This window comes from Haliotis rufescens, unplaced genomic scaffold, assembly GCF_023055435.1.
Source record: "Haliotis rufescens isolate VD_foot unplaced genomic scaffold, xgHalRufe1.0.p SCAF_16, whole genome shotgun sequence".
Classification (NCBI taxonomy): Eukaryota; Metazoa; Mollusca; class Gastropoda; order Lepetellida; family Haliotidae; genus Haliotis; species Haliotis rufescens.
The window spans coordinates 17,340,240-17,462,685 of NW_025963846.1; the positions used below are offsets into that span (position 1 = coordinate 17,340,240).

A 122,446-nucleotide genomic window follows, 5' to 3' on the forward strand; every position below is an offset into this window, starting at 1 on the left:
AGGGTTGCACACGTTGTACAAATGAACACATGCGCAAAGGCGAGCAGTATTTAGCATCGCCCAAACCAGGTGTCTATTCGAACATCATTTAAATATAGAGACCATACCACATGTATTCATATGACAACACATTGAACGCACCAATAAGTGTTGTACTGTTCCGGCCTTTGGTCGTGCCAGGATCTGCTGCAGCTGGTCATGTGTTCGAATCCCTAATTAGCAAGAATTATTATCCGTGGTCTGTAAGCACCATAAAAGTGCTCATAGGATTCGTCAAACGTCCAAAGTTGTAAACACAACTCATTTCTCCTTTTGCAGTATATATACTTTATTTGCTAAAATGATAAACCTGTCAAATTATTGATCAGCCAATATCAAACAACCAAATGTATGGTAACGTAGAACACATCTGGAATTAAATTAAATTTTGTTTTGGAAATCGATTTAGTTACCTAGTATCTTAAAATATCACAGAAATAGTCCAGGGAATACCTTTACTTTAAGAAACTGAAGAGATCTAGATTTGTCAAACTTTTGTAGACTTGCTTAAGAGTTATCGGGGATTGTCGTCCGTCATGTATGAGGGACTATCCACCACCTTCTCCGTGCCCACCTTATCCACCACCTTCTGCAAATTCGCCAACTGAATGACATTTTGTATGTTTAGCGTCTTCAGATTTTCATGCATTTCGAATCTCGTATGTCTCAATCGACAATCGATTCCTTTGTCAGAACATTCCCATTGGTGGCAACTCGATACTGATATAGATCATCCGTTCCTTTGTCACGCCATTCCTATTAGTGGCAGTACATGTGTAATTACCCTGGTCCGCCCGAGTGAAGTTGTCAAGTCTGTACGATGTCCAGTGTACCATACCTTGGCTTACTTCCTCGACTGGAGCCACGACACGTCCATTTCCGGTGTTGCGCATGACAACTGACTCAATTTCCCGCCCAACAGCATTACATTCGAAGGAACAGCTAGCGTTCTCACGGCACCTTGTGTGATATTCTGATCCAGAGATTTCATCAATGGTAAAGAAACCAATGAAATCCGATGGGAATATGTCTGGGTGACCCTCTTGGTGGATGTAGAATCCATCAGTGATGAAGATATTGAAGTAATCGGGTCTGGTATCTGTAAAATATTAGGGTTTTGTTTGATAAATTCTGATGGTAAACAGAAGTCGTTCATGTAATGTAATCAGTGGTTCGGAAAACGTTGTTACGTAACGCACGTGCAATGCGTGCTCGGGCTTGGCTACCGATTGTCACTTGTCGTATGAGAAATAAACGAAGTGGGAAGTTGGCAGGTTGTCTCTTGGTTATTGAAAGAACACTACAATTTTGGCGACGAGGATGGGATTCTACATGTGTGGTACCAAGAAGACCAATCTGTAAGTTGGTGACGAACATTCGCTCTGTGTTAATGGGACTGATAGCGCTTGTTGTAGTGTGCGCTGTGCTGTTAAAAATGGCGTCCTCGACATATGGTCGAATGGGGGAATTTTCAGTGTCTGAAAATGCAGACTGGGTTGAGTATATTGAAAGACTTAATCAGTATTTCGTCGCTAACGATGTTGAAGATGCCGGGAAGAGGAAAGCGATATTGCTTACCGTAGTAGGTAAGGAAACCTACTCCCTCATGAGGACTTTAGTCTCACCGGCAAAACCCGCTGACAAGTCATATACAGAATTGGTTGATGTCGTAAAAAGCCATGTGAATCCCAAACCATTAGTTATCGCTGAAAGATTCAAGTTTTATCAGCGAAAACAACGCTCTGGTGAATCAGTGAGTGCATTTATGGCTGAACTACGCAAACTGAGTGAACATTGCGATTTTGGTGGATTTCTTGATGATGCAATGAGAGACATGTTTGTGTGTGGACTCGCTTCAGCAGCTATGCAGCGTAGATTGCTTGCTGAGAAGGATTTGAACTTAAAGAAATCAATGGAAATATCTTTGAGTATGGAAGCTGCGAATAAGGAGACCAATGAGTTTAGTCATAAAGTAAATGTACTAGTGAAGTCTGATAAGAACCGGAAGTATTCAGATAAGCAAGTTGGATCGATGTCTCGGGATAACCGTGAATGTTGGCGCTGTGGAAAGAAAAACCACAACAGTGAAAATTGCTATTACAAGAAAAGCATATGTCATATCTGTCAGAAGCAAGGACACATTAGCAGGAGGTGCCATGAGAAACCACAGGAGAAGAAGGCCCATAAACCAGAAAAACTTAAGAAAAAATCATCCAAAGTCAGGTATATGGATTCAACAGTGGAACATGAGCTACCTGATGGCAGTGATGAGGATGCAGACTCTTATGAGGACACATTGAGTAATACTTTATTCACTGTAAAATCTATTGCAGGTGATAAGCCCATCTACATTCCTATGTGTGTTGAAGGGTCAAACATTTCATTGGAGTTGGATACTGGAGCTGGAGTAACTTTGATTTCGGAGGAGCAGTACAAGAGAGATTTTAGGCATATTCCGCTGAAAACCACCAACCTGCCTTACTTGGAGACTTATACTGCAGAAAAGTTACCTGTTTTGGGAAAAATACAGGTGGATGTTGACTATAATGAACAGTCTATCACTTTACCTGTATATGTGGTGACAGGAAGTGGACCGGCGCTCCTAGGCAGAAACTGGCTATCTCAGATGCAGCTTGACTGGTATTCCATTGGCAGAGTCAATACCGTGCGAGTTGACAATTCCCAGAAGGACTTGGAACAGTTGTTGTCAAAGTATTCAGCATTATTTGATGGCAGTTTGGGAACTGTGAAGGGTGTTACGCTTCATCTGTCTGTAAAACCCGGAGCAAAACCAAAGTTCTATAAACCAAGAACTGTGCAATATGCACTGCAGGATAAGGTAGCTGAGGAATTGGATAGACTAGAGAAGATTGGGGTCATTGAGAAAGTGGAATATTCTGAATGGGCTGCTCCCATTGTACCGATACTCAAACCTTCAGGCGCTGTGAGGATATGTGGGGATTATAAGCTGACAGTGAACAGAGACTTGGAGGTGTCTCAGTATCCTTTGCCTGTGCCAGAAGATTTGCTCAACCAACTGAATGGTGGGACGAAATTCACCAAATTAGATCTATCACAAGCCTATCAACAAGTGTTACTTGATGAGAAATCTAAGAAATATGTGACTGTGAACACCCATAAGGGCCTTTATCGTTATACACGATTACCCTTTGGGGTCGCTTCAGCCCCTGCTTTATTCCAAAATGTCATGGACCAGGTATTACAGGGTCTTCCAGCAACTGGCGATTTCATAGATGACCTGTATGTCACTGGTAAAGATGACAGTAAACACCTGAAGCACATTGATAATGTGTTTGAACGTTTGGATTCTTATGGCATCAAACTAAACAAGTCGAAGTGTACTTTCCTGCAACCATCTATGGAGTACCTTGGTTTCAGAGTGGACAGTCAAGGTATTCATCCGACGGAATCCAAGATTGTAGCAATCCGGAATGCACCGCGACCAACAAATCTGACAGAACTACAATCCTTTTTGGGGTGTGTGAACTATTACCAGAAGTTTATACCAGGTATGTCCACAGTGTGTGCACCATTAAATAAACTTCTGCAGAAAGGAACAAAGTTTCATTGGGACAGCTCGTGTGAGAAAGCCTTTCAGAAACTGTGTAAGCATTTGACTACATCTGATGTACTAGTGCATTATGACCCAAAACAGCCTCTGATCTTGGCGGCTGATGCATCTCAGCATGGTTTAGGTGCAGTCATTTCTCATGATACAAATTCTGGGGAACGACCTATAGCGTTTGCTTCACGAACTCTGACAGCCGCTGAGAAAAACTACTCTCAGATTGAGAAAGAGGCTTTGGCTATCATTTTTGGAATCCAGAAATTCCATAAGTACTTGTATGGGAGACATTTCACCCTGTTTACGGACCACAAGCCACTAACAAGTATTATTGGACCTAAAACAGGAATTCCTGTACTTGCTGCATCAAGACTGCAGAGGTGGGCCATCCAGCTATCAGCTTACACTTACGAGATCAAGTATAAATCCACGAAACAAAATGCTAATGCAGATTGCCTTTCCAGATTACCATTAGCAGATACCGATGGTCAGAAATCCACTTCACACACATTTTGGACACGAGAAGCTACTTCAGTGCATATTGCTCAGCTAGATAATCTGCCTGTTACATCCAGAGACATATCAGCTGCAAATGTACGAGACAAAGTGCTATCTCGAGTGAAACATTTCACTGTTTGTGGTTGGCCTTCAGTAGGAGATATTTCTCCTGAATTCCTTCCGTATTATAGAAGGAAGGACGAGTTGACATGTGAAGAGGGCTGCTTACTTTGGGGAGTGAGAGTAGTAGTACCCACTCAGTACCGAGTTGAGATTTTGGATAATCTTCATGACTCTCATCCGGGGATTGTTCGCATGAAATCTCGAGCAAGGGTTCATGTGTGGTGGCCAAATTTGGATACGGACATAGAGCAGCTAGTTAGAAACTGTGCATCTTGTCAAAGTGTACAACCGGTCCCACCTACAACCAGACAGAATCCCTGGATCTGGCCTTCCCGTCCTTATCAACGGATTCACGTTGACTTTGCTGGCCCCTTTATGGGTGAGAACTTTCTTATTGTGGTGGATGCTATGTCCAAATGGCCTGAAGTAGTTCAGATGAAATCAACAACAACAATAAGTACCATAAATGTTTTGAGAAAGCTCTTTTCTTCTTATGTCCTTCCCGATCAGCTAATCTCTGACAATGGACCTCAGTTTACCTCTCACGAGTTCAAGACATTTCTGAAGAAAAATGGAGTAAAACATATTCTGTCCTCGACGTACCACCCAAGCTCTAATGGTGAGGCAGAACGATTCGTCAGAACGTTTAAGACTACTATGAAATCCATGAGGGCATCTACGTCTACTCTTCAACAGCGACTGTGCAGTCCTACCGAACCACACCTCACAGTACAACGAAAACGACCCCTGCAGAACTCGACTCGACTTGCTGAGACCAGATCTTGCTTCTTCAGTTCAAAGAAAAGTGTCTCCGAAAGTGGATGCTGGGAGGCATTTCGAAGTTGGCGACCCAGTCCTGGTGAGGGACTACAGGGGACGTACCGAACAATGGCTCCAGGGGGTTGTACTTAAAGCATTAGGTCCTGTGACTTACAAGGTTCAGGTAGAGAACTTTGAGTGGAAGCGCCATGTTGATCAGCTGATAACTATGCCAGGTACGCCTGATCTATCAGTAACATCCACTACTGAGGACATAACAATCCCTGATAGGTCTGAAAGTGCGCAAATGTCTGGGGTAGAGAAGATTCCAGTTGAAAGTACCAAGGGGTCATTTCCTGGGGAAATCGGGGTGGAGAGTGTTCCACCTGGGACAAGGCCCCCAGAGGCTGAAATTGTACCTGTCACAGAAACAGCGAACCGAAGATATCCTGTTAGGGAGAGGAAGAAACCAGATAGACTGTCTTATTGAACTGTTAGTGTCACATTAACACTGCTGGCATCTTAAATACCTGAGTCACAGACCTTGTAACAATCCTGTCATAGTGACCTCGTATAGTGTATTCGTGTGTTGACACTGGATTGAGGTATTGACCTACTGACCGCATTTTAGGTCAGTGTGACATTTGTGTTTCAACGATAAACATTGATTTGGATACTTTGCTTATGAAACGGCAGTAAGATCGTACTATTATTTCAGGTTATGTTATGTTTGTATATTTTTCAGGGGGAAAAGTGTAAAATATTAGGGTTTTGTTTGATAAATTCTGATGGTAAACAGAAGTCGTTCATGTAATGTAATCAGTGGTTCGGAAAACGTTGTTACGTAACGCACGTGCAATGCGTGCTCGGGCTTGGCTACCGATTGTCACTTGTCGTATGAGAAATAAACGAAGTGGGAAGTTGGCAGGTTGTCTCTTGGTTATTGAAAGAACACTACAGTATCAAAATAAACAACTTCATGAATAAAGACTATACCTTCCTGCGACGTCAGATTCACTGTAGCGGAGACTTCGGTGAAGCCCTTTCCTTGAGTTGTATTGACAAATGGAACAAAATGACGACCAATAGGGTTGTAATTGGATGCCATTTCTAGCACTGGCGTCATACGGTTGTTATCAATACCTAAGAAGACCCAGTTTATATCCCGTTCTACATTAATGTTATAATCGTCCCCATAGGCGAACTGTGCTACGATGTCCAGAGGCTCGCCGGGAGTGTAAGAAAAATCTTGACCCAAGGGAAATCGAATCTCATTTCCTTGTACTGTTTGGTTTCCTGTCACCCCCTCGAATAGAACCATGAAGCTCGTCATTGCATCGTTGGTGTACAGATCCGCGCTCGCTCTTGGAATCTCAATATTGGACGTTAGCACCGACCATCCCACTCCACCACTGAACTGTTCTGTTATATCGTAGACATCAGCGTCTACAACAAACACAATATAGCATGCCGAATGTATCGTTCACCAGTAGGGGCTTCCGGGGCATAACACGTCACACATGTATGTTGCAAATCCTTGTGTAATGACCCGACAAATGAGGATCGTGTGGCTTCTAGGTGTTACCAGTTAAGTGTTACAAGATAGTGTGTCATCGAACGCAATGGAATGTGTCGTTGCTCAAGGAGATAAGCATTCAATGTAGGGCCAGGTTACCTGTATTTTTAACTATCTTTTTTGAAGTGATCGAGTATGGTTTAACACCACTTATAGCTATAATCCAGTAATATCACGGGGAATGCCAGAAATGGACTTCATACATTGTGCCGATGTGGGGAATCGAACCCAGGTCTTCCCCATGACGAGCGAACGCTTTAACCACCCACAAGGCTACTCCACCACCCGCCTATTTTGGAACCGAACGCGCAGTAATTCTGCATTCATATTTGTATGTGTCATTACTCCCAACATTTGGACAAAGTGTATGGCCAGTTGTTGGTGTCTTCTGCCGTGATGTGGCTGGAATATTGCCGATAACCACGTAAACTCTTTGTCACTCACTCACTCACTCACTCACTCACTCACTCACTCACTCACTCACTCACTCACTCACTCACTCACTCACTCACTCACTCACTCACTCACTCACTCACTCACTCAATAACAGCATTGTCAATCTATGAGGGGGTCCCAGGAATGTTTCTAGCTTTAAATATCTAGGTTGGTGTCATGGTGAGTGAGTATGGTTTTACGCCGCTTTAAGCAATATTCCAGCAATATCACTGTTGTTGTTATGCTAACGCGTAACCTATATTAGTATGGTCCTGGGACTGTTGAATCTTCTTTCACAAATTGGCGTGCTTTAGTCCAGTGACTTGCTGACAAATGGCTTGGACTGAGGGAGCCTACGAAGTAGCATTGAAACAGATCCAGTGTTTACCCTAAAGTTCATTCACCACAGAATAATGACGAACGGTTGCAAACCATCGAGGATGCCCCATCATAAGACGGTGGATGCCCCATCATAGGACCGAGGATGCCCCATCATAAGACGGTGGATGCCCCATCATAGGACCGAGGATGCCTCATCATAAGACGGTGGATGCCCCATCATAAGACCGAGGATGACCCATCATAAGACGGTGGATGCCCCATCATAAGACCGAGGATGACCCATCAGAAGACGGTGGATGCCCCATCATAGGACCGAGGATGCCCCATCATATGCCATAATATGTTGGCTGAAGGAATTCCGGTTTGGCAGAGGTAGTTTGGAAGAATATCCCAGCTCTTGTCGGAACCAGACATGATGGCAACCCATGCCAGAAGAGTTCTAGGTTAGGCTGGAGACAGGCGATGATACCTGGACCCATCACTATCATCCGAAATCAAACAAGAATCAACAACTCGGGTCTCCCAAAACCAGATTCAGTTGGGGGACAGTAAATGCACAACAGACACGATAAATTACCACGGGAAACAACTATGAATGGTGAATACTATGCCAACTATTCAAACAAAATGCAAATTTGAAAATGACACTTCCTTGGTTAGAAATTTAAGGAGGACCAAGAATCGGGTGCTCCTGGGGGCTGGTTGACAGACCAGGGCCCCGTTCCACAAAACGATCTTAGTGCTACGTTGATCGTAAGCCTATGATTAAGTATGGGAGTTTGGGGAACGGGGCACAGGATTTGAGATCTACAAACAGGGACAGGAACCAGTGTATTAAGCAGCAAGGGGGCTAATGTTAAGGCTCACGACAATATTTCAGCTCTGTGTATGCTAGGCTTAAAACCTGTTGATATCCCCTCGAATACTAACGCTACAGCTGCAGATCTGAGTACAATGATATCAACCAACCGCACAATACAACTGAATATAACATGTTTCCTGTAAGTACCATCATTATCAAGCAGCAAACCATACCTATTTCCGTTAGTCTTTACATTGCAGGTAGTGTGAAGTGCATGAGTGATCATGATATACTTCACGGCGGCCTATACATAATCAAGGCAAACGGGAGCCTATTCTGTCCTGGAATAACGACACTGAAATCTTAAACCCTCAAATCATTTAACCGAACGCTTTTTTTACATAACATTAACATTTCTCAGAATGTCATTTTTGGAATTTTGGAAGAAATAGGCATTCATGCTTGTAATAAATTCTGCGTGTGAATAGTTAATTTTACTTCGTACGTAACTCAGGCGCCATCGTACCCTTTGATGTGGAATTGTACATTAGGGTACACCTGTTGTATTGGGAACAGAACTGATATAATTATGAATACTCGTTAATGTAAAGCCCCATTCCCCCCGACTCCCCGACTCCCCACTCCCTCTCGACAGAAGTACTTCTGAGTGTAATCTTACCTAATACACTTCCAATCAAGCCTGCATTATGCGCGACCTCCCAGAGAACGTTTGCTTGGATGGAGTTCCTGTATTGGACGGAGTACTTGAATGATCCCTCCTCCTGTTCAGTTGAGATACTGAGCACCCTCAGCCGGCCCGGGTCGGTGGGATATCCCTGAAAACACAGGTACCATAGTATGTGTTCCAGGGGATGAGAGAGTTTGTGTTAACGCCACGCTCAGCTCTTCTCCAAAAATTTAAAGCGAAAAACATATAGCAACGTATAACAGACAGCTAAAACAAAGAACTGTAATAACGGGAAGTTGAAACACAAAGAACCGTTATAACAGACAGTTGAAACATATGGAACTGTTATAACAGACAGTTGAAACATATAGAACTGTTATAACAGATAGTTGAAACATAGAAAACTGTTAAAACAGATAGTTGAAACATATAGAACTGTTATAACAGATAGTTGAAACAAATAGAACTGTTATAACAGATAGTTGAAACATATAGAACTGTTATAACAGATAGTTGAAACTTATAGAACCATTTAAACAGATAGTTGAAACATATAGAACTGTTATAACACATAGTTGAAACATATAGAACCATTAAAACAGATAGTTGAAACATATAGAACTGTTATAACAGATAGTTGAAACTTATAGAACCATTAAAACAGATAGTTGAAACATATAGAACTGTTATAACAGATAGTTGAAACATATAGAACTGTTATAACATAGTTGAAACATATAGAACTGTTATAACAGATAGTTGAAACATATAGAACCATTAAAACCGATAGCTGAAACATATAGCAACGCTGTAACAGATAGTTGAAACATACAGCATTTATTAACACGTGAAGATCCGGACTCGAATTGGTCTTCAGCAAACCATGCTTGTCGTAAGAGGTGACAATCCGAATAGGGTGGTCAGACTCGTTGACGTGGTTGCTGCATGTCATCTTATCCCTATTGCAAAGAGCGATGTTCAAGAAGTCAGTAGAAGGAATGTGTGGTTCATACTAGATTACTTACAGACCACCGTCATATAGCTGGAATATTGTTGAGTGTGGCTTTAAACAAACAAGCAATCAAACCTGTTGAGGGTGTTTTGTCATGTGACATCGCTATTTCAGAACAGATAATATCTGTAGATGGTAATAACTGGATATTTTATTAAGGCTTCACTCAGTTGATATACGTCCCTCGGTATTTTGTCAAGGGAGTCCCTGTATGCCTCTCACGGATGTTCCATTGGCGAAAGGTTAAAATGTTTTCCCATAGACTTCTATGGAAACCTTACACTTTTTTTCCAAAAATAACTGGGCATTATTAAATTACTTGTGCAAGTGCGCAGCCTGGCCTTAAAGCAGCAATAAAAAAATATTTGTCCAATTTAGCCAGTTCTTTTGGGGACTAAACACACCACCACCAACTTCTGCACCAAATGTCTCCTACTTGGTCACATTCAGCAGAAGTCATTAAGTTGAACATTCAATCTACAAAAACTGCTGGTCGAACGACTGATTCTGAAGAATGTTGCTTTATATTTCATTCATTCAACTTCAGTTGTCAGAAAAGAATATCAAATAGACTAAAGATCATTTTCTTTCAAATTTCATATATTCAACTTCAGTTGTCAAAACAGCCGATATTACAAAGGATAAAAAACATTGATGCTAATGTTCAACTGCAGTTTTCAGAAAAACAGACTTTTGCGAATTGACTTTCCGCTGATTTGATTAAAACATGTTTATTCATAAAAAGTGAACGGAATTTGGCAATTGTATGTGTGCGTGTGTGCGTGCGTGCGTGCGTGCGTGGCTGCTTATACTAGTCTGGACTAATTTTACAGTGCTCTCCGGGCAGACGCTCTACCACTATACCACGGAGGCGGTCTTCACAATTTCGATATATATATAACACTGTTGAAGAGACATAAATAAGAAGAATATCTGTCATATAGCACGGAACCATGTTATGACAATTTCTGAAGAAAAGACAAAGTTTACGTTTCTTTCTACGCTCAACTAAGGGTTCCCAGCCGATTTAGTAACATAATGAAGGGGGGGGGTGGGGGGGGGGGGGGGGGGGGGGGGGATATTAAGGTAGACCAGTTACAATGCGTTCAGCTTCAAATTGTAATTGTTCTAATTTTTCAATTTGTCCTTCCGCATCCAGTCCACACCTCACATGCGTATTCAAAGTGTGGGCGTGTTAACAGTTATATGTTAGTATAGCTGTGCAGATGATACTTCAGTGAAATCCCGATAAGGAGAATGGGTAGGAACCTGAGAAAAATCTCTACTTATCATATTTTCTACTTAACCAAAAATGACTCACATGCATTTATTTAATCATCTACCACACGTTTTGTCTGCATAGTTACACAGACGTACATTGATTTGAGACACAAATAATAACTAAAATAAGTCATATGATTTATAATCTGTATTACGGATATAAATATAATCCTTAATATACATTAAATAATAATAAACCTACAAGAAAATATTTTTTCTTGTATGTTTATGACCTGGTTACGCTAACAAAAGCTCATTAGCGAGATGAACGAAATTATCCTGAACAGGGCAGTTTGTGTCGGGTTGGTACAGTACGAGCAGTGGTCTGGTAATTACTCAGGTGAGTAGGGACGGCGTTGTCATTAGTGCGTTTACAACCACACTGACTGCTATTCTGCTTGTCAAGTTAAATTTACAATGTAACATGTCTCTGGGAAACAAGGAAATGTATCTAGATAACAGGTTTTTTTCTACTAAAATAGAGGATATTTCATGTGTCGAATGAAATATCATGGTTCTCTCATTTGGTGACGGGGAAAGGATATATTTTCACGTGTGATGCAGCCACGAGTGAAAATATTTAGTTTCCGCCGTCACGAGATTTATTATATATAAGTTTCCCCCGTCACGTGATTTCTTACATATTTTTTGTGTAGTTGTGTAGTTGACCTCCAATGAGTGAAGATCTTCAGAAACCCATTCTTTCGGTAACCAAGAGGCGACCTACGGGTACGGGTGGTCAGACTCGCTGACTTGATTGATGCATGTCATCGTATTCCGATTGCGTGGATCGATGCATGGTGTCAATCACTGGATTGATTCAGACCGCCGTCATATAGCTGGAATATTGATAAGTACGGCGTAAAACAACAAACAAACAAAAACAAAATCTTTGCGAGAAATTAGATAGAACAGATTAAGCCTTCGGGATTTTAAGTTGTCAGCCAAAACGTTCGCCCATTTGACACTGTGTAAGAAGGCTTTTGTAAGAAAATCAGTTGAATGCATGAAAAGTCGCAATAGAGCTGGTACTGACATTAAGTGGCTGACAGAGATGAAACACTATACCTACTTTACAGAGGGCTGTGGTGAGTACGGCGCACACTAGGTGGACGATCATTGTGACTACCATGTCGCGTCTCCAGTGGTGTCCGCAATGCCCTTTTGACAGTAGGTTATATACCGCTGATCGGAGCTTGTGTGATTGCTTCCGGCCATTATGATTATATCCTTCATTACAAATAATAGTAATAATGAGATATGTTTAACAAATGCCTTGTAACTCTTTGTAAAGTACAGATTCTCGTACATTTTTGGGTTGAGTCACGTCCGGGGGAGGCACCTAATCGCCAGCACATAAAGTCAGCGATCTAACCCACTCAGCCACCGAGTCTTCCACAAAAATGAAAGTCTGAAAACTGGTAGTCTAGATCACGCACTTTGTGTACCACTCTGACAAGTGTAAACTGGCACGGTTCCCATGGCCGAAAGCTATAAACACACAATGCCATTTAGAAAGTGGTCAAATGTAACAAATGTCATATTTGGGATGACACTTTCTTTGTAAGTACAGATTCTCGGACTTTTTTGGGTTGAGTCCTGACCCGCTCTCATATGTTTAGATCCTAAAAACAAACATAAACACGCCATTGTCCCATACATTTGGCATGTTTAGGTCTTAACATGTTAAGGGTTGTGTTTAACAGCTACACCGTTTAGAGTCTAAACGTGTACACACACACACACACCCACCCCCACCCCCACCCCCACCCCCACCCCCACCCCCCATTATTATCAATGTGCCCTTAAACACTTGGTACTTTTACATATTAAAGTACCATTTTCAAGCTGTTAAGAAAGTCAGATGTCAGTAGTTAAATTATTTATATTCACTTACATGCCTTTTCTGCATTAAGTCGTTACTACACGCCAGGAAACAAGTTTCCATATAAACCAGCCAATTCTGGAAACCCTAGCCAGTATTCATTTTCTGGCGAAACATTTGTTTTTATTTACAAAGCGACACACTCTTGAAATACAGAAACTGAAATCGATGTAATGAAAAAAAGCGATTTGATTCCTCAGTTTCTTCGCATCATATATGACTCAGTATTTACAACCATCTGCAGTCCCCTTCCGCCAGCGGTTCAACGATGACCTGTGGTAATTTAGACATTTATTATTAAAATGCAATCAATGTCATAGGTACATAGATGTGGCATGCACGACTTTAAAGTTTGAAATTCGTAATCTATTTTTACTTTCGTGGATGGATCCGCTGAATGTCAGTGGATGAAATGGCCGGATATAACGTCGAGTTGTAAGTCCTTAATCACATAGAAGGTTACCCTGGGAACCGTAATGATGGCGCCGCTCTCTGCTGTCACTGTGCTGCTGGTATCAACGCTATGTTCAGTAAGTAAACCTTCGCTTCAGGAATATATTAGCTTAAAAGAAACAAATAACTACATTTAAATTGTAAAGAAGCCTCAGTGAGATGGCGTATTCAAACATGATTCTAGACTTGCTTCGTTTGGAGATAATGGCATTACAGGGGTGGGCTGGAAAAAATTTAATATGGTTCGGGGACTGTGCGTCAGACTATCACGATGTACTAGTATACACATTGGAATGATTATCACTCTAGCCTAATAAATGTGTAAGAATCTACATCGAAACGTTGCTATATGCAATAAATCATAAGTTGTTATCCATAAAGTTGAACGTTTTATTATGACTTATTAAAATAAGATATTTCACTCCGTCAACGTATCTCATTGGAGTAAATGATCTGATTTTAATGAGTAAAAATATTCATCAGGTTCTTGGGGTGTTAAACAATAGAGTGTGGGTACTCCAAATTATTGTCCGATAATTTAGACAACGTGTTCTCAATGCATGCCATGATGTGTCTCTTCAATGAAGGTTTTTGGATCAAAACGAATGCAAAGGTAAATAAGTAACATATTGAACTTTACACTGTAAAATGTAAACACACACAAGACATGTTTAGATTTAAACATGTTTAGGAATGTGTTTAAATCCTACATTTAGTGTGTTGTATCTAAACACGTTTAGGGTCTAAACCCATAAAATAGGCTATCGTCTTACAGCCTAAACACCACCTGAACAGACCCACCCAATAATCTAAACATGTTTAGAAGTGAAACGTTTTTAAACGTTAAGAAATTAGACTGTAAAATGTAAACACACACAAAACATGTTTAGGAATGTGTTTAAATCCTAAACGGAATACACATTTAGTGTGTTGTATCTAAACACGTTTAGGATCTGAACCCATAAAATAGGCTATCGTCTTACAGCCTAAACACCACCTGAACAGACCCACCCAATAATCTAAACATGTTTAGAAGTGAAACGTTTTTAAACGTTAACATGTTAAGAAATTAAACTGTAAAATGTAAACACACACAAAACATGTTTAGGAATGTGTTTAAATCCTAAACGGAATACACATTTAGTGTGTTGTATCTAAACACGTTTAGGATCTAAACCCATAAAATAGGCTATCGTCTTACAGCCTAAACATCACCTGAACAGACCCACCCAATAATCTAAACATGTTTAGAAGTGAAACGTTTTTAAACGTTAGCATGTTAAGAATTTTAAAATGTTTACGACAAAACGAATATCATTATGTGGTAACCTAATAATTAAAACATGTTAAGAATTTAAACACACTTAATATAGTGCATTTCATTTGTCATTAAGTCAAAGATGGATAAGGCGTATAGTGCATATGGACATAAGATGTGCAAATCAGATTCGCATGCATACGTCATACATATACCATGAGCACCAGGACTAATAACGAAGTTGATACAATGAAAAACATAAAACATAAGTTAATAGTGAACAGGAAAATTTATATTTGTGACGACAGCAGTAGGACAGGGCATGAGTACCTTTTTTCTTGAACACCTGGTGTCATCACTGACTCTAAGCGATTCATTCAAATTATACATTTCAGAGCTATTTAGCTTTTTGCGTCCAATGAAATCTGTTTCGGCGGATAATCGAGACTGATTATTATCTGGTGTTGATGTTTTTATACATTTTACATTTCCCGAATGGATGAGGTGGACAAATTTATCTATTAAATACATTTATGTCATGCCTCTATTATTTGCTTCTTTATAACGGGGTTAATTATATCTCTGGTAAAATTTCTCTTGGGCCTCAGCTTATAAGCACAAATCGGGGCGGTCGGGTAGCCTAGTGGTTAAAGTGTTCGCTCGTCACGCCGAAGACCCGGGTTCGATTCCCGACATGGGTACAATGTGTGAAACCCATTTCTGGTGTCCCCAGCCGTGATATTGCTGGAATATTGCTAAAAGCGGCGTAAAACCATACTCACTCACTCACTATCGATTAGCGTGTGAGGGTTCCATGTGAACAATTGATAGCTTATTTGTTTATCGATATGTTGCAACATTAACAAAACGTTTGAACCCATGTATCCACGATGTACGAACACGCCACGAACTGTCAACAAAGCTTCCTCAACACTTAACCGGTATATAGCAGTTTGAGAACACGTTTTTGGCGAAGTTCCTCTACATCAGCGTTTCTATATACACAAACTTTACAGTCTAACTTTGTACTTATAGTTGAGACTCGTGATGATCCGCGTGACAATACGTCTTCAACAAGCCATGCTTGTGGTAAGAGCTGACTAATGGGATCGGGTGGTCAGGCTCGTTGACTTGGTTGATGCGTGTCATCGTATCCCAATTGCCTAGATCGCCATGCATGATGTCAATCACTGGATTGTCTGGCCCAGACTCGATTATTTACAGAATATTCCTGAGTGCGGCGGTTAATCAACAAATAAATAAACTCAAAGAAAATTGATTGCGATGGGTGGATCCATGTCTTAGAATTTCAGCTAATATCTATTTAACATCGTCGGAAATTGAACTATTAATAAGTTTGATTATGTCGGTGAGTGTGTCAGGTGTCAGTGAATTGTGTTCACCATTTAAATGTTATGGTGCTGTTAACATGGGAAATATGGACACAGTTATACCAATATTTCATCATGATAGATGCACCTGGGGCTTTAATCAGTTTAGATGATGGATACATGTCTTAACGTCATAAGTTGGCATAAAGGGGCTCTCACACTTTGCCGAGTTGCGTATGGACCCGAGCTGACTCCGGGGTCACTGACTCGTATGGAGCTCGTAGCGAGGTCGTATTATCTCGGGGTAACTCGGATACCTCGTACTGATCTTCGAGAGTTTTGGAACTGCTCAAAACAGTCGGACCGCCAGCCAACACCTTACAAACTCGTAACAAACTCGGAATACACTCGTCCTACTCGTAGTACCCTCGTGGCGACCTCGTGATGCTCGTACAGAACTCGTATGAGGATCGTCTGCAAAATTTATTGCCGAGTTGACCGAGTCTAAGACGAGCTATACTAGTTGCCACCTCGTACCAAACTCGTACCAAAGTCGTAAGGTCGTAATGAGATCGTTGTGCTCGTATGTAACTCTTAATAGACTCCTATTAGACAACTATTGGACTCCTATGGGGCTCGTAACACACTCGTAGCGTACTTGTGTGATACTCGTATATATGTAGTCTCTTCCCGAGTCCTAACCGAGTTAGGCCCGGAAGAGTTCGGCAACCACCTTGGCAAAGTGTGAGAGCTGCTTGACCCTCCCTGACCAGCACAATAAGAGATAATGGCCCTGAACTATGTCCGAATCGCGTTATACATTTGATCCATAGCTTGTTTAAGATTTTGGAACGTTTTCGGTCTGTAATATGCCTTTATTTCACAAGTTATATCATTTCTAACCACATACATATGGTATACAATAGTAATACAATATTTATAAAAAATTCCTGTAATTTTCCCACATTAACAGTCCTAACTGTTTCTAGAGAGTTTCTTGTCTACCCAAGGATATTGTGGAAGTTAATTTTAGAGAAGGTTCGTAACTCAACAGACAACTATATGATCCTGAAATAGAGTCATACAGCTTATTTTACGTGTATACGTTTTCAAAATATACATACAGATTTGCATAAATTAAAAGCATAAAAATTATAAAGTTAGAAGTTAAATCATTAAGGTAAAACCTTATCGTCTAGCGAAGTTTGCGCTCTTACGTCACACAATAAAAGCACTAATTGTACTGGTTTAAGAAAGAGACTCGACCGGACACACGATCCAGGATCCCCGGTCACACTCTTGGTCGACGCCTACCAGTCACCGTAGAATAAAAGGCCCTATCCACATTGAGACTTGATACTTATGTATGGCGATCTACCCTTGGGTCAGTTATGTGGTGACTGTAACTACACCTTTAAGTAACAGTCTGTGTCATCCACCCGGAAGTAACAATTATACGCCGGTGATTCACACATTGGTAACAATAGCTACCAACATCATCTGGATTTCCCCCAAAGCGACGTTCTATGAAGATTCTTACACCGTTATCAAGCTGGAGTGATACATCGAGTTCGTGTCCTTATTTACTCACTAACTTCTTGAATGCCAATCAAACAGTTAAGACATGGCTATTCCAGTGAAACATACACTACACTTTCATTCTTAAATTTTATTGTATGGGCTTGGAGGTTATTGTCGAATTAATAATAGGCGTATGAATTATACATTTTAGACATCGAAGGGTGATCTAAATTGATTGGTTAAATTTTCTAAATTTTGTTAATGAGCGACAATCACTTCCAACCGCATCATTGCCCTGAAAGCGTGCGCAAGAAGAGTCCGTTTTAAAAACGCATTTTAGTCAGGGTAGAATGGAAATTGACCTATTCAGTTTTTAAATTTTGAGGTGGTTCATCTTTGAGTAACTACCGCTAAATGTTACATACTGGTTTTGAACCTTTCGAACACCTCGAAATTTAAAACAGAATAGGTATACAGTAAACAACGTTTATAACGAACACGCTTATAACGAACTGACGGATATAACGAACCTACTTTTTCGTCCAGACCATTTGCTGTCGTTATGCTGTTTATAACGAACTACGGTTATAACGAACTAAAATTAGTGGTCCCTTTGAGTTCGTTATAACCGTAGTTTACTGTATGTGCTAAATAACATGATACCTGTATATTCCTTCAATAAGGCCTCCAATATCTGTTGACCTTATCTTCCCGAAAACCGTCCTTGAAGCCGTAATCACTTTAATGTTAAACAAATCATATCTTTTCGCAGGGTGTTCCAACCGCTCCTACCAGACTGAAAGCGTTAAGTATCTCAGCTGTGGAAGAGGGCGGATTTGTCAAATACTCAATCCTCTACGAGAGTCCCACTCAGGCGGAAGCTGCATGGAAATATGGAGATTTGATATGTAAGTGAGGTGCGGTCACATCCATGATATAAACATTAGATATTTCCGCAGTATCAATATGCATGTATTATAACACTACAGGTGTGCTAAACCGTGAAGACCCGGGTTAGAACTCCCCCACGTTTGTCGTAAGAGGCGACTAACGGGATCGGATGGTCAATTACGTAAGTCTATGCCCATGATGTCAATCACTGGATTGTCTGGTCCAGATTCCATTATTTACAGACCGCCGTCATATAGCTGGAATATTGCTGAGTGCGGCGTTAAACAACAAATAATCAAACAAGTATGCTGTATGTATATACATGTACTTTTCGAAAACATTTCTTCACTTCCATATTTCGACTCAATACAAGTTGGAATTTACTTAAGTAATTCATATTGAATAAAGTACAACATGTTATATTCCAGTATGTTGTACCAATGCATATAATGTATTTCCAATCCAAAACCGAACATCCTCGAACTGGTTTTAGTATTTAGCCCTCTCATTCATTCACAAAGTCAATAAAGTCATTAAGTTATTTTCCTGACACAGCCAATTTGTGATTCACGTACGTGACCCCAAAACGCTCCAAAGTGATATCTAACGGCCTGACACGTTCATCCGGTTAGCAGCGAACAGTGCTGATAATATGTTAACATGATGCTTCCATGGGGGCGCAAAAAGTACTTACATAGAACTTCAGAAAATTCAAACTATTTTGGGGCCCCGTTAGACCCAGTCGTCTAAGGCGCCGCAATTCGCTGAGCAGAGTTGCGCACTTTCGGTACGTCAGAAACCGATGAATGCGGGTTCGAAGCCCGGTTATGTTTATGGGTTTGTTAGCATCATATCCGTGCTCGTTGGTTTCACCAAAATGAATAACCTCTGAGACCTGCATCACTTCGGGCTTTCCTTCCACATTAAGCTGACACGCCGCGACTGGAACACTGTTCAAAGTGGTGTCACACTCAAGTCACTCACTTACTCACTCCCTTCATAACCTATCCACGCATGCGCAGTAACTGATATAGTATATGTCTCCACATTGATTTAATATCACCCAATAAACTCGATCAAGGCGGCGTTCAATCCAACTAACACGCTCATTCTAAATAACTTTGGGTCAGGTTATACAGGAAAAACAATTATAATGATTGTCCTGAAAAAATGTTTTTTTTTATGAAGAGAGAGACAGAATTATAACTGTAGCAGTTGCAAGGAAAATATTGTTTTTAACCAACCAGCCCAGAACATTGATGGGTCAGTCCCTTACTCTGCAAGATTTAACGTCTTGATTTCCAGATGACTCAGCCACGGATACGTTCAGTAAGGGTCAAGGACAGTCGGAGCTGGTTGTCAGGAACCCAGTGTATTTTCCGATCGTGTCTCTGAAACTGAGAGGTTCCATGACGGAATATTTCTTCGTGTTTAATGAAATAAATGGGGACCTGGCCGTGTCAAAACCTTCCATTCGATTTTCACCCGATCCCATTTCCTACACCCCGGGTGAGCCATTCGACATGTCCGTTGAGATCGAGATAGAGGACGCGGACCTGTACAGAAGGCCAGACATTGGGTGGTTTTTCGTTGGAATCAATGGCACTTCTACCAACCCCCCTGTCCAAGTAATAACCCCATATGACTCACTTGGTGGAAGGTTAGGGAGGACGTTCCGTCATTCCAGAGATGCCACCAAAACCGTTGCGTCATCTCGTCTCACCCTGTCGTCAGAAGAAGGGCTGGTGTTTGTGTATGGTATGTTTCAAAGCGGGGGTTATCTGCCCACCGTTGGCTTGACAGATGTCGCCTACGTCAAGCAGAGAGGTCACGTGGGACCGTTCCCCGCTGATTTTGTCGGAGTCTACTCGCTCTCAGATGTATTTGGGGCAGCGAAAGATTGTCATCAATATTCCTGCAGTATCGACTGTAACGGCGTGGGGACAGACATCGTGAATGTTGAACTGCGCAAGGGAAGACACGGACCTTCTCTGGAACCTGTTCTGTCCACAAGTAGCGAGTACGTACAGTGGAGAGAGTTCCAGATAGCTCCGGTAACTCGGGCAGATCAGGGAACTTACTTTTGTACCGCTACAGGCCGGAACGGGAAGACGGCGGAGAGGCAGATCAATGTGAACGTTTCCAGGAAATAATCACAACCATCTATCTCATTAATACTGCTTAACATGTTGGTCTTGTCAAAATTAGAACGTTCGTTGAACACTTGAAACTTTTGAAATAAACTTCTTTCAAGTCCTTCCGGAAGATGGTTTGTTCTGACACACATGTTATAGTTTAGATTATAGTTTAGTTTATATAGATGAACGCACGGTTGACCCCGTCGTATAAGTCGCCGCAATTTTCAATGCAGAGGTGCGTCCTTCAGTTGTGCCCGAAGCCGCTGATTGTGGGTTCGAATCTCATATTCGCCCTGATTGTGATTTTTGGTTTATCAGCACCATGTCCACACCATACTGGTGCGTGGGTTTAGTAAACGTCTTAGACCTGCATCGCTTTCTTCTCATATTTAGCTGGCGCGCAGAGACAATGAATTGTGGTTTCGAATCTTAAATTGCCCTGATTATCATTCTTGGTTTGTCCACACCATACTGGTGCGTGGGTTTAGTAAACGTCTTAGACCTGCATCGCTTTCCTCTCATATTTAGCTGGCGCGCGGAGACAATTAATTGTGGTTTCGAATCTTAAATTGCCCTGATTATCATTCTTGGTTTGACCACACCATGCTCGTGTGTGGGTTTGCTAAACGTCTATGACCTATATCCTTTCCTTTCATGTTTAGCTGACACACAGCAACAGAAAAGAAATACTCTTCAATCGAGCATAAACACACTAACAACAAAGACTCTATGGGACAAACTATTCTGAAGCAACCTGCATATGTTGTGGATCCTCCTTTTCAGTTAAAAAAAATGGACGTCTTGAAGCGTCGATTGAAAAAAACCACTCCGCCTCCAAAAATCATCACAGCCACTCCTCAACCCCCAACCACTTTCGGTACGTCAGAAACCGATGATTGCGGGTTCGAAGCCCGGTTATGTTTGTGGGTTTTTTAGCATCATATCCGTGCTCGTTGATTTCACCAAAATGAATAACCTCTGAGACCTGCATCACTTCGGGCTTTCCTTCCACATTAAGCTGACACGCCACGACTGTTGAACACTGTTCAAATTGGTGTCACACTCAAGTCACTCACTTACTCACTCCCTTCATAACCTATCCACGCATGCGCAGTAACTGATATAGTATATGTCTCCACATTGATTTAATATCACCCAATAAACTCGATCAAGGCGGCGTTCAATCCAACTAACACCCTCATTCTAAATAACTTTGGGTCAGGTTATACAGGAAAAACAATTATTCAATGATTGTCCTGACAAAATGTTTTTTTTATGAAGAGAGAGACAGAATTATAACTGTAGCAGTTGCAAGGAAAATATTGTTTTTAACCAGAGCATTGATTGGTCATTCCCTTACTCTGCAAGATTTAACTCTTGATTTCCAGATGACTCAGCCACGGATACGTTCAGTAAGGGTCAAGGACAGTCGGAGCTGGTTGTCAGGAACCCAGTGTATGGTCTGTTCGTGTCTCTGAAACTGAGAGGTTCCATGACGGAATATTACTACGTGTTTAATGAAATAGATGGGGACCTGGCCGTGTCAGAACCTTCCATTCGATTTTCACCCGATCCCATTTCCTACACCCCGGGTGAGCCATTCGACATGTCCGTGGAGATCGAGATAGAGGACGCGGACCTGTACAGAAGGCCAGACATTGGGTGGTTTTTCGTTGGAATCAATGGCACTTCTACCAACCCACCTGTCCAAGTAATTACCCCATATGACTCACTTGGTGGAAGGTTAGGGAGGACGTTCCGTCATTCCAGAGATGCCACCAAAACCGTTGCGTCATCTCGTCTCACCCTGTCGTCAGAAGAAGGGCTGGTGTTTGTGTATGGTATGTTTCAAAGCGGGGGTTATCTGCCCACCGTTGGCTTGACAGATGTCGCCTACGTCAAGCAGAGAGGTCACGTGGGACCGTTCCCCGCTGATTTTGTCGGAGTCTACTCGCTCTCAGATGTATTTGGGGCAGCGAAAGATTGTCATCAATATTCCTGCAGTATCGAATGTAACGGCGTGGGGACAGACATCGTGAATGTTGAACTGCGCAAGGGAAGACACGGACCTTCTCTGGAACCTGTTCTGTCCACAAGTAGCGAGTACGTACAGTGGAGAGAGTTCCAGATAGCTCCGGTAACTCGGGCAGATCAGGGAACTTACTTTTGTACCGCTACAGGCCGGAACGGGAAGACGGCGGAGAGGCAGATCAATGTGAACGTTTCCAGGAAATAATCACAACCATCTATCTCATTAATACTGCTTAACATGTTGGTCTTGTCAAAATTAGAACGTTCGTTGAACACTTGAAACTTTTGAAATAAACTTCTTTCAAGTCCTTCCGGAAGATGGTTTGTTCTGACACACATATTAAAGTTTAGATTATAGTTTAGTTTATATAGATGAACGCACGGTTGACCCCGTCGTATAAGTCGCCGCAATTTTCAATGCAGAGGTGCGTCCTTCAGTTGTGCCCGAAGCCGCTGATTGTGGGTTCGAATCTCATATTCGCCCTGATTGTGATTTTTGGTTTATGAGCACCATGTCCACACCATACTGGTGCGTGGGTTTAGTAAACGTCTTAGACCTGTATCGCTTTCCTCTCATATTTAGCTGGCGCGTAGAGACAATGAATTGTGGTTTCGAATCTTAAATTGCCCTGATTATCATTCTTGGTTTGTCCACACCATACTGGTGCGTGGGTTTAGTAAACGTCTTAGACCTGCATCGCTTTCCTCTCATATTAAGCTGGCGCGCGGAGACAATTAATTGTGGTTTCGAATCTTAAATTGCCCTGATTATCATTCTTGGTTTGACCACACCATGCTCGTGTGCGGGTTTGCTAAACGTCTATGACCTATATCCTTTCCTTTCATGTTTAGCTGACACACAGCAACAGAAAAGAAATACTGTTCAATCGAGCATAAACACACTAACAACAAAGACTCTACGGGACAAACTATTCTGAAGCAACCTGCATATGTTGTGGATCCTCCTTTTCAGTTATAAAAATGGACGTCTTGAAGCGTCGATTGAAAAAAAACACTCCGCCTCCAAAAATCATCACAGCCACTCCTCAACCCCTAACCCCGATCCCCAAACACAACACACACCAAACCGCTCCCAACCCAAACACCCCAACCCCAACCCCAACCCCAACCCCAACCTTCAGCCCCAATCCTGAACCCCTCAACAATATTAAATGGTCGGCAGCTCACTTACCAATGTTTACCAGTTGCTCCGATAACATAACTATCATTTCAATTCAACTGCTCGGGAAAAAGAAAGCATACGCTTGAAAATTAGATTTGACCAAAATATTACGAACCTTACTTGGCTGAAAACAGTCGGCGAAACCCTGCAAACTTGAGGTCCAAAACACAGCTATGATACGGATGAAATACAGCACGATCATATAACCATTTCCTGTTTGTTTAGCCACAATATAAAATGTAGCTCATTATTATTATTCAGACCAATCCTTTTACATGTATTAACGTTACACGAGTGAGTAAGTAGGTGAGGTTTCACACCACCTTCAGCAGTATGTCATTAATGTCATCTATTTAGCACACAGGAAGAACAGAACAGAACACAAACCTTGAGCGTAACGAGTGAACGCTCTGTCAACTAGACCACCTCTCTATCCCTTAAGGGGGGGGGGGGGGGGGGGGGGGGGGGGGTCGGGTAGCCTGGTGGTTAAAGCGTTCGCTCGTCACACCGAAGACCCGGGTTCGATTCCTGACATGGGTACAATGTGTGAAGCCCATTTCTGGTGTCCCCCGCCGTGATATTGCTGGAATATTGCTAAAAGCGGCGTAAAACCATACTCACTCACTCTATCCCTTAAACAGATAACAACTGTATGACATATGTATAAGTACATATACTGGTCACTTTCCTGTCAAATCTGTGTCTCAGTTTATCCTGAAAGTGTTTTAGCTTTTCTATGAACCCTGTTATCTTTTATTCTTTGAATGAGTCAGGTTTAAGGCCTCTTTGAACAGAGTCACTTATTGCAGTCGGCTTTGCGTGGGAGGAACAAGTGCAGCAGGCGAAATCCACCAGACTGTATATGGGGGCTGACAAGTGTCACGGAGCTGTGCTCCAATGATCAAGGGTTTCATAAAAGAAGAATAAACTAAAACCACACGTTATGGACCCGGTGCGTCGGGCGAATTTGGGATTCGAACCCATGTCAAGCAGGTGTTGGTATCGCCAAGTGTGCCAACAGTACACAGTAAGGGTAACCGTGTCCCGCGGGGGGGTGGCGGGAAAACGTCCCTTCTTTCATGTGTGTTGCTCGAGTCAACACCTGGTTTTGTTTTTATTGAGAGCGCTCCATCACGCGTAGTTTGTGTTTAAACAGCACTGTATTTTATTAGGTTTTCAACTAAATCAAAGCACATCTGTTGTAGTTATCAGGGTTATTGCACATAATAACGTAGGTAGTTATGTTACGGGCCCAGATGCCATATACTGATATACGGTCTCTGACTGAACGTATTGTGGGGAAAAGGACTCTCTCTCTCACCGCCGCTGTCCGTCGTCTGCTTGGGGTGTGACAACGATCTGAGAGTTGGGGAGCAAGTGAATGAGTGAGTCAATATTACAGCAATATCACAGATGGAGGGCAACAGAAATTAGCATCACACATTACACCCATGAGGGGAACGAACCGGCCTTCGGCTTGAGAAGCGAACGCTTTAACCACAAGGCTACCTCGCCTCCCTTTGTGAAGGCTAAAAAAGCGTCCCTGGGGCCTTACTCGTGCACACAAGGAGATATGCCAGACTTTAACTCAAGTTCGATTCACGCTTTTAGCAAAACTTTTACGCATAATATTTATGCTTATAAACCTATTCATTGGGATCGCTATTACGTAAGAGATTTCTTTCTATAGGCATTAAAACCTATTGTGAGGTTTTACTTTCCAGTCGGGTTAAATCTCATAAACAGGGACGTTGTAATGTCCCTGGGATTTTATATAATATCCCAGGGATTTTATATAATGTCCTGGGTATTTTATTAATATAACTTCCGTTCAGATTGTTACATGTAATGAAATGTAAAATCAATTGACAAATGTTTTCTTCCCGAGGATCGAATTCGCAACCTTCATATCTGTAGCCCAGTGAGTGTACCACGAGGCTACAGAGGTGTTGATAAGCCTCACTGGTTTTTCCCTCTCCCCAGGGCATGCTCTGTCTACCAAAACCTCGTGAGCGTGTTTTCTCCAATACATAATATAACCTGTCCTTGGTAGGTTTCCGGACAACCCACGCAGGAGGTGGTTCCGTGAACAAATTAACCTCCAAAATAGAGATGACCCCTGATGATTAGTGGGGTCAAGGTCGTATTTGCAGAATGTGTGTGCGCCTTCTCCCTAAAGCTGGTACCAATCATGTTGTTAAATGATAAAAATAATATCATAAGTTTATATTTGTTCAAGGTATCTGTCATGTATAACCTTTTAAGTCACTTTTGACATTCAGTGAAAGTGACAACCTTGATTAACCAATTGTCGGCAAATGTCAATGAAAACGTTTTTATAGGGTACCGGTGAAGCCATGGCTAAGGTCTTGGTAATAGCTAGAGTTTATCTACGGATATGATAATTAATTTCATCCAAATCCTGTGGAGTCCATATATACACCTGAGAAATTATAAGCACCGATTTCTATGTGTACTTCCAAATAGAACAGGCTATATTTCTAAATGGTAACAATGGGCTCCAGATAATGATTTGAGCCACTGAATTTCAATCACATTTGGAGTGGGTAGTTTTCTTTCGGGAATTAAAAATATTTTTACTTTCTTGGGTCCTGTATACGGGGTATCTTAATGCTAATGAGTAATAAGATAATAATACTTCAATTTATGATGCGCCTTATATCCAATCACAAAGTGGTTGTTGGTGGCGCTGATTATATACTGACGTCCAAAGAAACGTTACCACTTTGACAACGGAATTCCGTATAGAGAAAAAAGACAAGATGTACCACAAACAACCGGAAACGCAGCCCAAACGCAGTTAAATTTATACTGAAAGTGACACCCGAGTGTGCATGCTATGTGCTTTTTTAATCCGGGAAAAGTGAAAAATCACGTGCCGAAAAGGTTGACGAAAATACACGTGCAACAACGCTAAACAAAGGATACAGTAGTCATGTCATACCTTCACAATGATAAAAAACACACCACAAGAATAACAACCCGAACAATACGAGCGTGCAATCGGTATGGTACAGAACACACACCCACGTAGCCAGAACCGTCCCCCGTCCCCGTGTTCCTGCCACCAACTTGATGCAACGGTACAGCCAGACTGGTCAGAATAGGACAGGCCAAGAACAGGAAGACCCAGGATGGCCACGCCCGAGGAAGACTGGTTTTGGTTGTTGTTGTTTTTAAGGCCGGTACTTGCGTACGTCACTTCTCCGCAATCACTTCCTCACAGTGACGTCAACAGCGGCGAATGCGTCGGGTCATATGGTCAGCCAACAAACAGTGGCAAGGTTGGTTGGTTGGTTGGTTGTTTAACGCCGCACTCAGCAATATTTCAGCTATATGACGGCGGTCTGTAAATAATCGAGTCTGGACCAGATAATCCAGTGATTAATATCATGAGCATCGACCCAAGCAAATGGGATCGATGACATGCATCAACCAAGTCAGCGAACCTGACCACCCGATCCCGTTAGTCGCCTTTTACGACAAGCATAGTCGCCTTTTACGACAAGCATAGTCACCTTTTATGGCAAGCGTGGGTTGCTGAAGACCTATTCTACCCCGGAATCTTCACGGGTCAACAGTGGCAAGGAGGTTGCGGACAATTGGTATCATGGCGCACAGGCTGTACAGAGGACACATGTTGACCGCTGAACATCGGCTGATGGCAGGCAAAGTGTGTAATGTTACCGTCGCAGAAGTGAACGCAGGAGGTCGTACCATTCGATGGAGGGAGTGTCGTGGTGAGGGGAGCGATCTATGGCGAGCAGAGAACGCCACTGATCAACGTTGATGGAAACAAACCGCTCAACGGTACATTGATGAAACCCTTCATCCCGTCGTCCTACAACAGCAGACCCATGGTGTTCTTCTCCGCAACAACACGACAACGTCCATACGGCCCGAATCGTTCAGGACTTCCTTTGCACCAACAACGTCGACGTCTGGTCATGGCCTGCACGCTCACCAGACATGTATCCAATTGAACACCTGCACTTACAGAAATAGTTACTTACTTTGTGAATTTCACTGTCCACTCATACACTAACATGTTAGGAGATTTTTCTGACCAGTTGATAAATAATTTATTTGCTAGTTAGACTAGTATAGGTGGCTTATCGTAGACTAGAACTAATTACTATCCACCTTTCAGAGAATTTTCTCATGAAAACACCGAGCGAAAACGTGTATAACGAACAACGGATAAAACGAACTGATTTCTCTGGTCCCTTGTAGTTCGTTATATCCGTGTTCTACTGTAATATATTTACTAACTAAGCATGTAGTACGTTTTACTACATTTTAATAAAGACTCGTTTCTTGGTCATTTTGCGATCCCTTTTGACAACTGCTGAATACAATTAAAAATGAAAAAAAAGCAAATATAAATGACGTACGGAGAAAGATAACACTTGATTTTTAGTGGCATTTTAATTTTATTTACACAATACTACGCTCATCTAATTGAGAGGTAAATAAACTAAGTCTTAAATAACCTCTTTCCTTTATTGAATTCTAAATTTTGTCAGTCATGAACAAATTATATCAACAACGTTACAAAGCCAATATATGATAACACTCGTGGGACAACCCCTTGTCTCAAAATGGCGAGTGTGACAGTGACCAAGGCGGAAGTGAGGAATGTCACGTGGTCTAGACACCGAAACTGAAATAGGATACCCCTTCTCTCCACAGCTTCCGCGTGTAAACTACCAGACGGGATAGCAAATTCGCTGTTTACTAACCTTCTGGTCGCTGTTACTAATTACGTTAGTAGAATTCACTTGACATTTTTCTCAGTATTTGGGCAACCGACAAGAGCTGGCGCTGGCTCTCCAAGACGAATGGCAACGTATTCCACGTGACGTCATCCGACGACTGACCTCAACTGTGCGACGGATGATATGTGCGAGTATCAAGGCACGGTCTGGTCAAATACGTTATTAAAGTGACTTGTATTTTACCTGGAGTGTCATTTAAAGAGTTTTACATAGTGCCTGCGGTGTGAACAAACATATCGCTGTTCCCCACCTGTCTTACAGCAGCTCTGGCGTTACCCGCGCCATCTGCATCACTATCATTTCCCGAATGGATGAGGTGGACAAATTTATCTATTAAATACATTTATGCCATGCCTCTATTGTTTGCTTCTTTATAACGGGGTTAATTATATCTCTTGTAAAGTTTCTCTTGGGCCTCAGCTTATAAGCACAAATCGGGGCGGTCGGGTAGCCTAGTGGTTAAAGTGTTCGCTCGTCACGCCATAGACCCGGGTTCGATTCCCGACATGGGTACAATGTGTGAAGCCCATTTCTGGTGTCCCCCGCCGTGATATTGCTGGAATATTGCTAAAAGCGGCGTAAAACCGTATTCACTCACTCACTATAAGCACAAATCATCCAAAACATCCTAGAGTATGGCACTTAGTCCTGTGCAGTAGCGGAGATGCAGTTCGCCTTGAACACACGCATGACCAGACTGCAGATCAATTGCATTATAAATATTGTAAACGGCATGGTATTTCCGCGAACAAGAATGTTTAAAGTCTTGACCTAAGCTGTTGGGTGGTATGCTTTGACGGTAAGAGGCAGACTGTTCCAAAAAGAAGCTGATATGAAGGAAAAATATCAGCGGCCAAACGCTTTTAATCTTTTTGCTGGTAGATGAACGCTGAGCTGGTGGCTGATGTGAGGCATCTAGATGGGGCATATAATCTCACCAAACTTGACAGGGATGGTGGAACTGACGCTTTAGTACATCGGTAGGCGATATGCAGGATCTTGTATTCTTGTAACAAGTGGAGGTGAACAATGGGAGTGGACCATTTTTACAAACAATTCGGCTTAACGTGCTGTTTCGGATGACTTCTATTGTGCATCTGTTCATGTGCTGCTCCCACGTGCGTCACGTGTCGCATAACCTCAAACATGTTTCAGTTACAATAAGTGAGTGAGTAAGGTTTTAGGCCGCTTTTAGCAATATTCCAGCAATATCACGGCGGGGGACACCAGACTTGGGCTTCACACATTGTACCCATGTCGGGAATCGAACCCGGGTCCTCGGCGTGACGAGCGAACGCTTTAACCACTAGGCTACCCGACCGCCTCCAGTTACAATAAACAATTTATAGAGCAATGTGTTGCATCATTCTCTGCAGTTGAGACCATTTATTGTACAGCAGGTATCGTCGGTATTTAAGACATTTATCAAACTTAGATCAATGGCATATGTTTTGTCTGCCGCACTCAAAAATATTCTGGCTAAATGACGGCGGTTTGTAATAAAAATCGAGTCTGAACCGGGCAATCCAGTGATTGACATCCAAGACAACCAAGTCAGCGAGCCTGACCATCTGTCCCCGTTAGTCGCCTTTTCGGCAACCATGGGTTGCTGAAGACCTATTCTCTACACTGGCATATGCTGATATTTCCAAAACGTATATGGAATTTCGGTATATATGACAACAAAGAGATCCGTGAAGGTCCGGGGTAGAATAGGTCTTCAGCATCCCATGCTTGCCGAAAAGGCGACTGTGCTTGTCGTAAGAGGCGACTAACGGGATCGGGTGGTCAGGCTCGCTTGCTTGGTTGATGCATGTCATTGATCCCAATTCCCAGGACTGATGCTCATGATGTCAATCACTGGATTGTCTGGTCCAGACTCGATTATTTACAGACCGCTTCATATGGCTGGAATATTGCTGAGTGCGTCGTTAAACAACAAACAAACAAAGACAACAAAGAAGGAATGGTGTTTACTTTTTATAGTTTAGTCGGTCCATACGTCATGCAACAGAGTGCCCGGGACCTACATGTATTCTAACCCACGTTCACACGTGGCCTTTTGTTATAATATTAAATATGATTTAACCTTAGTTATCGTATGAATCATATAATTATGTTTAGTGGATGTAATAGCCGTCATTTAGCCAGGTGTATTCAAATTAAATGATTATTTCATTCCAACTTTTATTAAATAATTTGTCAGCACCATACCCATGCTCGTGGGTTTCACCGAAGTGGTAAACGTCTGAGACCTGCATCACTTCGGGCTTTGCCCCACATTATTTGTTTTGTTTGTTGTTTAACGCCGCACTCGCAATAATCCAGCTATATGATGGCGGTCTGTAATTAACCGAGTCTGGGTCGGACAATCAAGTGATTGGCATCATAAGCATCGACCCACACGAATGGGATACGATGACATGCATCAACCAAGTCCGCGAGCCTGATCAACCCTCCCACGACAAGCATAGTCACCTTTTACGGCAAGCGTGGCTTGCTGAAGATCTATTCTACCCCGAATCTTCACGGCCCATATCCGTAACATTACAAATGATCTCCCTGTATCTCCACGAAGGTTGTCATAAACAGGGTGGAGACAGAAACGTTCGGAGTATTGGTTTTCCGTTATACATTTAAAAATCTGTACTGTATCGATCTGTACTAGTTAGTGCACTAGTTATGGCGGCAGTGCGTTCGAAGCGGTCGTAAAGTACCCTTGCCTGACGATTGAAAGAAGCGGATGTACAAAACTTGATATATAGTTTATTGACGTTTGTGGATGTCAGAGGCACGAACCAGGAAGCTGGTCCAGATTATCACGTGACCGGATGATATGACGTTGCAGGTATTGTTCCAACGACCATTCAACGTATTATACATGTATCTCCGTTTAGTTTCGATGTCTGTCAATGGATGGAGATGGGATACGCTGGATAATCGAAGATAAACATTGATTGATTGTTTGTTGTTACACGCCGCACTCAGCAATATTATAGCTGTATGACGACGGTCTGTAAATAATCGAGTCTGGGCGAGACAATCCAGTGATTGATATCATGAGCATCGATCTACGCGATTGTGATACGATCACATGCATCAACCAAGTCAGCGCGTCGCCACAATCCGAACTAGTCCAAGCAGCCACACACACGTGCATGCACGTGGCTATATTCTTGAACGCGACGTTTAATCCCATTTCACTTTACCTCATCTCACCTCATTTCACCTAACCTCACCTCTATCATTAAACCAGAAACAGCGAGCGAAAACCACGCTACACAAATCAGTGTCTGTAGGATTAGAGAAAAAATATATTCAAATTATCAAGGTTTCGTTTACGGTTTGGGGGAAATATTACAAAATATTCAAAAGTATATCGCTTTTACATGAGAACAATGGCAAATAATGCTTGGGGTACCGCTGATGCTTTAAACAGTAGACCTGTGAAGATTCCGGGATAGAATAGGTCTTCAGCAACCCATGCTTGTCGTAAAGGGCGACTAACGGGATCGGGTGGTCGGGCTCGCTGACCTGGTTGATGCATGTCATCGATCCCAATTGCGTGGATAGATGCTCATGACATTAATCACTGGATTGTCTGGTCTAGACTCGATTATTTACAGACCGCCGTCATGTAGCTGGAATATTGCTGAGTGTGGCGTTAAACAACAAACCAACCAACCAACCAACATTAAACAGTAATCGTCGTGGTTTAGTGTCACGCAGGGAAACAATTTGTGATGGGCAATTTATCGTATCTGTGATAATCTGGATCGGTCGAAAATAGATCTGAATGTTTTGTAACTGGAATTATATATTCCACTTTCCTGGTTTCTAGGATGGGTGGATCCGTGATCCAAGGAATACCTAATAACCTTTCGTTTCTGATACTTCCCAGTTAGCTATTTAATGCGTGTGTGTATGCGTGCGTACGTGCATGTGTGAGTGCGTGACCGAGAGGGTGTCTTTTTGCATGTGTTGGTGTTTCGATGTGTTCTCAACCTTTGTTTTTAATGTACAGAACACCCGTGAAGATCCGGGTTAGAATAGGTCTTCAGCAACCCATGCTTGGCGTAAAAGGCGACTATGATTGTCGTAAGAGGCGACTAACGGGATTGGGCGGTCAGGCTCGGTGACTTGGTTGATGCATGTAGATCTATGCCCATGATGTCAATCACTGGATTGTCTCGACCAGACTCGATTATTTACGGAACGCTTCATAGCTTGAATATTGCTGAGTGCAGCGTTAAACAACAAACAAATAAATAATATGCAGACAGATGAACCGATGCACTGACTGATACATCTTGGTTATGACAGTCAGCTGATTAGGTTGTCAGTTTCAACGGCGTGTGTATATTTCACATGTCACAGTGAGTGATTAGTGAATCAACAGGACCCTAAGCAAAAGGTCACTCACTAACTGTTCAGCAATGTTCATCATTGAACATGACAGATCGAACTTTGATGTGGCTTTAAGGAATGTTGATAAGCTTGTGAAGTGTATGTCGCTACTCAGGTCGAATTAAGACGAAATGTTTGATGTTCTCACGTGTGTAAAACATCGATACCGTAAAGTCCATGATTAACGTCATAGGTTCGTTCCACGCGTGCACCATAGGCGTTTGTTGTTGGTATCGTAAACAAAATGAAATAAAAATTATATTTAAAAGAATTAAATTTACCCTGGTATGAAAACTGAGCTGATCCTGTGGTATTTGACAAGCACGTTTGTGAAGCCATTGTTGGCGTAATACAGACTGTTGATGTAATATACGCACCGTTTTTAACGTAATGGAGGCATCATTGTTGTCGTAGTACAGACACCAATGGTAATATAATGTATATATAATTGTTGACGTTATACAGAGAGTGGGTGAGTGTCTAGTGTTTTAAGCCGCTTCAGTAGGTATTCCAGTTAGAGACGACAGGAGACACCAGTAATGGACTGCACACATTGTACCTGTGCAGGGACCTTTGATGTGACGGAAAAACGCTTTAACCACCAGGCTACCCCAGCGCCCCGATGGGATGAGATGAGATGAAATGTGGTTTAACGTCGCGTCCAAGATTATTGCACTTATATAGCGACGTGCATGTTCGTGTGTGTGTGCCTGCTTGTACTAGTCCGGACTGATGCCGATTTATAGTGCTAGCTCACTGAGATACCATGCCGCGGTTTAACATGAATACCCCACTCAGACGCAGTATACTCCGAGCCGACCAGTCCTTGTTTTAGCCCCTTAATGCCGAGCGCTAGACAGGGTAACAACAAGTACCATCTTTCAACGTCTTTTGGTATGACGCGGCCGGGGATCGTACCCCGGACCGTCCGTTCTCCGGGCGGACGCTCTACCACAAGACCACGGAGGCGGTCTCCCAGCGCCCCGAAGTAATACGTGCAAATTTATAGAGAATAACATAGCAGCAATTATTATTCACCTTTATCTGCCACGAGTGGATTAAAGCTGTGAGTCTCGTGTCTGTTGAGAAGGGCATATTTTCACCTTTATATCACGCGGCACGAGACACAGGGGTGTGTAACCCAGTGGTTAAAGCGTTCACTCGTCACGCCGAAGACCGGTTTCGATTCCACCCATGGTCACAATATGTGAAGCCTTTCATCTAGTGTCCCCGCCGTGATATTGCTGGATTATTACTAAAAGCGGCGTAAAAACCTTTTTACTCACTCACACCAAGCCATGATGAGGTACCGACAATTTCAACATTAAGTTTGTCGTTTGAAGCGGCCTCATTCACAAGGGACACGTCATTCGTGATTCCGAGCTGCGAGTAGGATATTCTTTATATTACCCATAGTTTCTTTCTGATATGATGTGGCTTTCCTTATGGAAAGTGGGAACATAAGGTCAGTTACTTTACTGTTGGAACCACGTCACATTAATCGTTTGTGTCGCCATTTTCTAAATAATAATAAATAATAAAAGCGACAAGTCATGCATGTGTTTTGTCAGTGAGTCAAGGCCCATCCTCGATTACCCAGCTTGTGTATTACGTCTCCTATCTACGATGGTAAATACTCTCGACCGGTTCACGGCCATAGCTTCGACGTCCCCACCCAGTCTCTCGGCCCCATTACTTAACACAGTCTTTATCTCGCTCATATAATTTGAATCGGGCCCAGAACCAAGTTTATATAGCGTGTGGGCCCATGATCATAATAGAATGGAGATATAATATACCAGTCTGGATAATCGAGGCCAAAGGCAGAAGGCGATCTCTAAACACCTAAAGCAACAACCACATATATTCACGTCGGTACCCTGAGAAATGTTGAGTCAGGCGTCATGTATACAGTCCTCGTTCTCACTAGAGAAAAACATGCAGTAAAATCAGGGTGACGAACACAAAACAATCTCGTTCTTATCAGTTGGCTGAGTGAGTGAGTGAGTTGGGTTTACGCCGCTTTTAACAGTATTCCAGTTATATCGCGGCATGGCCCAGTCGTCTCAGGCGCCGCTGCAGAGTTGCATCGCTTGGGTGTCCCAGAAACCTATGATCGTGTGTTGTATTCCCGGTCCGCCACTATCGTGTTTCTAGGTTTGTGAGCACCATTCCCGTGCTCGTGGGTTTCACCGAAGTGGTAAACGTCTGAGACCAGCATCTGCACTTTGTGCTTTCCCCACACCAAGAAGACACGTCGTGATATAACTGGAATACTGTTCAAATTGGCGTTAATCCTCATGCACTCATTTCCATTTTCATACGTAATACTAAACCATATTCCAGTATCTTAGTTATCTTAGACATATAATAAAAGCGACAGGTCATGTTTTTGTCAGCGAGTCAGGACCCATCCTCGATTACCCAGCTAGTGTATTGCGTCTCCTTTCTATTTAGACCCGTGCTCGTGGGTTTCATCGAAGTGGTAAACGTCTAAGACCTGCATCACTTCGGGCTTTCCTCCCACATTAAGCTGACACGCCGCGATATAACTGGAATACTGTTAAAAGCGGCGTTAAGCTCAACTCACTCACTCACTCTATTTAGATAAAGACTCTCGGGCCATTCACGGCCATAGCTTCGACGTTACGATTCCTATCTCTCGGCCCTATCTCTAACTTAATATCAGCTCATATAATTTGAATCGGCCCAAACACGAGGCTAATGCAGCGTATGGGCCCATGATCATATTGGAATGGGGAAGTAAAATACTGGATAATCGAGGGCGTAAGATAGTGTTGTGAACGTATTTCAGGTACAATAGTGCCAGATTCCTTTGTGCAAGGGCTGGGACTATTATATCTAGAACATGAACTGTTCTGGCGTAAGTCAGCACTCAAAGCATACTTCTACGTGGTTTTATTTGTTAATGTATTATTTGGTTTAAAACTTATAAATTGCTGATGGGTATCTGAGATGTCTTAGGTTTTACCATTTTACACATTTACAAGATTTCAGTGAGTGAGTGAGTGAGTTGGGTTTAACGCCGCTTTTAACAGTATTCAAGTTATATCACGGCGTGTCAGCTTAATGTGGGAGGAAAGCCCGAAGTGATGCAGGCCTCAGACGTTTACCACTTCGGTGAAACCCACGAGCACGGGTATGGTGCTGACAAACCTAGAAACATAATCAGGGCGAACCGGGATTCGAACCCACAATCATAGGTTTCTGGCGTGCCCAAGGGACGCAACTCTGCACAGCGAATTGCGGCGCCTTAGACGACTGGGCCACCCGTGCCCCCTACAAGATTTCAAACATGTGGTCATGTGGTTGTAAATTCATTTTTTACCCCAGCCTTCATTGAAGCAATTTATTTTTACACAAAATCACCCGCCACAGATTACTTTTCACAAAGTGTTGCAGGAATGAGTGATGGTTAAATAAACATTATCAAATTTAATAAGAGTTCTTTAAATTTTCATTAAAAAAATACATAAAAAAACAAATTCGGTATACTTTCATTTGTCCCTCCGTTGGGATATTCACGATAATGAGCGTGCCTGCAGAAAGATTAATGGCGATAGGTAAGACTTCATTTCGGCAGTGTGTGCGGGCGTGCGGGCGTCCTTTCTTCCGTGCGTGTGATATGCACCCAGAATTGGGTGTCAACACAACTATCTTAGTTCATATATAGAGAGGGCGGTCGGGTAGCCTACTGGTTAAAGCGTTCGCTCGTCACGCCGAAGACCCGGGTTCGATTCCCGACATGGGTACAATGTGTGAAGCCCATTTCTGGTGTCCCCCGCCATGATATTCCTGAAATATTGCTAAAAGCGGCGTAAAACAATACTCACTCACTCATATATAGAGAGAAGGTTCTATTCATCCTTTACTTTACAGCGTGTTGGTCAGTAACAAAGCCATTCATTTGGGGTCTCAGAATGTATAAATCGCGGGGCGGTTTTGAGGAAGTGTTTTTCACAAATGTTTCTATCGCGATGATACTGTCACCAACTGATTCGTGGTTGGTATCCGTAGATACAATGTGCCTCTATCAGGTTTCAGGTTCGAGTTCAAACTGGATCGACATTACCCCACAGAGGCTGTTGGCTGTTTGATTCAGTTGGAGTCACATAACAATATTTTTTTTATTCTGATAAGACGTCGGAAAGAAAAATGTAGGTTAAATGAAAATGGACGACATAGTTCTCGTGTAATGGTGTACAACTTTTAAACCCACTTAAATTTACATGTTTATCTGTATGCACACTATTTCTGGTGTCCCCCGCCGTGATATTGCTGGAATATTGCTAAAAGCGGCGTAAAATCAAACTCACTCACTCACTCACTGTATACACACTGGAGAACGGGGACAGAGGGGTTAGCATTGTGGGTAAAGTGTTCACACCTCACGCCGAAAGCCGGGGCCGATTCCCCACATAGGTAAAAAATGTGAAGCCCATTTCTGGTGTCCCCCGACATAGTGCTAAAAGCGGCGTAAAACCATACTCACTCACTGAACAACGCCGTATTGGGAGCTGTATGCGTAACAAGGGATGTGTTTTTACATGGCACTTAACTGTTGGAGATGAAGATGAAATATTTCCGAAAGGGAATATGTGAGGCAATCGACATATCGAGTCACATTTGAAACAACGAAATATTTCAAAGTAACTTATAATATTAATAAGTGCGGTAGATAACTTAACCTACTGAAGACGCCCATCGACATGTAAATAACAGGTGATCTTTACTGATAATAGTTTCCTCTAGCGAACTTCAAGACATGGGTTGTGAAACGTGTCCAAAGAAACTCTTTTGACAACGTCAACAATCCACAGCCAGAGGAATCCAGTCTCGCCAGTGACGAACAAACTAAGTCACGTGACACGGCGTTCCGGTCGGCTGTGTCAGATCTACTTCCTTGTGCGACGACTAGCCTAACGCGATCACCTGGAGTCAAATATGTCGTACAAATTGTGATAACCACGGCATCATGACTGATAATATTGAGGAGTGTTTGAAAAAGTTTATTTTCCATGTTGATAATTTAGGAAAAGAGGACGAACCGGGCGGTGATGGGTTCTGGAGAGAGTTTAAGGTCAGTGTCTCAAATAGTTCTCAGCATGAAGTTTGTGTTATTTTCATTTCCGTGATTGTTAGTGTTTTGTGTCATGACACCACCGTCGTCCATCTTATGTTCGCCACTAATGTCGCGTTTGAGAGGCGTCTGAATATATATTTATCGCTGACGACTGTTTTCGTCACACTCCAAACACTTTTAAAAATGTCTACCATGTAGCTCGTCAAGAATGTCAATATTGTTCATAGGGATTTTATGACACTTCGGACAGTACTCGAGGCGTTAACTCGCACATCACATCGATCATCACCAATGTAGATATCATATATCCAAAACGTATTACTGTTGGGTTTTTTTGTATGATATTTTTCATGTGAACAGTTTTATGGATTTCTTGTCTCACCAAAGTGGTTATTTAAAACACCAGATTGGATTTGGTGGGGAATATTTTATCATGTGGCCTATGTTTATCTTGCATATTTTGGAAAGAAAGTAGAACTGGTTTATTAGCATGATTAGATTTGCTGATGAAAATAACAATTGTGAGTTGACCTGTTGCCAAGCAAGTGACTCATGACAGCAGCTCCTATGTGAAGATGTGGGTTAGAATTGGTCATCAGCTACCTTGCTTGTGAGAGGCGACTATAGCAGGATTGGGTGGATAGGCTCGCGGACTTGGTTGATGCATGTCATCGTATCTCAGTTGTGTAGATCAATGCTCTTGAAGTCAATCACTGGATTGTCTGGCCAAGACTTGAATTTTTACAGCAATTATGGCACAGGTATGGGAAGGGATACTTTTCAAAGTCTGTTGTGATGAAAAGGCTTCTTGTCAACACTATTTGTCTGATATCATTATGCATTGTTTGATAAGCTTTACTTTGGAGTTGACGGATGACAGAGTAGAGACAATTTATGGATAACAACTTCTTTACTACTGTGAAAGCGATGTTTCGGTACAGATCCTAATAACGTAATCATGTTAATTATATGTCAAACTATCACCGTGAAAATAGTCAAAATATTTCTACATTCTTGTCTGTCAGTGGCTCCAGGTTACTGAAGCATCAAGCAAATAATGGCGGTTTTGTCAGCTGAAGGTCAACCTCATCTGCTCAAATAGAAGCAGTATTATGAGTGCGGCAGAAAAAAAGTCCAATAATTTGTGCATAACACGTTTAATGGTAGTTAGGTTTTCTATATTTCTCAACGGACACCACTCTTCACAGGTATTTATATATATGTTGGGAGCAAAAAAAAAATTCAGTGTGTTTGTTTTATTTGTTGATTAACGCTGTACTCAGCAATATTCCAGCTATATGACGGCAGTCTGTAAATAATCAAGTCTGGACCAGACAATCCAGTAATAGACATCATGCGTATCGATCCCCGCAACTGGGATGCAATGACATACATCAACCAAGTCAGAAAGCTTGACCACCCAACCCCGTTGGGTGGCCTCTTACGACAAGCAAAGTGAGTTATGTATGTTGTCTTGAAAGAGTTCAGTGCAATTTGAGAACGTTTCTTTATTGAATCAAGATGCAACTTGAGACATTATCATGATTATCTTGATTAAGTGAGATGTTACATTTTTCATATTGTCCCCCAAATGGTTATCTATAACGGCTTCTTTAGCCTCAGGGGAAACACAAGTAGCCCTGTTGTCTGAGGTGTCGCAACTCGCTGTGCAGAGTTGCGTCCCTTGGGAATGCCAGGAACCTATGATTGACGGTTCGAATCTCAGTTCACCCTGATTATGTTCCTAGGTCTGTCAGCACCATACCCATGCTCATTGGTTCCACCAAAGCGGTAAATGTCTGAGACCTGTATCACCAAGCTTTCTTCCCACATCAAGCTGACACACTGTGATATAACTGGAATACTGTTAAAAGTGGCGCTAAGGCCAACTCCCTCCCTCACTTTAGTCTAATGCTTCACCACTGAGATATGGTTATGTTGTTTGGCCCCTTGCCACGCTCACTGTCTGCCTTGTAATGTATGAGTGAGTGAGTGAGTGAGTATAGTTTTACGCCGCTTTTAGCAATATTCCAGCAATATCACGGCGGGGGACACCAGAAATGGGCTTCACACATTGTACCCATGTCGGGAATCGAACCCGAGTCTTCGGCGTGAGGAGCGAACGCTTTAACCACTAGGCTACCCGACCGCCCCTGTAATGTATGAGGGTTGTGGGATAGCCTTGTAGTTAAAGTGTTCACTCATCACGCCGAAGACCTGGGTTTGGATTCCCCACATGGGTACAATGTGTGAAGCTGATTTCTGGTGTTCTCTGTCACGATATATGCTTAAAGCAGCATAAAACCATACTCACCCACTCTAAAATATGACTTGATAGTGGTCATACAGTTCTGACACACTCTGATAATAAGTGATAAACTTCCTGGTGTTGGTTGTTATAAAACTAGTTTAATAATTATGATAATATAAAACTTGAGATTGACAAGTCCTATTGTTCCAACACCTGGTAACAGCTGTAGATTTCATGGACTTCTTCAGACTTTCAGTGTTTCAAACAGCACTCTGACTTATCTGGGTCTGTAATGTTATATTTCCTTAGTGTGTTCCGTTGATAATGGTTGTAAATTATTATATCGGCATGAAGATACTTACAAGTTTGATCGTCATTGGCATATGGCTTCGGGGATTAATCTGGAACTGCTCAGAGTCTGATTTTCGGCACCAAGTCTGCTTAGAATGTCGGTAAACATTCCCATAATATCCAAATTGTTAATATATACAACTAATTTAATAACCAATTTTATGGCTTTGTAGAAATAAGCTGTGTTTTCACTGGTAACAGGACCAAGAAACAGGAAGTGGTTTTAAGGCTTAGTTTTATATTATTGTTTCGAATGTAATTTTAAAATACAATGTTAAACAATTTGTTAAAATACCTATAATTTTGAGAAAATAAGAACTAAAAAATATTACAAATTTTTAACAAAATCACAATTTCCCCTCAAATTTGCATGCCAGGGGACCCGTGAAGATCCGGGGTAGAATAGGTCTTCAGCAACCCATGCTTCCCTTAAAAGGCTACTATGATTGTCTTAAGAGGCGACTAACGGGATCGGGTGGTCAGGCTTGCTGACTAGGTTGATGCATGTCATTGTATCCCAATTGCATGGATCGATGCTCATGATGTCAATCACTGGATTGTCTGGTCTAGACTTGATTATTTACAGACCGTCGTCGTATAGCTGGAATATTGCTGTGTTAAACAGCATTAAACAACAAACAAACAAAACAAACAAACAAAGATTTTTTGGCCCATGTTGGTGTATGTCAGATCAGTTCTGCACTTGGCGCATTTATTTCAAAGTTCCCCAAAAGCACCTTACCATGGTTACAGCAATATATATCATTCCTTGTGCTCTTAAAGGGGAGGTAAATAGAGAAGCTCACCCTCATGTCTTTTGAGTCGTTAAAAGTTTAAAAATTTCGGGGTTGCCAAGGAGTTATAAAATCTTATCAACAAAGTGTTGATATGTTTTAGGTCAGAAGACACAAGGTTGAGATTCTATTTGTCATCTGACATAATTTTTTAAACTTTTACAGTTTGTCAACAGTAATAACCTGTGTCTTGAGTGTAAATGGTACAGCTAGCCAGCTTCAGTGGCAGAGAGATTAGTGATGTCATTTGATTATGACATCATGCTAGCCGATGACATCACATTGGTCTGCAAAGCATTGTGGTGCAGTTTCATTGTACTCTAGCTTCTAGGAGATATTGCTTGATCTCATCCCTAGAGTGATATCTCCAGATATGACCCAGCATTAAGGGGCTAAAACAAGGACTGGTCAGCTCGGAGTCAGTATACTGTGTCTGAATAGGGTATTCATGTTAAACTGCAGCATGGTATCTCAGTGGGCTAGCACTATAAATCAGCATCAGTCCGGACTAGTACAAGCAGGCACACACACACACATACACACACGTACATGCACGTCGCTATATAAGTGCAATAATCTTGGACGCGGCGTTAAACCCAATTTCACCTCACCTCACCATACCCAAAGATGTAAAAGAAAGTACTTGTTGCAGGCCACTATTATATATAGGTGGAATATTGCTGAGTGCAGCTTTAAAAACGAAGATTTTGCAGTGTTGGTTGGCAAGGCATGAAATTATACTATCATTTGAAATCAGAGCATGTGAAATAAAATATCGAGCAAGTGATAAGTATATTAACCCTTGTATGTGTCTAGTAAAGTTCTGGAATTATGTTAACCCCTGTGTAGGAGTGTAATGACTAATGACCCAGTTTGTTAATAATCTGATACAGAGTTTATCCAAGCAGCTTTTCATTACCATCATTACTGAGGATTTAGACAGTCATTATGTGTTTTTCCTGGTTATTACACATTCATGTTTCACAGTGGACTCACTCACTAGGGTGACATTGGGACTGTTTTAAACTATGCAGAGATGGACAATAATGTTTTCCGTAATTTTAAGCATAGGGAAATGATTTGATGTAAATACATAAGGGAAAGTTTCACACATTTCAATTTGATTTTTCAGATAGTTCCTTAGGTGCATTGTGTCAAGCTTTTGATTCCCTGTCAATCTCATTAAAATCAGATCATACCCAAAGGGAGTACCCCTGAAGGTACCTTGAAGATCCTGGTTAGAATAAGTCTTCAACAACCCATACTTGTTGTAAGAGGCATTGTAAGTCATCCTGATGATTCACCTTGGTACATGTATCAACCTTGCTTAGTGAGCCAATCCACCCGTGAAGATTCAGGTCAGAATAGGTCTTCAGCAATCCATGCTTGCCGTAAAAGGCGATTGTGCTTGTCATAAGAAGTGACTAACGGGATCGGGTGGTGAGGCTTGCCGAGTTGGTTGATGCATGTCATCGTAGGCCAATTGCATAGATCGATGCTCATGATGTCAATCACTGGTTTGTCTGGTCCAAACTCGTTTATTTTCATACCAACATCATGTATTGCTGAGTGCGACATTAAACAGCAAACAAACAAACAAAAAAACACTGAAGGAATTTTGCTGTTCAGTTGTTTCATTTGAGCCAAATCAATAGGTTCCTGTCAGTGTGGTAAAGAAATGATGTTGAATTGCTGTAGAAAGCTGACTGGCTCTGATTGGCTCCATGCATGCTGTAAAAGGTGATGATCCTTGTCGTAAGAGGCAACAAAAGGGATTGGGTGGTCAGGCTCGGTGACTTGTTTGAGGCATGTCATCGATCCCAATTGCGTGGATCGATGCTGATGATATTAATCACTGGATTGTCTGGTCCAGACTCGATTATTTACAGACCGCTGTCATAAAGCTGGAATATTGCTGAGTGCGGCGTTAAACAACAAACCAACCAACCAAATCATATCCCAATTGCATGGATCGATGCGCATGTGATGTCAAGCACTGGATTGTCTGGTCCAAACTTGATTCTTTACAAACCGCCGCCATATACCTGGAATATTGCTGAGTTCGGCATTAAACAACAAGTAAACAAACAGAGTTACATGGCCATGATGGCCGACATTTGAAACCAAACTCGGCCAGGTGGGGCAGTGGGGTAGGATGGTGCCTCATTAGTTTTCCCCTCCAGATGACTCACATTGGCACAATGGGTGAAGCCTGTTCTCAGTGTTTGCCATCAAGATGTGGCTGAAATATTGCTCAAAGCACTATCAAACTCAAGGTCAATCCTTCATGGGTTTGTATACAGTACGTTCCTCCATTGCCCATCATTAAATACTCATTTGTGGTGTATTAGCTATTCTTTACCAACAAATAAAGCAACATCGTGTTTAGACTAAGAGGGAAGCCAATGTGTGCTCAGTTTTCATCACACAAACAAGTTATCTTTTGCTTGACATCGTGTGCTAAATATGCCAAAGCCTTGTGGTATCTGCACTACCCAATTTGACATTGTTTTCTATATCAAGTGATGGTGGGGTTCATACAAGTACGTGCAGGACTCATTTCATTGGCTGACTAAAACCAAACACACATCACCTCTACACTGCATCCAGTGTTTTCACAGGTGATGGAGGAATGTATTGTACATGTATCTGTAAAGCATTGATGATGCTTAAAACTCACTCAGTTGTTCAGAATGCTCAAATCACATTGTTTTGGTGTGGTCAATATATTTACAGAGTGAGTGAGTGGGTTATTACACTGTTGCCACCAATACCTCATGAACACAGCATCTGATTTAGGTTGTTGCCATGGTAACAGGGTGATATGATTGAAAAACATGTTGACAGATGGCATACCTGTACTTATATGTCATCTGGAAGCGATGAAAAGTAGCCCAATTACCTGTAGATGAGGCATCATTAGCTGTTGGGTAATTCTGCAGCAGGTAACCCTATGAATGAATCACTGCTAGTCTAAGTAATTTATTCAGTTATTTTAATGAGCCACCTCCTCCTCCTTGGTCTAGTGGTAGAGCATCCACTCGGAGAGCAGATCGGGGTTCGATCGCTGACTGTGTCATACCAAAAGACATTATGACATTGTACTTGGTGGCGTGCCTGGCGCTCAGCCTTAAGGAGCTAAAACAAGGACTGGTCAGCTCAGAGTCAGTATACTGTGTCATTATTACTTATGTAAATAAATGTGATGTGTGTTAGCAGAAGTTCTTGAGGCTTTGAAGTCTTTCTTTAATGCTCGATTACAGCTTTTTGTGTCAAAATAGATTTGCATCAATATAAGATTGATGATATGTATTAAGTGTTACATTTAGTGCTATTAAATCTTAGGTAACATTAAGCTTTACCTTGAAAAGGGCTATCTGTAATCTTCCATTGACGGAGGGTTCTTTAAGTACCAAAGCTCTTTGTTCTGTGACCCATCCAGTCTGTTTATGGAGTTCAAACTAAACATGAAAGTGCAAGGGTAACTGTCGTCACTGTTAATAATTGTAGATTATGAGGGTGACTACCTTAACTTACACACTGGCTCTAATACTTGTCACATGTGTTCAGACCATTGAAGATCTGGGTTAGAATAGGTCTTGCTTGGATCAGGTGGTCAGGCTCGCCGACTTGGTTGATGCATGTCATCGTAACCCAATTGGATGAATCGATGCTCATGATGTCAGTCACTGTATTTTCTTGTCCAGACTCAATTATATTCAGACCGGCATCATATAGGTGGAATATTGCCGAGTGCAGCGTTTAACAGCAAACAAACAAACACACATGTGGTCATTTCTGTGAATCACCTTACAATAGAAGTTGTAGGTTTTCACATACATGTGTATAGGTGTTCAAAAAGACCAATGGTTAAATAAAGGGTTTCTTCTCTGCCAGTGTGTTAAATAGTAACTAACCTTAACTTTGAGATTCAAGTTAGATACTCGTGTGTCCATCTTACTTGAACCTCTCAGTTTTTGTTAGAGTCGTATATCGCTGTCTATAAAACGAACTCGCCCTATAATGCAACCTTCCCCTGAAAACTTGTTCATAGATTCAACTGTTTTGTGAAGCAGTTTTTAGAAAGTATAATTGGAAAAGACAGAACCCGTTGCTTGATGCTTAAGTTCCCCCCTGTTTTATGTGGAGAAAACAATAGGTGGATGTGGGCCATAACGGCGTGTTTGTCAAGAAGGTCGATTATACTGGGATTGAGTGACCATGTGACTGCCAGTCCTTGACATCTTCCCGAGGCAAGAGAGTTAACTGACTTTAAAAGTCCAGTTCCCACCCTTGCCGAACTAGGCTGGAATACCTGGGCACGATCGTAGCGCCACCAGTGGCTATTACGAGCTATGTCCCTTCTTGGCCTCTCCTATGGACCAATCAGATTCCACCTCTCATATCCCTTGTATTTGCTTCAAACAAAATGGCGGCGCCCAGTCAAGACAGTCTGATTGATAATCAAGATCTATGTTGTGATAAAATGGGTCATACATTGCGGTGTGCATCAAATCATGTGAGCACCTTGATTAAAAACATGAAAAGATTTGAAAAATATATGTTGACAACGAGTTGGCGGTGCACATGCTTTTCAAAACCTGCAATTGACCAAAATCTGCCTCACAGTTTACAAACAGGATTTCAATGTTGTTGCTTGATTTTGATTGGACTTACCATAGACTAGTTAATCCAGCCAAAATGTAACTCCATAATACCAGTCAAGTTGGGTGGAAACTGGACTTTTATTGTCAGTTAACATTCTTGCCTCGGGAAGATGGTCCTTGAACACTTACTCGTTGATTGGTGCTCTTGTTATCATGCACTGGTTTTTGTAATCAAGAATGGATATATAATGTCTGTGATATCGTTGTGATAGAGCTAATGGTGGGTTGAACAACCTGCACTCACTGAACCTCTGTGTAGTATGGTATCATTTGAGGATTACGTTGGCTCGAGTATTAAAACATCTGCTTTCAGAACAAGACTCTCAACAATTTTGTGTTCATAATGTACCACCAGACCACAGGATTGGTTTTTTTTTCATTAAACATTCATTCTATTGTTTGTTTTAGGAAATTTCAAATTATGAAGATAAACAGTTTATGTAGCTACAGTATGGTTATGTTTCGTTAGATATATCTGCATTCTAGCGTTTTGGAACAGGAAACTTCAAATATTTGAAGATAGGCAATATATGGTAATGTGGACAGGTGTGCCAACATTGGTTATGAACACAAACAAGATGAATTCTAAAATCAGAGGTCCAGATTACTTTTTGAGCAATTGAGTTTTTACTCGAGGGTTTCTGTTTTAATTGTGTTGTTACATTTTTCATTGGCTAACCAATATTTTTTCACTCTCCTATTCATCAATCTATTGGGTTTTTCCCGTAATTAGTGATCATTTTAAGATTTTAAAAAAATGAAATAACGTTTGAGATGTATATAACTGTTCTAAATTAATAGGCTTGACTCGGAAAGTAAATTAGCTCGTAATTGTGTTTCGGAAATTTGTTCCTTTGTACGCATGCTGAAAAAGCTTCATTGGGTATTTGCATATGCTGTTTTTATACATTTGAGATTTTCATTTAATGCATGTGTTTCTGTACGCAAGTTAATTGAAAGTAATTCGGTTTTGAATATTTTGGGGGGTATTTTAGGCAAATAGGTAATATATCATTGTGTTCTGTGATTATTAGAAGGCTTTTAGCTCAGGTATTTTATAATTTGTTATATTGTCCTCTCTTTGCAACATGTGCAAGGTTGTGTATTTAAACTTTTCCATGTTGGTTCAGCTGTTTCTTCCCTGGATATATCACGTGCAGTAGATTCTCCCCACAGTGCAGAGAACACACTCTGAACCAATAACTACAGGCAACTACTAACTACTCACGGGTAAAGTGAGTGACCGAGCTGGGTTTAACGTCACTTTGTACAGTATTCCAGGTATATCGCGGCATGTCAGCCTCCTGTGTGAGGAATGCTCGAAGTGATGCAGGTCTCAGACGTTTACCACTTCGGTGAAACCCAGGAGCATTATCATGGTCAGGTGCCCACAAACCTAGAAACATAATCAGGGGGAACTGGAATTCAAACCCACAATTGTAGGTTTCTGGCATGGCCAAGGGACGTTACCCTGCACAGTGAATTGCATCACCACGGGCAAAGAATGAACACAACACTCCTTAGTTTTGAAACCTGTTATGCAGGACAGTGTGTCAGACAAGAACTCTATCAACCTTGTGACAAGGATCAAGTGTATAGCCTTTTGTCATGTAGTGTGCAACTGCTGGTGCATGCATAGGCTGATAGAACTGTGCGTGTGTTGATAGAAACAGGCAGCAGACTGGTTGGTTTGATATGCATCAACATTTTGAGCTCTTGACATGCTTCATGCTTAGGGGGAGACCTGGGAGTAATGTTTCTGCTTTCATCAAGACATATCATTGAGTGCTTCAGGCTAGCAATGCCTCTGGTCATTGTTCAAGAAAACAATTTACTAAAGATGACTTTAATAATTTTTTGTGTTTATGGGTGTACATTTTGTATAAACGCAAAAACTGGTGTTCACACATTGCATACATTTGCGTAAGTTTATGGAGGTAAAGACAAAAAAATTGTGTGTGCACTGTGTAAGTTTTCTAAGTTTATGCAGTATAAACTTATAGAGATGTCCACACTGTAAATATGCGTAGCATAGGTTAAGGGTCATAGTCACCCACCATGTCGGAGTAATGTTGGACCTATGGCTGTGTGTTTCTGATACATAGCCATCAGTTTCACAGGTACTAAATCATGTCTCCCTTGAGTGGGCAAATCATGTGAAACCCAGATCATTATTTGGTGGAGTGGTATGCTCCAGTAATTCTTTTGTATGTTGCAGGCATTGAATGCTTCCCTGTACAACAAGTGTAAAGTCATGGCTTAGTGTTTGTTGCTACAATACACAGGGCCAACAAACTGTATTTCAGAAGAGTTGTGAATGCTGCATGTAAGAGATATGCACTTCCATGTCAAAGGCAGAATGATATGCCAAGGTTATATAGAGGATATTTGTGTTTACTCGTCATTGAATAACTTGTTTATCTCATAGAGGGGCGGTCGGGTAGCCTGGTGGTTAAAACGTTCGCTCGTCACGCTGAAGACCTGGGTTCGATTCCCGACATGGGTACAATGTGTGAAGCCCATTTCTGGTGTCCCCCGCCGTGATATTGCTGGAATATTGCTGGAATATTGTTAAAAGTGGCGTAAAACCATACTCACTCACTCACTCATAGAGTGACCTGACAAAGTTGATATTTTCTTGAGTGGTCCGGTCTCTAGATGAGACAAACAAGTTATTTGATGACAAGAAAATAGACATGTTCTTGTTATTATGTTTTTTCTTTAAATAGTGCAGATCTTCATGACCTTTATGGGTTCAAATCCCAGTTCACACTACTTGTTACTAGGATTGCCAGCGACATACCCTTCCTCGTAGGTTCAACCAAAGTGGTAAACATCTAAGAGCTGCATTATTTGGGGTTATTCTCCCACATCAGCCTCACACGCCGTTATTAATACTGTTAGTTAGTGAAATACTGTTCAAAGTGATGTTGGGGCAGTGGGGTAGCCTAGTGGGTAAAGCGTTGAAGACCCAGGTTCGATTACCTACATGGGAACAATGTGTGAAGCCCATTTTCCTGTGTCCTTAGGCGTGATATTGCTGAAATATTGCTAGAAGCGGCATAAAACCATACACACTCACTCAAAGTCATGTTAAATTCCACTCACTCACTCACTCACTCACTCACTCACTCACTCAGTGGGTTAGTGTAGGTCCACATCAGTCGAAGCTGGTACGGAAGAGAGTACCAAATGGATTGCGTGGTCAGACTGTCAAATGGTTGCTAGTGTGACATTGTCTTTGTTTCCAGTGTGAATCACTGGATTGTCTATTATTTACATCCAGCTGGAATATTGTTGAGTTGTGCGTTAAACAAACAAACAATGATGGGAGTTAGCCTACTCGTTATAGCAGTTATAGCGAGTTTCATTTGGGGGTGTCCTTCGACTATGTGCTTGTCGAATGGGTTCGAGAGTTAATAACCATTGAGAGCTTTACAAAAACAATGATAGGGTTCACATAAAAGTCACAGAATAGGGGTAATTTGACTTCCGTTAGTTACCATGGTTACGCAATGCCTCTTTTCATTGGCTGATTTGAAATAGACCTGCATCACACTATACCTCACATCAGCTCAATGTATTTACAGGTGATGGAGGAATGTAGTTTATGTATGTGTATCAGTGAACCTGGATTGACAGTGGCACTGATGATCTTAATCTGAAAACTATTGTAGTGCTATGTGTCTTTGGGACAGCCTGAAAGTAGTTCTGGGATAACGTGTTATTTACTTGAGTGAGATATCAATTATATATTCTTCAGATAAATAAGTATTTCATCACTTTACCCTGTTAGGATTCCAAGGCAGAATAGGCCCCAATGTTTAATGTCTCCTGTTGGGATTCCAAGGCAGAGCTTGTCTGCCTGTTGGGATTCCAAGGCAGAATAGGAGACCATGCTTGTCTCTCTGTTGGCATTCCAAGGCAGAATAGGAGACCATACTTACTGACCATGCTTGTCTGCCTGTCGGGATTCCAAGGCAGAACAGGTGACCATGCTTGTCTCTCTGTTGGGATTCCAAGGCAGAATAGGAGACCATGCTTGTCTGCCTGTGGGGATTCCAAGGCAGAATAGGAGACCATGCTTGTCTGCCTGTTGGCATTCCCAGGCAGAATAGGAGACCACGCTTGTCTGCCTGTTGGAATTCCAAGGCAGAATAGGAGACCACGCTTGTCTGCCTGTTGGAATTCCAAGGCAGAATAGGAGACCCGCTTGTCTGCCTGTCGGGATTCAAATGCAGAACAGGAGACCATGCTTTTCTGCCTGTTGGGATTCCAAGGCAGAATAGGAGACCATACTTGTCTGCCTGTTGGCATTCCCAGGCAGAATAGGATACCATACTTGTCTCTCTGTTGGCATTCCCAGGCAGAATAGGAGACCATGCTTGTCTGCCTGTTGGCATTCCAAGGCAGAATAGGAGACCATGCTTGTCTGCCTGTTGGAATTCCAAGGCAGAATAGGAGACCACGCTTGTCTGCCTGTCGGGATTCAAATGCAGAACAGGAGACCATGCTTGTCTGCCTGTGGGGATTCCAAGGCAGAATAGGAGACCATGCTTTTCTGCCTGTTGGCATTCCCAGGCAGAATAGGAGACCATGCTTGTCTGCCTGTTGGCATTCCCAGGCAGAATAGGAGACCATGCTTGTCTGCCTGTCTGGATTCCAATGCAGAATAGCCTCTCATGTTTGTCATAAGAGTAACATATGACTATTTACAGAAGCCAGTGAAATGGCTTACTAAGAGATTTGCTGACTGCAGCAACAACACTCACTCACTCACTCACTCACTCACTAATGTTTTATTTATATGATGTACATAGCACCAACATACAGATATAAAATGAGATGTAATAGGATGAAATATTGATTATTTTAATCGTAAATCATCAAAACCTTTTCATTCCGTAGTGATCATCAAGATGATTTCATTACCATAGTGATCATCAAGATGATTTCATTTTATTACCATAGTGATCATCAAGATGATTTCATTTCATTACCATAGTGATCATCAAGATGATTTCATTTCATTACCATAGTGATAATCATCAAGATGATTTCATTACCATAGTGATCATCAAGATGATTTCATTACCATAGTGATCATCAAGATGATTTAATTTCCTTACCATAGTATTCATCAAGATGATTTCATTACCATAGTGATCATCAAGATGATTTAATTTCATTACCATAGTGATCATTAAGATGATTTCATTACCATAGTGATCATCAAGATGATTTAATTTCATTACCATACTGATCATCAAGATGATTTCATTTCATTACCAAAGTGATCATCAAGATGATTTCATTTCATTACCATAGTGATCATCAAGATGATTTCATGTCATTACCATAGTGATCATCAAGATGATTTCATTAACATAGTGATCATCAAGATGATTTCATTACCATAGTGATCATCAAGATGATTTCATTTCCTTACCATAGTATTCATCAAGATGATTTCATTACCATAGTGATCATCAAGATGATTTAATTTCATTACCATAGTGATCATCAAGATGATTTCATTACCATAGTGATCAAGATGACCTTGTTCTGTAGAACATTTTATTATGTACTGAGGGATTCAACTTATAAATCATCTCACATTCAAACACTTTTTAGATTGTAATCAGGAACTTCAATACAATTTTGATAGTTAGCATCTGAATGATAATTGACCAGATTTTTCATATTTTCTAAATGACACAAGTAATTTTAAACCCTGATATATTTGAATATGTTTAAGCGTATCTAACACTCCAAAAGCAATGTTTGTATTAAGGATGCCTATTTGGGTTTTTGCCGATGGCATCAACAATTTGAGTGTTGTAGAATGTGGAATGGAGGCTGTGCCTACATGTGGACCAATATGTCCATATTGCCTACTACTCATCAGTGTTTAACAGATATTGTGTTGCATTGTCTAGGAATTGCCTCACCTTGACTTCCTAATACATAGATTTATGGTGTTGTGTTTGCTGGGAAATGTCTCACCTTAACTTCCTAATACATAGATTTATGTTGTTGCGTTGACGTGGAATTGTCTCACCTTAACTTCCTAATACATAGATTTATGTTGTTGTGTTTGCTGGGAATTGTATCACCTTAACTTCCTAATACATAGATTTATGTTGTTGTGTTGTCTTGGAAATGTCTCACCTTAACTTCCTAATACATAGATTTATGTTGTTGCGTTGTCGTGGAATTGTCTCACCTTAACTTCCTAATACATAGATTTATGTTGTTGTGTTGTCGTGGAATTGTCTCACCTTAACTTCCTCATACATAGATTTATGTTGTTGTGTTGTTGTGGAATTGTCTCACCTTAACTTTCTAATACATAGATTTATGTTGTTGTGTTTGCTGGGAAATGTCTCACCTTAACTTCCTAATACATAGATTTATGTTGTTGTGTTTGCTGGGAAATGTCTCACCTTGACTTCCTAATACATAGATTTATGTTGTTGTGTTTGCTGGGAAATGTCTCACCTTGACTTCCTAATACATAGATTTATGTTGTTGTGTTGTCGTGGAATTGTCTCACCTTAACTTCCTAATACATAGATTAATGTTGTTGTGTTGTCGTGGAATTGTCTCACCTTAACTTCCTAATACATAGATTTATGTTGTTGCGTTGTCGTGGAATTGTCTCACCTTAACTTCCTAATACATAGATTTATGTTGTTGTGTTGTCGTGGAATTGTCTCACCTTAACTTCCTAATACATAGATTTATGTTGTTGTGTTGTCATGGAATTGTCTCACCTTAACTACCTAATACATAGATTTATGTTGTTGTGTTGTCGTGGAATTGTCTCACCTTAACTTCCTAATACATAGATTTATGTTGTTGTGTTGTCGTGGAATTGTCTCACCTTAACTTCCTAATACATAGATTTATGTTGTTGCGTTGTCGTGGAATTGTCTCACCTTAACTTCCTTATACATAGATTTATGTTGTTGTGTTGTCATGGAATTGTCTCACCTTAACTTCCCAATACATAGATTTATGTTGTTGCGTTGTCGTGGAATTGTCTCACCTTAACTTCCTAATACATAGATTTTTGTTGTTGTGTTTGCTGGGAAATGTCTCACCTTAACTTCCTAATACATAGATTTATGTTGTTGTGTTGTCGTGGAATTGTCTCACCTTAACTACCTAATACATAGATTTTTGTTGTTGTGTTTGTTGGGAATTGTCTCACCTTAACTTCCTAATACATAGATATATGTTGTTGTGTTGTTGTGGAATTGTCTCACCTTAACTTCCTAATACATAGATTTTTGTTGCTGTGTTTGCTGGGAAATGTCTCACCTTAACTTCCTAATACATAGATTTATGTTGTTGTGTTGTCGTGGAATTGTCTCACCTTAACTTCCTAATACATAGATTTATGTTGTTGTGTTGTCGTGGAATTGTCTCACCTTAACTTCCTAATACATAGATTTATGTTGTTGCGTTGTCATGGAATTGTCTCACCTTAACTTCCTAATACATAGATTTATGTTGTTGTGTTGTCGTGGAATTGTCTCACCTTAACTTCCTAATACATAGATTTATGTTGTTGTGTTGTCGTGGAATTGTCTCACCTTAACTTCCTAATACATAGATTTATGTTGTTGCGTTGTCGTGGAATTGTCTCACCTTAACTTCCTAATACATAGATTTATGTTGCTGTGCATCACTTTTGGCTATGCCCCCAAATCAAGTTGACACCCTGTGATAATACTGTAATTCTCACACACTCAGTCACCCACCCATCTTTGTCAAGTTGCATGTTACCTCGTTAAAATTGACTTTGATTTGTGGAATTTGAACGTAGTTAAGTATGCACTAGTTACAAGTGTGTGTGGTAGAAGTGCTTCAGCCAGACTGCGGATCTTGGGAATAAGAAACATAGGATTTGTTTCCTTCTAGCCAGATGGATGGTACAAACTTGGTTTGCTTCAACAGGATGTAACCGTATGAGGACGTAACCAAAGGTTGGCGTTTTGCGATGCTATAAGCTATGGCTGATATATTACCTATTTCATCGAATACAGAGGCAGATCAGGATTTTGGAAAAGGTAGGTTGCACATTATGCCCAAGTCACCAAATGACGTTTAAGCACAGGATCTTTAAGTGTTGGCTCATCACGCCTGAGACCTGAAACCATTCCCCGCACTGGTTCAAAGTGTGAAACCCATTCCTAGTGCCACTGCTGTGATATGGCTTGAATTATGCTACAAGCAGCATAAAACCTAACACACTCACTCATAGAATAGGCTGCCTCTGTGGTGTAGAGCATATGCCTGGAGAGTGGACGGTTGTTGGTTCAAACACCCGGACGTGTGATACCGAAAGATGATTCTTGCTAATACCCTCCCTGGCACACTGCATTCAGGGTAGAAGACAAGGACTGGACACAAGGACAGACACAAACACACACACACACACACCACACACACACACACACACACACACACACACACACACACACACACACACACACACACACACACACACACACACACACACCACAGAGACACTGACACACACACACACACACACACACACACACACACACACACACACACACACACACACACACATACACACCACAGAGACACTGACACAAACAGGCACACACAGCACACACAGAGACACACACATACAGACGCACATAGAGACACAGACACACACCACACACTCACAGACACAGACACACACCACACACTCACAGACACAGACACACACCACACACTCACAGACACAGACATACACCACACACTCACACACACAAACACACACACAGACAGAACAGTTATCCTGATCACACCATGACTGACCCACTCCTGTCGGAGTCAATCTAACATTGTTGTTGTCCCAAGCTGTCACAGTCATGTTGATGTCAATATAATTGAACGATTGGTTTGCAGTCTCGACTGGGTTCTCATCCCTCAGCACAGTATGAACAATGTCTACTTCAGTTGACATCCATTTGTTTTCTTCTTGTATGGAGTGCCATGGTGCATGAAGGCAGGAAGGAAAATGAAAAAAACACATAATTTCTTGTCGGTGTTGATTTATAACAAGCGACGTCCTCATGAAATAAAAGATTTTGATTAATGTACAAACAAGTAGTTACCTTATTTGATGTAATAATCGCCCCATTCTAATAAGTGCCCATGATGATATTTGCAAATATATTGGCAAGTGAACAATCCTAATAAGCATGATAAGCCCCTCTTCCGATTGATCAGTGTACACAAAACTTACTTATATGAGTATGATACACACTCGTGTGTTATGCGCACCCTTAATTATGGGCAATTAAATTCTGGAAAAAATATATCTCTTGTTTATAATATGCCCAGACTTTTTGTTTAGTATCATTTCAGGCGGTTGTATATTTATTACTGTCATGATCCGTCATAGGAAATAGAATATCAACAAATCCGCATTGAATTATGCAAGTTATCCCCTTTTTTACACTGTTTAAGTGTTCATTGTATATCTGCACTTATGTTTGTAATCTGTTTTTCCAAATATTGTGTGGATAAATGAATTTCCGGATATCTGAATCCCTTGCCAGAGTTACCTCCCCTACCCAAATGCTACAGAGGGTAAAGAAACCTCTGTTGTATATAATGCATACGATTATATGAGTATTATTGAAAAGAGCCAAAAGTTGAGAAATGCTGTACAAAAACTGGGTACAGAAAATTGACAGAACTAACGGACGATGGTGATGACACGAAAGAAAGTTTGATGACGTCGTAGGAAGTAGAATTATGACATAAGTGGTGGGAGATTGGAAGAGGAAATCATGTAACGTAGGTAAACAAAGCGGTGCATTATGGTTTCAATAAGCCCATTTAGTGAGAAGCACTAAATGAAATTATGCATAGTACAAAACAACATCAAACCCATTCAGCGATTTCAGTTGAACGAACTGGTGGTAACAAACTTGGTCAGTAAATATTGGCGCTAAAACATCACTAGACATGATGATTTACCATTTAAATACTTTTCCCTGTCCTGCTAGTTAAGTGCCGGGATTAAGATTACCCTGTATATTTTCTCGTAAACTAAGCTGGATATATAAGTCAGCTGTAGACACTTTTTCTCCCAATCCCAGCTTGCACTGCTTTTAATTGAAATTCACTGTCTGGATCTGGAAACTGGATTTTCGGCTCAATGAAGCCTTTTTCTGTTGCATTTATTTCATTTCGCAAAATATCGTCTGATAGGCGAGGTTTCCGGATATCTGGGGTCCTGATAAGCAAGGTTCAGCTGTAATTGACTGTTTCATTGACCTTTGAACTAGGTTTGTCGACACCTCTCGATCTCTACAAACAAATTTGACTCATTGTTTATGGTTTTAACAGGCGCCTCCCTTTGGCAATTTTCTAAGCACCAAGGTCTCTTATATCGCTTATTATAATGAATACAGTATGGAAGTTTCGTATTAGTTTCATGTTAGGTTTATGCCATAATGATATATACCTGACTGTAACTTAAATTAGTTCATTTCAATGCAGTTTTGTTCATCATGACAGATTGTGTGTAACCATGGTGATGACATGAGCAAGTTCATTCACAGAATAGAACACTGTCCTAACACTGAAAGTAGGGTAAGGGTGGCCTAGTTGTCTAACACCCTGTACAGAGCTGCTTCTGATAAGATATGCCAGAATCGTATCATGTCGCAGATTTGATGTGTTTATGATATTCATGTCTTTCTGAGGTCTCAGCTGGCAAACATTTAAGTCCTGCACCATTTACAGTATGTTGTAGCTTTAAGGCCAACATTGATGTTGAAGGATTTAGTTCTGGAAGAACAACCTCAAAGGGGTAGTTCTGGACACTGTTTGGGTCACTGGTGGTCCAACTGTCTGATGTACCGCATTTGTGTGTGCAGAGTTGTGTCCCTTCCGACAAATTGGCAACAAACTCATTATTTAAGCTCTTATTTTCCTCAATTTGTTTTAGCCAGGCATGTTAACATTGCATTCAAGTGTAATAAGGTAAAAACTAAGACCTCTTCCTCTGTTGGGCTGTCAGGTAGCCTTGTAGTTAAAGCCTTCACTTGTCATGCTGAAGACCCGGGATCGATTCCCGACATGGGTACAATGTGTGAAGCCCATTTCTGGTGTCCCCCGCAGTGATAGTGCTGGTGTATTGCTAAAAGCGTCATACAACTATACTCACTCACTCTTCCTCTGTCTGGCTGTCGGGTAGCCTTGTGGTTAAAGCGTTCACTTGTCACGCCGAAGACCCGGGATCGATTCCCGACATGGGTACAATGTGTGAAGCCCATTTCTGGTGTCCCCCCCCCCCATGATATTGCTGGTATATTGCTTAAAGCGGCGTACAACTATATTCACGCACTCACTCACTCTTCCTCTGTCATGTCTATGTTTGTCCTGCTATCAGTGAAATACAAGTCACCACTTCAAAGCCGTGCCATTATCTATGATATATTAACCATATTAACCTGAACTGGGAAATATTTAATTCTAATTTGGGAAGTTTACTGACATTTGCTGTAGACTTGGGTCTGAATATTGCCCTCTTAGCAGGCCTAGATAAATCCCTGCATGTAAACAGTGTGAAACTGAAACACAGCCTCCTTGTGGGCTATTTAATATAGTCAGGGTGGGGCTTTAAGGGACTGTTCATTTAATGAGGGGTGTGTGTGTGTGTGTGTGGGGGGGGGGGGGGGGGGGGGATTGGTCATAGGACTGTATCACTCTGTACCTTATAGTTGTGATGAATTTTGCTGGGACTACAAATTGTCCTGGCAAACAAGTCCCCCTTTACAGTCTGCATGTCTGTGTTTTAGGAAGTTGCCACAATGAATGTTTATATGCAAGTTAAGGTTTTCACCTTCACTTTACATGCTTAAATGTGAAACATTTCCTTCTGTTTATGTATTTGCAAGTTACAGATAACATGGGTCAGTCATGATCTGGCTATCAGGTTGATATCTACTTCCCTGTGAGGAGGATGTCCTTATGGGTTGTTATTTATTTATTACCACAGCAATATTCAAGCTGCATCCCAGATAGCAGTCAAACGTTCGGCCAATATTGGGCCAGCGTTATTTTGACTGGCGGCCAACGTTGGCTAAACATCGTTGGGCCAGGATGGATCCTTTCCAACATTGTAACAAAGTTTACCCAATGTTGAGACAGCCATATTTAGCCAACGATGGGCCGCGGTCAAAATAACGTTGGCCCAACATGGACCCAACGTTGATAGCCAACGTTGTCCCAATGTTTGATAACGCCTGTTTTATTCTTCACAATCTCATTAAAATCAGATCTAAGTTCTCGCTGCCACTAAACAAAGACCTAAGGACATGACCTCACGGGTCACGTCAAAATGACCTTTTGCAAACTTTGACCGACCACTGAAATGACTAACAAGAAGTCGACATCAGCCAATTAGAAAGCAGCTTTCTCAAGCTTTACGGCGCTCATTTCAGTCTGTCGACTGCGCTTGAAAAATATGTTGACACAGTTCATGATTAAAATTTTGAAAACTGAACAAATGAACATTCCTGAATGCCTATTATATGGTTGAGATTGTATGACAGTGCTTCCCACGTACTGTGCAACACTTCCTCCGTTCAAATGTTTATCCCATGGAAGCAAGAGATAGACGATAATTTGGACAGAATCAGTCGTACGGGCCATTACTGTCGTTTGGAATACACCATGTTAACGTTTTCGAGGTTGCACAATCACTTTTATGATCTGGTAAGCAACGCTTTGATTGGTAAGATGAAAGGTCGTTCTGACGTGACCCTTAATGGGATGTCCTCAGATCTTTGTTTAGCGATGGTGAGAACTAAGATCTGATTTTAATGAGATTGTATTCTTCAGTACCTCCAAGGCAGCCTGAAATGTTTGTACCAATCTAGTTAAGACGTCAGGTAACAAGCAATACATTCTGCAAGCTGAATTCACTCTGAACTCTATCCATGAAAGAGCCTGTCAATGAAATAAATGCGCTCTCTTTTGGCAGGGTACCTCGGCATACATCGTTTGAAATACAGCCAAGAAAAAATTCAAAATGTTTTTAATTACATGTACAATTCAGTCATATAATATTTATTTTCCAAAGCAATTTTCAAGACTATGTGGAGATTGTTCACAAATGTTTCAACACTATTGAAAGATACTTGATTTTCCCACGAGTTTGCAAATTAAAAACCATCAGACAATAAGCCCGGCACAAATTGAAACATTTAATTATTCTTGGCCTTACCCCATACATTCAGCATTGAGGGCAACACTGAAACAAACAACATAGTCTATGCATCAAATTCCTATGATCCATTTCCTTAATCCATTAAAAAATATGATGACAGCAACAATAGAATTCTGGTTGAGGTGACCTTTATTTGTTTGTCAAATGACAAGTCAGAACTTGGGCTGAGTGGCTGAGGAGCCTTTTCAGTCCTCAAATGAAGAGATCAGACGAACTGATCACAGGGATGATCTTCAACCTTATCCATGGTCGCTCTTTGTGTCTTGGTAACTGAATAAAGCAATGACAAAAATATAATAAAACGACAAGGCAAGGGACATATTAAACTGTTAAATACTGCGAAAACTGGAAAGGTGGCGTGGACAGTAATACATGTACCATGATGCTCTCGGATCATACATAGGTGGAAAAGCTTTAACACTGAAATGAACATAGCTAAATGAGTTCAAAACATAAAAACCCATTGTTTTCTCAGAAAATACACTTATCAAAGTCAAACTTTGCACTGAACTTCTCCTATTGGTATAGAAACTATACTCGAATTTGGAAAAGAATCTATCAATTTGTTTTCAGGTTATAGGTCGCACAATTGTTGAAGAAAATAATTCTAAGTTCAAAACATGTAAAAAAGTCATATTTTATCATATATATGTTTATGAGAAAATACACATATCAAAATCAACCTTTGCACTGCACCTCTCCTATTAGTATAGAAAGTGTTCCATAAATTTGGAAAGAATCCATGCAGCAGTTCTCAAGTTAAAGGTTGCACATGTTGAACTAAAGAACATTCTAAGTTCAAAACATGAAAAAAAACCTATATTTTCTCAGAAAATACACTACCGGTAATCGAAATCAAACTTTGCACTGCACTTCTCCTATGGGTATAGAAACTGTGCCGCCAATTGCAAAAGAATCCATGAAGTAGTGTTCCAAGTTATAGGTCGCACAAAGGTTGAAATAAAAAAATAAATATTCGAAGTTAAAAACATGTATAGAATCATATTTTTTCAGAAAATATCAAAATCAAACTTGACACTGCACTCACGCACAAAAATGTCCTTGGAAGGACAGACGGATATCCTTGGTATAACTTTATCAACCTGCCCTGTTAGATTGGGGGTAAGATTAAATAAGAATCATCTATATTTTTATTATTGAAGATGTTTGTATATATTATTGCATCATGCATACCTTTCTGCCTGTGATGTACTTAAACAAATATGATTCCACAATACTGTTAACTCCATCTGAAGTAAAACTGAAACCTCAAAGTATCACATTCTCAGATAAACCAGTGGAGATAAATCTCGTTTTCTGACGGTATGATGTCACTAGTTTTAATATTGGCAAATAGTTTTATCAGCCAAGAGAAATTGACTGTAATTATTCAAGAGCAGTAACTTTACCTTCCTGCTCTACTGCATAAACTACTGTGATTCAAGTAAAATATTAATGCCAAATAAAATAAATAGTTCCCATGTTGGAAGCATGAATGTTGTATATGATTATGAATTGACCTTCCAATAAGTAATCATGGTAATAGAAGTGTTAACACTTTGGGGTATTTAATTAAAATCATGATTAGATTCTATTTAATTTTTTTTTTAAACTAACATTAATATTTTCCATATTAGTATTTATTGTGTTCTAACATTTACAAAGAGAGTAACATTGGGAAAAGTAACAAAATGCAATATTTTAGACAACACCAGATCAAGTTGAAACAGCTCTGTAAATATTCTCAGTCGGAAATGATTTCATGGGAAAAGTAACAAAATGCAATATTTTAGACAACACCAGGTCAAGTTGAAACAGCTCTGTAAATATTCTCAGTCGGAAATGATTTCATGAATATTTCGTACCAAATCTAGTCCAGTATGTACACTTAGTTTTAACCATAACTCCCCGCAGTAGTTAATAATTCCTAATTTTACACAAATAAATATGCGACTATGCCATCATCAATTCCTATCAAAAAACAAAAAACACAATCCTACGGCCACTGATTGGTGATCGAAAACTGAACTCGTGATGTTGCCGACAACAGTAAAAAGCTCCTTACATCGATCAGTAGGAGTCTGCATAGTATTATTATATCATGTACACAAAATGCTTCGAGTTTTAGAAAGCCTCATTCTGAATTGTTCAGTTTGGTTGATATTTTTTACCGTAAAATTGCCACAAGCGAAAATGAAGTTGACCTTTTCAGTTGAGTTTGCTTTTTATTTTCAACCATACGCGAGAATAGAAACACCAGTATTCATTTACAAATACCACAGTCAGTATTTTTTTAGGCACCTTATGCGATACGGTGCACATTACTTTGCACTAACTTGTCCTCATGATGACGACAAACTTTATGATACGGACAAGCTCGATTTTGGGGGGATGCTAGTATGCTATATTTTGCAAGCGATCAGAGTGACATATTCCTGTTCGGCTTCGGTCATGAAGTTTGTGAATGTGGTGTTTTCAATTTCTGGAAAATAATTACTTGTGTTTATATTTCTGAATGAACTAGGGTTGTTTTTTCTCCGGTACTGTTTGGACATTATTATAAGACATTAATTAAACACTTACCTCTATATATTCGAGGAGAACAGTACTGCGATGATCGAGCATGTGCTTGTATCGCGTCGTCTGTTATTAGAGAGGCGCAAAAAGCACAGCGCCCACTATGAGAAGCTGTCAATTAAGAGTAGCACCCCTTGAAAATAATTTCCGAAATGCTACCTGATGTGGTCACAACGTTGGGCAACGTAGGAAATCGGACCGCGACACTGCCAACCATTGCCAACTTTTACGAGAAAATACACAAGGTAATCTTAATCCCTAGATGTAAAACAATGCCTAGCAGAACAAAAAATACAATTTAAACAGTAAATCAACATGTCTGCTGATTTTTTATCTCAAATTTCAAATTTGTACCGACCTAGTTTCTTATCACCCGTTTGTTTACCGGAATTTGCTGAAGGGGTGTGGTGGAAATTTTTTCTGCGCATTATATTCAATTTTTTTTTTTTTTAAATACTGAATCCACTGGAGGGGGCATCTTCCCGAGGCAAGTGACTTTAAAAGTCCAGTTTCCACCCTTGCCAAACTAGGCTGGAATTCCTAAGCTCGACTGTAGCGCCACCAGTGGCTATTACGAGTTATGACCCTTCTCTTCCTCTCCTATGGACCAATCAGATTTCACCTCTCGTATCACTTGCATTTGCTTCAAACAAAATGGCGGTGCACAGTCAAGACAATCTGATCGAAAATCAAGATCTCTATTGTGAGAAAATGGGTCTTACATCGCAAAGTGCATCAAATCACGTGAGCACCTTGATTAAAAACATGAAAAGTTTTGGAAAATAACTTATAACGAGTCAATAAGAAAATACAGTAGGTGCAGGTGTGCACACACACCCTTTTTGAATAAATATTTATACATTTGTGCAAACTGTCACAACAATACGTGCTTTTCTATTCCAAAAACCTGTATCCCCGCTTGTATATATTATTCTTGAAATATTCAGACCTTACTCATTATTTAATTCATTCACCCAGGTACACTGTGTTATTCCCGTGGCTGCTTTTGTGGATTTAGTTACACCATAATCATGATAATTATTAGGGCTTCTCTTTTTTACAATTATAATTCACAATGTGTATTCTTTTTCTTACTTCAAATTCAGAAACTTTCTTAATTTGACATTAATTCATCCCTTATATCAGTATATGGCAGTCAGAAATATGGAAGAAGATATTCATTTCAAGGTTGACACTAGTTTCATAGAAATAGAATTATTAAGAATCTACTTATAAAGATAAGTCGGGCATGCCTTTAGCAAGGCATAAGGGTTTTTCGTTTTGTGTGTTTATCTGTTGTTTAACACTGAACAGACATTGTATCTGAACCATACAATCCAGCGATTGCAGTCAGCAAGCCTGACCACCTGATCCCATAAGTCGCCCCCGAAGACCAATTCTCACTGGGATCTGCACGGGGATCAGGACTCAATAACGAAATATGGCACAGCCACATAAAATGAATCCAAGGCATCATGCGGAGGATTGGGACCAGTATTTAATATTTAAATAAGTTTATTTTCTCACCACACTTGTATCCATGAAAGTTATAACATTTTACTTTCATGTCAGGGTCTGAAACACATGAACACATTTTAAGTCAAATTTGCTTGAAATTAGATGTTGTCACAAAGTCGTAAAGTGTTACCCCTATTATGTTGTAGGAGTTGAGGGAGATCCAGATCGCCAACAAGAGTGAGAATAAATATCCGTCTGAGGAGGGAAAGAAGGAATGCAACATCAAGAAGAACCGATACAAAGACATCCTGCCATGTAAGTTGCAGCACGACCACTGCACAGGGGGCATAGGGTATGGGGGCATGGGGCATGGGGTATGGGGGCATATTGTATGGGGTATGGGGGCATGGGGTATGGGGGCATATAGTATGGGGTATGGGGGCATAGGGTATGGGGGTATGGGGCATGGGGTATGGGGGCATAGGGTATGGGGGCATATAGTATGGGATATGGGGGCATGGAGCATGGGGTATGGGGGCATATACTATGGGATATGGGGGCATGGGGTATGGGGGCATATAGTATGGGGTATGGGGGCATATAGTATGGGATATGGGGGCATGGGGCATAGGGCATGGGGTATGGGGGCATATAGTATGGGATATGGGGGCATAGGGTATGGGGGCATAGGGTATGGGGGCATATAGTATGGGATATGGGGGCATGGGGTATGGGGGCATATATTATGGGATATGGGGTATGGGGGCATATAGTATGGGGTATGGGGGCATATAGTATGGGATATGGGGGCCTGGGGTATGGGGGCATATAGTATGGGGTATGGGGGCATATAGTATGGGGGCATGGGGTGTGTGGGCATATAGTATGGGGTATGGGGGCATATAGTATGGGGTATGGGGTCATATAGTATGGGGGCATGGGGTATGGGGGCATATAGTATGGGGCATAGGGTATTGGGTATGGGGGCATATAGTATGGGGCATAGGGTATGGGGTATGGGGGTATATAGTATGGGGTATGGGGTCATATAGTATGGGGTATGGGGGCATATAGTATGGGGTATGGGGGTATGGGGTCATATAGTATGGGGGCATGGGGTATGGGGTCATAAAGTATAGGGCATAGGGTATGGGATCATATAGTCATGTTAGTATGCGGGCATGGGGTATGGGGGTATATAGTATGGGGTCATATAGTATGGGGTTTGGGGGCATATAGTATGGGGTATGGGAGCATATTGTATGGGGTATGGGGGCATATAGTATGGGGTATGGGGGCATATAGTATGGGGCATGGGGGCATATAGAATGGGGGGTGTGGGCATATAGTATGGGGTGTGGGGGCATGGTATGGGGGCATATAGTATGGGGTCATATAGTATGGGGTATGGGGGCATATAGTATGGGGGCATGGGGTGTGTGGGCATATAGTATGGGGTGTGGGGGCATGGTATGGGGGCATATAGTATGGGGTATGGGGGCATATAGTATGGGGGCATGGGGTGTGTGGGCATATAGTGTGGGGGCATATGGTATGGGGGCATATAGTATGGGGTATGGGGGCATAGGGAATGGGGGCATGGGGTATGGGGGTATGATGAGTGTCAAGTGGAAAGGGAGCCCATGAAGGCCACTGGCAATGTGGAGCCTATGAGGGTCCAGGGTGTGTGGAGCCTATGAGGGTCCAGGGTGTGCGGAGCCTATGAGGGTCCAGGGTGTGCGGAGCCTATGAGGGTCCAGGGTGTGTGGGCCAATGAGGGTCCAGGGTGTGTGGAGTCTATGAGGGTCCAGGTGGCATAGGGAGGCAGTGAGGGGACAGGATGTGCAGGGCCAATCAGGCCTCTGGGTTTGTTAAGCCAATTATGATCTATGGAGCAATGAAGGGTCAAGGAGCATGGGAAGCATGTGGAGCCAATTAGGACCTCGAGGTTGAGGGGGACAGGGGGCATGGGAGCAAGTCACCTCAATTCACAATCAATAATAGTGTCCCTTAGCATTGCCAGGATCTGCTGAATGTAAGTTGGAATCCCAGATTCAACCTGATTATGATTCTTGGTGTGTCCTCCTCATTGTTCTCCAAAGTGTTTAACGCCTGCGACCTGTATCACATTGGATTGTCCCCCATACTATGAGAGTTGACCTCTCTCCTCTCTCAATAAATCAAAACTTTCAGCAATCAACCTACCAGAAAGTGGATGTTGCAGGTTGACAAATAATTTTATATATTCAGATGACTACCACCGTGTTGTTCTGTCAAAGCAAGATGGAGCAGAAGGATCTGACTACATCAATGCCAGCTTCATAAAGGTAGGGGCAATATGTCATAACCACTGGCCATACTACAGGTGAGACATTATGACATCACCACTGGCCTACTACAGGTGAGGCATTATGACATCACCTCTGGCCGTACTACAGGCAGGGCATTATGACATCACCACTGGCCATACAACAGATAGGGGCATTATGACATCACCACTGACCCTATGACAGATAGGGGCATTATGACGTCACCTCTGGCCATACTACAGATAGGGGCAATTTTGATATCACCACTGGCCATACTACAGTAGGGGCATTATGACATCACCACTGACCATATACTACAGGTAGGGCATTATGACATCACCACTGACCATACTACAAGTAGGGCATTATGGCATCACCACTGGTCATACTACAGGTAGGGCATTATGACATCACCACTGGCTGTACTACAGGTAGGGCATTATGACATCACCACTGGTCATACGACAGATTGGGGCATTATGACATCACCTCTGGCCATACTACAGATAGGGGCAATTTTGATATCACTGGTGGCCATACTACAGATAGGGGCATTATGAAATCACCACTGGCCGTACTACAAGTGGGGCATTTTGACATCACCACTCAATAATGTAGGTCCACCAGTATCATATCAATAAATATGACACCTTCTTGTGTATTTTCCTCTGCAGGATGTTAACGGGAAGAATGGCTACATCGCTTCCCAGGGCCCGCTCCCACACACTGTCAATGACTTCTGGCGTATGTTGTGGGAGTACAAGGTGGAGATCGTGTTCATGGTGTGTCGGGAAGAGGAATCAGGAAGGGTAGGCGTACAGACCTGTGCTACTCACCTCTTGCTAAGGATACCTCCTACAAAGTCATACATATCAATAGAGAGAGACCTCCCTAATTCACATACCTTGTGTGTTTATGTAAAGAGAAACCCAGTTAATCCAGAGTACCGTTCCCATTGTGGAGAAGAACAAGGAGTCGTGATGAGTATACATATCACCACTCTGTTATCCCCCGCCCAACAAAGTTGGCAGGGCATATAGAAACGAGCTCCGTCCGTCCGTCACGTTTTATTTCCAGAGCATAACTCAAAAACCGTTCAATATTTTTTCATGAAACTTTGCAGGTCTGTCAAGTACATGCTGAACTGGTGCCTTTTGCTATTTAGAAATTTTTATTTTTTATGTTTCCATGGCAGCAAGATAGACTTAGGTTCGGTGAAGGTAGGGTTCGTTTCCAGAGCATAACTCAAAAACCGTTCAATATTTTTTCATCAAACTTTGCAGGTCTGTCAGGTATATGCTGAACTGGTGCCTTTTGCTATTTAGAAATTTTAGAAATTTACGTTTTTTACGTTTCCATGGCAACAAGATGGACTTAGGTTCCAAACTCTTCTTTTTTTTACAATTTCCATGACAAGTTCCACCTTGGTTGAAAAAGGTTAGGGTTTGTTTATATTTAATTATGTCATAAATTCTGCAACAGGGGCTGGGGATATAGCCATGTTAGTGGCAAACTCTTGTTTGTATGTAGATGATCCCAATAGAATTCAGGGCACAGGTTGCCCTGTCATCTTAGATGCCTCAGACTGTTGTGTTTGACAGACATTTCTCATCCATTAAATTATCATATTTTTTTCGATCTATTTGTTGTTACTAAACCACAAAATATACACATAAAGCTCTTGCCATCTCTTGTTTTGATGAACTATTTTCCCGCGATACAGCAGGATGTCAGTGTAAAAACATGAAGTCAAGCGTACCAAACGAATTTGTGTGTTTACATCCTTCGAGGTGTACATTATGAAGGTTCATACTTCAATGTACTCACACAAAATGAACGTCAATTCTTAAATATTTGTAAGAACAGTGTGGCTTGGAATATGCCTTACCTTTCATTCATGGGGTCCCCAAAGACAAAAACTAACTTCTTTCTTTTGAAATCTCCCTCCCTATAATTAAAAACACAACAATCTTCCCACAACACCCAGCTCCACAAACCCAACCACCCCACTCCTTAGACTAACTCTGAACCCGCTTCTGTCGTGTAAACTGTGTCCAACCCAACCACCCCACCTGTTAGACTAACTCTGAACCCGCCTCTGTTGTGTAAACTGTGTCCAACCCAACCACCCCACCTGTTAGACTAACTCTGAACCCGCCTCTGTTTTGTAAACTGTGTCCAACCCAACCACCCCACCCCTTAGACTAACTCTGAACCCGCCTCTGTTGTGTAAACTGTGTCCAACCCAACCACCCCACTCCTTAGACTAACTCTGAACCCGCCTCTGTTGTGTAAACTGTGTCCAACCCAACCACCCCACCCCTTAGACTAACTCTGAACCCGCCTCTGTCGTGTAAACTGTGTCCAACCCAACCACCCCACCCCTTAGACTAACTCTGAACCCACCTCTGTTGTGTAAACTGTGTCCAACCCAACCACCCCACCTGTTAGACTAACTCTGAACCCGCCTCTGTCGTGTAAACTGTGTCCAACCCAACCACCCCACCCCTTAGACTAACTCTGAACCCGCTTCTGTCGTGTAAACTGTGTTCAGTGAGGGTCTAGGCTGATTTGTTAATTATACTGTATCCATAATCTGACCGAATGTTGAACAAGGACATATTTCTTTTGTAAATTATGTATTTGAATCCAATGTTGACAGGAAGTATTTTGAACCTGTATGGGCTGAAGTACGAGGAGGTTTCTGTGAAAAGGAAGAAGTAAATGGGTACTTTCTGATAAAAATATACCATCCAACTTATACTGACAATTGATTGACAATATTCATTCTTCAGGAAACATCCTCTTGGCACACACTCAATGTATAATTGAAGCGGTACATATAACAATGACTGTTTGTAGTTTCTTGCCGAGATAGTCACTGAATAAGTGTCAGTTGCCAGGGAAAGCAATAATCCAGTTATGTCCGATGGTGGCCTGTATGATAGCTGGGCTCAGGCAGACTAGAATGTGTCCCCAGTTTAATAAGTGGATCCCCAGAGGGACTGTGCAGCCCCTCACACACCCAAACTCATTACAAAATCATGTGTAAAACATGTACAGATCTAAATCAGTTGGTGATTTGTTTTTAACAAAAATAACAATTAAGCATTTCAATGAAGAACAAATAAGTTTTCTTTATCATCTGCTAGCATCTTAGTATTTCAAGTAAACATGCTTGACCTAAGTCAATTTCTTACAGCAAGTCTATTTATTTCAATCTAAACATTTCAGACTGATTGTAAGATCACTAAATTTGGAAAGAATACAAGTAGTCCTGACTAGTCCTTTTACTAGCCTCAGACTGGCTAGTCAAATCCAAGGCTATTGTGAACAAGTTGAATATTGCCGACTCATGCATAAAACAACATTCCGAGAAACCCACTTGTACCGAAGTGCATCCGGCTGGTCAACACACATGCCGGGCTGTTATCCTCCACTGAATGCTCACCGTCAGTGGATCCTGAAACAACTAGAAAAATATGTGAGATCCTCTACCTTGTGTATGGGATGTATCCCATTTATACCCCCTCCTTCTAGGCGCCAAAGGGGCGGTGGCGTAGCGTTCGTTTGTCACGCCAGGGGCCTGGGTTTGTTTCCCACATGGGCACAATGTTTGAAACCCATTTCTGGTGTTCCCTGCCTTGAATATTGCTAAAAGTGATATCAAACCATACTCACTCACTAGTTACCCAAAACTTGAACCGATGGCGATATCTGGTAAGGGACGTAAAAGGTATGAACATGATTTACAAAATGCAACTTCCGTACCAAGTGCAAAAGGCTTCCAGACACTGTTGTATAACGTGACTCAAATTGACCTAAAGGTTTCAGTTGTTTACTATTTGTTCCTTTTCGTGATGGAAATGTTTCCTTGACATGTCAAGCATCAAGTTTCATGTGAGTTATGGTGTATTGTATTACAACCATTCTAACAAGATACGCATCGCAATGAAGTGCAACATTACAACCCTACAGAAATGAACATAGGTTTACATAATGTAATCTATCATGTTTTTGACTGACCATTTGTTCAAACTGCAACCCTGAGACTTATGTTACATTTTAGCATTTAGTGTTTGCATGTGTTTGTAATGGGTGCCGCCAGTTGAGCAGGGTATGCTCGCTCACCTTTTTTGGCACCTGGTGTCATCACTTGATAATCATGATATACTGTATTCAACATAATAAGAGCCCAGGGCGCTCTCAAAATTAGAAATAGGGGGCTCTTATTAGAATATTATTTTTTTGGTGAAAAAAAAACAGAGTTAAAAGATAAATTTCATGGTTTGTGCTGACAGCCTGAAATGTTTATGTATGACAGATATATTTTTCCAGAATTTAATTGCCCATAATTAAGTGTGCATATAACACACGAGTGCGTATTATACGCCAATATATAAGCCTTGTGTACATTGATAAATCGGAAGGGGTGCTAATTAGGATTGTTCACTGGCCAGTATTGCTGTGGGCGCTTATTAGGGCAGGGCGCTTATTACGCCGAATACGGTAGTCGGAATTGTACATTTTCTTATGAATATGGAAAGGGTTAGTCGCTTTAATTTAGTTTAAGGAATGTATAAATCTGAACTTTTGATAGAGATAATGCAATATGTCATTGTATTCAAATATACACTTGACATACTGTATTCGACATAATAAGCGTCCCGCTCTAATAAGCACCCGCTGCGATATTTGTTAATATATTGGCTAGTGAACAGTTCCAATTTGCACCCCTTCCGATAGATCAATGTACCCAAGACTTATTTATAATACGTGTGTTATCATGGTTATATGCATCCTTAATTATGGGCAATTAAATTCTGGAAATATATCTGCCGTATATAAACATTTCAGGCTGTCAGCAGAAACCACGAAATTTACGATCTTTCAACTGTTGTTTTTCACCAAAATATTATTGTATGACTGATAGATCCTGGTGTATTTTTCTTGTTTGTCCTGTAGTGGGATAGCAGGAAATTGACACCAGACAAATAATTTGTGATTGCACAGCCAGGGTTGGACACCCATCATGTTCCTTAATAATAAACAAATGGGCCAAATGTATATAATAATATAAACGTGAAACTTGTCCGCCAGGACAAGAAGGGTAAGAATGTTATGAAAACAGTTGACTGTAAGTTCATATGTAACTAGGTTTTTACGCAAGTTGAGGAAATATTTATCTAACTAATCATAGACTGATATAATGAACTGAAGGCTGCCGGTGTGACTATGATATCAGTATTCATCCTCCCTCTACACAGACACTGCGGGACTAAGCACTCTGTGAGTTGACACCCCAGGAACCAACTCAACTGATACAGATATATCATGGCTTCAGCAATTTATAATGAGTCTTGGTAGGCAAATTGAAAAAAAATGTAATGCAAAATTGAAGGCCGTCAGAATAAACCACGAAATTTATCTTTCAACTCTGTTTTTTTCCACTAAAATAATATTCTATTAAGCGCCCCCCATTTCTAATTTTTAGAGCGCACTGGGCGCTTATTACGTCGAATACGGTATTGTAAGCCTATGTTAAAGTGTGGGATCTTAGTGCTAAGATTGCTTTGTGCAATTGGGCCCTTGTCTCAATAAGTCCCTGTCTTGTAATTACAGTTGGACCCAGGGCCATGGGTTTTACAGCACATATCGTTGTTCAAACTATCCATCACTGGTTTGTCAACACAGTATTGCATGAAGCGACATTAATGCTTTTACGCCTCATTATCCAGGCTGGTATTGAAATGCTCAGCTCATTCTCCACATCCTCTGATGGCTGTGGAGAAGAATCTTAGGGCAGGCGGTCTTGATATCAGCTGTTGGTTTAATATTGGGGCATGGTTCAACACTTAAGACCACCTTTATTATGAGCTGTTATGCTATGTGGGTATAATTCCCTTTCATTTGCCCATCAATGATCCCAGTAGATGGGTTACATTTTGATTTCTGATTAAGTTGAATAGATGTACCGGAATACATATGATATTGTATTGGCATGTCTGTTTGCAGCCAAAATGTGAGCGCTACTGGGATACGGAGGGCGAGGCCAAAATGTTTGGGCAACTGGAAGTCACTGTGGTTAGTATCTTAATTGTATGAGCTACATTATATTGATGATGGTGATGAGGATGATGATGAGGATGATGATGATGATGGGTTATCTGGGTCTTATTTTTCGAAATAATTCGTACACGTTTATGACTTTTGTCCCTTCAGCTTTAAACTGACATAGCTTTAAAATGAAATACTTTTGTAAGCAGCATTCATCATTACGTTGCTATTTTGGTACTTAAAGGTAAGCGGAATACTGTTTAAAGCAGCATTAAGCCCAACTTACTCCCTCACTCACTTAAAGCTAAGCAACCGTTTGTCTACCGTGCTTTTTCAGGAGTCTGAAAAGGTGCTGTTTCCCGACTTTGTGGAGCGTATCCTGCGTGTGAACTGCGGTGGTGAGAAGCATGTCGTGAAGCAGTTCCACTACACAGGGTGGCCAGACCATGGGGTACCGCACCACAGTCGCGAGATCTACAAGATGGTGGGCAAGATGAGGGAGGCGAGACGGTTGCTTGAGATACCCATCGTCATACACTGCAGGTACCACACATTGTTTAGGATATGTTTAATTTGATATAAATACTTTGAGAATTCAATAATAGTGAAATGCTGTGTGAAATAGTGAAATGAACTTGTGCTGTGTCACATGACTTCCATTAACTCAGAACAAGAGTGTGGCTTTTTGCTTTGAAGCGAGGTATAAGGGATTTATTCTTTCTCTCAGAAATCCACATGCAGCCTGTATTGCTTGTGGGGGGGTATAAGAGATTTATTCCCCTGCTGAGAAATTTATTACCCTCCAAGGCAGGTTGTACAGTATTTTATCAAGATCATGTGGACCAATCAGATCTCATCATTCTGACATGGAGGTATGATAAGGTATGATACACAGTGTTGTTATGCTGTTGTGTATTAGTATGCAAGCAACTTAAAAGTATTTAGGCATTGGTGATTTTATTTCAATGTTATATGCAATTAGTAGCTTATCTGGAGCTGTGATATGTTTCAGTGCTGGCTGTGGACGGACCGGGACTATATGTGCTGTCGACTATGCCTGGACAATGTTGGATCAAAATGTAAGCATTCTTCCGGAATAAGAGTTAAAATATAGCAAGGAAATAATCATCACCTCGGCCCACTTGCACAAAGCAGTCGTAGCACTACGACTATCATAAGTCTATGTTATGGTACGAGAGTTACGATAGTCATAACGCTAAGGCCACTTGGTGCAAGTAGGCCCTGGAAGGATAACTGGTAGCAGCTATATGTGTAGTAATCTACCATTATCTTCTTGTTTTCAGAAAGTATCCCATGGCTTTAGCTTGTATGAAGTTATCAAACACATCCGACAGCAGCGCCAATCTATGGTACAGACTCCGGTAAGTAAGTGAGGCAGCGAGCTGGTGGGTAAAATGTTCACTCCTCACTGATGGGGATGGATTTGATTTAGAATAGTGCTGCGTTAAACAACGAACAAACAAAGGTTTTACTTAGGTACACCATTTTGTTTCTCGTCCGAAGATTCTGGTAAGTATTTCTGGTAAGAAACTTTCATTCTAACTTGAGATCTGTCTTTTCATTTGGTACATCAGATGTTATAACATGATGTTTTAGTGTGATTAAATAATGATCACATCACAGGTGAGATCTTTTACACCAAGACTTGCATTGAGAGAGATGTCATTCAATCTTTTATGTGTATATGATAAGGTTGTGTTTCCTCTGTAGTGCTGGTACATTCTGTATGTCTCTCTGTTGCAGGACCAGTACGAGTTTGCCCACCTGGTTGTGCAGAGTCTGTGTGAGGACTGGATCAACCTCTTCCAGGTAGGTTCAACAGGATTTACGCTGAGGTTGACTCAGAGGGTTTACACAGACGGTTTACACAGAGCGTTTACTCAGAGCGTCTACCAAGAGAGTTTACACAGAGGGTTTACACAGAGCGTCTATCAAGAGGGTTTACTCAGAGGGTTTACACAGAGGGTTTACACAGAGGGTTTACACAGAGCGTTTACACAGCGTTTACACAGAGCGTTTACTCAGAGGGTTTACACAGAGCGTTTACACAGAGCGTTTACTCAGAGGGTTTACGCAGAGGGTTTACACAGAGGGTTAACACAGAGTGTTTACACAGAGCGTTTACACAGAGCGTTTACACAGAGTGTTTACACAGAGTGTTTACACAGAGCGTTTACACAGAGTGTTAACACAGAATGGAAACTTAGATGGTATAAATAGGTAATTATCAAGTCTCCTGTTTCATCTATCTGGTCATATATTTCCAAATTATCTCCCATTAACACTGATGGAATCTGTGATCATGTACACTACTCTACATTAATTATCACTGCCAAAAGTTTGGTGTATATCAATCTAACAGTTTGTGATTACCTACATCTAGACAGTGTCTCGGTTTCGCATGAGGCATAATTAAAGTACTGAGGCCCTGGTCAGAAAATTAGGACCAGGCCATCCAGCAGAGCCTCCCTTTAAGTGCCGATCTTTTCATGATTTCCAATCTTGCATGATTACCATGACTGGTTTCAGTCTCCATTGACCCTGTGGGGATTCCGGGTTAGAATGGCTCCCCAGCAACCTCTACTGGTGGTTAGAGGAGACTAAATGGATCAGGGGGTCAGATTCAGTGACAAAGTTGATAGCCTGTCATCTTTCCCTAACTGCATGGACCATTGTTCAAAATATCAATCACTGGATTGTCTGGGCTAGATCAAATGTTTACAGGGCCAGTCATATAGCTGGAACATTTCTGAGTGTGGTATTAAACAATAAACACACACAGTCTGTATTGGCTGTTGACTTTGACTTGGTTGATTGTTTGTCATCGTATCCATTCTTATTTCAGGAGCATGACTACTGCAATACAGATTTATTAGCACCAGCACCAGATGATGATGAGGTAAGCAGTGTGCTAAAAGTTTGAGATACCTATAGAACTGAGTCCACTGTCTCATAACAAGAATGTGAGGCATCAACACAATGGCAAACTTTTTTTTGTTAAATATAATTTACAATAAAATAATTTCCGTAAAATATTTTATCAAGATATTCTAACAACTCAACTCAGGTCCTAGACATGACTTGTACACCTACAACTTAGCTCGAAGCATGTCATGATACTGCTGAACCTAAAGGCCTGTGCAGAGTTGCGTCCCTTGGGCACGACAGAAACCTATTATTGTGGGTTCAAATCCAGGTTTGCCAAGATTATGTTTCTAGGTTTGTAAGTACCATACGTTGACAAGTGGGTTTTTACAAAAGTGATGGACCCATGAAGATCCAGGTTAGAATAGGTCTCAGCAACCCATGCTTGCTGTAAAAGGCGACTATGCTTGTAGTAAGAGGTGACTAATGGGATCTGGTGGTCAGACTCGCTGACATGGTTGATGCATGTCATCGATCCCAATTGCATGGATCGATGCTCATGATATTAATCACTGGATTGTCTGGTCCAGACTTGATTATTTACAGACCGCCGTCATATAGCTGGAATATTGCTGAGTAGCATTAAACAACAAACCAAACCAAAACCTACAAAAGCGGTAAACATTTGAGACATGCATCACTTATAGCCAGCAGTGTAAGGAACCACAGTTAGCAGTGAAGAGTTTTCTCCCTTTTTTATGCCAGGATCTGATGGCCGTGGTTCAAATTCAAGATTGACCCTTATTAATATCTTTAGTGTGTTAACACACTCAGGGTACATGGTTACACCAGTGGTACGTGTATTAGGCAAATATGTTAGGCTTTCATCCTACATAAAGCAAATATTGTTCACAGCAGGTTAAAATATGTTGAACCTAGGTAACTCCTTATATGCGTCTTGTTTGATGTGAGAATGAATATGTTATTTAAAAATGATATTTTTCATAATCTTCATTTTTCAGAAAACATCAAAACTGCAGCATAGTATGCAGGACTTACGATCTACTTTAGAATACACTGACTGCTTTTAATGTATTACTTAAATAGTGTTCATTCTGAGGACTTCCAAGATTGGTACAAACTGTCAAGACCCTTCTTGGTGCCTTTGGCTGTGCTTCATGTTTGTTAATAGCAGCACAAAACCCCACTCACTCACTCACTCACTCACTCACTAGTGTTTGGTATGTTGAGTATTAGTGAATGCTTTTAACAGTGTAACGCTCTACAGCCTGGCACACCAAGGAAGTGCTTCACAAACAGTACCTCTCCAGGGATGAGGATTAGCTTAGGGTCCTCATCACCACGTGTCTGCAGTAAAATCGGGATTGTTCAACCTGGCCGTGTGATTTGAACCACTACAAATGCTTGGTAGTCAGAATTAACACTATTTAAGTATGTCATGAATCAATGTGCCTTCATATATGCATTTGTAGCTGGTAATACGTTTTACTGTTTTGTGTATAATACATTTGAACAAGTTCTGAGTATTCAGCTGCGAGATGCTTTTCCCACCTGTAACACAAGTTGTACTCTATGATACAGTACAGGTACAGATATGTCACTTGACACACTGAGCCTTGTGGGGATCCTGATACTAGTGTCAGGAACCAGAGCTGGGGACCCACACTGGTCCCATTAGAAAGGTGATTTACCGTATTCGACGTAATAAGCGCCCTGCTCCAATAAGAGCCCTAGGCGATATTTGCTGATATATTGGCAGGTGAACAAGCCCAATTAGCACCCCTTCCGATTGATCAATGTACACAAGACGTATTCATTCGGTATAATATGCACACGTGTGTTATGTGCACACTTAATTATGGGCAATTAAATTCTGGAAAAATATATCTGTCGTACATAAACATTTCAGGCTGCCAGCATAAACCACGAAATTTATCTTTCAACTATGTTTTTTTTCACCAAAATAATATTCTAGTAAGAGCCTCCTATTTCTAATTTTGAGAGTACGTCGAATACGGTAATCATTTAGGGATTACTGATCTGAACCCACAGCAATCTCAGGTACTGACCAAATTGCTAGATTTGAAATTCATTTACCGGTACTTTTCTTTAGGCCCATTACCCTGTCTCCTATTCTAAAGCCTGATTCTCCCGCTTCCCCCAAATGCCTCAATACTATAGGTGGAAAATACCTCAGAACTGTTTCAAATATTGTCCCACATGCTATAGTCATTAAAATGCAACCTCAGTTTGTTCTCTCTTCTTCAGACTTGTTCAATTGTTAGGTGGAAGGTTTAAGTTATTGTCTCATTAATAACAGCTCTTGACTTGCCCTAATAGTTTATATCAGATCCAAAGACTTGTCAGACATTTTGAAACATTTTTTACAAAACTGTCCTGTGGTACTATTGAGGCAAAGAAACAAATATCATTCCTGGATGTTACCATGGTTATCATCCTCTCTTCCTCATATCACGTCCCATGAAACAGAGATGCCAACCATTACTGCTTTTGCATAAGAGTTATGATTCTGAGTCTGAAATTAAGCTTGTCCTCCCCCAAATTAGGATTTTTGTAATTGTTTCATGATTGAGTTTAATATAACAAAAGAGCAACTTGTTATTTCACCGGTGACATGAAGCATTCGACAGCGAGATTGATGACCAATGAGAGCCATGCTGTCAATTCACATAATGACATAATATCCATGACTCAGTGATACAAGGTCTCTGATTGGTTGTTATGTTAAAATTCACCCAAGTCATTTTATCAATCGATCTTTGTGTGTGCAGACAGGGAACTGATTGCATGTACACAGATTTTACTTTGGAACTAAAGAAAAACACCTTGTTTTTCTGGAAAAGTTACTGTCACATGATGAATTTTATGAATGTGTAGAGTTTTTACCCCACGTTTCACTTTGTCTATGTCTAATGAAAACCAGGAGATTCTCAAAGATGACAACCATATCACCAAGTTAACATTACTCTTTTTCACATGGCGTTCCTTTTTTTTCCTGACTCCAATTCTTCAATTAGGGTTGGCATCTCTGGTTAAGTCTGCAGTATTATGGGTGAGAAAATGTCCCCAGCAGCCTATCATGGTCATAAGAGGAAACTACATGGATCGAGGTGTCAGACTTGATGACTAGGTTGACAGCGTGTCATCGTACCTGGACAACATGCATCATTGTTCATAATATCAATCACCCGACAGTCTTGTCCAGAACTGATTATTTGCTGGCTGCTGTCAAATGTCTGGAGTATTGTTGAGTGTGACTTTAAACCACTTTGCACATGTTCAAGTCTGAAGAAGAAAGATTGGTACTTATACATGTAACACGTTTATTAAATGATTCATTATGCTCACTAACCACTATATTTTTGTATCAGATATACTATAACACACCCGGACAGCTGTCAAGTAAGTATTTCACATATATTGTTCACAAGGTTGCCCTCATTACAAAACATACAAAACAAACACATGCAAACACATTAACACATGCAAACACATTAAATCACACATACAAACAAACACATGCAAACACATTAACACACACATACACAAACACATGCAAACACATTAACACACACATACAAATAAACACACACATACAAACAAACACATACAAAACACATTAACACACACATACAAACACATTAACACACACATACAAACACATTAACACACACATACAAACACATTAACACACACATACAAACAAACACATACAAACACATTAACACACACATACAAACAAACACATTAACACACACATACAAACACATACATACAAACACATTAACACACACATACAAACAAACACATTAACACACACATACAAACACATTAACACACACATACAAACACATTAACACACACATACAAACACGTTAACACACACATACAAACAAACACATTAACACATACAAACACATTAACACATACAAACACATTAACACACACATACAAACAAACACATGCAAACACATTAACACATGCAAACACATTAAATCACACATACAAACAAACACATGCAAACACATTAACACACACATACAAACAAACACATACAAACACATTAACACACACATACAAACACATTAACACATACAAACACATTAACACATGCAAACACATTAACACACATACAAACAAACACATGCAAACACATTAACACACACATACAAACAAACACATACAAACACATTAACACATACAAACACATTAACACATACAAACAAACACATTAACACATACAAACACATTAACACATACAAACACATTAACACATACAAACACATTAACATATACAAACACATTAACACACACATACAAACAAACACATGCAAACACATTAACACATGCAAACACATTATATCACACAAACAAACAAACACATGCAAACACATTAACACACACATACAAACAAACACATACAAACACATTAACACATACAAACACATTAACACATACAAACACATTAACACATACAAACACATTAACACATACAAACACATTAACACACACATACAAACAAACACATAAACACACACACATACAAAACACATTAACACACACATACAAACAAACACATGCAAACACATTAACACACATACAAACAAACACATGCAAACACATTAACACACATACAAACAAACACATGCAAACACATTAACACACATACAAACAAACACATACAAACACATTAACATACACAAACACATGCAAACACATTAACACACACATACAAACAAACACATGCAAACACATTAACACATGCAAGCACATTAAATCACACATACAAACAAACACATGCAAACACATTAACACTCACATACAAACAAACACATTAACACATACAAACACATTAACACATACAAACACATTAACACATACAAACACATTAACACACACATACAAACAAACACATGCAAACACATTAACACATGCAAACACATTAAATCACACATACAAACAAACACATGCAAACACATTAACACATACAAACACATTAACACATACAAACACATTAACACATACAAACACATTAACACATACAAACACATTAACACACACATACAAACAAACACATAAACACACACACATACAAAACACATTAACACACACATACAAACAAACACATGCAAACACATTAACACACATACAAACAAACACATGCAAACACATTAACACACATACAAACAAACACATGCAAACACATTAACACACATACAAACAAACACATACAAACACATTAACATACACAAACACATGCAAACACATTCACACACACATACAAACAAACACATGCAAACACATTAACACATGCAAGCACATTAAATCACACATACAAACAAACACATGCAAACACATTAACACTCACATACAAACAAACACATTAACACATACAAACACATTAACACATACAAACACATTAACACATACAAACACATTAACACACACATACAAACAAACACATGCAAACACATTAACACATGCAAACACATTAAATCACACATACAAACAAACACATGCAAACACATTAACACACACATACAAACAAACACATACAAACACATTAACACATACAAACACATTAACACATGAAAACACATTAACACACATACAAACAAACACATGCAAACACATTAACACACATACAAACAAACACATACAAACACATTAACACATACAAACACATTAACACATACAAACAAACACATTAACACATACAAACACATTAACACATACAAACACATTAACACATACAAACACATTAACACACATATACAAACACATTAACACACACATACAAACAACCACATGCAAACACATTAACACATGCAAACACATTAAATCACACATACAAACACATGCAAACACATTAACACACATACAAACAAACACATACAAACACATTAACACATACAAACACATTAACACATACAAACACATTAACACACACATACAAACAAACACATAAACACACACACATACAAAACACATTAACACACACATACAAACAAACACATTAACACACATACAAACAAACACATGCAAACACATTAACACACATACAAACAAACACATGCAAACACATTAACACACATACAAACAAACACATACAAACACATTAACACACACATACAAACAAACACATGCAAACACATTAACACACACACATACAAACACATGCAAATACATGAAAACACACACACATACAAACACATAAACACACACATACAAAACACATAAACACACATAAAAATATACATGCAAACACATAACACACATATATAACACTTAAACACACATACAAGCATAAAAACATACATGTACAAACACGAACATTCATACAAAACACAACCACTTACAAAACATAAACACACATACAAACATAAAAACACACACATACAAACACATAAACACATACAAACACTCATGCATACAAAACAAACACATCAATACAAACATGCATACAGCACACACACACACATACATACATACATACATACATACATACATACATACATACATACACACACACACACACATACATACATACATACATCTCTGAAAAACATACATACAAACACATAAACACACACTCATAAAGAAACATAAGCACACACATACAAACTCAAAAACTACAGCTTGCTTTGATATATCTTGGGTAGCAATATGTAGATCTTGCACGAGATACCGGTATATCATTGCACTTTAAGCTTAGCTTTGCGCTTGCATCCTTGTGTAAGTCTTCTTGTTGAAAGTCCAGGCACTTAACAGTCCTTTCAGTATAATATGTTAGAATACAGTTTTAGAGGAGAAGGAATAGTGGTGATTTTCCTGTAGGGTAATATACTGCTCAAAACTAATTAAGGAACACATAAGTTTGATTGCACTTCATGATACTCACTTGTATGATATGGTGGTATCTGTTAGAAGATAAACATAAAAAATAGACAATGAGTGATAAAGATGCTAGAATACTGCTGTAGGTTATCTCCCCACCGGGTGTGTACTGACACCAACAGACCTAGGTTGACAGACAGTGTTAAATACCTGGACTTGGACTCAAATTAGATCACAGTTGGAGCCACACAGCTTTGAACTTTGTGATGGGGAGACAGATATCCTCATACAATCAGTAGAGCAGCTATGATGTCAACATAATTGTGGGACATGCATCATCTGACAATCAGTGGAACAGCCATGATGTCAACATAATTATGGGACATGCATCATCTGACAATCAGTGGAACAGCCATGATGTCAACATAATTGTGGGACATGCATCATCTGACAATCAGTGGAACAGCCATGATGTCAACATAATTGTGGGACATGCATCATCTGACAATCAGTGGAACAGCCATGATGTCAACATAATTATGGGACATGCATCATCTGACAATTAGTGGCACAGCCATGATGTCAACATAATTATGGGACATGCATCATTTGACAATCAGTGGAACAGCCATGATGTCAACATAATTGTGGGACATGCATCATCTGACAATCAGTGGAACAGCCATGATGTCAACATAATTATGGGACATGCATCATTTGACAATCAGTGGAACAGCCATGATGTCAACATAATTGTGGGACATGCATCATCTGACAATCAGTGGAACAGCCATGATGTCAACATAATTGTGGGACATGTATCATCTGACAATTAGTGGAACAGCCATGATGTCTACATAATTGTGGGACAGATATCGTCATACAATCAGTAGAGCAGCTATGATGTCAACATAATTGTGGGACAGATATCATCATACAATCAGTAGAGCAGCTATGATGTCAACATAATTGTGGGACATGCATCATCTGACAATCAGTGGAACAGCCATGATGTCAACATAATTATGGGACATGCATCATTTGACAATCAGTGGAACAGCCATGATGTCAACATAATTGTGGGACATGCATCATCTGACAATTTGTGGAACAGCCATGATGTCAACATAATTGTGGGACATGCATCATCTGACAATTTGTGGAACAGCCATGATGTCAACATAATTATGGGACAGATATCGTCATACAATCAGTGGAACAGCCATGATGTCAACATAATTGTGGGACATGTATCATCTGACAATTAGTGGAACAGCCATGATGTCAACATAATTGTGGGACATGCATCATCTGACAATCAGTGGAACAGCCATGATGTCAACATAATTATGGGACATGCATCATTTGACAATCAGTGGAACAGCCATGATGTCAACATAATTGTGGGACATGCATCATCTGACAATCAGTGGAACAGCCATGATGTCAACATAATTGTGGGACATGTATCATCTGACAATTAGTGGAACAGCCATGATGTCTACATAATTGTGGGACAGATATCGTCATACAATCAGTGGAACAGCCATGATGTCTACATAATTGTGGGACAGATATCGTCATACAATCAGTGGAACAGCCATGATGTCAACATAATTGTGGGACAGATATCGTCATACAATCAGTGGAACAGCCATGATGTCAACATAATTGTGGGACATGTATCATCTGACAATTAGTGGAACAGCCATGATGTCTACATAATTATGGGACATGCATCATCTGACAATTAGTGGAACAGCCATGATGTCAACATAATTGTGGGACATGCATCATCTGACAATCAGTGGAACAGCCATGATGTCAACATAATTATGGGACATGCATCATCTGACAATCAGTGGAACAGCCATGATGTCAACATAATTGTGGGACATGCATCATCTGACAATCAGTGGAACAGCCATGATGTCAACATAATTGTGGGACATGCATCATCTGACAATCAGCAGACCAGCCATGATGTCAACATAATTATGGGACATGCATCATCTGACAATCAGCAGACCAGCCATGATGTCAACATAATTATGGGACATGCATCATCTGACAATCAGTGGCACAGCCATGATGTCAACATAATTATGGGACATGTATCATCTGACAATTAGTGGAACAGCCATGATGTCAACATAATTATGGGACATGTATCATCTGACAATTAGTGGAACAGCCATGATGTCAACATAATTATGGGACATGCATCATCTGACAATCAGTTGAACAGCCATGATGTCAACATAATTATGGGACATGTATCATCTGACAATCAGTGGAACAGCCATGATGTCAACATAATTATGGGACATGCATCATCTGACAATCAGTGGAACAGCCATGATGTCAACATAATTATGGGACATGCATCATCTGACAATCAGTGGAACAGCCATGATGTCAACATAATTATGGGACATGCATCATCTGACAATTAGTGGAACAGCCATGATGTCAACATATTTGTGGGACATGTATCATCTGACAATTTGTGGAACAGCCATGATGTCAACATAATTATGGGACATGCATCATCTGACAATCAGTGGAACAGCCATGATGTCAACATAATTATGGGACATGTATCATCTGACAATTAGTGGAACAGCCATGATGTCAACATAATTATGGGACATGCATCATTTGACAATTAGTGGAACAGCCATGATGTCAACATAATTATGGGACATGCATCATCTGACAATTAGTGGAACAGCCATGATGTCAACATAATTATGGGACATGCATCATCTGACAGTCAGTGGAACAGCCATGATGTCAACATAATTATGGGACATGCATCATCTGACAATTAGTGGAACAGCCATGATGTCAACATAATTGTGGGACATGCATCATTTGACAATCAGTGGCACAGCCATGATGTCAACATAATTATGGGACATGCATCATCTGACAATCAGTGGAACAGCCATGATGTCAACATAATTGTGGGACATGCATCATCTGACAATCAGTGGAACAGCCATGATGTCAACATAATTATGGGACATGTATCATCTGACAATTAGTGGAACAGCCATGATGTCAACATAATTATGGGACATGCATCATCTGACAGTCAGTGGAACAGCCATGATGTCAACATAATTATGGGACATGCATCATCTGACAATTAGTGGAACAGCCATGATGTCAACATAATTGTGGGACATGCATCATTTGACAATCAGTGGCACAGCCATGATGTCAACATAATTATGGGACATGCATCATCTGACAATCAGTGGAACAGCCATGATGTCAACATAATTATGGGACATGCATCATCTGACAATCAGTGGAACAGCCATGATGTCAACATAATTATGGGACATGCATCATCTGACAATTAGTGGAACAGCCATGATGTCAACATATTTGTGGGACATGTATCATCTGACAATTTGTGGAACAGCCATGATGTCAACATAATTATGGGACATGCATCATCTGACAATCAGTGGAACAGCCATGATGTCAACATAATTATGGGACATGTATCATCTGACAATTAGTGGAACAGCCATGATGTCAACATAATTATGGGACATGCATCATCTGACAGTCAGTGGAACAGCCATGATGTCAACATAATTATGGGACATGCATCATCTGACAATTAGTGGAACAGCCATGATGTCAACATAATTGTGGGACATGCATCATTTGACAATCAGTGGCACAGCCATGATGTCAACATAATTATGGGACATGCATCATCTGACAATCAGTGGAACAGCCATGATGTCAACATAATTGTGGGACATGCATCATCTGACAATCAGTGGCACAGCCATGATGTCAACATAATTATGGGACATGCATCATCTGACAATCAGTGGATAAGACTGGATGTCAACATAATTGTGGGACATGCATCATTTGACAATCAGTGGAACAGCCATTATCTGTACATGATGGGAAGACCGATGTGAAGCCAAGGAAATCTTCACTACAAGAATGAATGTTGACCTGGACATGTTTAGGGCCTAATGCCACTTATATTTTAGGGATCCTTACAGGCCATATTCAGATATATTCAGGTCATGGCTAGAGTCTATATGAAGCTTAAGTCACGGCTGTAGTGTGTATGTGAAACAGGTCACTGCTGTAGTCTGCATATAAAACAGGCCATTGATATAGTGTATATGAAGCATAGGTCACAGATTTAGTGTGCATATGAAACAGGCCATTGATATAGTCTGTATGAAGCATAGGTCACAGATGTAGTGTGTATGTGAAACATAGGTCATAGTATTAGTGTATACATGAAACAGGCCATTGAAATAGTCTATACTAAGCATAGGTTACGGCTGTAGTGTATATATGAAACATAGGTCACAGCTGTAGTGTGCATATGAAACAGGCCATTGATATAGTCTATATGAAGCATAGGTCACAGCTGTAGTGTGCATATGAAACAGGTCACAGCTGTGGTGTATATATATGAAACATAGGTCACAGCTGTAGTGTATATATGAAACATCCCATTGATATTGTCTATATGAATCATAGGTCACAGCTGTAGTGTATATATGAAACAGGTCACAGCTGTAGTGTACATATGAAACAGGTCACAGCTGTAGTGTGTATATGAAACATAGGTCACAGCTGTAGTGTATATATGAAACAGGCCATTGATATTGTCTATATGAAGCATAGGTCACAGCTGTAGTGTATATATGAAACAGGTCACAGCTGTAGTGTGTATATGAAACAGGTCACAGCTGTAGTGTACATATGAAACAGGTCACAGCTGTAGTGTGTATATGAAACAGGTCACAGCTGTAGTGTACATATGAAACAGGTCACAGCTGTAGTGTACATATGAAACAGGTCACAGCTGTAGTGTGTATATGAAACAGGTCACAGCTGTAGTGTGTATATGAAACAGGTCACAACTGTACATTGTGTGTACGTGAAACATAGGTCACAGCTATAGTGTTTATGTGAAACTGGTCACTGCTATCAGTCTATTATGAAACATGTGTCACGGCTGTAGTGCGTATATGAAACATCACAGATATATTCTGTTTTTGAGCAGGTCACAACTAGCACAGCAACAAATGAAACATTGGTCACAGCTATAATCTCTGTATGAAACACATGCCACAGCTATAATCTGTACATAAAATATTGGTTGCAGCTATAGTCTCTGTAGATACACAGGTCACAGCTATAATCTGTACATAAAATATTGGTTGCAGCTATAGTCTCTGTAGATACACAGGTCACAGCTATAATCTGTACATAAAATATTGGTTGCAGCTATAATCTCTGTATGAAACACATGCCACAGCTATAATCTGTACATAAAATATTGGTTGCAGCTATAATCTCTGTAGATACACAGGTCACAGCTATAATCTGTACATAAAATATTGGTTGCAGCTATAGTCTCTGTAGAAACACAGGTCACAGCTATAATCTCTGTAGAAACACAGGTCAGAGCTATAATCTCTGTATGAAACACAGGTCACAGCTATATTCTCAGTATGAAACACAGGTCACAGCTATAATCTGTACATAAAATATTGGTTGCAGCTATAGTCTCTGTAGAAACACAGGTCACAGCTATAATCCCTGTAGAAACACAGGTCAGAGCTATAATCTCTGTATGAAACACAGGTCACAGCTATATTCTCAGTATGAAACACAGGTCACAGCTATAATCTGTACATAAAATATTGGTTGCAGCTATAGTCTCTGTAGAAACACAGGTCACAGCTATAATCTCTGTATGAAACACAGGCCACAGCTATAATCTGGACATAAAATATTTCTCACAACTATCGACTCTGTATGAAACTGTAGAAATATAGGTCCTAGCTGTAGTCTCTATTAAACACTGCTGTATTGGGGAGATCCTGCTGAATGCAAATTGCTTGATAAATCACAGTAGAGCTGTTATAAGAGTCACTAGGGACGGTGACGCTGCAGTCTGGGGAAGTGTAGGGAACAGACGGCCTAAAGCTCTAGGGTGCAGCAACTTGATGTGCAGAGTTGTATCCCTTTGCTGCCAGGATCTGGTCATCATAAGTTATTGGGTAACAAGTGGCAGTGCAGGTGCTGCAGTCCCTTGTGCGGAGTTGTGTCCCTTTGCTGTCAGGATCTGTTGATCTTGAATAATGGGACAGCATGTGGCAATGCAGGAGTTGCAGTCCTTGGTGCTGAGTTGTATCCCATTGCTGCCAGGATCTGTTGATCTTGAATAATGGGATAGCATGTGGCAATGCAGGAGTTGCAGTCCTTGGTGCTGAGTTGTATCCCATTGCTGCCAGGATCTGGTGATCTTGAATAATTGGATAGAATGTGGCAATGCAGGAGTTGCAGTCCTTGGTGCTGAGTTGTATCCCATTGCTGCCAGGATCTGGTGATCATGGGTTTAAACCCTAGATTCATTCTTGTTATGGTTATTGTTTATCAGCAGCATATCTGTGTCCTTTTAGTTTCACTAAATGACAGACACAGAAGATCTGGGGTAGAATAGGTCTTCAGCAACCCATGCAACCCTTAAAAGGCGACTATGGTTGTAAAAGGCATCTAACGGGATTGGGTGGTCAGGCTCGCTGACTTGGTTGATGCATGTCATCGATCCAAATTGCATGGATCAATGCTCATGATATTAATCACTGGATTGTCTGACTCGATTATTTACAGACCACCGTCATATAGCTGGAATATTGCTGAGTGTGGCGTCAACAACAAACCCAAATCAACCTTCCTCATAAAGCTGCCATACCTTGAGATAACTGGAAAGTGTTGGAAGCAGTGTTAAGCCCAACACACTCCTGAAAGTGTTGGAAGCAGTGTTAAGCCCAACACACTCCTGAAAGTGTTGGAAGCAGTGTTAAGCCCAACACACTCCTGAAAGTGTTGGAAGCAGTGTTAAGCCCAACACACTCCTGAAAGCCCTGTAGTTTAGTTGTAACTACATTGCTAAAGTGTGATGAACTGCTTTTGGTACCCCTATGGGATTCCATGCTATAATATGGGGGCGGTCGGGTAGCCTAGTGGTTAAAGTGTTTGCTCGTCACGCCGACGACCCGGGTTTGATTCCCGACATGGGTACAATGTGTGAAGTCCATTTCTGGTGTCCCCAACCGTGATATTGCAGGAATATTGTTAAAAGCGGCATAAAATCATATTCACTCACCCCATGCTATAAAAGGTTCCCTTTAACCCACACTTGCAAAAGGAAGCTTGTTGGATCAGGTGGTCAGACTCAGTGACTTGATTGATGGCATGTCATTGTACCCCAACGACATGGATCATTGCTCATGATGTCAATCACTGGTTTGTCTGTTGAATATTGCTGAGTGCTGTGTTAAACAACAAACACAACAAAAGTTATTAGAGGAGGTTAAAAGAGGTTACAAGTCATATTGTTCCACAGGTTCCAAAACGTCATCTATCAACATAATGGCCAGCGAGATATCTGTGGCAATATTTCTGTTCTTGCTGATATTTTAGAGTGCACCAGCATGATGTTCCCTCGAACCATGCATTACGATATATAGAGAAAGTTAGCCATTTTTAGCACACTTGAGCTGTAACCTTCTTTGAAACTTTGCTCTGATGTTCCATGCAATGATGTCTGTATAATGTGCTCTCAATATTACTGTTCTATTTTAAGCATTTTAAGGCATTTTGAGGTGATATGTACAATTCTTCTTGCGATGGGCATTTTGAAATGATATGTACAATTCTTCTTGCGATGGGCATTTTGAGGTGATATGTACAATTCTTCTTGCGATGGGCATTTTGAAATAATATGTACAATTCTTCTTGCTAAAGGCATTTTGAAGTGATATGTACAATTCTTTTTGTGGTAGGCATTTTGAAATGATATGTACAATTATTCTTGCTGTAGGCATTTTGAAGTAATATGGCAATACATTTGGGGCAGAAAGCTTGATAGAAGTTGATTAGGAGTGTGTTGCAAGCTTTATGGACAGAAGAGAGCTTGAAATGTGGAGCTTTTCTATATTTAACTGTGACATCATATCTTTGCATCACAATCAGCGGTGTGCCATAAAAATAGTGAAGCGTGGTGTAGAATAAAACCTTGCAAGGCTAGTATATGCTCTATAAGGGTGCCCACTTCATGTTGACATTACAAAGTTATAAGCTGTGCTGCTCATGCTCAATGCTTGAAGTATATACAAGTAAAGTAGAACCATGTACAAAGACAATGTTTGAACATATTCACTGCCATTATTTGTTTTAAAGCTGTTATAGGACCAGAGCTGTTCAAATACCAAAATTTCCTTCTTGGCCAGGCAAGTAAACTTAGAAATTGTTCTTGCCCATTTTGATTTTCAACTGGCCCTGCTATATCAGAGAAAAGAAGAAAACTTTAATTATAACAACAAAACTTTAGTAACTGAAGCTATTTGAAGATGGGCAGAACAGATAATTGACTAGTCAAGTACTTCAGTTCCAAGGGGAGTAAAAGAGGTTTGGTCTCTTAGGCACATAGGCTTCTTGAAACAAATGAGTCTTTAACAGAAGTGAATTGTCGCAGCCGATTTTATGGGGAGAGGAAGAGAGTTCAAAAGGGTTGGGGCTGCAACAGCGAAGGATCTATCTCTTGGTTTTGTTCTGGCCTCTGGAACCTTAAAACTCATCTGATCAGCTGAACATTAGAGTGCGGCTTAGCTTGTATGTTGACAGTAGGCTCTTGATGTAGTTTGGGTAGTCAGGTTCTCGAACACCACTCCTAGATTTTGTACATGATGTTGAGGCTGAATATGAGTCCTGGCGACTTCAACAAATGTAGAAACTTCAGGTGATGTTGGCGAGTACCAAGAATGATGAATTTGACAGGATTTTATTTTGTTTTGACATGATGCAGTCGCAATATTCCAAATATTAGGGCATTGTTACAGTTTGGACTATTCCATGTAGCTCTTGACCATAAGAACTGTTTCTGTCACAGATAGCATTTTGCTTTTACTTTAATCTGAAGAATGTTGTTTTCAACACCAACACCTCTTTATGACTTTTATTCAGACTTAGTATCCATGGCCAAAGATATGCTTTGTCAAATGTGTATCCGGGGGCACGGGTGGCCCAGTTGTCTAGGGCGCCGCGATTTGCTTTGCAGAGTTGCGTCCCTTGGGCACACAAGAAACCTATGATTGTGGCTTCGAATCCCGGTTCGCCCCTATTATGTTTCTAGGCTTGTCAGCACCATACCCACGCTCGTGGGTTTCACCGAAGTGGTAAACGTCTGAGACCTGCATCACTTCGGGCTTTCCTCCCACATTAAGCTGACACGCCGTGATATAACTGGAATAATGTTAAAGCGGCGTTAAACCCAACTCACTCACTAAATGTCTATCCTAAATCCAGTCCGTTGTCTAATAGCTCTGCTTCATTTAAGTCAAAATTATGGGTATGACACCAGACCCAACCCATTTTTTTTGACAAGACAAGATAATGTTGAGGGTATAAAGGTCCATGGCCCATCTTATATCTCTTGATTGACTTGCACAAGTTAATATCATGGGAATATTAGGGCTTGCTACTAAAACCCAATCGAAAGTCAAGTACATCAACATCAATGGAAGACACTGGAACGCATTTGGATACAAAACTATGAATGAGCACAACTCACTGATGCTGTCAGCTTCTGCCAATATCTAATATATACATCATAAAGACTTGAAAGAAGAAGTTGGAACTTGAACATTAGATTGAGATGATGGCTGCCATTGTTTGGTTTGCAAGGTCAAGGTCACAGGAAGGACACCAGGACCTACGATTCACAATATGAGTTGATATTTCATGCACAAGTAAACTATTATGGAACAAATATTTAAAGGGTATTCAAGAACTTTTCAGAGTTAGAACTGGAGATCAGTCAAAGGAGAATGTATACCTCTGTTCGAATTACGTGGATCAAACATGGAACAGCTTCATTTTGTGATGCAGTCTATTTGTGACTTACTGAACTGAAACCATTCATTGCAGATGTCTCACTTAAGACTGACGGATGACTGTGACTAATTTCTTTCCACAGTAACATTTACTGAAAGCCATAAAACATGGCAATGATATGTGATCCTTAACTTCTAGTGAGCAGTATAGAATGTAGTCAATGTCAATGACCACTTTTTATTGTAGATATATAGTTTGAAGGCTGTTTCTTTGCCATTTTGAATTGAGCTTTTTCTTTCTTACTCAGTATAGTATGTAGTAAATGTCAATGACCACTTTTTATTGTAGATATAGTTTGAAGGTGTTTCTTTGCCATTTTGAATTGAGCTCTTTCTTTTCTACTCAAAAATCACAGCATTTGATTTGATTCTTATCCATATGACCAAGTCTCAATAAGGAAAAATTAACATCAATTTTTGTAACTTGATACATTTTGACCTTTTCATGCTGATAGATGTATCTGTATTTGATGATGGATATATATTCAAATGCTTTTCTTTGTATATATTTAGGGCATCATCTAAGAAAAATATGATGCAGATATAATGGAATAATAATGTGAATACGAAAGCAAATGAATACCTATTTGCTTAGGTATTTGGATATTTTAAGACCTTTAATCAATTTATTTAGGCACACCTTCCCCACCTTCCACACCTTCCACACCAACTCACACAGAAGGGCCACGAAGACCTCACCCTTTGCCTCGACCAACACTGGAAGCAAGAGATGGCGGAGACAAATATGAAAATGTTGTTATTCGCGCCCCTTCAGTCAAGGGCCCCAAAAAGCCATTGCGGGCTGTTTCGGACTCCGGCCAGGCATATGAGAACCAAAAACCATCTGGTGTGTCCAAAACGACATCAGCGCCACTACCCTTGAAGCAGACTTCCCCAATGACCCTGAATAAACAGCCAAGATCACAGGCTCCGGTTGCACCCACAGCAGGACCCAGCAGTTCTGGTAACACCACCCTACCAAGAGCAGGACATAGTACTATAATTGACACTGGCACTAAAATCGCAACTAAAAAAACATTTGCACCACCACCACCTAAAAACCAAGTAAATGCTCACAAGGCAGGTGTCCTGAACTTTGGCCAAGTTGGTGGTCAGACACCAGTTCCGGTCACCTCAACCAAGAAGCCTGGTGAGGTTACAAATGGGCAGTCTGATATGTATGGTGAGGTTCTAAAGAATCCAACTACTGGTAAACTTGGGAGCTACCCGGATGTATCTCGCACGGGTCTGGAACAAGGAAAGAAGAAGAGAGGTAAGCGGCTTCAGCCATCTTTGATTGTCTTGAGGAACAATGTAAGAAGACCAACACTGACGTGTGTTGTGTCTGTTGTATCATGTGGAGAGGAGCAGGTAAAGTAGTGAGCCCATGTCAGATTCTCTTTAAGTTATACATTTTCATGGTCAATTAAACTGAAGATTTCAGATCCACTTATACCAGGCATCTCCTTGTTGAAATTGTCTAATTGGCATGACGGGTTGAGAGAATGAGTGAGGTTTCATGCTTCTTATAGCAATATTCCATTAATGTCACGGCGGAGAACACCAGAAATGGGCTTCACACGTTTCACCAATGTTGGGAATCAAACCAAGGTTCGGCATGAGTTAATGCTTAAACTACTAGGTTACCCCACCGGCCCTGATAGGGGTGAAGGCAGATTATTAAACCTTGTTTGTTGAAGCTGACATTTCATTGTGAATTTTCACAACTTGCACAGAAAGTATTTCAAAACTTTGTAACTGACACATACACAAGATATATCCAGTACACAATCATTGATTCTATTGTACACTTTTTATCAGAAATTCAAGCTTCTGAAAAACAATCTCCTTATCCAATGTCTATCTACAATCCGGATCTCTTTGGAAACACAATCCAATATACATTCTTGAGTCATAACTCTTTAGTCACGCATAACCAAATCTGTTGTCTGTCTTCTAATCAGATATATTTGGCGACATGATAATCTAAATTCAATCTCTTTCTCTTTGACAGTGCAATAATCTTATTCAGTGTTCAGTGACACAATAGCCAAGTATGCAATGTCCATCTTTGATCCAAATCTCAAAAACAGTTGAATCCAAAGTCCGTCTTTGATCCAGAACTCTTTGGCGACATGATCCAGTGTACATCTTAGAGTCACATCTCTTTGGCAACAATGTTTTTTGTTGTTTTTTTCCAATTTTTGTGAATACTTACATAAAGTTTAACTTTGTAGCTGCATGGTTTAAAATTATTCCTGTATGCTATGAAAAAAGACAGGTTGAATGATGACGTGTTCAGCATCAGTGTGTTAGTGATGGTCTGACGTGACTGTTGTCCTTGTCCTACTTTGAAGCAGGGGCACACGGGGCCAGACGCCCAAGGTGCAGCAGTTTTCTGTGCAGAGTTGTGTCCCTTGGGCACGCCAGAAACTTTATTGGTCCAATCTTGTTCGCCCCGAGGTTGTTTTAGGTTTATCAGCACTATAGCCATGCTCCTTTTGGGTTTCACCTTAGTGGTAAAAGTCTGAGACTTTTGCCTCACTTAGGGCTTTCCCCCAACATACACCTGACATGCCGTGATTTAACAGGAATAGTGTTCATATGGGTGTGAAACGTGTGAAAAACTCACTCAATGCTCCTATGAAGCCAGAACTGTAGTACTAGTGTATCCCGTGTGAAATTCGACTGGTATCCCAAGGGATCCTATATATGCGATAAGGGTGGGTAGTCCAAATCTCACTGGAATTACTTCATCCCAATGGGATAAGGTATTTGCTAGGTGGGATCCCAGTGGGATATCAAACGAAGACGGATGTTAGACTGAGATAAGTGGATAAGGGATATCATTTGGTTGCCATGGAGATGTATAACCTGTTTGCATGAGAATGTTTATTACCACAAACCTGCCATGTACTTCCAGATACCCGATACCCGATACCCAATACCCGATACCTGAAACCTAATACCCAATACCCAATTCTAACTTCATGTATCTATTATGATAAGAAAAAACTACAAGAAGTCAGATTAAACTTTTAAGCCAAGTAACTTTATCAGTGAATATTTTGTAAGATGAACCTGATGAAAGGAAATTATGTCACATATCAAATTTATTTATTTTCAAATGATAATTTGGTTGTGCCAATGTTTCAATTATTGATGTATGAGTTTAATTATCATGATGATTATGATGCAAGTTCAGGTCCATGAGGGTGTATCCCAGTGTCCTGGTTTGCTTCTGTTGTCAACTGCATGCTTTGAAATAATACAATATATATAGACAGTGCACATGCTTTTATCCAACCAGAATGTCAAGAATCACTCCTACACCGAAGTATAAACACCTGCTACTACATGTATTTGTGGGACTTTGGTTGATATATTACGTATTTACTGACTTTTCTTTTATGTCAGCCTAATGAGCATTAATTTAATTAACTCAGCAAGTACTCTTTGATTTAGCACCTGGTAAGGAAGGTCTATATTGTTTGGGGCATTCAACACCTCTCTTAACACCAAATTTTCCTTTCACATTTAGGAGATCTGATGATGAAAATTGGGTCACTGTGACCTATCATCTTTCAATCAAGTCATACACTACAGTACAGTTGATGGCTGCACAGATGCATTGATAGATGTCTTGTACACTGTCTTGTGCTCAGATCATGGAATTATCCAACTTAAAACATTGGTATCAGTTGAGTCTTTATTTGGAAAATAGGTCACCACAACCTACTTTTTCTAATAACATGAACTACTTTCTCTGATCTGGGGTGTTTTGGTTGTATTTTTAGCCAATAAATTGGTGATTTTGAGTCAAGGTGAAAGTGAGAATATTGGACTTACGTTTGTTTTCATATTTTTCTAGTTGAATAACTTTTAATCTATGGATGATTTCATGTTTTCATGAAATTTGGCTGTTGGCTGATTTTGTCTTTAAATGATGGTTGGGAGTTTTCAATGTTGCATAGATATGTAATCTTGGCTAATGATTGTAGCAAGTCATGCCAACTGAACAACATTAGCCAATATTGTAGCTAAAATGGAAAGAATTATCATTAAACTTGTCACATGTTATCAGAAATGAGCGGGCCACTTGATAATGTCTTCATATCACGCCCGTTGTTCTATGATGTTTCCATATTTGTAAAAGTGGGTCAGTAAATGTTTCAAAACCGAAATTGATGTTTATTTGATAATAAACTCTATCCATTTTAGCAATAATAACAGTAACTCTATTTTTCAGGGCATTATCATTTGCAGAAGCCCTTGGTCTTTTCAACTGCCCTCCTTCACCGGGCAGTTAATGGAAGACCTCAGGGCTTCTGCAAATGATAATGCCCTGAAAAATAGCGTTACCCATATAACAACCAGGGTGATAAATACTAAACGTAGATATGATTCTAGAGGTGTTTTACACATACATACGTGGATACATCAAAGGAAACATTATTTTTAGGGCATTATCGTTTGCAGAAGCCTGGGGTCTGCCATTAACTTCCTGACGAACAACAGGAGTTGAAAAGACCAAGGACTTCTGCAAATGATAATGCCCTGAAAAATAATGCTAGGATTATTATAGGTAAAATGAATAGAATTTGAAGCTTATCCCAAAATGAACAAAACAACAAACAACAGCAAAAGTTCAGTGGCTGTATCAAAAACCTCAAAATGGAGGTCATTGATTTACAAATAGCAACGTCATAGAACATAACATAGGATGATGTCACAAACAAGAAATATCACTCCAATGACATCACATAACACTAGAATAGATTTCAGCCCCTTGTTAGGGAAATGGGGTCTGCTATCACAGTGGCCCCCCAGATTTCTGATAACATCCAGGCATGTTTTTGATAATTCAGTCCATTTTAGATAAAAATGCAGTTAGTATCTGTCTTAATGTATGCATATATAGTACTTCTTTGACATGTACATGCACTTTGAAGCAAACTGTACATAATCACGTACATACACATTTAAATCTGTGAAGATCCGGGTCAGCAACCAAGCAGAAAAAGGTGGCTAACAGGATTGGGTGGTCAGACTCGCTGACTTGGTTGATGCATGTCATCGTATCCCAAATGCCTAGATCGATGCTCATGGTGTCAATCACTGGATTGTCTGGTCAAGACTTGATTATTTGCAGTCCGCTGTCATGTAGCTGGAATACTGCTGAGTGCGGCGTTAACAAACAAACAAACAAACAAACAAAGAATCCAATGTTTAATCTGGTCAGTGATAAGTAAGGGATATCTCCGTCATCACAAGTTGTATGTAAAGAGGGGAGTGTTAGATGTTCTAGGTGTTTTCAGGAGATACTAGCAAGTGTGATATCTGTGTAGAGTATGTCAATGACTTTGATTCAGTCATTTCCCAGTATGCATGCATGCAATCCCACCCCCATGTTGTGCTTGTGAGACGAGGTTGTGCATGACCCGCCCCGTGTTATGACCAGGGAGGACCTGCTTGATGCATGTTATAAATCCTGTATATGTCCCACGTTTGGCTTTTGTCACTTGAAAAATATGTAACAAATATCAGATATTATATCTAAAATAACAAATTTTAATAATAATTTAAATTCTTTATTACAAGCTTTCCTTTTTCATTGTTCTTACAAATACTTAATCAATGATAAATTATGTGACTGTTGCACTTGTATGATCGTCCGCTTTGTACAGTGATATCTATTTCAAGTAATGAGAACATGTGATCTCAGCATCAGTAAGTAAGGGAGGCTGTCATTCACAATAAGAGAGTTCCTCATGTCATAACATCTACACGTCATACTTGGGCGCTGAAGGCTTATAAAATTGTGCTGTCTACCCCGCGTGCCTCCCTTTGCACAAGCGTTTAAATAATTAGTTTCCCACAAGGAGGCGCTGTGAAGAAAGCGATGCATAAAGCTGAACCCGTCCAGAATTATGAAAACTTTCCCGTGCCAGGAAGCCACAAGGATGCATACGAGAACTTTCCCCCGTTAATTACGCAAGGTAAAGTCTGCTGCATAACGATGCTGCTGTTTTAACTTTTGCATGTTGGTTTGGATGAATTTAGATATATTTTCATACTTCGGTTGGTGCTTGTTGTAACTATTGAATACTTCAACTTAAAAACATATTTGAATGAATTACAAATGATGGCATGCATTGTTCTGAGAAGGTATGAACTTTGGACATGTATTATTGTATTGTAGATATTTCTTTCAAGATGGACCATACATTATCCATCTCCGTCAACATTGGTGCCCTTTTCATGGGGTGGGGATGGAGCAGGTGGGGTGGGGATGAAGCAGATGGGGTGGGGATGGAGCAGGTGGGGTGGGGATGAAGCAGATGGGCTGGGGATGGAGGAGGTGGGGTGGGGATGAAGCAGGTGGGGTGGGGATGAAGCAGATGGGGTGGGGATGAAGCAGATGGAGTGGGGATGAAGCAGATGGGCTGGGGATGGAGGAGGTGGGGTGGGGATGAAGCAGGAGGGGTGGGGATGAAGCAGATGGGGTGGGGATGAAGCAGATGGAGTGGGGATGAAGCAGATGGGCTGGGGATGGAGGAGGTGGGGTGGGGATGAAGCAGGAGGGGTGGGGATGAAGCAGGAGGGGTGGGGATGAAGCAGGTGGAGTGGGGATGAAGCAGGAGGGGTGGGGATGGAGGAGGTGGGGTGGGGATGAAGCAGATGGGGTGGGGATGAAGCAGATGGGCTGGGGATGGAGGAGGTGGGGTGGGGATGGAGGAGGTGGGGTGGGGATGAAGCAGGAGGGGTGGGGATGAAGCAGGAGGGGTGGGGATGAAGCAGGAGGGGTGGGGATGAAGCAGGTGGGGTGGGGATGAAGCAGGAGGGGTGGGGATGAAGCAGGTGGGGTGGGGATGGAGCAGGTGGCGTGGGGATGGAGCAGGTAGGGTGGGGATGGAGCAGGTAGGGTGGGGATGGAGCAGGTGGGGTGGGGATGAAGCAGGTGGGGTGGGGATGAAGCAGGAGGGGTGGGGATGAAGCAGGTGGGGTGGGGATGGAGCAGGTGGGGTGGGGATGGAGCAGGTAGGGTGGGGATGAAGCAGGTGGGGTGGGGATGGAGCAGGTGGGGTGGGGATGAAGCAGGAGGGGTGGGGATGAAGCAGGAAGGGTGGGGATGGAGCAGGTGGGGTGGGGATGAAGCAGGAAGGGTGGGGATGAAGCAGGTGGGGTGGGGATGAAGCAGGAGGGGTGGGGATAGAGGAGGTGGGGTGGGGATGAAGCAGATGGGGTGGGGATGAAGCAGATGGGCTGGGGATGGAGGAGGTGGGATGGGGATGGAGGAGGTGGGGTGGGGATGAAGCAGGAGGGATGGGGATGAAGCAGGTGGGGTGGGGATGAAGCAGGAGGGGTGGGGATGAAGGAGGTGGGGTGGGATGAAGCAGATGGGCTGGGGATGAAGCAGGAGGGGTGGGGATGGAGGAGGTGGGGTGGGGATGAAGCAGATGGGGAAGGGATGAAGCAGATGGGCTGGGGATGGAGGAGGTGGGGTGGGGATGGAGCAGGTGGGCTGGGGATGAAGCAGATGGGCTGGGGATGGAGGAGATGGGATGGGGATGGCGCAGATGGGGTGGGGATGAAGCAGGTGGGGTGGGGATGGAGCAGATGGGGTGGGGATGGAGCAGGTGGGGTGGGGATGGAGCAGATGGGGTGGGGATGGAGCAGGTGGGGTGGGGATCGAGCAGGTTTGGGTGGAAATGAAGCAGGTAGGGTGGGGATGGAGGAGGTGGGGTGGGATGAAGCAGGTGGGGTGGGGATGGAGCAGGAGGGGTGGAGATGAAGCAGGTTGGGTGGAGATGGAGGAGGTGGGGTGGGGATGAAGCAGATGGGATGTGGATGAAGCAGGTGGGGTGGGGATGGAGGAGGTGGGGTGGGATGAAGCAGGTGGGGTGGGGATGAAGCAGGTGGGGTGGGGATGAAGCAGTTGTGCTTGGGATGGAGAAGGTAGGGTGGGGATGGAGCAGGTGGGATGGGGATGAAGCAGGTGGGGTGGGGATGAAGCAGGTGGGGTGGGGATGGAGGAGGTAGGGTGGGGATGGAGCAGGTTGGGTGGGGATGGAGCAGATGGGCTGGGGATGGAGCAGATGGGGTGGGGATGGAACAGTTGGGGTGGGGATGGAGCAGGTGGGGTGGGGATGAAGCAGGTGGGGTGGGGATGGAGGAGGTGGGGTGGGGATGAAGCAGGTGGGGTGGGGATGAAGCAGGAGGGATGGGGATGGAGGAGGTAGGGTGGGTATGGAGCAGGTGGGGTGAGGATGATGCAGGTGGGGTGGAGATGGAGGAGGTGGGGTGGGGATGAAGCAGGTGGGGTGGGGATGGAGGAGGTAGGGTGGGGATGGAGCAGGTTGGGTGGGGATGGAGCAGATGGGCTGGGGATGGAGCAGATGGGGTGGGGATGGAACAGTTGGGGTGGGGATGGAGCAGGTGGGGTGGGGATGAAGCAGGTGGGGTGGGGATGGAGGAGGTGGGGTGGGGATGAAGCAGGTGGGGTGGGGATGAAGCAGGAGGGGTGGGGATGGAGGAGGTAGGGTGGGTATGGAGCAGGTGGGGTGAGGATGATGCAGGTGGGGTGGAGATGGAGGAGGTGGGGTGGGAATGAAGCAGGTGGGGTTGGGATGAAGCAGGTCGGTTGGGGATGGAGCAGGTCGGTTGGGGATGGAGGAGGTGGGGTGGGGATGAAGCAGGTGGGGTGGGGATGGAGCAGGTCGGTTGGGGATGGAGCAGGTGGGGTGGGGATGAAGCAGGTTGGGATGAAGCAGGTGGGGTGGGGATGAAGTAGGTGGGGTGGGGATGGAGCAGGTGGGGTGGGGATGGAGCAGGTGGGGTGGGGATGGAGCAGGTCGGTTGGGGATGGAGCAGGTGGGGTGGGGATGAAGCAGGTTGGGATGAAGCAGGTGGGGTGGGGATGAAGTAGGTGGGGTGGGGATGGAGCAGGTGGGGTGGGGATGGAGCAGGTAGGGTGGGGATGAAGCAGGTTGGGATGAAGCAGGTGGGGTGGGGATGGAGCAGGTGGGGTGGGGATGGAGCAGGAGGGGTGGGGATGAAGCAGGTGGGGTGGGGATGGAGCAGGTGGGGTGGGGATGAAGCAGGTGGGGTGGGGATGGAGCAGGTGGGGTGGGGATGAAGCAGGTCGGGTGGGGATGGAGCAGGTGGGGTGGGGACAGAGCGGGTTAGGTTTGATGTTGTATTTAAAGAGTCTTTTTATTTGTATTTCTTTTTACTCTTGGTAAGAACATTAACCTCAAATCAACCCTTGCAACAGTTTGTTTTTCTGGTGCTTGTTCCTGTCAGTTAATTATTTTTGTTGGAACTGAAACCTGGAAGTGTTTGAGTTCACATATGCCAAAGCAAGGGTGACGGTTGAGGTAGTTGATGGGAACAATTGAGGCTCAACTCGAAGCCAAGTTTCAGCAGCAATTTAGCAATTGAGTAGCCAGAGCATTATGGTACATGTAATTCATGACTGGGCCATCCTTGCTATGGCAATCCATGACTTGCTCATCGTTGCTATGGTAATTCATGACTTGGTCATCGTTGCTATGGCAATCCGTGACTTGGTCATCCTTGCTATGGCAATCCATGACTTGGTAATCGTTGCTATGGTAATTCTTGACTGGGTCATTGTTGCTATGGCAATCCATGACTTGGTCATTGTTGCTATGGTTATTCTTGACTGGGTCATCGTTGCTATGGCAATCCATGACTTGGTCATTGTTGCTATGGTTTTTCTTGACTGGGTCATCGTTGCTATGGCAATCCATGACTTGGTCATCGTTGCCATGGTAATTCTTGACTGGGTCATCGTTGCTATGATAAGTAATTACTATTATCGTTGCTTTGGTAATTCGTGACTGTATCATCCTTGCTATGGCAATCCATAACTTGGTCATCGTTGCTATGGTAATTCTAGACTGGGTCATCGTTGCTATGATAAGTAATTACTATTATTGTTGCTTTTGTAATTCGTGACTGGGTCATCGTTGCTATGGTAATTCATGACTGGATCATTGTTGCTATGGTAATTCATGACTGGGTCATCGTTGTTATGGTAGTTCATGACTGGGCTATCATTGTTAAGGTAATTCACAACCAGACCATTGTTGCTATGGTAAAATTCGAGACTGGGCAATCGTTGCTGTAGTAATTCACAACTAGTACATATGTTGCTATGGTTATAGCACGCTATAACCAAGTTAACACTGTATTGAAGTGTGCAATAGAGAGGGAACACTGTACCAGTCTTGCAGTTTGGTTGTACTGTCACTTGTATTTTAGTTATAGGTTTACAGATTTCTCTAAAGTGATTTAATTTGAGAAGGTTAAAATATATATACGGAGATAAACTGAAACTGAAATTTCTTGTGGCATAACATTGAACTGATTGGTCAGTCTGGCAGGACTCAGAATACTGATGTAAAAGATTCTTCACTTAATCTGCACTGTGCCTTAAATTTGAATTTATTTTTATTTTTTGTGACACATTGTTCGTCAATCCATGAACCTATTGTTTTCCTTGAAATCTTGGAATACATTCTAAATTTATGATGACTACCTGTTGCAAATGATAATGAACCAGCAAGAGGGTTTGTTCAGTGACCACATAGTGGACGAGTCCAAATTTACGACCTGGCTACTCGACTCCCTATTACCAAACTCTACCGGGTACCCACTGTAGATGTAGACACATGTATACCACAGACTGAAGTTGATTGAAGCTTTATCTTAACTCAAAGATATGAAATGTGCGCACAGTCAGAAAGAAATGCAAACATGAATGATGTTTATTGTTTTTGTAATTAAACAATATTTCATGTGACCAACCACGGGTCCGGGTGGTCCTGTGGGTACCCGGGTCGTACTCAGGACCCACTTGACCCAAGTACCCGAGATAACCGTCCCATCCCAACAATAGAGACTGTTATAAGAATGTTCTGGCCACTATGTTATAGCCCAGGAACCCTGTAGGGATTCCAGGTTAGAATTGGTCCCTAGCAGCCTGTGTTAGCCATGAGAGGCTTCTTAATGGACCAGATGATCAGCTGGGGTGGATTGTGTGTCATGGCAGCCCAATTTAGGATTGAAGTTGTATTTGTTGACGTTCATCAGCTCATGAAGACAGTGACTCACGTGAGCAAATTGCATGATGTGCGAAGCCATTGCTTGTTGCTGGTTGCTGTCATGTAGCTGGAATATTGCTGAGTGCAGTGGTATTTTTAAACAACAAACAATCTCAGCCCACAATGACTGTTGTAAGGTCACACTTTTATTTTGATATTGACAAAGTTTGCTAACCAGTTAAGTTAGTTGTGTCCATCAAAATAAAAATATACAACAAATTGTGCAGCTCAATATTTTGTATTTTATGTGGCATGAAGGTGCGTGGGTTGGTTAGTCAAGTGGGATGTTTTACAGGTTAACATGTATATATTATATGTGAAGTTATGTAATGTCAAAAACATTAATAGTTACTTTAAGTTATCTATAAATTTTGTAATTCTATCTTCTTAATTTCTTAATCCATCATTGATTGGATTCTCAGGCATATGGTCATAAATTTCAGAATATATTTATTATGTTTTCTGATAACACTTAAGCCTCAGATCAGTTGAAGCCGTAACTGAAAAATATAACAGTTTTGCTTAGTTGCCACTTGATTGTTCTGATGTATAAACTGTGTACTGACCACCTTGCTTCTTCTGTTCAACAGAGCATGCAACAACAGGCCCAGAGAGCCCCACTTATGTAAGTGTTAACTCATCTTTTCTGTGAGTGAGTAGGGTTTTGTGCATCATCAGTGCATCACAGGTTTGTACACACTACCTTCGTCCATCACGTGTGAATACATATGACCACTTTGGAGTGTAATAATCATGTGTGTCTATTTTCATGTATAACTCAAAGAAGTCAAACGAGCCCTTATAAATCCGCCTGGGAACTTTGTGAAGCAGTGTGGACAGTCAAGTCTGCAAGGCTATGGCACATGAGGCACTAGAAACATTGCTGATGTCATCTGAGTGCTCATTGGTCGCACCACTGGCTATTTCCGTCTCGATGGAACCAGGCCATGGCTTGGTTCGTTGATTAAAATGTCCAACTACATCGCAAACTTAAGCTGCCATATGTATTCATGGATGATGGAAGAACCAAGTGTTGTCTCTACAAACCTGTGAAGTACCGTATTGGACATAATAAGCACCCAGGGCAAAAAAAATTAGAAATAGAGGGCTCTTATTAGAAAATTATTTTGATGAAAAACAACAGAGTTGAAAGATCGTGAATTTCGTGGTTTATACTGACAGCCTGAAATGTTTATATACGACGGATATATGTTTCCAGAATTTAATTTCCCATAATTAAGGATGCATATAACACACGTATTATACACGAATAGATAAGTCTTGTGTACATTGATCAATCGGAAAGGGTGTAATTCAGTGTCCAACCCAGACTGCACAATTGCGTGATTCACGCTAAAAAAAATCAAATCACCCCTCATAAAAAACTCAAAGCGCGATCTGTCGCGCACAGTAATTTCTTGTACAGTCACTTACTTTATCAGCTGTTAATCCCTACCTTTAGATTCAATACTCACTAAATCTTTAATCAATTAACGAAGAAAGACAGTTCACAGCAATTATTGTAAAAAACTGTCAAAGACCGATCGATAATAACCGGAATTTCGAACATGAGTTACGTCCCTTGGGTTGCTGAATAAATGATTGACAGGATTTGCATAGGAAACAAAATTTAATTTACTTTAGTAGAAAGCGTATCAAAACTTTGATCAAAATTATATTGTTATTTGTTGTTTAGTAATCAAAAACCTTTGACAAGATGTTAAAATACAATAAATATTCTATCTTGAATAGTTCTGAAAATATTTTTGAGCATTTTAGTTCGTTTCAGTTTCGTTTCTGAAATCACTCAATATGAATCACCGACTGTCATTGCAGACGATCTTTTGAAAAGTGAAAATGTCGCGGATGGGGAGTCATCAGTGCATCATAGATGCATTGATGTCACTTTGACATTGATAGGCTGGGTTTGTTTGTGGACCATTGGAGCACCATTGAAATTGGTTGGAGGTTACCGACTTATTTACTCAACATTTGTAATCATACAGTTGAAACAGACCTTTGTTACCATGTTATCTTGAACTAAGACTTGAAACCTTAGCACTTTCTATCTCCTGGAACAAAGTTGACTCTTCCCACTATCAGGAACTAAGCATAGAGAAACTGTAGCCTCCACGGCCTCCAGATATCAATCGTAACACTACGACTGTCGTAACTGCCATACGATTTCTAGGGCATTGCTAAGTTACGATAGTCGTAGCAGTGTACGAAATGTATGCATGAAAGTCCCTTATGTTAAAAGGTAAAGATTTAGGGGTCCTTAGATTCAATATAGGGTTTCACCTTGTCTTACATATATGGGGGTAGGGGACTCCGAGGGATTAATTTCAAGGGTTGTTGCAGGCAATGTCCTTTAATGATGATAATGGTGTAGTGTACTGTACATTAGATAATTACTTAAGAGCCTGGAATGAATCAAATGATTATGTGGACAGTGGTCATGCTTGATGGATGCAAATTGCCATATTTGGTGAAGATACACTATCTAGCGTCTTGTTTACATATTAGGAACTATCTATTTCTATTAGTGTAAACAAATTGTTGGAAGATTGAACAATGGTATAACATTAAAGCTAACGGAACACTGTTATAACAGATGAACAGATTCCATGCTGCTAAATCCATTTTAGCTGTGCCTAGTGCCTTCTTCTAATGCCAGCACTTCTCTTCTTTGGTAGGGCTGTGTATTGGCAAACAATCACATTGCAATATATTGCGATTCAGGTATAAATCTTATTATGGGACACCAATGTACATGCAGATCCCATTTCTACAGTAAATATTACTCAATATTTGTGCAGCATTAAAAAGTCATGGATGCAGGGGAGATAACAATACGAGAGAAAAATCACTTCCGCATTTCAGCGTTTGGGCAATCAATTTTGAAGGGAAACATCATTTGTGGATCAATGTCTGTGTAAATTGTTAGTTAAACGATTCAAATACTAATGTTAGTTATTGTTTACCCAATGTACTGGAACACAGAGAGAATATTGCAAAACTTATCATTTGAAAAGCATATTGCGGTATACCGTGCAGCCCTATTGTTTGGTATGTTCTGGTTCACACATTGCTGGTTTAGAAGGCAGCTGGTCTTTGTCAGCACAGGCATATTCAATTGCTTCACGTTGTTTGTCTTTGGGCACCATATTGACACTTTAGCTGAATAACCACATGGACGGACATTAATATCTTTGATAATGTAACATTGATATCCTTTTACATCCTACTTTTTGTAAACATTTCAGCATGTATATATATTTACCTGATGAGTGAGGGAGTATGGTTTTACGCCGCTTTAAGCAATATTCCAGCAATATGATGGCGGGGGACACCAGAAATGGGCTTCACACATTGTACCCATGTTGGGAATCAAACCCGGGTCTTCGGCGTGATGAGCTAACGCTTTAACCACTTTTCTACCCGACCGCCCCTCACCTGATGAAGGGGCAAGAGGTAGCCAAGAAATGTTGTTACAACAATACAGAACTTGTTATCCATGAAAGTTTGATGTCCTCATGTTCTTTCAACTTCTAAATGTCTGTTGAAGACTTCATGTAAGATAGGGTTGTCACGATTAGACTATGCTTCGATACGTCGTAACTTTACATGATACACATGCCAATGTATTAATTCATGTTTTGCAATAATAAATGTTCACTTCATTTTGCAATAACCCACCAGATAACCATTCGGACTTGTTACCTTACAGTGTATCATGAAACAAAATGCTACATTTAATGCCCAAAATTATCAGAACAACCCTTTATTAACCATTCATGCAAGTTAACACAAAGTGCTGGATACCAACAACCATGTGTTAGCGAAGTCAGATGTAACATGGGAGTATTTCACACACAAATGGTACCAATTGAGTGTCACGATAATTGAGGTAAGCCTATCATGACACCACTAAATGTAAATATTGTTGTATTTTTTTCAAGTAGATATGAGTAGTTGTGATATGATGAGCTAGTAGTATCTTGTGCTGCTTCAGGACTTTGCCCCAGAGTTGCCATCTCGAGGGTACGAGAAGGAGGGTGAGTTACGTCACGTATTGCACATTTGCACATATCACAGTTTATGCACTAACGTTTGGTTCACTTGGATGAAGTTAATAATAAATGTGCTGGGTGACCTTCATCACTGATACTTTGTATGGCGTGTGTTGTACGACATCAATCAATCAAAGGAGATCAAGGCATGATGTTGATGAATTGTGCATCGATCATATTGCATGACATATATCAACTAATCTTCACAGCAGTTGAATTTGTATGGCTTTTTATTAAATTTATACCATTTTGTATGAAACACATTTTTAATACTCTCTGTATTGATCGCATTGCATGGCACAATCAAAGCATGTGTTACTATGTTTACTATAGATCTTTTCTATAATGGAGATTCGGATGTCGAAGAGGGGTTTTGTGCCAAAATGAGGATTGGGTGTTCAAAATGCAGAGGTTTATCTAGACCTGCTTAGAGGCTGATATTTGGTCTCAAATCTGAAGCAAATGTCTCATTGTTTTCTTATCATCAATATGACATCCAATAATATGTGTCTTCATTGCATGTGTAATACAGAAGTGTTAGCGTTCCATGCATGTGTAATACAGAAATATTAGCATCCATGCATGTGTAATACGGAAATATAAGCGTCCATGCATGTGTAATACAGAAATATTAGCCTTCCATGCACGTGTAATACAGAAATATTAGCGTCCATGCATGTGTAATACGGAAATATAAGCCTTCCATGCATGTGTAATACAGAAATATTAGCGTCCATGCATGTGTAATACGGAAATATAAGCCTTCCATGCATGTGTAATACAGAAATATTAGCGTTCATGCATGTGTAATACGGAAATATTAGCCTTCCATGCACGTGTAATACAGAAATATTACTATCCATGCATGTGTAATACAGAAATATTAGCCTTCCATGTATGTGTAATACAGAAATATTACTGTCCATGCATGTGAAATATATAGAAATATTAGCCTTCCATGCATGTGTAATACAGAAATATTAGCGTCCATGCATGTGTAATACAGAAATATTAGCGTCCATGCATGTGTAATACAGAAATTTATTATATACTTCAGTGTGAAAGAAGTTGAGACAAGTGATATTTTCATTGCAGTGAGCATAACACTTTGTTATAAGCTGTCAATTTCTCATTTAACTTGTTAATCGAGACTGTTCATTTCGCAAAGTGCCATTTTGGTTACTTGACCAGCGTGTTTTCTTTTGCTTCCAACAGCGGCCTTGTAGGTTTCAAGAATATTTTCAAGTTGATTTTGTATATAAGCATATCCAAATGCATGATAAAGAATTTTATTGACCTCAAATATCTTTTGTTACTTTTTTTATAATTTTAAAGATTTTACAAATACGGAATACTTGTTTCAGTCACATCTAGCCTGCTTGGTAGGGAGAATATACATTTCAAGGTTTTACATTTGTAATGAAATAATTTAATTTTCATGTAGACTTCAATGCATGTATATTACAGAAATATTAGGACTACCAAGCATGTGTAATACAGAAATAAAAGGCTTCAATGCTCAATGCTTGTGTAATACAGAAATAAAATGCCTCAATGCTTGTGTAACATGGTGTAATATAGAAATATGAAACTTCTGTGCATTTGTAATACAGAAATACAAGGCTGGATTTAATATGGAAATACAAGGCTTCAATGCATGTTAAATATGGAGATATACAGTTTCCATCTGTTTGTAATACAGAAATATAGGACTACCAAGCATGTGTGATATAGAAATTTTTGATGCATGTGTAATACAGAAATATAAGACTTCAGTGCGTATGAAGCTTCTTGTATGAGTAATATAAAAATATGCCCCAACCAACTCATTCTGATTTCATTCATCCTTGATGCCTGATTATGTATCATGTATTCCAATCTTGTATATCCTAACTTCAATTGGCCCAATTGCCTGTGGCCCTGCAATTTGCTGTTCAGAGTTCCATCCCTTTTCATGAAAGGATCTGATGATCATTAGTTGAAATCCAAGTTTTGTCCTGCTTATGATCCTTGGTTTGTTAGCACTGTACCTGTGCTTGAAGGTTACACCACAGTGGCAAATATCTACAACCTGTGTCACTTTGTGCACTTTATAAACTATAGGCTGACCTGCAGTGATGTAACTAAGACATAGCACCTGCACTCACTCACTCACTCACTCACTCACTCACTCACTCACTCACTCATGATTTCACCGAATTCCAATCCATTTTAATCCTTTTAGTCCCAATTCAAATGTTAAATGTCTTATTCCAATCTTATGTTCATTATGTCATCATTTGTTCCAGTTATTTTTTACAGATCTTGCTGCAATAGATATTTTGGACTATTATTACTATAGCTATTCACCCTTTTCATTGGAGCAGATTGTACTTATTATTCAATAATTCAAGTTATAGAGGTGTCTAACAAACTCATATTAATAAACTAATCAGACTTTTGTGTATCTTCCGTTATATTTTGTATTTTCATTTTATAAGTAAGAAGATTTTAATTTCATAAGTCAACTCTTTCACATGCCTCAAAATAGTTACCCACATGCATAATTAGAGTAAAAACTATAAATATACAAGTGAAACATCATCACATTATAAGTATTGTCCTACACATCTTCCAGAGGCAATTACAACACTATCTCCACCACCAGCCTCTGGATTCGGGACAGTCAGTGCATTAGGTGGGGCTGTCCCCTCTGCACGATCAAGACTTGACAGTTCTGGAGCAGCAGCAGCAGCATCAGCATCATCAAGGACTATCGAAACAACATCTTCCAGCAGTCCTATGACCCGAAGTGTGGCCAGCAGCATGGACAGCGTCTACTCGGAGATCTCAAACGTACAGGAGTCACCAAGAAGGACAGAAGGTCCTTCAGTTAGTCGAGCACCCCCTGGGAATCACCAGCAACTCCAATTTCAAAATCACAATTCAGCTGGTACCAATTCTCGGAATCCGTTTGGGGTAATGAAGGATATATTTCATGTGAGTGGAACAAGCAGAAGATGCTTGATAAGGAACCCAATGGTCTTTGTTACCGTGAATATATTTGTGTGTCCCTGTCACAGGGTCTTTTTGTACAATTTATTCCAATAGTCAATACAAATGTTCAGAGACATGTCTTGACGTAAAAATAATTTATGATAAAACCTCATTGGTAGTTTTTAGTCTAGGTAAGTCTGAGACAGTTGTCTGGTGTCTAGAACATTCAGAGACAATAGTATGGTGCCTATGTCATTCTGGGACAATGTTCTGGTGCCTGGTACAAATTGTACGGTGCCTGTGTCATTCTGGGACGATGGTCAGGTGCTTTAGTCATTCTGAGAAGTTTCTGGTGCCTAGGTACATTCTTGGACAATGGTATGGTACCTATGCCATTCTGAGACAATGATCTGGTGCCTAGGTCAGTCTGGGACAATGGCCTGATGCCTTGATCCAGTGTAGAACATTGGTCTGTTGTCTTGGTCACTTTGGAACAATGTTCTCATGCTTGGCTCAATCTTGGCAATGGTCTGATGCCTGGATCCAGTGCAGGGCAATTGTCTGGTACCTTGGTCAGTCTTGGACAATGACTTTGTCATATGTCTTTCTGAGAAAATTCTGTTGTTTCTAGGTCAATCTCAGACAATGGTCCGGTGTCTATGTCATCCTTGGACAGTGGTCTGGTGCCTAGGATATTTTTGGGCAATTGTCTGCTGCCTATGCCATTCTGGGACAATGTTCTGGTTCCTAGGATGAATGCCTGGTTGTTATGTCATTCTGGGATGACGATCTGGTTCCGACGGTCAGTCTGGGATAATGGTCTGGTCCCCAGGTCAGTCTGGGACAATGGTCTGATGCCCAGGTCAGTCTGAGACAATGGTCTGGTGCCTATGACAGTCAAGGACAATGGTCTGATGCCCACGTCAGTCGTGGACAATGGTCTGGTGCCCAGATCAGTCTGGGACAATGGTCTAGCGCCTGGGTCAGCATGGGACAATGTTCTTATGCCTATGACAGTCTGGAACAATGGTCTGATTCCTGGATCCAGTGTAGGACAATGGTCTGGTGCCTGGGTCAGTCTCGGACAATGGTCTGTGCCTGGGTCTATCAGGGACAATGGTCTGCTGCCTTGGTTAGTCTGGGACAATGGTCTGGTGCCTGGGTCTATCGGGGACAATGGTCTGCTGCCTTGGTCAGTTTGGGACAATGGTCTGCTGCCTTGGTCAGTTTGGGACAATGGTCTGGTGCCTGGTTCTATCGTGGATAATAGTCTGGTGCCTGGGTTAGTCTGAGACAATGTTCTGGTGCCTAGGTCAGTCTGGGACAATTGTCTGGTGCCTTGGTCCGGTCTGGTGTCGGTTTGCTGGGATAATGGTCTTGTGCTCAGGTCAGTCTGGAACAATGGTCTGGTGCCTGGGTCTATCAGGGACAATGGTCTGCTGCCTTGGTTAGTCTGGGACAATGGTCTGGTGCCTGGGTCTATCGGGGACAATGGTCTGCTGCCTTGGTCAGTTTGGGACAGTTGTCTGGTGCCTGGGTCAGCCTCGGACAATGGTCTGTGCCTTGGTCTATCAGGGACAATGGTCTGCTGCCTTGGTCAGTCAGGGACAATGATCTGTGCCTGGGTCTATTGTGGAAAATGGTCTGCTGCCTTGGTCAGTCTGGGACAATGGTCTGCTGCCTTGGTCAGTTTGGGACAATGGTCTGGTGCCTGGTTCTATCGGGGATAATAGTCTGGTGCCTTGGTTAGTCTGAGACAATGTTCTGGTGCCTAGGTCAGTCTGGGACAATGGTCTGGTGTCTGCTGTAGACATGTGACCCATTTTCATGCACGAAAAGTAAAAATGACGAAGTTGGATTTTTTGTTATATTCATAAAAAGACAAAAGGATGTCTTGAAATGACATTATGAAACTAGATAACCTGTATTCCCTGGGAAGGAACAACATGTCAGTTAAGTCCCGACCCAACTTGTTAGCTTTGAAATAAAAGAAAGTGTGTCATACAATGTCGTCGTCCAAACGATGTCTGTTAAGGAAAATACATTCTGTGAAAATCTTACAAAACTTAAAGAAAACACAATCTGTTTGGGTAATGTTATTTTGGCACACTGATTATGGGTTCTGGAAAATACAACCAGAGGCTATCTACCGATATATGGTCTCTGGTTGGACCAATACCGATATATGGTCTCTGGTTGGACCAATACCGATATATGGTCTCTGGTTGAACCAATACCGATATATTGTATCTGGTTGAACCAATACCGATATATGGTCACTGGTTGGACCAATACCGATATATTGTATCTGGTTGGACCAATACCGATATATGGTCTCTGGTTGGACCAATACCGGTATATGGTCTCTGGTTGGACCAATATCAATATATGGTCTCTGGCTTGACCAATACCGATATATGGTCTCTGGTTGGACCAATACCGATATATGGTCTCTGGTTGGACCAATACCGATATATGGTCTCTGGTTGGACCAATACCGATCTATGGTCTCGATATGTGGTTTCTGATCCAACAGATTCATCTGTGAAAATATTAATCATACCTGAGCCCTGTTCCACAAAGCGAGGGGTGGTCGGGTAGCCTAGTGGTTAAAGCGTTAGCTTGTCATGCCGAAGACCCGGGTTCGATTCCCGACATGGGTACAATGTGTGAAGCCCATTTCTGGTGTTCCCCGCTGTGATATTGCTGGAATATTGCTAAAAGCGGCGTAAAACCATACTCATTCACTCACTCACTCCACAAAGCCATCTTAGCACTAAGATGATAGTAACTCCCATACTTTAACATAGACTTACGACACTTGTGGCGCTAAGATCGCTTTGTGGAACAGGGCACTGGTTTGAAAACTAAAACCTCTGCTAAGACACGAACACAAAAGTTAAAAATCTGTTATTTCCCTGTAGTTTGAATATAATTTCCTCAGCACATTTATAAGCAAATTGCATTTATGGATCTCACAATGGCCAATTGTTCTGATTTCAATTTAGATTTTTTTTCATGTATTTAGCACAGGTTCTTTGGTAACAACTTTTTTTCACTTCACAAGAGGATTTTGGTTCTATTCAGATATTTTGATGGAATGATATTTTCTTTATATATCATAATTTCTTCAGACTATTTAGCTTAACACAAACGATGAAAAACTGTCATCACACATAACCGTTCCAGCATAGAGAACCGCCCACAAACTGATTACATCACGGTTTGTTGTGCACTTTTAATTTCCTTTGCTTAACAGAAAATATGCATGCAATTGTTATGTGATTTTACTCAGAATGCTCAATGAGGTTATACTTCACACAATAAACAATGTATCGGTTGCCAAACCTGGGTTATTGAATGGCTGGAAGGACCGTGTGCTATTTATCACAACTCGCCCCTTTCCGAAAACTGAATTCAGCTTGCCGTAATGACATGAGTTGTTACAAATGGGTCATGTGCATGTGGTAGTGCAGGGATCAAACGCCGCACTCAGCAATATTACAGCTATAGGCGCCAGTCTGTAAATAATCGAGTCTGAGCCAGACAATCCAGTGATTGACATCATGAGCATCCAGCTATGCAATTGGGATACGATGACATGCATCAACAACGACACCGAGCCTGACCACCTAATACCGTACACAACTGAGCAACCTGAAATTGTTCAAACAAACTCAATGCACACTTCTGAGAATTAAGCAACAGATGTAAGGAATAAAAAATCACTTTAATATATGACTGTAACATCACAAAATGTGTGCAGAATATTTACGTTTCTATTTGAACTGCTGTGTACTGAGTGTATTTAACTTTCTCTTAAGTAAATTCTTTTTCAGATTAACCTGTTACAAAGTTTCTTTAGAATAGTTGTCTGTTTGATAGTATATCTGTAATATATCTGGGGGATTGAGCATTTTCCTTGTTTCAATACTCTATGCACCTGTATGTTGTAAGTCGTATCTGTTACGTGGATAATATAAGTTGTAGCAGGATCACTCGGGGTACATGCGTCCTACGTTAGGTTTTATACCACGAGCCTCCAGCTCATGGTATAAGACCTAATGAGGGATGCATAAAACCCCATGTACCCTGAGTGACCCTGCTACAAATTAATCCTACCGACATGTTCAATGTGACATTGTAAAAGAATTAACACAAATTCAACATTGATAGAAAGCAGCACTTCGATTGAGCTTAGGTTAACTTGCATTTTGTCATGTGACTTAGACTGACTTGGAAAAGCATGTGACTTTTGATTTGAAACGGGGTTTGAGGGATTTAATTTTCTTCTCAGAAATCCACGTGCAGCTTGTGTTGCTCATGGCGGGGTACAAGAGATTTATTTCCTCGTTGAGTAATGTATTACCCTCCAAGCGGGTTACACAGTATTTTATCAAGATAACGTTTACCAATCAGGTCTCATCATTCTGACATGAAGGTATGATAAGGTATTTTAACATTAATTCAGAAAAGGGGATTAGGTGCCTGACTCTGAGGATGTGGGTTCAAATCTGAGCTGTTACGTTTCACGTTTGCAATTCATCAATTTGGCTTCAATATTGGAGACAGAATTACTGGAACCTGCTTGTGTTTGGATCGCCTTGTATTTGTGACTGTTAACATAACTGTTCACTACCAGTGTTGGATCTGATATTTGCTTATTTAGAAACAATTAAACTTGTCATAGAAAGTACTAACGTTTTCTAGGCAACATAGTAAAGATTGTGCAATTCTTTGTCAAGCTATGCAGCATTCATGTGCTTACAATTTAAATATTCCTAGTTACTCCCCTGTTTTGTATAATATAGCCAATTGTTTCACCCTTTTGAAATATTGTTATCACAGGATATTAAATTGTTTGCTTTATTTCTGTAAGAATTGTAAAAAAATCATAAAAGACCCATTGGTCAGACCTTGGGGGGGGACACGGGTGGCCCAGTCATGGCCCATTGCGTCCCTTGACCATGCCAGAAACCGATGATTATTGGTTTGAATCCCAGTAATCCAACCAGTCTCAGTGTAATCCAACCAGTTTCAGTGTAATCCAACCAGTCTCAGTGTAATCCAACCAGTTTCAGTGCAATTCAACCAGTTTCAGTGTAATCCAACCAGTTAAAGGAGTGATGATTGGGTCATTTTGGATCAGTCATTTTAATGGCTGGAGGTATTGAGTTAATGAAGTGTCCACTGATGCAGGTTTAAGGTATTATGACATATTTGAAACACAAGGATCAAGATAAGGGCTCCCAGTGAAGATCTGGGTTAGAATCGGTCTTCACCAAACCATGTTTGTCGTAACAGGTGACTAGCATGGACGGGTGGTCAGGTTCGCTGACTTGGTTGATGCATATCATATCGCAGTTTGGTAGATCGAAACCTGGATTTTCTGTCCCAGTGTCTGTTGTCAACAGACTGCTGTCATATCGCTTGAATACTGCTGCGAGCAGCTTTAAATAAGAACAAAACATTTGAAGGGACATCCCTCCCTACCCATTGTTCATTAGTACATTTGGCACAGACAATTGTTAAACCAGACAATTTCATTGGGAACTATACCGTCTTGATTTTCCCTGGGTTTTACTGTTTTTTGATTTTGATGAAGTAATTAATGACTATTTGTCTCATTTACAGATTCGAAATCAACGACCAGCAGGTAAGCTGTTCTTTGTAAAAATTCAGTACTGTATTTCATAATATATTTATCTACACATTTCAATTTTATTATTCTTAATATGTAACTGGTGAGCAACAGTCCCTCAGTTAAATGGCCTTTGTTTTATGTCATTACATCAAATAGCCTTACTGTTTGGACCCCAGAAGAAAACACTATTCTACTGTTGCAGTTTGACGTTGGTACTTGGAACCAGCTGTATTTTGTGTAGTATGGGTCTTGTTTTGTTTATGTGTTTGTGCTGTTTTCTGTTTCAGTGCAAGTGGTGCAAGGTATACCAGGCGTGTATAGATTCAGAGGCCAAGATGTAGGTAAGGTTTCATTCAGGCAGTCAGGTAGCCGAGTGGTTAGAGCGTTCACTTGTCACACTGAAGGTCCGGGTTCGGTTCCCCACATGCTCATATTGCCTATATTTCCCTTGAACAATTTACCTCTATTACATCATGGGCATAAATTCCTGTTTGGGCTGTAATGACACTATAAATTCTTTAGATATTTCAACAGACGCCCTCTTCACTGCAAACATATCTAACAGTTTCTAGTGTACCCTGCCGTGATATTGTTGGAATATTGCTAAACACTGTATGAAACCAAATCACTCACTCACACATTTACCTATTTATCAATGGCACAACAACCATGACCAGAAATGAATTTTTGTAAACAGTAAAATGAACATGCCCTTAACCTCTGTGATAAGATTTACATCCATTTTTGCATACTGTAGGCTATCCTTGATACACTTCAAGCTCACATATAGTAGTGAGGTAAAATGGGATTGAACGTTGTGTCCAAGATTATGGCACCTATGTGTCAGTGTGCTTGCATGTATGTGCGCAATCACATTAAAATCAGATCTTAGTTCTCGCTACAGCTAAACAAAGATCTGAGGACATCCCATTACGGGTCACGTCAGACCGACCTTGCGCGAACTTTGACCGGCCAATGGAATGACCAATCAGAAAGCAGCTTTCTTGTGCTTTACGGCACTAATTTCAAATTGGTGCCTACGCCTTGATATATATTTTGACAAATTCGCGATTACAAATTTGAAACCTGAACAAAAGAACATTCTGAAATGGCTAATAGATGGTCTAGATTGTATGGATTCAGTTGTTAAACCCGTAACTATCGTTCGAAGTTAAAGTTTTCGAGGTTGCATGATTAGAAATCCCATTCCGTCTGTCACTTTCATAATCTGGTAAGCGATGCTCTGATTGGTCGGATGAAAGGTCGTCCTAATGTGACCCCTAATGGGATGTCCTCAGATCTTTGTTTAGCAGTACCGATAACTTAAGTCTGATTTTAATGAGATTGGTATGTGCGTGGCTGCTTGTACTAGACCTGGCTTCAGCCCTCTGAGTTGACAGTTTAACATGGATACCCCCATACAATAAACTAACCCTGCGCCGACCAGTCTTTGTTCTAACGTCTTAATACTAGGTGACAATAAGTACCACGTTTTTACAATTTTGGGTATGTCATGGCAGCAGATGGATATTTTTCATGTTTTAAACAGCAGTGAATACACTAACAAATCTTTAAATTACAAAAGAGTTTGATTTGGCCATTTTTCAGGTTTTGACCATCGTCCACAAAAACCGAAAGGCAAGAAGGAGGAACCCAGATACTGGAAGACCTACATGTAGTGGCGCCGTCGCGGCATGTGGCGGCAGAACACTCTGTCACCACCATAGCTGTGCCTGGTGAATGTCACCCTCTGGACTCCCTGGACTCTCACAGACTTCCTCAGCAGACTCCTCTCCCACAGACTCCCCTGGTGGACTTCTTCTCTCCCACAGACTCCCCAGATGGACACCCTCAATCCCACAAACTCCACAGGTGGACACCCTCTCTCCCACAGACTCCCCAGGTGGACACCCTCTCTCCCACACTCCCCAGGTGGACACCCTCTCTCCCACAGACTCCCCTGGCAGACTTCTTCTCTCCAACACTCCCCAGATGGACACCCTCAATCCCACAAACTCACTTCACTCTCAGACACCCCCATTTATTGTGCCACCATCATAGCTGTATCAGATACAAACCTGAACTTGGCATAAAATATACATCGTACAAAATGAAAACAAGATCTAACAGTTTTGAGGAAACGTACCTGAAAGTTTCCGAACATAAAGGGGACTATGTTGGGATCAATAGGCAGTCCATGCAGGTTTAGTTCACGTCGTTCAAACACAGCTTCCACAAATTAAACAATGTACATCAGTCTGGCAGTTACCCTATGTACACATAAAATGTTTCACACAAGCCACTAATCACAACGTCAGCCCTAGACTGGATGTAGGCACCAGAGTCCCACTTTGAACCTTACACTTTCATCTGCTTATAGTTTTACATACTCACCAACAAGAGGTACAGAGATGTGCCATCATACAGGGATTTTTATGTACAAATTAATTTGGAATTCCGATTCTGTTGTCAGGGACTGTGCTATGCTCACAGGGGTCCTGAAAATTTAAAATCCCAATCGGACATTTGCATTTAGGCCACGCCCCCTTTAAATAGCGTATCTTAATCTCTGCAAATAAAACAATGCCTTTGAGAGCAGGAAGTACATTTTAAATGGTAAAATCATCATGTCTAGTGATGTTTTATATCAAATTTCATACTTTTATTGACCAAGTTTGTTATGTCTGTTTATTCACCTGAAGTTGTTGAAGGGATACGATAAAACTCATCAATTATTTGGACCCTGAAGGTAGCATTGTTTGTTTTTAAAATGTCCGGACAGAAAAATTTATATGTCCGGTAAGCAGTATTTTAAATCGGACATTTGAGATTCCCAATCGGACATGTCCGGCGCATATGACCGTTTCCGGACCCCTGTATGCTCACAAGGAGCATGTTTTCATCAAGTTGATGTGAGCAACTAACACAGATTTTTTTTTAAAACCATTATTACATTGACAAGGAGTTGTTGAACAAAGAATTTTCTAATCTGACATTTTTTGTGTTAAAGCATTGGAACATAAATTCATACATATCAGAAATGTTTTATCCAAATATATATATATATATTTTAATTGTATGATTTATAATAAAGTTGTTTTTTTTATATTGTGTATAAATTATCTGTGTAAATGTTTAACCAGTGTTAACAGCATTCAAACCACCTCGTATTGTAAAGCACCTATGTCTTCAAGCAGGTCTGTATGGATCAGTAACAATGTATGTTGATAATACCAGACCAGTTCATGTTTTTCTTATTGAGACAATCTTATCTAAATTGTGCAAAAGTTAAAAAATAAATTAAAATCATGTTTATTGGAATATTTCTTTTGTATTTGTCTTCTTTAGAATTTAACCTAAAATCAACCATAACATCACATATATTTTTCTTAATTGCTTCATTGCACATTAATAGAATAGGAAAAACTAGAAAATTAATTGGTATGGCCTAATACATTCTCTGTATAGCTTGGCCTGCACTCCGGTTCAGTTCTCCACATGGGTACAATATGTGAAGCCCATTTCTAGCATCCCCCAATAAAGTTGGAATATTACTAATAGTGGTATAAAACTGTTCTCACACCTCACTCACACACTCACTCACTCACACACACACACACACACACACACACACACACACACACACACACAGGTTCAGTTCTCCACATGGGTACAATATGTGAAGCCCATTTCTAGCATCCCCCAATAAAGTTGGAATATTACTAATAGTGGTATAAAACTGTTCTCACCCCTCACTCACTCACTCACTCACACACACACACACACACACACACACACACACACACACTTGCCCTGCTCTCATGGACATAAGACAAAGATGGCTGTTTGAGGTATTTTATCTGTACAGCATTTGGATGTTCGAACATGGATACTTTTCAAAGAACTTCTTTAAGAGACTGACCATTTAATTACCTTGGCAGATGGCCTGGGATAAGAGATGGGATATTTTTTCAGTTACTGCTTTGAAAACACAATTTCTTCCTGTTAAAAGATCTGAACAATTTCCTTGTTTTTCCCCAACACATACTATTTCAGGACATCAAGTAAAAATGTTATTTTTGTGAAAAATGTGAGGACATTATTTTTTTTCTCATGTCTTTCTGGAACAAATAATATTTTCCCCAAAAGAGTCCCTTCTACCCCTCTGTCCTTGAACATCAATGGTCGGCCCCTAAGCACTGATACCCAGGGGTACTTCATTATATTCCGAACTACTCGGTATATGGAATGCCTGCTTCCAACCATGACAGTGATAGATACTCTTCATCTTTTTGTTGAAACTTGATGACATATGCTTTAAAAAGTAACTTGTGAGTGCTTGTAAATAATTGATAATACATACTTTGTTTTAAGAAGTTGTAAATATTGAAATAGTTATTTTTACTGATTTTCCAGAGATTTATCTGATTATTGTGAAGAGGTTTTTTGTTGATATTGAATAACTTAGGATGCACCAACTATTATTACCTTGGTGTGTGGCGTGATAGTAATGTCAATGTGTCTGCAAATACAGATATTGGGATATTCATGACACCAAGAATACATGTGACAGTTCACTGATATGTCAGGTGTTGTTCAACTCCACTGACGTCACCCCATTTGGAAAGTGTACACAGCTCAGAGAATAATTGACTTGTGTACTATTTATGTAAAACATTCTGGTCTTTGAAAGACATTTAGAAGTGATACACATAAGGAAGAGAATTTATGGATGTCAACTTCTTAAGTATGAGGAACACAATGTTTCGGAGTATATGCTTACTCCTTCATCAGGTAAACTGAATGAATGAATGAGTAAGCATATACTCCGAAACGTTGAGTGATGCAGCAATGATATAACTTGGTGTAAAACAACATTCACTCATTTATTGAAAATGATATGCTCCAAGAAGAGAGAGATTTTCAAGAAAATAGGACCTATTCTTACTGAACACTTTGAATTAAATGACAGATCTTTGTTACGAGATAATATATATAAGTACAGCTATTGTTACCATAAATATTTTATATTGCAAACAATATAAGCCGTATACACCAAATCTGCCGATACAGCAATTTCAGCTTCAGTTCTGACCTGTTTGTATGCCATGATTGTACAGCCTACAAGATATCCTTATGATGTAACATTTTGTATAGTTTGTGCTGTTATTTTGTTGTTGATGTTTATCTTGTTTTCTACACAATGTTATCCAAACTTACATCATTCCAGTACTGTATTTATCACACAGATATTTACTGCTAATGCAACAGTTCCATTGTTAAGCCACCTGTAGTTAACCTTGACCTTTAATTGGTACCATTAAATATGTATAGAGACATAGAAGGGTTCCAAGATTGGTGCCAATGTTGGACATAAATGTTGGACGTGTAGCTGGTATTATATTACCATATGCTAGATAAGTTTATTTTCTTTTTTACAAGCTTACCTGACGTTTTTGAAAAGTAAATTAAGGATAAATTAAGAAGAATTTTGGTTTGGTGTTAAGATTTTTTATTTAACGGGGTTTCTGTCAGAAAATTGTCCTCAAATTTGCCCCAATACTTTTTTATTTGACTTCCTGCATTTCACATATTGACAAATCTGTGGAACCAGATATTAGATTGTATTGGTCAGTTATGGTATTTATAAAGGCAAAACAAGATAATAATCAGTGAGTGCTGCATAGCACGATATATCTACTTACACTGGTCCATAATTTTGTGCAGGTGTGTCAAATTATAAAATGACCACCTGAACCTTTATTATTGGAGGCAGCAACACATACCGTCTTACCCAACTTATCAACTCATTAGACTGTATGCTATGTGGGGCCATGAATTAACCTCATCAAAAGCGATATGTCGAGTTAATGTACTTTTAGATCTTGAAGTTATTGAAAATTCATTGGCGCCATTCTGCAAAGCCATGTTACCGCCAGGACGATTGCAGCTCCCATATTTTAACAGACGTGCATCAATCATAGGGCTAAGATTGATCTGTTGAATTGGTCCCTGGGATGTTGATAAGTGAAATACCTCTAACTCAACATATTGTGTAATACAATATGACTTTTTTTATACTAACAGAACAATTATTATGTATTTACATTCAATGGTCCCCAGAGCTTTTATTCCATCAGGTTGCATGCACTTGGTTAATAAAGATCAGAAAAGGGATTCAGTTGTCTTTCATAGGAGTGTTACTCCTGTTAACTTAAATCTACTGGACATGCGAGCAGTGAGCATGGAAGAGTTTTTCTACAGCCATGGCTAAACCTTCAAATAGAAATTAAATCAAACCAAAAATAGTCTGTTGTATGCAAACTACTGATTGATCCTTTTGAACAGAGTTTTATGTACTACAAAATTATTGGAAGAACACCAGAGTTTTTCATAGGTCTATAGTTATGCCAATAGTATAGTTATATTACCGTATTTGACGTAATAAGCACCCAGGGCGCTCTCAGAAATAGGGGGTTCTTTTATTTTGGTGGAAAAAAACAGAGTTGAAAGATAAATTTTACGGTATATGACAGCCTGAAATGTTTATGTACGACAGATATATTTTTCCAGAATTTAATTGCCCATAATTAAGGGTGCATGTAATACACAAGTGCATATTATACACGAATAAATAGGTCTTGTGTACATTGATCAATCGGAAGGGTCACTAAATGGGATTGTTCACAAGCCATTATAGTAGCAAATACTGCCATGGGCACTTATTAGAGTGGGGCGCTTATTACGTCGAATACGGTATACTTAGTCACATGAAAACTATTGGGTGTTCTTCAACTTCTTTTGAGTAGTATATTACTTATGATTCTTACCTTGGGTCAGCTATGTTGGTGCCAATACATCTTGATTATGTTGACATTTGCACAGTAAACTGCAAGTTACTTCATTTTGGACAAACCTCATACAGTGTTCCCTCGCTATCAGTACAGTGCTAACTCGGTTATAGCACGCGGTAATGCATGGCTCCCAAACTTTACTTACATTTTTAATAAGC

The 122,446-nt window shown here is 40.8% G+C and overlaps 3 protein-coding genes across 10 annotated transcripts; 2 read left to right on the top strand and 1 right to left on the bottom strand.

Moving 5' to 3' along the window:
- Positions 1-319: 319 nt before the first annotated feature.
- LOC124121200 lies at positions 320-12,293 on the bottom strand. The gene is made up of 4 exons (XM_048396929.1): positions 12,214-12,293; positions 8,840-8,996; positions 5,969-6,451; positions 320-1,138 (listed from the first exon to the last, which is right to left on the bottom strand). Exons 1-4 carry the CDS (start codon positions 12,271-12,273, stop codon positions 729-731), a joined length of 1,110 nt encoding a protein of 369 aa, XP_048252886.1. The 5' UTR covers positions 12,274-12,293; the 3' UTR covers positions 320-728.
- A 1,106-nt stretch (positions 12,294-13,399) lies between these two features.
- LOC124121217 lies at positions 13,400-22,961 on the top strand. 2 transcript variants are annotated; one of them, XM_046484210.2, is made up of 3 exons: positions 13,400-13,556; positions 18,362-18,497; positions 22,007-22,961. In XM_046484210.2, exons 1-3 carry the CDS (start codon positions 13,503-13,505, stop codon positions 22,852-22,854), a joined length of 1,038 nt encoding a protein of 345 aa, XP_046340166.2. In that variant the 5' UTR covers positions 13,400-13,502; the 3' UTR covers positions 22,855-22,961. The 2 variants fall into 2 exon arrangements, with proteins under 2 accessions (XP_046340166.2, XP_046340165.2); XM_046484209.2 differs by lacking the exon at positions 22,007-22,961 and adding an exon at positions 19,786-20,740.
- Positions 22,962-37,922: 14,961 nt separating this feature from the next.
- On the top strand, positions 37,923-121,611 carry LOC124121243 (tyrosine-protein phosphatase non-receptor type 12-like). 7 transcript variants are annotated; one of them, XR_007221596.1, is made up of 20 exons: positions 37,923-38,139; positions 63,720-63,828; positions 65,764-65,840; positions 66,497-66,631; positions 71,838-71,906; positions 72,217-72,422; positions 72,892-72,958; positions 73,184-73,261; positions 73,644-73,709; positions 74,746-74,799; positions 78,179-78,209; positions 92,244-92,882; positions 97,492-97,608; positions 103,332-103,366; positions 106,757-106,799; positions 109,432-109,793; positions 115,425-115,446; positions 115,722-115,775; positions 117,043-118,918; positions 119,087-121,611. XR_007221596.1 is itself a non-coding variant. In XM_048396931.1 (19 exons), the coding sequence occupies exons 1-19, from the start codon at positions 38,035-38,037 to the stop codon at positions 117,111-117,113; spliced, it is 2,331 nt and encodes a 776-aa protein (XP_048252888.1). In that variant the 5' UTR covers positions 37,923-38,034; the 3' UTR covers positions 117,114-121,611. The 7 variants fall into 7 exon arrangements, 6 of the variants coding, with proteins under 6 accessions (XP_048252888.1, XP_048252887.1, XP_048252889.1 ...); XM_048396931.1 differs by lacking the exon at positions 78,179-78,209 and adding an exon at positions 75,788-75,809 and having other exon boundaries at positions 117,043-121,611; XM_048396930.1 differs by having other exon boundaries at positions 117,043-121,611.
- Positions 121,612-122,446: the final 835 nt, after the last annotated feature.

Excerpts from the sequence above, each read along its gene's own strand:
- LOC124121217 (XM_046484210.2), top strand. The coding sequence starts at position 13,503 with ATGATGGCGCCGCTCTCTGCTGTCACTGTGCTGCTGGTATCAACGCTA. Across the intron at positions 13,557-18,361 it reads TGGTATCAACGCTATGTTCA|GGTGTTCCAACCGCTCCTAC; the intron begins GTAAGTAAACCT and ends ATCTTTTCGCAG. Across the intron at positions 18,498-22,006 it reads GAAATATGGAGATTTGATAT|ATGACTCAGCCACGGATACG; the intron begins GTAAGTGAGGTG and ends CTTGATTTCCAG.
- LOC124121200 (XM_048396929.1), bottom strand. The coding sequence starts at position 12,273 with ATGGTAGTCACAATGATCGTCCACCTAGTGTGCGCCGTACTCACCACA. Across the intron at positions 6,452-8,839 it reads CTTGATTGGAAGTGTATTAG|ACGCTGATGTCTACGATATA; the intron begins GTAAGATTACAC and ends TGTTTGTTGTAG. Across the intron at positions 1,139-5,968 it reads TCATGAAGTTGTTTATTTTG|ATACCAGACCCGATTACTTC; the intron begins ATACTGTAGTGT and ends AATATTTTACAG.
- LOC124121243 (XM_048396930.1), top strand. The coding sequence starts at position 38,035 with ATGACTGATAATATTGAGGAGTGTTTGAAAAAGTTTATTTTCCATGTT. Across the intron at positions 73,262-73,643 it reads AATCTATGGTACAGACTCCG|GACCAGTACGAGTTTGCCCA; the intron begins GTAAGTAAGTGA and ends TCTCTGTTGCAG. Across the intron at positions 73,710-74,745 it reads ACTGGATCAACCTCTTCCAG|GAGCATGACTACTGCAATAC; the intron begins GTAGGTTCAACA and ends TTCTTATTTCAG.